A 144,179-nucleotide genomic window follows, 5' to 3' on the forward strand; every position below is an offset into this window, starting at 1 on the left:
GCATTCACTCCTGAGCCCTTCTTCTTTATCCTTGTGAGTTCCAAGAGCAGAGGAAAGAGCTGTACTTCACAGAGAGCTATTTTATGAGAGTCTCCAGCACCCACAGTTAGACCCAATGGCAGCAGATTTTCAGAGAATTAGCTCAGGTGTTTTGGAGCTGAACCCTTTCTAGATATTGAAACTCCACAGATTTATTCCCTAAAGTTGGTTCTTAAGAACCATACCTCAACCTCCAAAGCGCAAAAATGTCTCTTTTGTTCAAGGATTTAACTGCTGCTTAGATTCATTAGCAAAGGTAATTTTGGCCTAATTAGTCTTCTAATTTCTATGTTATCCCTTGTATGAATATGCCCTCAGAAATTAGTAAAATGACTTATAATATATGCTAATCACCATAATCTGATTTGTCTTTAATTATACATGTAATGGGGAAACTAATTGGAAGATAAAGGGTATTTGGAAGGGCCAAAACATGTAAATCAGGAAGAGAATATAATACTATCATTAAGCAACAAAAAAAAAAAGGTTTTGAGTTTGTGGAAGATTATTTGTTTCCTACAGAAGAAATATCAGATTGCTTAGCTTCTTTTAGAGCTCCTTATTGGAGTAAAAATTGATTCATAAATCTAACAGCAACTGAGGTTTTGGCCTTACAAAATCTGCCTGGCCTCAAATGGACCACCTAATACAAGGACAAAATAATGGGAAATTTATATGCAGAATAGAAGGCAAAGTAGAAATAAGCTTACCATTTATATTAGTGGTTTCTGAATGAAATTTTCATAGTTCGAGAATTTCCTGCTTGTAGAAAATATCACTGAAGTTTCCTCTGTGTTTAAAAACCAGATTGAGCTGGTGGGTCTTTTATCAACTTTGCAGTGTATTTTTCTCTCTTTCCATGGATTTAATGGACAATAACAGCAAAAACAGCAATTTCCTGGGCATTTATTATTTCTGTTCCTGAAAAGTACCTTTGGTATGAGGTACTGTCAAATTCTGTCCATGCTTTAAATGTTGCAGTGTAATGTGACTTTACAAAGCACAGCAAAAGAAAGGGAGAAAAGAAATTATAGCTGTTATATAAAGTTATCAGAAGGATGTAATTTAAAAATATCTTGCTACACAAAAGGACATAAATGAGCAAAAATGAAGATACTACAGCTATCTATTGTGGAGGGATAAAATGTAAGAAAATAAAGATAGTGCAGGAGGTGGTCTCGCACCTGAGGAGATGCAGCTGTACTAATCACCAAAGATTAGGAACAGGCCTGCCCTTAATAGGCCATAGCTGTGTCCAATAGGGAGACGAGTGCTACAAAAGGGTTGGAGTTGGTTGGTTGTGCTGTGAAGATGGTGGAGTCTGTCTTGTGAGGAGCTGCTCATGAGAAATCACTGAGAAGGTATGGAGCTTGTACAATAAGAGGATGACTATCTATGTCCTTTCCTTTTGAAAGGCTAAGCATTTTGTCACCTTAGTGCTTTCTGACAATAGGAGAATTGAGGTGCAGATTTGTAATTTGTCTTGATGAAAACCAGCTTTTTTGTTTAATAGTGGGTGTTATTGTAGTGTATTGTTTGTCTGTTTTTTCCCTGTTGTTAGACTGAAGTTGATAAATTGCATTTTGACTATTCCAGTTCAACAAATATGTCAGTAGCCATTGTTTTTTGTAGCAGAACCTACTCAGAGGCTGAGATGTGAATGGGGGCAGCTGATGCACGTGCTTTGACCCTCTTAGCCCTTTACCAGGGCTTGTCTCACAGACCTACCTGTGCATCTTTACTTTGTGCCTGCCCCAGAATTGCAGCTATAATGGATTTTCTTTTCAAAAAGACCAGCAGCAAACATTTGCAATGGTTTTCAAGCCTTCAATCCTTGTCTTTGCTGATCCCATGGGTAAGATACACACCTTTGATCAAGTATGTGTAAAGCATCCACACCAGATTTTCCGGTATTTTAGGAAGCCTGAGTTATCATTTGATTGAATGTTCAAGTGCAGCTAAATCCAGCACATCCTTTTGGGCAAAAGCTTCCAGAAACCTGAGAGATGCCCTGGCTCTTCAGCTCTATCCCACAAACCAGCTTCTGTAATTTAATGCAGGGGAAAATTGCTCTCCCCAGGAAAAACCTAATCTCCTCTCTTGGTACAGCTTGCTGCTCTACCTGGTCACGTTCTTATCCACAAAAAAATTAGACCAAGGTGTCCCAGCAAAGTGTCAGTGCTTTGCTGTGGTAAAGCCATTTTCTTTCATACAAAAACTCTTGAGGAGGCTTCATTAAATGACAAGCTGCATGTTATTTTTCAGGAAAAAAATACATCAGCATCTACAATTTTCCTACATTTTAAATCAAAGTACAATTAAATTGTAAGAGACTTGTACAGAATTTCTCTTTAGGACCTTCAGACCAACAAATAGTCAAAAAGAGTGGTGGCCACACCAAAGTCATGAGTTGGAGCAGGACACAGACAATAAACCTTACCTACATGCTTAGCAAATACAATGTATCATACAAAGAATCTCATCTGCACTGACCCTTATTATTTAAACACAAAACTATAATAGCTGGTGGTTTTATTTTGAAATTAAAGGTCTTGTGCTAGAGGTCTTTCTAGATCTTTAGAGCCAGTTTTGTTTCTTTCTGTGGCTTTATATCAGCAAAGAATTTGAACTAATGACTATGGTGCATATCTCCCAGTTCAGGCAATATCAAGACCTCTCCTAATTTAGGCAACTTAAAAATATCAACAACTGTATTTTTTAATGACTTGTGCATCCAACCTTTGAGCCACTAGCAGCTGGGATCACATCACAGCTAGACTTGTCGGCTAATCTTCTTAAGAGAACTAACCACACAGCAGGATGTGCCTTAAAGCTTGTTTTTAATTTTTTAATAAGCTTTATTAAATAGGGAATTGGGGATTCAGAACACGTTCATACATTTTTTACTTCCTCTATCAATAGGACAAAACCAGGCCAGCTACACAGAAGAAATAAAACATGAGTCAGTTGAAATATTAATTTAAATAATATTCTGCACAGACCTAGATCTTTCATGATGACAAAATAGTCAAATGTTCTATTTGTCTGAGAACTTGCAATATTTGCTGAATAATTTGAACAATTAACTTTCCCATGAGGTATTACAAATTGTTTCAACCATCCACTGGTCTCTTTGGCTGGTAACTTAAGCCTTCTGGTATTGAGTACTGCTATTGGAAGTTTAAATGGCAACAAATCTAAGCAGACCCAACCTGCACCTTGTATAATGTTCACAACAACAAAACAACATCACTAGAGGTGGGAAGCCTTCAGCACAGCCTCACAAATAGCTGGCAATTTTCTGAATATTTACAACCATCAAACAATATCAGCAGCAGCAGCCAAGCACAAAGAGGTTTGGGGTTTTTCTTAATAAGCACATCCCATTATTTAGCATGCCCTGGCACATGTTTCACACAGTGCCTGCCACCAGCCATCCCCGTGGGGTTCACTGTGCCATCAAATGCCAACATTGCTTGTGACATTGTTCCTTTCAAGGAAATACTGACTGCACCTTTATGTGGGAAGAGGTCTGTGCAGATGCCATCTCTCTACAAATGAAGCTGCAGGCTAGAAGGTAACTTTGAGTCTTTTAAAAGAAAGATAATCACCATCCCCATGGGCTTCATTTGACCTTCATCAAGTGTTTTTCCATGGGTGTAAAACTGAGCAAGACCAAATGTGGCCACACACCATAAATTATGAAAGCATGCCCAGAAAAGATACAGTGCAGAGGAGAACGATATGAACAAATCTGGATGACATTTAACATAGAAGTTAATAGCCATATTGTTCTTGGGTTTTACTGAAAATTACCAGGCAGCCTCTGGAAAATATGCGCTGTTGGGAATCTGTTCAGAGTTTTTATCAAAGCTTCTTTGCAATTAGTGGCAAATTATTGTTCATTCCTCTGGAATTCCTTGGAAAAAGATCACCCTGAATTCAGCCTTTTACTTTTCATAGCTTTGCAATCTGCAGCTCTATAGGAAACGTGTTTTCATAATGGATGTAATAGCAACTATTTGTGCAGCAAGCAGCAGTGATAAAGTGTTAGTGCAATTCAATAGCATTTCACTGTCAAGGGACGTGCCAACCTTAGTCTTTGCAGCTCCCAGTGAGGGAAGGTGTGATCAGGTTATCTCAGTAACCACAGTGACAGCAGTGGCTAATCCCTCCATCGCAAGGCTGGGGGGTCACGGCAGTTCACTCTGGTGTCACGGAGGTAGGCGCAGCTGGATTTAGGTGCTGTTCAAATATGCTGCTCTTTTCTTAGTCAAGTACTTTACAGCCCTGTGAGTTAATAATTAACATTTCTGGCCAGAATGAAGGAACATATATGAGAGTTTCTTGCCTAAAGCTGGGGCACTGGAGCTGATCCTGTCGCCCATTTAGGAAGCCCATTGTCCTTGTGCTCCCAGTGCTTGCAAAGGTTCCACTGCTAACCTGACAGCTTCTGGGCTGCTTCTCCACCACCTCAGAAAGGGGAAATATTTCACTCTCTAAGTCCAATTTGTCCCACATGGTTACCCTAAGTTCTGTGTGGGTCTGATGCAGCCTGGCCAAGCTACAGAGGGGGAAGGTCCTTGCTGGAGATGTGGCACAGCCCAGCTGCAGCTCTGCTCAACCTTTACTCCTTTCTTCCCACCACCGTTGCTACCCAGGGTAGCAGGCAAAGGGGTGGAGGAAGGAAAGCAGAGATACCTGGCCAACCTTTTTCCCTAAGGGAAAGTTTTTATCCCTGTGTCATATCCATGGGTTGTGCCACTCTATTCTTTCTAAGGGGACTCTGCAAAGTCACTTCAGTGCAAGAGAAAATTGGAATTATATATTCCTCCATTGAGGAGCTGCACAAAATCTTGAGGTAGAAACATCTACCTCATCTACAAGCATGGCAGTGATGGGCCACAAGGGTACACTAATAGAAAAATAGATTATTATTAGCTACACCACTGAGAAAAAACTGGTATTAAAAGTACTATAAATAGCTAGGGTTTTTTCTTTTTTTTTCAAAGACATGAGGTATGAGGCAAAGAAAATTAACCATAAGGGAAATAGTTGGAGTGGTGTCATGACTTTCATGGTTATTCCTAGCAGCATAATTGCCAACAGCATGAACAATGGGAGAGCATTGTTAATTTAAACTGCAAAATATTTTCCAGCAATTTATGTGGCAAAAAAAAGCAGCCAGAGTGAAGGCATGCAAAGATTTTAAAGGCAAAGATGCAACTAACAGCTCTGCTAGAAACATACTGTTTCTTTTTTTCAAATAACAAAAAATGTTACTAATTTGATTAATTAGGAACCTTCAGAAATAAAAAATGCAGCGTGAAAATCTTGATTAGCAATCATTGCTACCCAAAGTTAATGACTGCTAATGATTAATTAACAATTGCTCAAATGAGTTCCTGCAGCAGTTGGATAAAATTATATAGGAAATTACTGTGCCATGGTACACTAGACAAATGATTCCCCTAGTGTGTGTTTATAGAAGTAAATTGCACAAAGCAAGCAGCAGAACAATTATCAAAACTAATCAGTCCTGGAACGTAGGATGTTGTTTATCTTTTATCTGGGGCTATGAAACAGTCAGATAATAACCATGAAAACCGTATCACCTGTGGCAAGGCTTAGCATCTGGTGATGGATGCTCACCCAGAGCGCCAGCATTACAACAACAAATGCATTTCATGCCCCCTTGTAACCTTCTAGTTCTGAAGGAAAGTAAAAAAATTTGTGGAGACCGTTTTCTTCAAGAATCAGGGTTGGGAATTGCAAAGATGTCTCTCTCTTTAAGGGCTTTATCCAGCAGAGAAATGCAGTCAGGCAACTTTATATACAGCTATGTGACCATTGGTTTCAAGGAACACTACAGTTCTATTTGCACTCGTCTCACTGCAGGATCAGTTCTTGGTCACTGACTTTACTGAGCTGTGCTTGCAATGAAGTGAGGTGGAAAGTGCTTTGTATTACACTGAAAAGAAGAGGAGGAAGGAGTAAAGAAGAAAAATAATGAAATCATCAGAAAATTATTTGAGGCACTAAAAAACCATTGGTAAGCTAATGAAAAGGAGAGACAAACCTACAAAATGTGTCACATGGTTGTATTTTATTTAACAAGAGAAATTATTTTTAAGTGAATGGGTGATTCACACGGAAAAATATGTCCTAAGTATTCATCATCTGTGGGAGAGTACTGTTACAACATGCATAATGCGGTTTCAGAGAGAACAGTTTGGCTTTGTAATAAAGATGTGGGTTTCAGTGGTAAGAAATGTCTGTTACTTTAAAAACCTGTCAAAGTTCCAGAAATTAAACTTTTGCTAATGGAAAAATGTACCGGAATGATTCCCAAGCTGTTATTACAACTTAGTCTTGTCATGCAGAGAAATCTGCAGTTAGTTATCCATGCTACTGGATCATTAGATAGTCCCCTTGAAAGATACAGTCCCATCCATTTTATAACATTATAGCAATACAGCTATGGTTAATCATCTTCCCTTTCACAATACAGGAGAGTCGTAACACTGCAGTGAGGAAAAACCTCCACATCCTAAAACTTTCATTGCTCCTTCTGGGCTATTAACTCCCTACCTACATCTGCTGTCATACTTAATTCTCCTTACTTCCTGCATTCATTTGTTCAGCATGGAAATCTACTGGCAAATAAGCTTCTGAGTCAGTTTTCCTAAAGCAGAAGATTGTTTCATGGATGCAAAGGGAGGCCCAGGTTCATTGCCTCATCCAAAACCAGTTCTGTCAATGATAGCCTTTGATGGGACCCCTTGGACCAGTGTTTATTCACCACAGGGTGTTTGTACGCAGCACATGGGGAATATATGTGTGGTCCTGGGCACAAATCAAATTATTCATGTGGTGCAACCCCCAGTGCCTTCAGCTGAGGTGATTAATGCTGAAATGGGTACTAGAACCACAAGTAGGATGCAGCTTCTGCACATCTCAGAACAGAATCCAGGTGAGTACTGAATTGGAAATAAATGTATGAATCATTTTTTAATAGCCCTTTCTGAGGGGAAAAAACCTATAAAAGCATGACATTTATCACTTTGATTCCTCATTCATTCAAAACAGTGCGAATTGAGTGATTTTCTGTAGCAGAAATACATGTACTGCTTGTACAGCATAACCTGGGCCAATCTGAATTTTCTTTCCTAACTATACTACTATCTGGAAACAGATAACTTCTGGATTTTCCAATTAAACCCTGTTACAAAGTCTTAGAGAAATTGATGCATATGTTTGAAACAAATAGGTGAGCTGGGAAAAGGAAAAAGAAGGAATCTGTTACTGCAAAACAGCCAATACCACCACCAATACCATGCATTTCAGGCTGCCAGAGCACAGGACAGGAACAAATAACTTGTTTAATTCATTAAGAAAAAAAGCAGAGATGAAGCATTACTTCTGCTCTTTGATCCTATCTTCCAGAACAGTGTAAATATCCCCAAAATTTTTTTGTCCTTGAAGTGCATTTCCTTTGATGGTATCGCCTTTCCAGAGTGTTTGTAAGTCCTTCTTTTCTGTTTGCAGGTTTTTAATGTTGATCAATTTTGGCAAGCTTTGGTCCATGTCCCTCCACTTGATGGCATGCCGTGCCTTTTGATGGCTTTCACTTTGGTGAAGGTTTTTTCTTTTTTTTTCCTCTTTTTTTTTTTTAAGTATCCATGCCACGTCCCTGATATCTTCCCCTCCAAGTTGTGTCTTCCTCCTTGATTTTTTCCCCTGCTTTTCCAAAACTTGTGAAGTTATTTTGGGCATGTTTTGGTCCTTTGCAATGAACCTCATTTCCTGCCAGACCATTTGCTTGTAGTCACTAAATTTCCCAAATTTCTTTTTTTTCCTAGAATTGCATTTGCTTTGATGGTATCTACTTTGCAAAGTGTTTGTAAGTCCTTCTTTTCTGTTTGCAGGATTTTAATGGGGATCAATTTTGGCAAGCTTTGGTCCATGTCCCTCCACTTGATGGCATGCCCTGCCTTTTGATGGCTTTCACTTTGGTGAAGGTTTTTTCTTTTTTTTCCCTTTTTTTTTAAGTATCCATGCCATGTCCCTCATATCTTCCCCTCCAAGTTGTGTCTTCCTCCTTGATTTTTCCCCCTGCTTTTGCAACACCTGTGAAGTTAGTTTTGGCCTCTTTTGGTCCTTTGCACTGCTCCTCATTTCCTCCCAGACCATTTTCTTCTAGTCACTGAATCTCCAGATTTTCTGGGTTTTTTTTTATTTTTTTCTCAATTGCATTTCATTTGATCATATCTCCTTTCCAGAGGGTTTGTAAGCCTTTCTTTTCTGTTTCACAAGATCCCATTTCCCTTCCGGAAAGGAAATGAAATTTCCTTTCCGGAAGGGAAACAAAATCTTGCGATTTCAATGGGGAACAATTTTGGCAAGCTTTGGTCCATGTCCCTGCACTTGATGACATGCAATGCCTTTTGATGGTATTCACTTTGGTGAAGATTTTTTTTCTTTTTTTTTTTAAGTACCCATGCCATGTTCCTGATATCTTCCCCTCCAAGTTGTGTCTTCCTCCTTGACTTTTTCCCCTGCTTTTGCAACAGCTCTGAGGTTACTTTTGGCATGGTTTGGTCCTTTGCACTGCATCTCATTTCCTCCTTTCCCACTTTTGGCTGGGGTAGAGCTAATTTTCTTCACAGTGTTTTGGATTTGTGCTGAACACAGGGTTGGTACTACATTTTTATTATTGCTGGGCAGGGCTTACACCGAGCCAAGGCCTTTGCTGCTTTTCATGCTGCCACACTGCTGAGGGAGCTGGGGGTGCCTGGGCAGCTGGGAGGAGACACAGCCAGAACACGTCACCCAAACTGACCAAAGGGGCATTCCAGAGCATCTGACATCATGCAAGGTGTATCAAGTGGGGGAAATAAGGAGGAAGGGGGTGATGTGTGGAGTGACGGTGTTTGTCATCCCAGGTCCTGATGGGGCTCTCCTGGAGATGGCTGAACACCTGCCTGCCCATGGGAAGCGATGAGTTCATTCCTGGTTGTGCTTTGCTTGTGTGCACAGCTCCTGCTTTCCCTATTCAAGTGTCTTTATCTCAACCCATGGGTTTTCTGGCTTTTACCCTTCCAGTTCTCCCCCTGATCCCACTGGTGTGGGAATGAGTGAGCAGCTGTGTGGGTTTGGCTCCTGGCTGGGGTAACTGTGATTAAAGTGTCCCTATACCTCTCTTCTCATCAAAAAAATCTAATGTTTCATTTCTTCACATGAGATGTGATGCCAAGAATTCTTCAAGTAGGAGAATGCATCCACTGCCAGGTACTGTAGGATGGTGGCTATATTTCTTCAACATTACTTTCCTGTTAAAAGTTATTAGGAATGCACAGTTGAAATTTTGCATTACTTTTGACCCAGGCTGTAGCTTTGTTCAATAAACATCACTGACCACACCATAAAATATCTATCTAGCCAAAAAGCTAACCCCTTAAATGTGTATTTTTAGTAAGTAATAGTCAGGAAAAAAAATTATGAAACTGAAAACTCCAGAAGCCATACTAAAGGAGAAAAATGAACCTTTTAGTAATGTTTGTATTAGTGACTTGTATCAATGATCCTGATGCAAGCTTGAAGTAAAATCTCAGTGGCCAATTCTAATGCATGCTGCAGAGAATTTGGAAAGATCAATATTTTGACATTTTTGTTAAATGTTTCTTTTGGCTAAACTCAAATTAAGACCCAAATCCTATGCATTACAAAATGTTCCCATACCCTATGGGGTTCTTCCATTTGCCCCTGCTCCCAGTAATTCAAAGCCCCCCTTTATGGCAGATGTTTGGGCAGCTCTACTTAAAATAAAAGAAGCATGGGTTCCAGTTTCCTCTTGGGTATCCTTCTATGCCTGGGGAAATTCAAGTCAGGTAGAAAACTTTTCTTCTGCTGACAGGAGAAATCCCAGTTCCACAAAACAAAGCTGCACGTAAGTCCCCAAACATGGGACAGCTGCACCAGATCTGGCAAGTAACCAGAATGCACAAACTGAGCTCTGTCTCCAATGATGAAGTTCAAGGAAATGGCCTTAATTGGTCCCTTTGAAAGTGCCAAAGAATTGAGCAGATCTGATGAGCCAACGCTGACCATGGAAACAAGCCACTGCAGCCACTCAGCCAAAAACAAGTAAAGCGATGAGTTAGCCAAAACACTGAATCGAAAAGCAGCTGAATCTTCCTGTACCCACAATGCTCTTCTGTTTAAAAATCCATTCTAGCTATAAACCAAGAGACCTGCCTTCCTGTCAAACCCCTCACCCCCCTTTTTGCCCTTTAAATTGTTGTTTAAATCATATTCTTTACTTGTAGTTTTACAGCTCCCTCCCTCGCTGTAAGACATCAGATACTGATGCTCTCTCTTACTCTGTATATACCTCACCTCATACAGACAAACCATCTGATGTTAACAGCCTGTTGGAGCAAATAGCAGCATGAGGACTTCAGGGTGTGGCCAGCAACACCACACTGGTACCTCTCTAGCCCTCATCAATGCTGCTCACCAGCCTGCCCTCCATCAGCTGAGTGCTGCTGTCTTTGGGTGGCTTCCCTTCTTTGCATCCAGCAGTGCCTGTCCTGTCACTTCACATGAACTACAAACAAACCAAAGGGCATCCCTGAGATTTCAAAGCCTTGATTCCAGCATCAGGGGATTATATACAAGAATGGTGGGGCATGTCCTTCCTCTCAGGCCCCCCAAAAGGTGGTGGTAGAGCCAGAAGCCCAGGTCTCAGTAAAACAGGGATGTTGGGGTACTACATACACCTGTGACACAGAACTGTCCACATCAGCTTCTTCAGCTGTGTTTCAGAACATCCAGATGCCTAAGCCTCAAGTAACCACTAAATGACTACAAAGTACAGCCTGCATTTTAAGCAATACTGCAACTTGACGTTTAGCCATCTAAATTGTACAGACTGAGCACATGTTGGATAAAAATTAACCAAGTGTTGAAATTTTCATCCCTCTAAAAATCATTTCAACTTTTATTATCAGAGCACCTGCAGCACACGGCATCAGTGACACCCACCTGCTGCTTTCATGAGGGCTGGAGTGAGAGCCACAGGCTGCTGGAGTGACATTTCCAAGAAAATGCTGTCAAATAAATATTTCCAATATCAGGTCTCTGCATTCAGGCTCTTCAAACACATGCTAATGCAAGCCAGAGTTGTACCCAGCAAGGCTCCCTTGGTACTTGAGGTAAACTTTTGGGTTTACATTCGCTGAATTGAGCCTTTTGCAGCCTAAGTTGGAGCTCATGATGAATGAGGAGCCGTCTCCTGGAAAACTGGATTCCTGGAGATATTTTCCTTGATTGGCATTTTAATATGTGCCTTGAGAAAATATGGAAGTACTTCAGTTCAAAGGATGAGGAGTGAAAGATATTTTATGAGCCTCAAATGAAAAAATGTTTCAAGTCTACCACCTCTGTTGAACTCTCTAGAAAACATGCCATGGCAGGAGAGTACAGAAAGAGCACGGTGCCATTTCTGTGCTATATATCCAAAGGGGTGCTCATGTCTTGACTCAGAATCAAAGCCTGAAACCCTCACTCAGCTCCAAGACCTAGGCCATAGCATGGCAATACCAGCCCCCACCGACTACAATGCCTGAGCAGGGACATGAAATCAGGTCCTGTGGGTCACAGCTCTGCTCTGCAAAGCAACTACAGGGAGCCTACTAAAGATTCATTCAAGCTGATGGGGACTTAAGTATGTCCTTAAGGGGGCATTTTAGCAGGGAGCATACTTACTGACCAAACAAAAGGCATTGTTGGCAACTTCTGCAATAAAGATAGCATAAATACAGAGCCCGAATCTAGAAAATTGCTCTGGATTGTAAATCAGTGGAGTCCACCGACCTCCTGAGCTTCACAAAAGTCTGTCTTAATTGTGTAACACGGTGAAAGCCTCAGCTAGGATCAAGCCCCCAGAGCTGGGAGCAGTGCAGATGCTCAGACACTTGTGGATGCTCTTACAGGACGCAGTCCCTGAGTGATGCACTAAAGCAGGCCTTGGCATGAGGAAGAGCGGGGTGGATAAGCCTTTATTCCAACAGCATGGACCCCTTCTGGACCCACAAGTGACATTCCACTCCCACAGGTCAGCTTGGAGCCCGGCAAGGGGACAGCTGGCATTCCTTCTGCCTGGAAAGGGACCTAAGTTCAGGTTTCCCATTCCCTTGTTAACTGCTCTAATTGCAAGGTTGTCACACACAGGAGCACCACAAGCTGCCTTCAGGGAAGCTGGCAATGGTATTTCTGCAAGAACAATCCTGCCTGTGTACTAAGCACAGCAATGGCTGCGGGGCAGGGACATTTTGCTTGGGATCCCAGCTGGTCTCTGGCATCCTCCACACCCCAAGGCAACATCTGAGCCAGGGCTGGGGCAGCTCTGGGTTTCTGTAAACATGCAGGTCGAGCCATCTTAAAATCAGGAACTGAGGAAGTTTTGCCATCAAGTAAAAATCCCCACACTTTAGCTGCCCACGTCCTCTACCAGATTTGACTCCAAGTTGTACACAATGAGGTAACAGTTTTAAGTGGAAAAAAATATGATTCAGCTTCTCCAGGTACTATTGTATAGTATGAAAATCATATCTGACATCTAGTGAATGTCAGCAACAGTGACAGCTGCTGGTTTTAGACAAATGCTGGAGTGCTGACACTGCAATGTTCAAGCACAGTATTGTACATTATCTGCTCGTGTCCCCCCCCCCACCCACCTGAAATTGAGCCTTCTGGGAAGACATCCAAGAAAGGAGAACACCTAATACTCAGGCCTCTTGTCTCCTTTGACAAAACTCCATAGACCGGAGTAGATTTAAGAGGAACAGAAAACCTTAGCAAAACAAAGAAAACCATTTTTAAGAGCTGCACTGAGTGCCAGGAGGCTAAACAAAGACTTTATCTACTCCCAAAATAACAAATTGGTCTAGTGCCATGAGTAGTCTAGCAGTTCTAGAAAGCACATTACTTAATGCCAACAATAACAGACACCTTCGGTCAAATATGACCCCTTTAGAGAAATTTACCATATATGACTAATTCAGACAGCCAGTAGTAAATCAAAAGTCTGTTCCTCATCTATACATGAAATTATTTATAGCACAGTGAAATTCTAACATTAGAGTATATTGCATGATATATTCATATATTAGTGGTATGTTGCACAATAATTTTATTTAATATACATTTATTTTTTCCAACATTTCTTCCCTGAAGTACAGTTGAACTATGGAAAAAAGACTCTAACTATAAAATACTATATAAATTCAACTGCAAACTTCCTATTAAGACAAACTAAAATAGCACTGAAACTTCACATAAGTTATTTGAAAAGGTCAGGGCAATAGATGCGAGATGATATAAACCATGTTGTCCTCCCAGTCCATTGTATATAGATGTGCACATGAGTCTGTGCATGTGTGTGCATTCCATACCAACTTGAGGGCTGCTCTAAGGCAAGGAGGAGTAAAATAGGTCAGATTAAGGCTTTGGAGTGAAGGTGGCAAAAAAGACTGCCAGGCATAGGGGAAAATAAAGGATTAAGCAACATGTTATGTCCTGCATTTTCCATACAGTGAGAACAGGAGAAGCAAAATGGCAATGCAAGCAAAATGAGAATCAGGAAACGCTTGCATAAGTTAGTGAACAGCCCCTAGAAACTACTTCCATACACATTACTAAGGTAATCAGCATAGAAAACACAAGGATTACATTCACACAGATTTGAATATTTTATGGAGTTACAGTAGCTAAATAAACAACTCCGAGAATCACCAGCTTTCCTCATTTAAGAAGGACTTTGTCTTGTTGTACAAGTCCAAAGCAACAAGAGCAGTGTCCTGATGGCAGGCAAGCTGTCAATGGTCCCCACTGGCAGGACCAGGCAATCCATGGTTTCCTCATTTATACAAACTCATTTCAAACAAGGCCCCAGTGATGTGCTGACCCCCACAAACATCCACAGGCAAGTGCGAGGTCTCCATCCTCAACAGTAAAAGCCTCACTGAGCAGGCACAGGCTTGAGCACATACAATCAGATGTACAATGAACAAAACATGGGCAAACAGGCCAAAAAATGTCTGGCTGAGTGCCATGCCAGCTGGGCTGTGAAACAGTGGGCTGGAAGCAAGGAAACAAACTGATAGAAATCTCCAATACCTCCAAGCCTCCAAGGTGTCCTGGTGTTCTGCAGTAAATCTGCATGATCAAAAAGTGATTTAGTATCTAACCAGTTTGCCTGCCATGTCTCCAAACAAGAGCTGTACTCCTGAAGCACACTAACTCCTAGGGAACATTTTCCTGAAATAGCAAACTGGTAAGAGCAAGCCAGGTGGGCTGAGAGAGGAGGCAACATGGACATGAGGGGGCTTCTGCTGTGTGCCCTAAATTTGGGAAGCCCTCTGCTCAAGCAAAACAGCTGATGGAAACTACCAGCATTGATTACCCCAAATTATCAGTGAGAGTCTCATGAAATTGTTGAATGCTCATCTCTCAGCTGATTTCCATACTGGTTTTGCCACCAGACTCCAGATTCACCACAGGCAATGGAATTGCCTCATTTCCTTCTCTTAAGACCATCGAAAGTATCACCAAATAGTAATAATTCTGCTAACCTACAAAGCAGTTCTATTTTACCTTACATCTTCTGCAAAAATAAAAATCCTCTTCTGTTTGGCATAAAATGGCTGTTTTTTAGGAGAGCTAATTACTTTTGATTTCTGTTAACCCTCTTGCTGGGAACATAATGCCTAATTGAAAACAGTATCTGGTTGCCTGACAACAATTACATGTAAATAAATCAAAACAAATTTTAGCTGCGAATTTCAGGCCCACGTAATTACACTTAGAACATTAAAATCCAGGTTTGGAAGAATGCATACAATGCCAAGGGGCCTTTACACACCAAATTCACACAAATCATCATGGGCTGGAAACGAAAGTCTTTCATTTCTTTTGTAAAGCAAACACAACGGTTTGGTTTTGGATTGAAAAATTCATAAGCTTTTAATGCTGCAATACCTGCCGAAATTGTTCAGTGTTAGTTGCACTTTTGCTCCACTGCTGTTTCTGCAGGGTTTGGCCTGAGTTGTGCTGAGGATTTGCTGTTGGACAAAGAGAGTTTGTGGCTCACTGCAGAAACAAGACTGAGACCACGTCTGGAGGAGGAGAGACAGCCAGCAGGCTGCTTGCTCAATGACCAGAGCCATAAGACTATTGCCTAACATTAAATCTTCAGACTAGACTGTTGACCTTTAATCAGTGACCTTTAATTACAGTTGCAACCAGCTGTGAGAGGGATATGGCTCTCTAAACCTTACTGCCCCTGCTCAGTTATCACAGTTAGCTGCTATCCTCACTCAACAGGGGTAAGATGTCAAGGAAAAGGAGCGAAAAACCACCCAAAACTTACTGAAATCCTTGGGCTTTTTTTAGCTGCCATGGTGGGGGAACAGTGGGGAGGGCTGGAACTAGACAAACTTTTAAGTTCCTTTCCATTCCAAACCTATCCAATCCAAACCATTCTATGATTAGTAGGTTCTTGATTTGCCCTCAGCCTTGGCTAGACAAGGGGATCACCTCGTCTTAGGAGGGTTTTGCAGCCCAGCAACAGCCAGCAGCCAGAGCTGCTCTAGCATGACCTACACCAGCCCCTGGGAGAGAGAAATGCCAAAAACTTTTTGCTGTTCCTCCCACTCTGAACCATGTCACTGAGGCTGTTATGTGCACACAAAGCATAGTATTAAACTGCAGGGTACAGCATGTAACTTACGGGTTTTCAATTGAGAGCAGAAATGTTTGGGTGATTTACATTGGACTGGTGGGTGTGTACTTGTGCTGAGCATATGATAGAGAATAAATAATAATGTGTATAGCCTAGGATCAAAAAACTACAGGCATCTGTATCATAGAATCATAGATTAGTTTCAGTTGGAATGGACCTTTAAAGGCCATCTAGTCCAACACCCCCTGCAATGAGTAGTGACATCTTTTACAAGACCAGGTTGCTCAAAAAAAGCCCCAGCCAGCATAACCTTGAACACTTCCAGGAACAGGGCATCCACAACTTCTCTTGCAAGCTGTTGCAGTGCCTCACCAGCCTCACAGTAAAGAATCTCTTCCTAATACCTAAACTAAACCTACCCTCTTTCAGTTTGAAGCCATTCCCCTTGCCCTGTCACTATGTGCTCTTGTAAAAAGTCCCTCTCCAGCTTTCTTGTCAGCCCCCTTTAGGCACTGGAAAGTGCTGTAAGGTGCCCCTGGGGTCTTCTCTAGGCTGAACAGCCACAACTCTCTCAGCCTGCCTTCATACAAGAGGTGTTCCAGACCCCTGGTCATTGTTCTGGCTTTCTCTGGACCCATTCCAACAGGTCCACATCTGTATCCAGATAGATAGACAGATAAGGCTATATACATTTCTGACTTAAAATCCAGTCTCTGATGAAATATGCAAATTATTTTCAGTTAAGAGAACAGGCCTTTCAGTAGTAGGAAAAGATCACCCTTAAATCCTTAAATTCCAATTAATGTGTTGTTTATTAAGTTTTTGTTTATCTAGACTGCTGCAGGAAAAAAATCTTAGGACAAAAAAATAAAATTAAAGATAAATCTCACTGCACAAGCAGTAACATAACTTGCAAGGAATACAGAAAATACACATATTCCTGCATCTCATAACCAGTTTGGGGTTAATCAACTTCTGCATTTTAAAGTATTTTTTAACCTATTACTAAAACCTCTCTCATGCTGATGACTGTCTCCCTAGGTCAGTCTCTACTCTCAAACAGCATTAAATGCTGGTTCTTTGTCCTCTTCCAGAATGTTTCCCACTAGGATCTTGCATATTATCTTCCTACTTATCTCTGTTCCAGTTTCCCTCAGTACCACTCATCTTGTTTCTCCTATTTATGAATTTACCCTGTTTACTCTCTTTGCTCCCTATGCTCACTCCGAGCTTGACACTTTCTCCTCTGCCTGCCAGTGTCCCCACTTATGCCTACAAAACAACCTCCAGAACATTAATTTTTTTAAAACCTTTTTAAATCCTTGCCCTTTAGATAATGAATCTCAACCACTTCCCCTTCAATCTCTATTAGTACATCTCCTCTTGGGGTTGGGTTAAGTAGGCTGTCTTCCCAACATCCCTACAAACTCTTTTATGATATAATATGTCTTTTAATTTAGTGTATGGAAGAACATAGACTTAAGGAAGACCAGAAATTACTCTGTGGTAGATAATGGCAATTCCCTTATTTTTAAAGTTTGTGCAGATAGCTATCTCATCTGTGCTAGAAAAGAAAACTGTGGCCTAACATCTAGGAAGATAAACTGACTTCAAACACAAAGCAGAATCAATAAGAAACACAACAGCCTCATTTCATTCCCTTGCCTAATGAAGTGTAAAAAACAAACTGACAGCACAACAAAGAGAAAAGAATAATTGATTTCAAAATGTATTCCAAAGGTGGCATTTGTAATCCAATTAAGGAAAATATTGGACATTGTTCGGGCTTTTTCCTGACCATGGAATTTCACTGTTGTTGATGCTGGTTCTTCTTTCCAAGTGATAAAATTTCAATAGGAATCCTTTCAGCTCTTTCATTGCTCTTTCATTGCTTTTTTATGCCCACATTTCTCAGCAAAAGAGATCTGTACTTTACAGGCACTGGTCTACCATAGCAGGAGGGTGTGTGGCTGTCACAGACCACACATTACATGACAGTGGTTGTCATAATTTGAACACAGCATTAACAATAATGACTGAGCGGAGCACTGAAAGCTGACCATCGGCGCCGAGCAGACGAGGTTCTGACACCCCCAGCCTCCGAGAGCTTCTGTGTTTGTGCCAAGAAAACAGGGATCACTGCCAAGACTGCGTGATGTGCAAGAGCTGGCCAAAGTGCTCTTCCCAAGCACAGTTGTTTTCACTCGCTGTGTGTGGAAGGGGTCGTAAATTGCTCTCCCAAGAAACCACAGAGAAGCAGAGTGCCTCGCAGTGATTTGTTCCTGACGATGCAGCATTGCCACTAGGTGGGATTTTTGCATGGCTGGTTTTAGCTGGGGATTGTTGAGCACCCTGATTCATGCTGTGGCCAATAAGAGGGGTAAATAACGGGCAGGAATGGGAGTAGGAATGAGCTCTGGGGTCAGTGGACATGGGGAGTTCCAGTGTCAGTGCTGGGTGATGGATATATCTGCTGGTGGGGGACAGCAGCATCCCAAATGAGCAGTTTCTGCTGGGCAGCTCGCATCAAGTGCTCGCTGTGCACCTCAATGGCTTTTAGGTTAATACAATCACAAACACATCTCCAAGCACTTAGCCCTGACATCCTCTCCCTGCTGAAACCCTTACATACAATCACCATTTCCATGGTGCTACTATTACCTGTTTTCACTGGTTCAAATATTATTTAGTGATAGAGGTAATTAAAATACTCCAGCCAGTGATGACAACTAAATTAATTAATAATCAGATTAGCTGATTGATTGAACTGTCAAAGTATTCCTTCCTCCTCAGATGGCACTGAAGTGAGTGGTTCAGCTCCAAAGTGCAGCACAGCCAACAACATGACACTGTTGTGTCATGCAGTCACAATAATTTGGAGGGAGGGGGTGTCTTTCCATTCCAAGAAGTTTTCCATCTTCCTTGATGGCTACACAGCTGCTGCCATGGGTCTTGCACACCAGGGATATGTCAGAGTCAGAAATGTGTCCATCAAGAGCTTAATGGGAGCTCGCTTTCATGGCAGGGTCTAATGCAGCCTCACCTTTAGCTGGTACCCACTGGAGAAAGTCATCACACCAGTGCAGCACTGCTGCTGGTTCACCACAGAGGCTCAGACTGACAGCTGCTAGGCACAGGAGCTGTGCAGGTTGGGAATAGCTCTCAGGCACAGGTCTCCCTTGGCAAGCTGTCTGCAGCCAGAATACCCTTGCTTTTTTAGACAGAGCCTGCTTCAGGTGCTTAGTTTTCAGGCAAAGGGATTGGGGGGGGGGGGCTGTATCTTATGGCTGGCTCTTGGTGCTGCTGCCACACCCAGTCTTAGAAGCACCACTAAGGTGGGGAGCAGTGCCACTGAGGCACTCTTAGAGTCCTACTCCCTTTCAGTGGCTGTTAATGAAGCACAATCATATTTAGGGGGAGTCCTGTCTTTCTCCCCCAGGAGGTTCAATGTGAGACAAGGTTTACCTACCCTTTACTTTTCTACTGCTGGAGAAAAACAGGCTTCACAGCATGCTCATACACTTCCAAATGACACGTGCTTGTCACTGGCATTACAGTCAGTAAAAAGGAGCCTGATGCTCGTGTTTTGTTCAGATTAGAACATCCCCATCAAGCCCCTCTGCAAAGAGTCAGAGCAATTAAAGTACTCCTGGCTGCAAGGAGACATGCTAGAAACTACCAGCCCCAGCACATTCAATAGCTTGTTCTCCTGCAAGAGGATAGCTTTTCTGCCAAATTTTTCCCTTCCTTTCTCTACATCTGATGTTCCTAGCCTGGGAAAGGTAAAGCATCATTGCATCTTAGTGTGTTGTGCTGCCAGGGGCAGGGACAGCTTTTGTAGCAATGGTTTGCAGCAAGCATCAGCACGTTGCTGGGTTTACTGCTGACCACCTCCTAGCTGTTTCTGTGGAGAATGAAATGCTTTTCCTTTGATGTAAGGACACTGGAAACTTCATGTAATGGCAACACAATGCAAGCTGGAAACTGTCCACCCTCTTCTTTCTCACAATGCTTAGCAGGGCTCTGGCACAAGACTGCCAGAGGCTCTGAGGAAGGCTGCTCACAGGTGATGAAACTCCCTGCCATAACAGGCCTTTGAGCTTCCTCCTCCTATCAGGACAAGAAGCTGCATGCAGAGGTGCTGGTATGGTGCAGAAGGGTTTAGAGTCCTAAGAGTTACTGGGAAAAGGGACAATGCGGGGGGAAAAAAGATCATATGGGCTCTTTTTCTGAACCCAACCAGAGCTTTTTGACATTATGTATTTGGAGAAACTGCTATCTGCTATCCAGGTAACTCCCTCAGCAGCCTGATGGAGCTGGGAAGCTTTCTGAAAACAGCAGAGTCAGAGAGTTTCACCTGGCTATCCTCTCTTTTCTTTATATCTAATATTAAATACACTTCCCTGCCCTCCTCAAAATCAGTAACAGTATTATTGGAACAAGCTGTGTGAGTCCTCAAATTCTGTCCTCTGCTAATGATATCCTGTCAGTCAGCAACAGAATTTGTACATGGTTGAGATTACTGAAGCTCTTACCTGCAGGTTTTCCCATAGCACAACACAAGGGATAATCCAGCCTTGTGAGCCTACAGTGAAAAAAAATTGAGTTTTATTAAAGAAATCAATACTTTCAGCCTAGATTATGCCTCCTGCCAGGGAGGTGACATCATTACTAGTCCAGGTATTCATATTCTGCTGAGCTGGCATCTAAAATAGAGCTCATGTTTCCCCAGACTTTTCAGAAACCTCTGTTCAAACCCTTAGAACTTCAATATAGTAACTTTGATGTTTTACTGGGTTTTTACAGTGCTGGGATCTGATAATTTCATCACTAGCAGCCTACACTGTGCTTTACCTCACTAAATGTATTTAGGATTAGATGCAAATCATGTGTTTCATTTAGATAAGTCTCACATCAGGCTGAAGTGTTGCATGCAAGACCCTCAGAATGAATGATTCATCTCCCTGGGGGACCAGGAACACGCTGGGTCCCAAAAACTTCACTGAACTGGAGAGGAATCTGAGAGCCTCTGAGTCAAACCCCACTGCTCAGTCTCCTTAAAATCCCACCAGCACTCACTTGCAACAGTGGGCAGCTCTGAAACTGCCTCCATTTCTACCTGGAACCTCTAAAGCAAAGTAAAATAAAAACATAACCAATAATAAAGAAATCAATAACCTTAGAAAGCACGGTCTTCTCATACTGAGAATGTTTTCCATATCTGTATGTTGGACTTGAAGAGACAATTAAAAACCAAAAATCACAGCTCTGGTAAACACTAGAATCACTTATTGTATTTTCATAAATTTGTGCAAACTTCACAAATCTATCATTATTATATTTATAGTAGAATATGTATAACACTGCTGAGATGCATGGATGCTTAGACAAGGAAGTTAGCTAAACACATAGTTCCTTCTGTGATAGGACAAATCTGGGTAATGCTGGGCACAAATTAATTTTTCACTTGCTGATATTGCACTTGAAAATCCCTTTTACTAGGAGCAAGTTTGGGGGATGGCCAGTGAGAAATTAACCAAGGTACCATGGGAAGCACTGCTCAGTGTCTGACCTCCCAGGCTGGTAAACAATAAACTCTATGCTAGCTTCAAAACAGCTTTCCTAATGGGCAAAATAGCTAAAATCAGGCTCTTACAAGAATACACTTAAGATTTTCAGTCACTAATAACAGTATTTGGATAAAACTAGTTCTGACAAAAAAACAGTGTCAGAATATGAATATACCCCCTACAAAGTAAAATCTAGACTAACAAGAATAAACTTTCAGAAAATGATAGCAAAGGTTACCAGCAGAGCAGATTGATTCCGCCATAAGCAGCCGTGGGGCCATGCTTACCAGATCAAACGAGGATAAGATAATCCCAGGTGAGTGGAAGGTACTTAGCAGATGCAAAAGCCCTGAGTACACTGATGTGTGCCAAGTCTTTTGAGAAGTAACTAGGTCAAACAAGCTGATGATTTACTCAGCTTTTCAAAACATGTAAAACAGCCCTCACATAAAATTATGGCATGGCTAAAACCTTGAGAAATTTGTTCTGAGGTGACAGACATGCTTCAGGTGAATTTTACATGCGAAAGGGTGTTGTCATCTTATTGTGAAAGTCCCATACCTTCTTGGTGATTTGTAATGGGCAGCTCCTCACAGCACTGACTCCTTCTTCACAGCACAACCAACAAACTCCAGCTCTCTCCTCACCCAGGTAGCCCACTCCTTTGTAGCACTCTTCTTCTTATTGGACACAGCTGTGGCCTCTTAAATTCAGGCCTATTCCTAATCTTTGCTGATTAGTACAGCTGGAACTCCTCAGGTGTGAGATTACCTTCTGCACTTCTGTATTCTCTTACATTCTATCTCTCCATAAAGGGAGAACTGGTTTTGTGTGGAGCCTGTGGGCTTTCCCATGGCTAAGAAAGAAGAAGAAGAGAGAGGAAACACACAGAACCAATTCCCCCAGGCCCCTGAGCTGCTGAATCGGCAGGGGAAAGGAACAGGAGCTCTTAACACACTTGAACACTGCTTTTCAGAAATAAACTGCCCTAATTATAATCTGCTGAGCTCAAAATGGCAAAAGCCAGACAAAAAGCTGGCAGACTGCGGGAGCCAGGCTGCCTACAGGGGCCTGCCACAGTGGTGGAAATTTCTCCCCAAGTCAGTGAGTAGAGGCATCACCTGAAATTTTGGGTGAGTCAGAAAGAGTAGCTTACAGCAGGTGTTAGTTAGGCAGGAACACAGGGAAGGCTAGAATCGGGTCAGGAGGATGCTGAGGGAGGTGGAGGGGGCAGTGGGGCTGCTTGGGCAATGGCAGGCATGTTCAGGATGACAGGTTGAAGGAGTGCAGGACAGCAAGGAGGAATGCAGCAGGGCTGGATCCAGGCTTTATCTTAAATAAATTCTGAACTATGCTCTCAGGAAAGAAACAGAGAAAAAGAGACCTGCAGAGGAGATAGAATAAGTATGCTCATAAATAAAATAACTATGTATTTATAGATAACAAATATACCTATGCATACATATACCTATGCATACTATTTATAAAAACAGTCCATATCAATGAAAATTAAGTACGTGGTAACATTTTTCATTCTGTCATTTGTTTTTCTTCATTCCAAGGTATTATTCCCAAGTGTTGCAGTAATGTATCCTTAATATTGTTCCTATAGTAATGGACTTACTTGATATGTCTGACCCTCATGGTTACTCTGTTTCTGACAAACTGACTAAATACTAAACATGAGAAAATGAAATACTGGCTGCCAGACTATCTTCTAGCTCACTCAGCAGTGCCTCACCACTGAAAAGTGTTTTATTTCATACCAGCATGGCCCCTTAGTCACAGTGAGAATTTCCTTTCTTTGAGTATGGTCAGACCTTGCTGGGTCTGCAAAGCTTCTCTCTCCCCATTGGGATCTCTGCTGTTTATTTTTTATAGTCTGTAGGAAATGTTATCAAAAGACAAAATCTATTAGCTCTGGAGGCTACCCAAGGAGACATGGTAAATAACTTAGCATCATCACACGCAGTTCCAGCAGGGCTGGGAGCAGGACAAGTTGGACAAGAGAGCACAGGCATTTCTTGCAGCAAATGGAGTCAGCCTGCTCTGACTCACAGCCTCTCATTGACTCTGAGAGATCCTCTCCCTTCATGCAACCTCCAAGTCAAGAAACAACAGTTGCTAACACTTCTGCTTCTCCTAGTGCTCGCTTCCCTCAAAGCCTAGCATAAAGTTTTTGCTATGATGCTTGAGGTCAGACTCTCGGTCTTGCCCACAATGAACACCAACTTGTTCCACAGGAACAGATACTGGCTTTGCTTACGGAGCAGGACTCCAAGATGCACATAAATCATGTACAGTCTGGTCACTCAAGATTCTTTACAAATAAAAAAAACAAAATTAAAAACCAGAAAGCAAAAAGTCTCAGCAAGTTGCAGCTGCCAGCACGCAGGCTGCAGTACACGGAAAGAACATTTTAAGGGAAGGGAAGAGGTACCCTTGTCATTCTCTGACCTGATGTAGAGGTCATATTCAGTCACCTCACAGTACAGGCAGTTTGGGCCCAGGTGGCATGTCACCCAGTGTCTGTGCCAGCAGCTCCGCGGGATCTCTTTCATCCCAGCCAGCCCACAGCCCACCTCACTGCACAGCGCTTGTGCAGGAGGGCTCCTGGGGGCTGCCTCCACCAAGCTCGCTGGGCTTCATTCCTGGGGCTCCATCTCTGGTGTGTGTGTGAAAAGGTCGCTCCCGTGCTGCCTGGCATTCCTGTAGGCAACGAGTAAGTGACTTGGTATTGGGTTAATAACGAGCAGGGGATAAGCCCACATCTCCCGCTAGGCACAGGGAGCCCCGCGTATAATCCTGAAACCGACAGAGCCAGTGTGCAACAGCCCTGGGAAACTGGGACGCTTACAAAAAGCAGCTGAAGCCTCGGGCAGTTTTCTCCCGCATGCTGTAGACAGCCCTAATTGCCGGCCTTTTGTGAACGTATTAAGGCCCCTCCTAATCAGTCCCCACTGGAGCAGTGGTTCAGCGGGAGCTGCGGTGCCGAGTCCCCGAGGCTCCCACGAGCCGGGCACGGGCTCCTGCCTGCGCCCGCTTTCCCAGAGGCTTGGGAAACCTCTTTCCTGACCCCTGCATCCTTTCCGTGTGCTCTGGGGAAACACGGTCACGGAGCCGGCAAGTACGCCAAGCAAAATCCTAAAGCTGGGTAAAACCACAAGCTGGGGTGCTGCGGTCCGAGGCTGCAGCTGGGCCATCTCCTGCGGCCCCGGCAGGGCCGAGCCCCGCGTCCCGAGCCCCGGCCGGCCCAGCGCGGGCAGCGGGGCCCGGCCCCTCCTGGCTCCGCCCCGGCTCTTTAAGGCGCCGCGGGGCCGCGCCGGGCCGAGACGCGCCCAGCCGAGCCGAGGTGAGTGCCGGTGCAGGGGGGCCGGAGCGGACCCGACCCGACCCCGGGCAGGGCTCGGGGCTGGCGAGCGGCACAAGGCGAGCCGGGGCCGGGAAGCCGGCGGGGGCGATGCTCACCCGCTCCGCTGCTCTAATGATGGAGCTGCCACGCACCGGGCTTCCCCGACGGGCCGCCGACAAAGCCGTCTAGGAAAACCGGATAGCCTGGAATTCTTGTGTGTCTGTCTTGCGGCTGGCTTAGGTCTCTTGAATCTGAGCTGCTGTTAGCAAACGGATCGGAAGGGACTTGGCAGCTGCTGGGGCTTGTCCCGTGGATGCGTGCTGGGTAGGAGCAGCTGCCGTCAAGCCGCAGCAGACAGCCAGAATTATTGGTGTTGGCAGTGAGATCACCTGGATGTTTAATTGCTGCTTTTGAGCTCCCCAGAGGCCTGCAGGAACTAGCCGGAGAGTCCCGAGGGAGCAGGGCAGGCTTGAGGCGGGGCTGGCGGTCTGAGCCTGCTCCCCGCGGCGCTCGGGAAAGAGCCCTGGGCAGCAGCAGGCTCCGGGCACAGCTGTGAGGAGCGGGCCGGGGGCCGGTGCGCCGTGCCGGGGCAGGGCCGTGAGGAGCGGTGCGCCGTGCCGGGGCAGGGCCGTGAGGAGCGGTGCGATGTGCCGGGGCAGGGCCGTGAGGAGCGGTGCGATGTGCCGAGGGAGCAGGGCCGTGAGGAGCGGTGCGATGTCCTGGGACACGGCCGTGAGGAGCGGTGCGCCGTGCCGGGGCAGGGCCGTGAGGAGCGGTGCGATGTGCCGGGGCAGGGCCGTGAGGAGCGGTGCGCCGTGCCGGGGCAGGGCCGTGAGGAGCGGTGCGATGTGCCGGGGCAGGGCAGTGAGGAGCGGTGCGATGTGCCGGGGCAGGGCCGTGAGGAGCGGTGCGATGTCCTGGGACACGGCCGTGAGGAGCGGTGCGATGTCCCGGGGCAGGGCCGTGAGGAGCGGTGCGATGTCCCGGGGCAGGGCCGTGAGGAGCGGTGCGATGTCCCGGGGCAGGGCCGTGAGGAGCGGTGCGATGTCCCGGGGCAGGGCCGTGAGGAGCGGTGCGATGTCCCGGGGCAGGGCCGTGAGGAGCGGTGCGATGTCCCGGGGCAGGGCCGTGAGGAGCGGTGCGATGTCCCGGGGCAGGGCCGTGAGGAGCGGTGCGATGTCCCGGGGCAGGGCCGTGAGGAGCGGTGCGATGTGCCGGGGCAGGGCCGTGAGGAGCGGTGCGATGTGCCGGGACACGGCTGTGAGGAGCGGTGCGATGTGCCGGGACACGGCTGTGAGGAGCGGTGCGATGTCCCGGGGCAGGGCCGTGAGGAGCGGTGCGATGTCCCGGGCACGGCTGCTGCAGGGCACCAGCCCTCGCCCCTGAGGCGCCTCCTGAGCACCGCTGCCAGGAGGGAGCTCCTGCTATTGAGTAACTGAGGAAATATTGCCGTTCTTCCCACGCAAGAGTCATAGGAACATCATGGGGAGGATAAATGGAAATACTTTCCCTGGAAGAGAATACGGTTACCTTGACCTACCGACTTCAATTCCTTTTTATTTTTCATTTAATGAATTCCCAAAGCCCTTATCAGAAGTTTTGAGTTAGCTAATGGTTGTCGAGTCGTCTAGTGTTCTGTCTCTCCCGGGGAAGAAAGGGTGGAGCTGCACCCTGTCTTGCCCAACATTTCATGTGAAATCTGGGGCAAAGCTGGGGAAACCTGATTCAGGTTCTCAGCTGTAGTGCGCATGAAAATGAAATTATTGTTTGCTAACAAAACGATTAAGATAAAGTAGGCTTATGAAAATGCACAATAGAACATGAGCATGGAGGTGATGAGAGGAAAAGACACAAGTAGTTCTTGTACCAAATACCATTTACATTTTGGAAAGCAAACAGAGTGGAAAGGAATCTTTTCTCCTTTTCTTTTTTACTCCCCCCCCATCCATGCATTCCTTTTCCAGAGTGTTGTGTAGTCTATATTCTCTTTAGCTAAGGACGCTCTTTGCTCTGATTGATGTCAGCTGCTGTGCGGTAGCACAGCCAAGCACTTGGATAAAAGAAATGGAATCTTGATTTTTAGACTGTACTGTTGTGCCAAGAATGACAAAAGCAAAGTGGGAAATGTCATAAAACTAATTTTATGAGCTAGGTCAGGGTATTAGTGCTAAACCATGGAGCAGTAATGATGCTAATCCCATGGAAGTATTAAACAAAGGGCTTTCTCAGTAATTGGTGTCAGTGTGCAAATGGCGTTGCTCAGCCACTCCGAGCAAGTTTACTAAGCTGTTGCTTAGGAATGTACCGAAGGTGCCCCAATTTAGTTTAATAAACTAATCTTATTTTCCCACATGCCATGAATGGCTGTCTGCCTGTCTTGGCCAAAGTCTTGTAGCAGCTACCTGGCAGCATGTCTTACTTGGGAACCACACGTCCTACCTTGCACTGCTGAACTGCTGCTCATGCTGCTGGGGTGGGAGGCTTGTTTCACCAGGCAAGATGGGTCACATAACTCGGGTTTAGCCAAAACTGCTGCTCTCAGTTGTGATTTGGGAGTCTGCTCTACCTTGCCTGGGGTACGAGGCAGCTCGCTCTGCACTGAGGCCTGTCCCATACTTTGGGAGAAAAAACCCTTAGAGAAAAGAGCTCTTCAAGCAAAGTGCTCCTCTCTGGCTCCTGGGTGGCACTTCTAGTTCCTCTCTGTTGACAAGGGAGGCAACTGGAGATTGGTAGTCCTCTGCTTCTGGCTCAGAGGGATGAGCGCAGAGTTAACTGAAGGCAGCAGGCTCTGGGCTTTGTGTGGGGATGATGTTGTGCGTATCTTCTCCTTGTCAGGCCTAGGAGAGCTTCTCAGGGCAACTGAGGGAGAGTTTTGCAGAGAAAAGTCAGAAGGTCCCAAGAAATTCCTTCCCAGCCTCCCTCCCTGATAGCTGACCTGTGCTGCTGTGGGAACTCTGCAGGGAGGGAATGCTCTTGCCGGTGGGGGAGGGTGGCAGGAGGTGCCTTTGGGCTTCCAGTGGGTAAACCATGGTCCTCCTCCAAAAGCCCCGTGTGAAATGAGGATCAGTAAGGGGCACTGGGGTGATGAGTGCTGAGCAGCTCTGCTGGGTTAAGCTCATGGAGGCAGTAGCCCTGTCTGGCTGTTGTTGGCCTCTGTGCTGGTGGGAGGTGGTGGTGCTGAGCTGAGCCTTCAGCAAACACAGCTGTGTTAGCTCACAATAGTGGCAGTGGCGGCGGGAGGAAAGCCCCAGAGATCTCAAAGGTGATGGGCAGGGATCTGCTTTGGAGCTTTAACCCCAGATAATGAATGGGAAGAGCTGGGGGGAACTGCTGATGGTGGTGCCAGAGAGTGCAGGGGAGTTCGTGAGGGAGCAGATCAGCTTGAGATGGGACAGCTACTGCTTCTGGCTTAATGTAAGAGACTGTTCCCAAGGCTACAGGCTGACACAGTGGGTGAGATGCCTGTCCCCAGAGTTTTCTGAGTGTCCATTGCAAGTAATGCATGAGAGGGGGTTTCACTTCCTTTTAAATCAGCTGTGGCTACTTGAGCAGTTGGGTTTGGTTGCTATACTGGCCTGGTAAAGGTGCAGTTCATGTAACGGGTGGAGTCCCTGGAAAATAATCCCCCTTAAACTTCTTTGAAGTGCAGGTGTGATCTCAAAGGAGTTCAGAAGGTTCCTACAACCCTAATAAGTGGTTTTCCGGTGAAGTGAACTTTGGCTTGTTCCACATCCCAAATGACAGGCCCTACAGTAAAACAAAATGCCATTGTTGGCACAACTGGTTTGCTTCTATCAGACAAGAGGCCCAGCATTAATGAAGCATAGAAACTGAAATTATATCCATCTGGGGGGGCATTGGTTCCAGGTACAGTAAAGCTCTTTTGCATGAAACTGTAATTTGTGCATATCCAATTTATGTAACTTTCAAAATCCCCAGGCAGGGACAGAGGACATGGCTCATGAAGACTGTGTCTCTGTTTTTCTTGCTGTTCAGCAGCAGTGGTCTCTGTTCCCCTTGCCAGTTCGTCTGCTTTTACAAATAGCCGTAGAGAGCCTGCCTAAGCCTTTAAGTCTGGTCTGGCATCTGAAGAGCTGGGAAATTGAACTGGTCCCAAAATCTTCTCACACAGTGGAGGGTCATGTTTTTAAACAGTTGATGAAATTACAGAGTTGTGCTCTGATGCCACCCAAACTTCACAGATCTGGTTTAAAGGAGCATGTAAGCCCAGCTGTCCTGGGGCCAGGGTGATGGAGGACACTGCATTTAACAATGTCTCTTAATTGTTAATGTGCATTTAAGAATCCCCTTCTTCCCTCCTGACTGGCTGGGCACACAGAACCACCATGCCGAACTGGGGAGGTGGCAACAAATGTGGAGCCTGTGGCCGCACCGTCTACCATGCTGAGGAGGTGCAGTGCGACGGGAGGAGCTTCCACCGCTGCTGCTTCCTCTGCAGTAAGTATTCTCCTCTAAAATCTCTCCTGCCGTAGCTGGGGGTCAGAGCAGCAAGGGGCTGGTCCACAGGAGGTGTCCTGACACTGGGAATGGCAGTGGCCAGAGGTGACTGTCCATCATGATTCCTGCTTCCCCACGTGCTTCCTGGGCTTGGCAGTCCTGAGGGGAGAGCTCACCTCCTAGAGAGGTTTTGTCATGTTTCTGAGCAAAGCACATCCATTTGCACTCTTGCAGCCTTTTCCTCAGGAGTCTAAGGGATCCTGAGGCTGGAAACCTGGCTTAAGCGTTGCTCATGCAGAGGAGGAAGGCCAGTGGCAGAGCCTTGTTTGCGCTGATCTGAGCTCAGCTGGGCTTCTCCCCGTGGTCCTGGGGCTGGCAGAGGCTGAAGGAACAGTTATCGAACTGCTGCCCTGGAGTCCTGTGCAGAGCAGGACAGCAGTGCGCACAAGCAAAGCCGAGTTGTTGATCCTTTAGCACAGCCAAAAGCCTAAACTTTCTTGGCACAGAGGCCTGTGGTTTATTTCAGATGAAAGGAGTCCAAAGCATTATTTTCCAGTCCAACCAACAAGCCCAGTGAGGCATTGAAAATCGCTTTCTGTGCTGAAAATACCTCTGCTTAGATGAGGGGAACAAAGGGTCTCTGTGAATTGGAGGCTCCTACTTTGTGAGCAGACAGCCTCTCTGTCTGAATCAGAGAATTTTACCTTATTGCAAACATGAGGTACTGCTTTTCCCCACTTGTTGGTGATTAATACATATGGGCAGAGCTAGGGTTTAGCCTTCTTATATTGGCTGCAGTTACCCTGGGCCTCTCAAACAAGTTTGCTGTTAAGTCTGCTGCCTAACCTTGGTGTGCTGTGCTGGCGTTGAGAGCCTCGGCACACCTACACTCCTTTCCTTGAGCTCTACAGTGGTCTCAAAAAACAAAGATTAGATGCCTTGGCTGCCTCATTTTCAGCCTTTTATGGGAGTTACTATTAAAAGAAACCTGGAACTTGCAGTCAAACAATGGCTCTAGTGTGTCTGAATACATGGTTTTCCTTAGTGCATACTTCTGTTGGGGTTAAAGTCCATAGGCTTAACAAACTTGCATTAATTGATTTACTTATTGGATATTAGTGTCTTATAAAAAGAACCTTGGAGCTAATGATTGCCATAAGCAAAAGTCACCCAGTGTTTTGCAGACATTAAAATCTTTAAACAAAAAATTCATTGAGAGTGTTTCTGTTTTTCTTCTCCCCCAAATTCTTTTTCATGGGCATAATGCTGTTGCAGATGGAAAGGGCACGGCAGTTGGCATACAAAAGGAGGTTTAGGAAGGAAATAGTTCTCCCTTCTACTGTAACCTTGAGGAGAGGGCATGCATTGTGCTGGAGGACAATGTAGGAATGCCAGAAAAGCACAGCCCCTCCGGTGTCAGCTGTGAACCAGCCCCAGCTCTGCCCTGAAGCAGTATTGGGGGGGTGAGGGAGCTGGGAAACCTTGAAGATTCGGGTTTTTTCCCAGCCCCACCCTGGCCAAAAGGGCAGGGCAGGGGCTCTTCTGTACTGATAGGCTTTGGCTTCATGCTGTATGGCATCTGTCAAGGGAAACTGCTGATTGCCCTCTCTGGGTTTCTGAGCAGCCCCGTTCATCAAACCACGGCAAGTTTCCAGGCTTTAAATATCACGGTCATGAAGAGGTGGGAGGGAATAGAGCCCTTTATGGGGCTAAGCATAATTCACAAATTCAAACAGCAACTTGCTCCCTCTAATCTCTGGTGGTCCCACTGCCTAATGGGAAGAATTTTGGACAGGGAAAACCATAATATCACTTCTCACTTGATTTTTGGCTTACCATGTGTGCTGATAGAAATAGTCCCTTAAGGCAGTTTAATTTTATTTTTTTTTTTACCTCCAGTGGTCTGCCGGAAAAACTTGGACAGCACAACTGTAGCAATTCATGATGCTGAAGTTTACTGCAAATCTTGCTATGGGAAAAAGTATGGCCCAAAAGGTTATGGATATGGCCAAGGGGCAGGCACGCTGAACATGGACAGGGGAGAGAGACTAGGCATCAAGCCTGAGAGGTGAGTGAACTGAGTTGGGGGTGCATGGCCCTTGTCCTTCAGTACTATTTTCAGAGGAGTCTTTCAGGCTGGATTTTGTTTATGTTCATGTTGGGAATAGAATTGCTGCAAAATACCCCAGTCTAGCTGAATGCAGGGCATTGAACCTGCATTGCATGAAGCTCCCACTGGTGACTGTGTGAGTCAGAACAGTAGAAGCAGGGTTAGTGCAAGCAAGAACACACTCATTTTATGAATGAGCCATAGGGGATTGGATTATGGAGCTGCTGATGGCATTGCATGAGCTTGCAGAGGTGAATGTGGGTCTCACATTGCTCTACCGTTCAACAGATTTTTGCAGGAATGGATTTGGACAACTGAGAACCTGGGGCTACAAGCAGAATGAATTTCTAACTGGCAAATGAAGAACCATTTGTGCCTAATTATAGCCAAAACCAGAAGTCACATTAAATAGTAAACATTCCTAATCTGATTAAGTTCTTGCTGTAAAGCAGAGCATTAGGAATGCCAGAAAAGCACAGCTTTTCTGTGGAAAGAAGCTGAGGTATGTCTCACAACGTGCTTCATGCAAGTTCCCAAATGATTGCTTAACGTTTATATGATGTATGCTCTGCAGCCAGGTTCAGTGATCCATTCAGGTTCCTGATTATAATCAGTGGACAGGAACTTAACAGAATTATTTGTAGCTTACTGTCTGAAAAATCCATGTTCTGATGGAATTCAGTTCTAGTTAAGTGAAAAAAGGAAGGCTCTCAAGAAATTAGCCTTTACAGTACTTTCTTTTTATCCTTTAAAGCAAGGCCTTTCTCTTCTTGTTGTTGTGGCTTTGGTTTTTTCCCTACCAAGTGTAATTGGATAGCCTTTCTGGTAGCTTACTTCTCCAGTTTTGCAGCAGTCCTGTATTCTGTACTATGTGCTGGGTGCTGGTCTGTTCATGTTGCTAAGCAGAGCAAGAGATCATTTTAGTAAGAGTAGAGAAAACAAATGTCCTGTTTCTTTCAGCACGCCTTCTCCTCACCGGCCCACCACAAATCCAAACCCGTCCAAGTTCGCTCAGAAGTTTGGAGGGACAGAGAAATGCTCGAGGTGTGGTGATTCTGTTTATGCAGCAGAGAAAGTAATAGGAGCTGGAAAGGTAAGGAACTGCATGTGCCGTTTTGTACCTGCTATGTGGACTTTAAATTGGGTAAGGTGTGTTATGTCAGTCCCAGCAGGGAACCAACTGCAGGGCAGTTACCTTAAAACTGCATTTCTTTGCACTGGAAATAATCAAATCAATCAACTTAATTGAAAAAAAACCCACTTGAAATGCAGGGTGATGAGTGATCGCCTTAGATTTCAGAGGTGAAGATTTAATATTGTCTCGTGCTAGAGACCTGAAGAAAACGACAGAAGCCCCTCACCCAGAAGAGGAAACAATCTTTAGGTGTGCAGCTTGTGAGGGAGGCCGAATGTTTTATCTAAAGAATGTTTCATCTGAAGGGGGATAGCCTCTGAAAATACCATGTTAAACTGCATGTCAGTCTGCCAGGTGTCTGAGTTACTTGCTATGGAGAGCCAAGGTTGCTCTGAATTGATCACAGCAAGCCCAAACCTTTCAGAATGCTGCTCTAAGCAGGATGCTGGGTGGAATCTGGGGCTTTGTGCTGCTCACAGAAATGCAGATGCTCTTGTCTGCTACTGGTGCACTTCAGCTGCTTTTCATTGCAGCAGTCTCTAATCAGTAGTGATGCAGATATCTCCAGTTAATGTGTTTTTTTACCAACTTGGGCATCCTGTGTATTAATACTATCATCTTTATTTTTTCTCTAGCCATGGCACAAGAACTGCTTCCGATGTGCCAAGTGTGGAAAAAGCCTAGAATCTACAACCCTAACTGAAAAAGAGGGAGAAATCTATTGTAAAGGTGAGAAAAGAAGCAAAGAGCATTTGTTTATGGTTCAAGATGCCTTACAAGGACAAACGGTCAATGTCTTGCTGATATAAGAAACTTTCAGGCTTACGTTCACATGGAAGTGCTCTGTAGGTCACAGGAATAGAGTAAAAAATGAAATGGATATTACTGAAGCTGCTGATGTAAGTGACATCTGCATCAAGTAAAACATCACATACTGAGAAATGCAGCAGGAGCCTTGCCCTGTGCCTGATCAGAGTAAGGAAACAAGCCAGCAAGCATTGTGTTCTGCCTTCTTGAGTGGTTGTGGATATAAACTCGATCCACACAGTGGTTTGATGACAACAAATGACTTAACAGATACCTAGCCACAGACTGGACCTGTGAGTTGCTCTCACAGAGTGGGCTGGGAGCTACACAGATGGAACAGTCCTGGCTACTGAGTTCAGTCCTGTTAGTTATGCAGCTTAACAAAATGTTTCTAAGTGCTGCTTCCCAGGGGTATATTCTAGTGACTAAGGAGAAGCCACTGAGAGGCTTAGCCCAGACAGTGCTGTTCTTAATTAATGTGCTGGAAGACTCAGCTACTGTGTGTTCATCTTTCTCACAGGTTGTTATGCCAAGAACTTTGGCCCCAAGGGATTTGGGTATGGCCAGGGAGCAGGTGCCCTTGTTCATGCCCAGTGAGGGAGCTAAAAACGCCTTCCACGCTCTGCTGAGATCCTGCCAGAAGGAGCAAGAGTTTTCCAAATGTTACTAACTACTGTGAAACAGATACTAGTTACTGTAGTGTACCTTCAGCCAATGATTTTAAAAACAAACACACACACTGCTTTTTTTCTTGCCTTGTGTATCACACTGTAACACTTTTAATAATGAGTATCAATTCAATAAAGCTTTGCTTGTTGATATACCCTAAATCTAAGTGTTGCCTACTTTGTCAGCAATAAAAGTGATGAGGGGAGTGTTGCTGGGTACTTCAGGGGTGGAAGAATGATGCTTTTTTGATGCACAGCTCTGCTGACACCTGGACCTACACAGTCATGGCCTTCAGAGCTGAATAACTCTCCTCCAGGATCACACCATAATATATGTGTGTGCAAGGCAAAGAGCTGCTTGCTGCACAAAAGTAGTAAATCTTAATCTACTGCTCTCTAGGGTGACACAGCTCTGAAAGTGATAGATAAGGGGTACCTGTGTGCCCAAATGGCTGCCTGTCCCTGGCACAGAGTCTCTAGTAAATGAAAACCAAACCGTAATATTCTGGGGGGCTGAGTGTGCTTTGGTACTGAGGTATGTTATGCACAGAACTTACTGTGCAGGAATACTCCACCAAGACAGCTGCAGATTAAGCAGTTAGGTAAAGATAGGAAAAGAACTTTGAAACTCTTGTCTAGTTTGAGAAACAAGCTGATACTTTTTTGGGATATAAGAACCCTTCACAACACTGAATTTATGGAAACACATATAACTGGGACTGCTGCAACGAAACATTAAGTGAGTGTGTCAGCATGGTCTAAAGCAGTTTCAAGCAACATCTATGACCGTGGTCTGAGGCAGTGAAGCAGTTCAAGCCAAAAGCCTAATTAGAAAAACATGTACTACTCAAAATAATACACAAAGAGTATTTTGTACAGGTTATAAAGGAACCATGTGGATAGGAGGAAAAACAAGCCAGCTCAGTGACCCAATAACTTGTCCAGTTCACAGAGCAGGAAAGATTAGAGCTGAAAAAGACAACAGTAATTCTGAAGCAGCACATTTCAGGTAGGAGTGAGACAGTAAACAACAGCACAGCCTAGCAAACCAAGGAAAAACTCTCAATCATACTCATACCATGGGCATTGCCTTCATAGCAAGGAAGTCTGATTTTACTAAAAGGCAGCTAATGGGAGGTGCAAGGCACTGAACTCTAGTAGAAGCATAATGAGGGTGCAGAGGGCTGGCTTCTTTCCAAAAAAACCCAAACCCAGGAACCAGCTTTGAAATCATCAGGACTCCCAAGCACAGCAATTCCTCTGGTGGAGAACTGCAAATCTTGGATGGAGATCTTCAGCACAGGTTGAAAGTCTTCCCTGGTCTTTTCCTGACAAGCCAAAGGGTGGTCAGCCCAGACACAGCCTCACCAGGAACACTGCCTGGGGAAGGGGTGAACACCACCACCAATTCTCAACGCCAATAGCAAAACAAGACTCAGCAGAAAACACTTTTTTCTTCCCTTTAGATGTGCTCCTAAGTCCTAGCCTTACACTTTAATACACGCTGCTGGTTATAAATACCCTGATTAGATTTGAACTTGGATTGTTACCTTGTTTCTGCTCAAACTCTAACCTTTAGCGTGGATCAGAATAGCCAAGGTAGTCTGTGTCCTGCAAGTGCCACTCAGAAGCACACACCTTGGTGACACATCCTAGCCCTATGTAGATGCCTGGCTGACCCTTAGAACACCTCAAATGACATTATTATAATGTCATATATGTAAGGACATTAGGCCACATGAAACATTCCCTAAACGGAGCTCTCCCTTAAGAAAGCATGCTTGCCAGCATGCTTCACTCAAAACATAGGAATATTTAATTTAGTGAATGCTAACTTTAATTGGTAGTGCAAAGGTGTAATTTACCACAGTGTAGTAACTCATAGGATTTCACATCTGTACAGATTTGGGTGCATGCCATCTGTAAGACACCTGTACATTTTTCCAGAAAGGCTTCTGAAACTGGACACAAACTACACTGTATGAAATCACACCCCAAGTCAATACAAACACTGCATCTAAGAGTCAATATTTATTTGATTAATAACTTACAAAATTTAACAGATTTAATTTATGTAAGGAGAGCTAGTTTATTAAACATTTTACAGATTTTTTTTTGTTCACAATGTAATACACATCAAGATCTTGACAGTATTAAAATAATACTTGGCACAGTTATAAATAATATACAAAAAAATCCACAGCTTAAAATGTAGTGATGCTGTTTTACACATTAATTGAAAAAAAATCTGGTGGACATCAAAGAATACAAAAACCTGCAAAGAAACAGCACATGTTTAGGGCCAAGACAAAATTCCTATTTATTCTACCTATGTCAGATTAAGTTGGTCTGATCTGCTGTTGGTCTAAATCAGCTTAAGTTTCAGAAGCAATGCAGTTTTGGTTCAACAAGTGAATTTTAAGTTTGATAACTTGACAGAAAAAATGCTGCATAGTTGGCTCCCCCCTGCTTGCTTTACGATTTCACATCAACAATTCAGTGTTACTCAAGACAAGTTACATTTTGCACTGGAAACTTCATACATCTCAAATATCCATATATGCCCGTTAATTTTCACAACTACCTACTATCGCTCAGATTCTGCAGGTCTCAACCAATCTGTCACCAGAGAGCTACTGGCATGGAAATAGTGCAGAACTTCCTACGTGCTACCAAGGATCACCTCTTCTTTTGCAAACATTTTTGACATGGAGTGCATGATACAATTCATGGCATTTAATGCTACTGGGCAAATGTGACCAAAACTTCATCATGCACTGAACTGGGTGATATTTTAAAAAGTGTATTGAAGCTCCTCAAGTCAAGCAACCCCCAACTAAAATGTGAAAAAGAAATGAACAAATATGCAGAACATCATTGGTGATTAAAACAAACCATAGTGTAAAACTTTCAGGCTTTTTTCTGATTAGAAAAAAAATATTAATAACTGAAGTCAATCGTTTTCACAGAAATAGAGCATGTTTTTGTTAGGATTACAAATTTTGTCTGACAACAGTAGCCAAAGCTTCTTCACCCCTATACCCAGACCTCTCCTGTTAAAAGTGTCCCAGACAACATTGATTTTTCCAGTATTTAACATTCAAGGACTCCGATGCTGCACTTCTGTAAATCCTGATATCTGGTACTTGCAAACTAAGTGTGTGTCTTGAGATCAATGAACAACTACAGAAAAAATGTTTACTTGCAAATACTGAACATCAACTATTTACAGTTTCACTGCTCCTCCTACTAAGGCAAGGGCCGGGAATACCACTAGATTGCTTTATTATCTGTAATCTGCGTATTACAGAAAACGCTAATTTTGCCAAGCATCAAACATGCAGTGAATTTGCAGGGCATAATGCCTATTAACAGCAATATTTAACATCACTAAAAGCTCATTAGATATCTTCCTATACTTTTTTGGTTGAATAAAATGAAAATGAGCAGCTTTAAATACACTAAACACACACTCACAGAGAGAAAACTATTTGATAAATTATTTATATACAGATACACATTCTTTACACTGGTCTCAGACATCTGCTTTCAGGACCCTCCCCAAACTCCCCTCACAGGTTCCTTGAACCACTGGGTTGCTACAGCACTTAGAAGAGAACTAAACTGATTCTCAGTCTCTCTGTAAACAATAGTTAAGGAAGCAGTGAACAATTCACTATGAGTATATGAAAACACCATAACAAAAATCAGTGCATCACATTCAGGAAAAGCCCCTTTGGAATGCAATCTCAGATCATTCCTTACCTTCCAAACACATCTGTAGCATGAGAACTTAAAAACAGAAATTAAGGGTGATTTCCACGTGCCAACGCACCATCTTCCTCAGAACACTGCTCTGCATTTTCTGCGCGCACGTGCCATTATGGGGATTCTTAATTTTTTGTTTTTGTTAAAGTTTGGGTTCCATTATTTCACATCCAAATGAAATAAGCATTTCAGGCAACTTTGGGTTCTTCTTCTCCAATTGCATTCAATTTTAAACTATCTTGTCTTTTAATAACTGAGACTTTTGCTTTTACATCTGTGGTATCCCCCATGTAATTTCTCTTCCAATGTGTCTCCAAATACACTACACTGTACTGTATGAGGACCAAACCTACTACTAAAACATTGCTAGTTTGTAAGTTGCTTATACAATTACTTCAAAGATAATTATTTTTTCCCCACTTTTTTCCCTGAACATTATATACTGTAAACTAATTTTACAGGTGTATCATGCATTTAGGCAGGGCTTTAACTTTGACAGAAAAGCTTTCCTTATTGGCGCAGCTGTTTATTTCAGACTACATTATTTCAGAACAGGGTTGTTACAAGTATTTAGTTGTACCACTAACTGGTGGCAAAAACAATCACCAAAAAACGTGGGCAACATATTTTTACTCAACATTACCTGACGCGCCCTACTGCTATAACTTAACATGTTACAGGGGATCCCCACCACAGAATGTTTATAACAGTACTGAAAAGCACATTTTTCAATGTACATCTTACTACAGAAAATCTGTATTAATAAAATCACATTACAGGAACTACAACATAGCGATCAGTGAACTCTGTATCATGAAATTTAGTTTTATATTCTAGATTCTTGTTTCAGTGGAATAATTGATATTGGGATACAAATTTTTCTGCTCAGCACAATATAACTACTTATGTCAATACTTCAATAATCTCATGCTCCATTGTGAAAGACATTAAATAAAAAACCTGATAACAAATACTGTGAATATGTTGTCATGAATAATTCTCATGTTAAGAACTGTTAAAATCCCTTTTTGATCTTCCTCCTCTTCCTTATCAGGTTTGGCAGTTTATTCTGTCCATTTTTACTTTTGTTAATAAAATTCTGATGAAGAGAAGGTACCTTTATGATTCATCATCAGCCCTACACATAGCATGCTACTCTTCAAGGGATGCGGAGTCGAGAGAGAGAGAGAGGGAAAATTTTCCAGGCACCACTCAGGATGATATGCTCACAGGATGAAGGTGGTGCTACACTAGCTGGTAGCCTGATCCTGAAGTTTGGTCATATTCTATTGTATACTGCCTTGTCCAGTCCACAATAACAGGCCGAAAAAGACCACAGCATCTGAATTCAAAGAAGTCTATAATGTTCCTTATACATCCATGGCTAAAAACAAAAGAAAAACACACATTAACAAGCAATATCATAGCTCATCTTACAAAGTACACAATCTTTTGCCTACCTACAAATTTGATTCTCCACCCTTAAAGTTTCTAATTTTAGAAAACGAGCTCTGTTCAGAATTTTTCTCATATTTGATAAGCAAGTTGATGAGTAAGTTCTGAAATAAGAAGTGGTCACCAGACTGGTAAATGTTTGATCCTTGGGCATAATCAAGACACCAACTTTCTTCCACTATCTACCAAAACATGTTTTTAGCAGTCCATCACCATGTAGCACAACCTGGTAGTTCAGATCCTGTTTTAAGAGGACAGTTGCATTGTACAGATGGATGCAAGACAAAATGGCATGAAATGAATGTCTTCCTAGAATAATTTCCATATTTATTGGTATCTGTTTCTGCATACATACTGGTTCACCAGCTGCAGGTCTAGAATCAACCAGGTCCCTTGACAACACAAAATTAAGAAAACATGATCTGAATTAAATGAACTATTCAAGCACTTTCTGTGGCTGAATCAATTAACTGTCAAATATTTAAGAAAGCTACATAAAAACTCCCAACATGCTGGGGATTTTTAAATTAATTAGACATGGGCTGAATAGATCACAGTTTTCTGGAAGAGAAGCTCATGTAATGATATATGAGAGAGCAGGTCTAAGCGAAAAGGAGATGAAACTATTTGATGTCAATGCTTCATGTGACAGGTGATGCCAAGTCAGTTATTTCAGACATCTGGTGTTATTTTCAGGTGTAATTTTTATAACAGCAGCTATTTCAGTTAAAATGGTTTGTGAATGTGACAGCAATCAAACCAGCACTTTTTTCTTATCCTGGGCACCATCCTGTGTTTTCCAGGCAAATTATTTGGTTTTGTTACAACTCTAATCTGTAGGAACACTGCAACTACAAGAGATGCTTGTCTGCTTCTCACAAGTTTTCTATGAAGAGATATTAAAAAAAGACCACACAAATTCCTAGCACAGAAATCCATCTGCTACAGATCAGAATCACAGAATGGGCAGGTTGCATGGGACCACAGTGGGTCCTTGGCTCAACCAGGGTCATCCTAGAGCTCATTGTACAGGATTGTGTGAATCCATGCTGACTGCTCCTGATCACAATTCCTATCTCCTTTACCCTCTGTGGCACCAGAAAGAGCAGCAGCTCCCACAGGAGGCACAGCATGTGCAGCAGGATGAGATGTGCTTTTTTCTTTTTCCAGCTCCTTTCGTAACATGCTCTCAACCCACCAATATACCAGCTTCATGCCTTTATTTAGGTCCTGCTTTGGCTCCACAAGCTGCTCCATGACACTGTATTCCATCTCAGTGCTATTTCATCCCCAAGCTCCCATCTTTTATTTTGCACCCTCATCACTACAGTAACCAGAATCCTAACCTACTCTTTAACATACTGATGCCCAAAAACTGTATGCATCAGCTTGCTCTCACCCATGCAACACCCACTTCAGTTCCTGGGACATCCTGCTCCCTCCCCACAAACAGCTTTGGCCATGCTCTTCCTGATGAATAGGAAGAAAGTGAAGTCTCTTTTCTCACAGTAGAGAGAAAGGGGAGCTACTGCACACAGCAACTTCACCAGCACAGTAAGTATTACTCAGGAGAAAGTGCCCAGTGTGGAAATGAATGTCCAGGTCAACATAGACATGATGCAGTAAGCAACTACCTCTGGTTTGAGCATCTGCTTTATAAAGATGATACTTATTTCCCCATCAACTCTACAGTGAAATACAACCACTGCTGGAAAGCATTCTTTTCTGTGTTTGTCCACCCTACACTACAAAACATTAATCACTTCCTTTAACTGGACAGAATGTGTAACTGAAAATAGCTGACAGGATTCAGCACTTCAAGTAGAGAAAATAGTCTGGAAGTGTTTAGGTGTGTTCTGCTTCAACAAGCAATGTGATTCAAATGTATGCAAGGCTACACAAATAAGAAAACTGTATATGCTTCAAAACTTACTTGAATGGGCTTTCAATAGATGTGGTTGTAACTTTAAAGTGCTTATATCTTCTTGCATTCATCCTTTCATTTGTTGTGATACCCAAGCAAGATATCTTAAGACAGGAAGAATAAGTATTTTAGCTCACATAAAAACATGCAACCAAGTACTGCACAAGACAGACTGAAAAAAGACCAAATTTAAATTCATTTTTAAACAAACGAGTTTTTGACTGGGGAAATTATCAGGAGCAAACATAAACCATAAGACTTTGAAATTGATATATGTTGTAAGTGACAAATATTGTAAAAATGAAGGACAAAATTTAAACTTCCTGTAAGTTTTATCTAAGCTTTAGAGGATAATCTTTCCAGAAGATTTCCTGGAAATAGAAATAAAGTCTCATGGTTCATTAATGACAAGTCATACTTCAAGGCTTTCAGTATGACTTTTCTTTCCATAGAAAGGATTAAAAAAAACCAAATACTTGGGTTTGGTCAGACTAGAGTATAATAATATGGCCTCAACTCACACTGAAGCAGTGTAAGAAATTATTGGATCCTCTTTCATGTTACCACTCCCTTTCTGTTAATAACATACAGCATTATTATAAATTTGCCCCATGGCCCTTATCCTCTATTAGTCTTTGTTGCCTTTTTCTGGTCTGTTTTACCTTTTTGTCATTCTGAGAATGAAAGCAGGAGGTAGGTATTTTAACCTCTTGCATAAAAAAAAAAAAAAAGGCCATGTGAATTAGAGCAAAATGATGCCTAATACTGAGAGACAGCAGATGCTTGCCTCCTCCAGCAAGGCTGAGAGATAAAACACTTGGTCTAGCACAATGAACATGAAAATTTAAATGACAGAACTATTTGATATTCTTATGTCACTCCCAAGACATGGCATTATGAGTGAAGTGCCCTTCCATACCTGGTACATCTGACACATGAGTAACACAGCCACCCACATGAAGTGAAACACACTGTTTAGAAACATCCAAAACATCCACGGAGAACAGGTAGCGATCTGTGTAACGTAGGTCCAAAATCCATCCTTTGTGTAACTTGTCTCACAGTGGAAACCCCAGTCTAGAGGGAAAAAAAAGTCAAAAAATATACGAAGATTTAAGGTATGTTTGTTTTACAGCAACATATAATGCCCACATTAGAATGTGTTAAATTAAATAAGAAAATGACAAGTGCCAGAATTCTGAGCTTTACTTGCTCTCTCTTCCTTTCCCAGCTCCTTGAATACATGACACATACTTGTCTGTGATGAAAAAAAAAAAGATCTAGAACAAGAAAAACATTTTCTAAATTAAAATACCCAATATAATAAAATATTAATGTGCAGTTCAATTCCAGGATAAAAATACCCAAAACCCTGATAAGGCAAAGACCTATAAAAATCCATATGAGGAGATAAAGTATTTAGAAGCAATATTTAGAAGCAAATTTAAAAAAAGCCAAAAATCACATTTACTCACAAGAGATACATCCATAGATCATCCAGCAGATCATAAAAAGCAGGAAGAACAGGTATCCCATAAAATAACGATGGTTCCCTGCTCCTAAAGTTGCACAACAGGGACCAAATTACTACACTTTCAGCAGCAGAAAGACAACATAACACCAGAAAGTTTAGTGGCTTGCTTAGAAGTACTGCTTATTATTGTATATAGAAACATTATGCTACAATATTAAGCCCCTATAACTTCAAGACAGTGAAATTAGCTGGTTTACTTATGATTTTTCTTTTATTTCTCAGACAACACAGCAACTTTTCTTTAATTTTCTGTCATGTTACAACTGCAATTCAGTAATTAATTTGTAACCTCTTTCATGAACGAATAAAATTATTGATAGAGCAAAAGTTGGTGACAGCTGTTGCAGAGCCCTTAACAGCCAGGAATTGAAAATTGATAAGCATTTTTTAAAAGCCACTGAAAAATCATCAAACTATGGAGTTCACTTTTTTAAAAGTAACAGAAATATGAACAAATATACAACCTTCCTTGATAATAAATTAACTCACATCTTATGTTTGGATGCCTGATGAAGCTAGCTAAAAATAAAATATCTGGTAAAACTTGTAAAACAAATACGTGTAACTGAACAAACAAGGCCTAAGAACCTAGCTGTAACAATGAATGGGATAAAAACAACTCTGCTTTTGACAGAATTCTAATGCAAGAAAACTCAGTTACTAAAAGACTGATCTATTTTTAACAGTAGTAGAGCTAAAAATATGCCTCTTATGAGAGTACATCATAATTCTGAAGTACTCAGGCTTCCTTCTGTTGGTAAAATATGTCCAGTGTTGCAACCTTCCAACAGCTCCAGGCTGTAAACTAAACCCACAGAGATAATGGGCTACAAAAGCTTTGGCTGTCATCATTTACCAGCACAGCATTTACTTCTTTATTATGTCAAATGTTTTCCCTCCTAAAACAAGAGCATCCTCTGGAGGCAGAAAATAATCAAGTGCTTTTAGCAAGTGAGCTGAAAGACTGTATAAATAAGAGATGAGGAAAAACATACATATAACACAAGCTAGACTAAACATAAGACACTTCCTTGAAAATCAAACAAGTTCCTGAAAACACGAAATTATGTTGTAATATTGCCTTCAATCACCTAAGGGCATATGAGAAAGTGGTGGGAACGTCCCTAAGGTATCATTTTCATTTGCATTCTAAATTTTAGAACTGTTAAGTTTCATAAAAGACATTCTGTAAAGAGCACAGAAGTTAAACAGTGGCCCAGAAGCCCATCTGAGAAACATCTGATGGGATGCTTCTTTCAGCAACATCTTTAGTGATACTAAACAAAATTCTGCCTAACAGGAAATCCATATGTGTGAGGAAAAAAACATGTAGCATTTAAAACTATAAATGAAATAGTACAATCTTGATCACAGTTTAAAAAGAAAAAAAATGTGAAAAAATAAACTGGAGAAACTGTATTTTGAGTAAGATTAGGCAAAACACAGTACTGTGCTCTACAGCTGCCTCCTGGACTGGCAGGAATAGAGTCACCCTCTGCAGTTAAAATAAAATTTTAAAAACTGTAGAAAAACATAATGCTATTTTGATACTCCATTTAGAATATAAGTATCATCACTTCCAGAGATTTGCTTGCTGTATTTTAACTAAAATTTTGAGGAAAACAATTTGCCCTAGTTCCTTTATTTTTCAAATAGTCTCCACTTTTTGTCAACCTCTTAAAAATGGTAAAAATATTCTAGGTCTCTTTATGTGCCAAGTTTTATCCCCAAAGGATTTATTTTAAAGTGTCTGTAAACACTCTTACAAGATTTCTCAGTCCTATCTTTAGCAACATTCTTATCCTTTTAACACATTCCACACACATCCAAATTCCACCTTTCCAGAAAGGCATGATTCATGTTTCCCTTTTTGGCAAACATACCACAAATGCTGTTTTAAGAATGGATGCTGTTTTGCAATCCCATGCTTAGAGTGACCACGCACCAATCTGAGGCAGAGAAGCCATATAAGGTTGTTCAGACCACCACTCCCTCCAGGTCACTCCAGCTCCCATACTGTGATTTCTAATGCTTTTTCCCAGCATACTTTCAAGGGCCCTAAGTTTACTTTTACCTCCAGTTACCCCACTCTGTACACCACCACTAAAAGACAGATTCTACTTTTCCATCATCGCTGTGACTTAAAAACCATTTCCTCCACCTACCCTGATCCCATCACTCATACACTCTCAATAGACACAAACTAAGGGCTTTCCTCCCCCATTTGTTTTTTGTTTTTTTTCTAGTTACAGATTAAACTACTGGATCTTTCTGTCCCATTGACACATACTCCAAAGTACTCTTGTAGAACTTGAGCCCATGCTCCCCTGCCTGTCTGAATTAAAAATTTCTTAGTTTCTCATTTTAAAACATCTAAAATATAAACCAAAAATACCTCAGAAACATCTTTAGGAAACATAAAACAGAAGGGGGTGATATAAGTTGATTTCAATGAGACTTTACAGATGTTCTAATACAATTTAAATGCCAGGATTTTACTCTTGATTTTCAGACCAAACTACTCTGATTATTCATTATTATATCTATTTGAAAGGACTACAATGAAGCTTTTATGAAACTGTCAACTATCAGTGAACCCAGGTCTTAACTCCTCCCCAAGATTAAAGTTACCTCTGCTTGTGTCCTAAAAAATTAAACACGTGAAGCAAGCTGCACTCATTTCCTAGCTGAGAGGTCTTCAGTGCTCCCTGCATAATAATGGTTTTCAAATAAGTTTCTCAAAAAATATGACTAGAAATAGCAGCATTTAGAGACTTTATTTCTGTTCTATATCCATTCATTTCATAATCACTTGGGAGAACAAAAGACAACCTGGATGGTCAAAAAGAGGAGAATACCTCAACAGGAAGTCGTTCTGGATCTAACTTGTATAATCACACCAATCTTAAATACGCATATTCTACCAATAAGCTACTGAATATTGGTCAAAATGAAAAATTTCATCTTATGTAATGGATAATAATCAGTTGTGGAATTGGGACATACGTTTTCAGCAGTAAAGCTTTGAATCTTTTCATTACTAAACTTCATGTCAATTAAAATACATATGTAGCAAACTGAATTAGACACGGAATAATTTTGAGGACGGGGTATATAATAGACAACACAAATGAGAATAATGCAGAGAATCACACGTAGAAAAGGAATTAAGCTCAATATTGAAAAGCTTTTCTTAAAAGCCAAGTCACTTCCACTGTGAAATGAGAACAGGCAAGACCTTGCAGAGCATTTTAGCAAATTCCTCACCTACGCAGTTCCCCACCCACGGGCAGTGGTGATCAAACTTCGCTATACATCGATTGCAAACACCGCAGTGTTTGGACCTCACTGGCTTCCGTATCTGCAATGGATAACAAACATTTGTTTAGAAAAGCAAGTTACCCTGATGTATTTTAAATAGGAGAAACCACAAACCCTCAATTTAAACGTAAATTGATTGTGCTATTGTTAATTCCTCAGAGAACTTCAAACTTGAAGCTAATTCTAAAGGCAATCCTAGCTATTTAGCTTAATCTACACGCTTTTTAACACAAACATCCTGAAAACTGCACTGAAATTATTTTCACTTTTTTTTCTTATACGAAGAACTGTTTTCCTCATACAAAGTTCTTTTATCATCTCCAGCTACTGAGCTTTGTATAGCAACCAGCTTCATTTCAGCTTTTAACAATGAAAATAAAGAATGAACTTGAGTTCCATGATTGTGTATCATTCATAACCAAGCTCTAACATAAACTTTTCAGGTTATTTTCTAAAGACAGAAATATGACTCAACAAGTAGAACTTGATGGAACTTAAAATGCTAAATTACTCCCAAATTTTTTTCTTGAAAGGTTATGTTTTGAAAGAAGTGGTCTGAAATATATATGTATATACACACACATCATTTTTAAGGTGCCACATCTGTATATAATTTTCCAGCTTCAAGTTTGGAGATACAAACAGCAGTCATGTTCCACATACATCAGAGCTTCGCAGTGCTAACACTGATATGCGTGAGCATTTTGTATTTGCTAGTTAACTTCCAAAGAAAAAGCACGTTATATTTGCTTTACAAAAATTAAGATTTCTTTCCCCTACTCCTGACTATTGCCAGATAGGGAAACACACTTGATTTTTGAAAAAAATGTTTTACTAAAAGCACAACATAACTTTACTGCAAGTTATAGAGGTAAGTGGAATGTCACATGGGATTTTTATAACTTGCTAGGTGTATAACCAACCAACCTGGTAGATATACTGGATACTTGAATTTTGACACTGGCAAGTTATTTCCAAAGAGATAATCTTTTTCCTCTCACTGCTGTATTTTTTTTGTGCACATATTATGTATTGAAAACACTGCTTAGATTAAAGAGTACATATAAATTCTCCCTTTGAAACTGCAATAAGGTCAAATATGTGTTCATTACAGGAACACTAATTTTGGTTTATCATTAAAGAAAAAAAAAAAACAGAGAAATTGATCAAAAAATATACTACCAAGCAGGTACTGCAGAATATACTGAGGTCCAGACTTCCTGTCTCTGCAAGTTCTACTATTGTCTGCAGGAAAAATAAAATTAGAATTTAGCATATAAACAAATGGTGACAAGCATTTTCAGACCTGTGGTGTGAACCATTTATTTCAGGTACTTTCTACACAAAGGAGCAAATTCATTTCAGATCAAACTGATTTTGAATCTACTTTATTAAACCAATATGCATATTTACTTCTAAATTAATTCTAGTTTATACTTATTCCTAGTCACCTACTGTGATTTCAGTGCTGCTGGTGTGACTTTTGATACCCTGGACAATTTCATTATGAGTCCCTCTGACTTCAGTGGGAGTATAACACTACACTACAGACTAACAAAAGGATGTAAAAACAAATGTGCATGGTCTCATGCACATTCAACCCAAAACTGGATTTTTTTTTGAGTATTTGCTTGTCCACAAGCAAAATCCCAAACCTGAGGAGAACAGAACTGAACAAGAGCAGATGAAGAGCTTTTAAATACAAGTCTTGTGCAGACCCAGGATCACTTCAGTCAGATCCACATCATTGTGCTTTGTTAACCTTTGTGTACCTTCTATGCTTTTGAACTATAGGAATATCTTATTTATTCCTCCACTTGCTTTAAGAGTGATTTGGTTATTTTGTAACACAGAATGAAGGACATGACATATTAAAACAACAAACATCTGAAATTGTTGCTTACTACACATTTCTAAACATAATTAACATGTTCATCTGAAATGAAGTTTCTTACTTAGTTATTTCAAAGCTAAAGGCTAACTCAGCATTAAATACTTGAAGACAAATTATGAAAATGTTATGAAGTGCTACACTGCATGAAGGTAACACACATGTCCTACAGTGGTTCATACCCCTGGTAACAGAACATTTTACCATGTGGTTAGCTGCAATGTAAGAAATCCAAAACATTCACAGCCATATGCATCTGCCTCAAGAAGTTACATTTTGCAATTCCTATCCAGTTCAATGAGGCTTTTGGAACCACACTCGCCTACTTAATCAAGTAGATTAAATAAACTGGATATTTGTGCAATTTGCTGAATCCAATCCAAAGTGTCATAGTTGACTACTCTACTTAATCTAGTCCAGTTAAAGGAGTAGAATTGAGTTGGGAATTTACTTAAGCAACTGGCAATAACAGAAACAGAATTTTCAGAGTAAATCCAAATCTGCATTTTGACTAAGAACTCAGCTATAGCCTATTGCAGAACACAAAAATTATTTCATTGACACCATCCTTTTAATGGCTATTATATTTTCATTCCTACATAAGAACATAACTCCAAGTGGTCTGATTTTGATTCACACAGGTCTTTTCACAAATAACCATGAAGCAGAAGCTCAAAGTTCATTTTAGGTGGAATGTTGGCTTCTAGGAAACTTAAACAAAACAAAACAGTTTTGCTGCTTGTATAAATTTGGCATATTCAATGCCCATTTTGGCTGCTGAGAACAATGTACTTAATTTAAAATAACAATATGAGATGCTAATAATGATACAATGTCTTAGATATCATTAGATCACCCATGTTTTCTCTGACATTTATGCAAAAAAAAAAGCCCACCCCAAACTGCCTGGGGTTATGGCTGTTGTAGCTTCAAAATGTTTGTCAGTCTAATACTTTTAGATACAAAGGTAAAGAAAATTAGAGGTACTTACAAGTCTGGAAAGTTTTCATAAAATTAACTAACACTTTTCCCATAATGGGCTATTTTTTTCAGTACAGCAAAAGTCTGAAACTTCACATTTCCTTTTTCACTTAACTGCTTTTCAAACTTTTAATATTGAAAATTCAAGTTACAATTTTATTTTGCTACTCAAAATGACTAATATGCAATCTTGCACCAGTTAAGTCTTGAAATGCATTCCACATGTTAAAAAATAAATCTGGAAGACTTTTCAACATTTTAAATTTTTTTTATACAACTTACTGAATGTACTGACTAGTAAACTAAATACTCTGATCAGCTGGTGGAAGGCTGTTGAAGAACAAGTTCGTATCTCTTGGCTTTACCTTTTTCTTTTGTTCTTCCGTGGCTTTGATGATTCCCGGATCAGATTTCCAGGATTTTCCAAAATTGTAGAAAAGTGCAACACTATTAGCAAGGAACGGAAGATGTATAAAGAAAAAATTGAGATGTGTTTACAGTCAAGGAATCTCAAGTGTAAAACTGAACTTCCTCTTCAACATTCTCACTGATAATTCTGAAACAAAATTTAACTAAATTAAATTTTACTAATGCCCTTGAGTCACTGTCTTCAAAATTAACAAAATTCAGCACTGCTGTAAGAACTAGCTTGGTACTTCGCATTTGCCATTGCTCGACCTTCAAAACTTACTTTTCAGAATGGTCTGTTCCATAAGGTATTTCTAAAGCATTTATCATTCTAAAGGATGAATAACAATAGTTCAGTTTTTGTAACTGTTTTGCCTTTTAATTAAATTAAATCCCATGAAATTTATCTTGTCAATAACTATTTCCTGTTTTCAGAATAAACATTTTGGAGCTCTATTTATAAAACAGACATTCGACTGCCTATGTCTTCACTGGCTTGACATTCCTATGATATCACAGGACAGCCTGTTTCTGGCCATAGAAGGAATTTTGCTGCAATGGCCACTGTTGCACAGCAATCATGTCCCAATACAACTTATCTCCAAGAAAGGTAGTGTCTGAAACCTGGTCCTGTAATAAGGCAATACACATATTTTGCATCACTGAAAGTTATTTTTAACCTCCTAATATGTCTAATACTTTAAAAACCACAGGATTTATTATTCTCTAGAAATGTTTATAAAACCAGTTACCATAAAGACAGAAAATAGCCATTTGTTTTAAAATACATTTCCTGCATTCAATGTCTTGTCATGTAACATGCTAGTCGTACAGCACTTGACATTTCTTCAGAGAATGAAAACATTTTTAGCAGTGATGTTGAAAAACCAAATACTTCAGATGTTTCTCTTCCACAAAAGGAAAATTATTTATTTTCATAAACCTACAAAAGACCTGACAAAACTGAATGAAGACACCTGCTGTCACTGCCACTTACAACTGCCAGAAGATGCCCTACTTGACAAATCTGTGGTGGCAGAAGCCTCTACAGCATTATCCAGTATCCAAAAGGACACCTAGTACTCAGGCAGAAAACACTACACACCCAAATTACACTGTATTTTGAGGAACTTAGATACATTCAGATCTAAACAGCTTGCAATGCAAAAGAACCCAGAAATGCAAACAAATACAAGTAGGCCTCTTTTTGACTTCTGTAATGCTAAGGAAGTCTCATTGTTCATGTGAAATGTATCACAAATAATTTTTGTCTTCCTCCGGTTGGGGCAAGGAATTGGCTGTGAATTTCTAATAAAAAAAATTGGCAAGATAAATTAAAATTTTAATAAAGTATCTTATATAGTAGAATGTTAGTATCAGCTTACTAAAGGCAATTAATCTTTCCAGTAACAAGATGTTTCCTGCAAGTTTATAATGGGGGAAAAAACATCAGCTATACTATAACCTAAACATTCACAGTTCTATTTTATACATTAGAGATTAAAAGCTCTGACGTCAAAATTTACACAATCCAACTTCCTATTTTTTTCTAAAGCTACCTGCTGCCAAGAATAAGCTGGTGCAACTGAACTGCTTAGCTAGAGAGAGGTTACATTTTTTTAGAATACTAAAATAATTGGTGGGTTTTTTATAACAGTGAAAACTGATTTTCCATTAAATGTACCTTAATCAGACAACCATTACAAACAATGAAGGTACAACTGCAACCAATTTCATGACCCATTTCTAAATACCATACGTCATGTCTAGACTTTTAAAGAAGATGTGAGAAAAGACTAAGAGGGTTTTTATAATGATTTGCAATTGTTTTTCTGCTAACTTAAATTTGGATAACCTGTAACAAAGCAGCAGAGTCCATTGTCTCAATGGACTTCTCCCCCATTTTACTCCCTCAAATACATAAGAGACACTCCGCAGAACCTGTTTTCCCTGTCTTTTTATCAGGTGGTGTCAGATGAGAGCAATGCTGACAATGCAAATTGTGGCAGATAAGAGATTTCTCTGCTGCAGCTGGGAAACTACATGAGAATTTGTAAGTTTTCTCCAGGGTGTTTCCAGCATGTGATGTAGGTAAACAACTTCAGGTGTTGGATTCATCTCACCCACTTTAAATCACTCACTATGCCTTCACAGACATCAGGAAGGAAAAAAGCCATGTCCCATCTATTTTCAGTATTAAGATATTTAAATTATATAAGAGAAGCAGAGCCTTACAAGTGGCTATTTTTTCCCACTGGCTATGAAGAGTGTTTACACTTCACTACAGATGCCCACACTAGAGGTATCTAAAATCATACCGAACTTCCTTCTGAAGTCTACTTTGAAAGAGATCTTAGCAACTTGCATCATAGACATCTCTCAAAACTCTTCACATGTAAGAAATTCTTGTAGGTTTGCAATAGCTTCAGAGTAGAGTAGGGAATTGGTTCTCTAGGGAGTGTCTCGTTTCGTGTTAACATCCTCATTTATAGCTACACAAGGAAAAGGTACATTACTATATTATTAAAGGCTACAAAATGCATAATATACCAGGCATTCACAACTCCTGCCTTACCACCAATTTGCTCCTCTTTTATGCAGTTTCCCCAGTTTTCATTGAGAGACAAAGCAGAAACACCCACAAAACACTTCCTACTTTTAGTCCTGATCAATATTCTTTAATTATTAGAACAAGTACAAGATGCTGAAAATCATTACAGGAATTGGAATGAAAAGGATCATCTCATTAAAAAGAAAATTAAAACCAAACAAGCACCACACAACCCCTAAGTCAGGTAAACATGGGATAAGTTAATTTTTCATTGTGAACTGTAGTCTATTTAAAAGGCCCCAAATATATGCAGCTTCCTGCTATCAGGTATCATACAAGTCTGAGATCAAGCCAAAATGCACATTATAGACCCAGATATGCCCTTTCACTAACCAAAAATCCTCTTCTCCTGCACAGAAAAATCTGCAGCCAGTGTAAGGTGTCAGAGATCAAATATATGCTAATAAACCTGCCAATTCACAGAATCACAGCATCACAGAATGGAAGAGACCACAGTGGGTCATCTGGTCCAACCTTCCTGCTCAAGCAAGGTCACACCAGAGCACACAGCACAGGATTGTGTCCAGACTGTTCTGGAATACTGAGGAGAGACTCCAGAACCTCTCTGGGCAATCTGTTCCAGTGCATGCTCACCTTCATGGTAAAGAGGCTCCTTTTCATATTCAGGTGGAACTTCCTGTGCATCAATTTCTGCCCATTGCCTCTTGTCCTACTGCTTAGCACAATTAGGAAGAGCCTGGAAACATCCTCTGACACTCTCTCTTTAGATTCTTATAGACATTGATGACTAATGTCTCTCAGACATCTCTTTTTAGTCTCAACAGGCCCAACTCCCTCAGCCTTTCCTTACAAGAAAGGTGCTTCAAATCCCCAATTCATAACAGCTGTACATCTGGATGTAAGAGTCCAGGCAGGTAACAGCAGCTAGCTACATGAGAAGCCTCATTTCACTAGACATTTATTAGACAAAATCAGTTTGTAATTAATTGAAGCTCTGCAAAAGCCCTCTATCTCCATTTCTATCTGACATAAAAGAATCCCTTAGCTTACAAATTATTTCAGTTAGCCTATCTCCTCCACACTGGATTTTTTTTAAAACTTTTTTCTTTAACTTTAGAAAAAGTATTTAGACATGGGAACAGAAGCTCTGGACAGCTGGGCCCAGAGTTTGGATTTTTTGGGTCTTTGGTTCCTGTAGAAAAACAGCTGCTGACTTCTTTTTTTCTGCATGAAGACTTTTTGCTCTTTTCCTGAAACTAATTTCGGTAATAATTTTTTTTTAACTGCTTAACTGTACCAATTATCTTGTTACAGTTTTTTAAATCCTATACAATTGTATCAGCTTTGTGAAAGAATGAAAATCACAATGAATTCTCTTACACCCAGTTTTAAAATAATCACTAATTGAAAATGTGTGCAATGTTTGTTTCCTTTAACCTAGACCCCAGCAACTGGTGAAGTATATTTGAAATAAGATAATCAATACAGTATTAGTCAATGATAAATTATTTTAAAAAACACAAATTGCCCTATATAATCCCAAAATCTCAGCATTGCAGAAAGGCTGTGACAGCCATAAAAGCTTGCATACTCCCATTTCCACCAAATACAAACAGAAGAGAAAAAGTACTGTGAATAGTTTGGGTTACAGTAAACTCTGACATTTTAGAAAAACAGAGCACTGTAAGAACCTTTTGACATAACGAGCAGTATTTGTTCAGCTGCAACTGGGAAGACTGCATGAACAACTGAGGTATAATCTTGGCAGGACATTTACAGGACACAAGAGAATGTTATACCTATAAATACTAATGAAAAAGAAAAAAATGTGAAATTCTAGTCTCACGTTATTAAAAGTGTAATTTTCAATAAGTTTTTTTCTTTTACAGATAAAACTAAATTAAAACATAGTGACTTAGTGTGTAGGATTTTTGAGGGCATTTTTGCTCCTACTCTGCAAACACTAGAAAACTAGAATACACTAATGGGGCAAGACATAAGTATCCTTTGTTACAAGCAAAATATAGTTACAAGGATGCAGCAAAACAGTGGCAGGGAGGCATAGGACCATAAACTCATAGACAGACTCAAAAATACACAGATCATATTCCTCGTTCCCTGCAAGAATAGGATTTCTACTTTATCAAATACACCAGACTCAGAAGCTGCTAAGAAAAATCCAATAAAATTGAAACATTTACAAAACGCTCAGTACATTTTCAGTACTGTTTTTTTGAAAGACACATGATTAAACCTTGGAATTTAGAGATCTATTTTTCATGTGACCACACTGAAATTCAAGAAAATGCACTGCAAATCCTTGGTTTTATTTTTCTTTATGACACATTGCATCACCTGACCTTTTCTGTCCTATTAGGATTAAACACACAGGAGTTGATGATCTTTAAATACTTAAATATTAAAGTTGCACTTGCAGCAATTAAGATCTTTATGTTATTTATAATGTAAAGTTCCAGTAAGGCAAGTCCTGACAGTTGTTTAAGGTTATAAATTCTCTTCCTCAAGCAAAAGACAGTCAGAATTTGTGAAAACTACTAGGACAGGTTTTATCACTTGAACAGACAAAGTGTAAAGTAGTACTCTAGTCTGCTGTAAGCAATCATATAAAGCTGTAAAAATACAGGAATTCTTTATCCAACCACAATGCTATGCCTCCTGTTATAAAAATAGAGGAGGCATGCAATTTCTTTTTTGCAATAAAGCTACAGGGCTACTTTCCAGAAGAAGAATGAATTTGGAATCTTATTACAAAGACTTCCGATTAAAAATCACCAATTAAAGGAAGATGGCCTCAAGCACTTGGTCTCTAAAACTGCTTGTCAGAGAATTGTGTCAGCTCTAATGAAAGTAATTAGTAACTGAAGGTCTTAGACCATAACTTCTCTATACTGTTGCAAAGGTTCTGAGACACCAGCTTGGGACAGAAGTAGGACAGTATTTTATAGACATTCTGAAGTCAGGTTTTATTAGGGTAATTGCCTATAGCTCTAGTGAACAATTAAGATTATTCTATGCCAAAAAAAATATGACAAACTTCAAGCTATTTAATCAGAATGAATTACAGAAATAAAAATCTAAGCAAGTTAATAGATATATGAATGAAATATGAGCTTCAGGATAAAAATCCCACAATTACAACTTTAAGAACTATATTAAACATCAAATCTCTACTTTGTTTTCTTGGGTACTGAAATTACAGAACCCAAGAAAGTTGTTTAAAAGTTTGAATCTATTTCCTTGCCATGGAAAACTAACATTCCCCACTGAACTCTGACTCAATTTCTACCTCCATGAGTAAGGGAAATTCATATCTAGACAGACAATCAAAACACAAAAATACGGCGATATGCTGAATCTCTATAATCTAGTATTGTTAATACACATATTTTCAAAATAACTATAAATATAGTTATCAAATGCATCTAAAGTTTGCACAAAATGGAATTTCCAAAATGTTTAGGAAGCTGTAACTGTGAAACCAATTCCACTACAATTGATACAGACCATGAACCAGCCTACTGTTTTCAGAAGAGTGTCTAAAAAATGCAGTCAATTACATTGTTTCCCCTCACAGCCAGAGAATATTTTACAAAGTTGCTAACATTTCCTCCACATAGGAAGTTGGTAAAGGAAATTCTGCCGAGTACTGTCATTAAGTTTTGAGAAAAATCAAAAGCACAGCAATAGCATGCACATTTTTAAAGCAATAAAATAATTAACATTAATATAGAAAGCAATGTTTAGTGATTCCCTTTTTAAAACTATTATTAGTTTACTTAGTGTTATATATAGGATATAGCTATGTAATTCCTCATACTATGAACATGAAAAAAATACTACTATACACAAAAAAGGATATCATTCCAAAACCAGAAGAACCACGTCACATACATCCAGAATTTTGTTGCCAAATATATTCCAAGAGGCAGTGCACTGTGCATGGAGTGATCAAAGAATGACCTGTAATGTAGGAACAATGTCACACGGTAAGTTTTGATTCATAAAACATAAATCCTGAACTACCGCTTCAGGGAAACACTTCCTATTAAAATATGTATTATATGGGATTTTGCAAAATATGCCATACATACATTTTCCTCACTTTTCTGTTCAAAGTTCACGAGAAATTCCTTTTTTCAACCTGCCAAGACAGGCAGAATGAGTAAATACTGATGCTAAAACTACACTGTGCAAGCAGTCAGGAACCTGTGAGATTCTTAGCAACACTGACAGTGTTGCAAACTGCATTAAGTTTTGAGATTCCAGTGTAAAGACATTTTGAAAACCCATACAACGAAAACTGCACATTAAAATTATGTCCTTAAGAAAACAAAGCTTTAGAGACTTCGGTGTTATCAGCCTATATACTTGAAATATTTCAGATAATTCAATATTTTGCTTCTGCTACAGTTGCCAATATAAAGTTGAAAAAAAATCCAGACTAATTAATTTCCCATATATCACTATATTTGCCAAGTTCTAAGATAAAATGCTGCTACATTAATTAAAAAAAAATTAAGCCATCAGAATGATTTTCACTTTCTCGCAATTTTGCATTTTAAAGACTCTTCTGAATAAAGTTGCATACAGTGAGACAAACTAGGTGAATAACTAGGCTACTCCATATTCAAGAAGAAATTGCTACAAAACCTATGGAAAACAACACTCTAAACAACTAACCTCCCTGAAATAAAATTTCTGCATCATCTGACTAAACATCCTGATATTGATCCATTTTGCTTTTTGTGCTGGTGATTCCCTCAGGGCTGCCACAGACAAATGTGTGCAGGGAGTAGTTTCCATTTCACTTCTTTACTCCCTTACAGTAACTCTCTTCTCTAATGGAAGTTCCCTAGGTCTTTGGAGAAAACCCTGTAAAGAACATGAGCTCATTCGATGAATAAGTGAATATACATTTGGACGCACAGTAGTTACTCTGCACTAATCTTTCTTTCAGTGACTTCTGGGCATTTTTGTGTGTGTGAAAGTAGGGAGGAAAATACAGCTAAGCAGATTACCTAAAATTCTACAGGGAAAGAAAACACTATTACAATAACAGCACAAGTTTAATTTAAACCTGGGCTTTGTGTAAAACATTTTAAAAATTATTTATACTAAATATTAAGCAACAGATAAGAGAAAATAAAAATGTTAATCTTGAATTCATGTCAGTTAGGCCAAAAATATAAAACTTGACAAAACACAGATCTTGAGAGATTGGAAGAAATCTTGCCGTCCTTTCTGTAGGAGGCACAGCTGAGAATTTGACAAATGAGAAATATATTTTTCTGTGAGAGGAGGCCAGCAAATTGCAAAGCCTCAGAGGTGACAAAAAGACCAAACAGATCATCTCCAAGATCCTGCAAATGCTGGATAACCTTCCACTTCCCTCCCAGTCTACTAAGTTCACTAAAATCTTCTGAACTTGGTTTAAGGAGCAGATATATTTTCCTCTTCATACAGAAAGAAAAGAGAAGTAAATAAACATGATATCCAACCCCAGAAAAGCAGAAAGCTCCTAAGCATGGGGATACAACAAGTACTCCTATCTTGGCAGCACATGATAATGAAAAGCAAAGGAGAGTTGAGGTAGTCTACAGCTCTTGAAAATCCACTGGAGTATGACTACACATATATGTGTATATGTGTGTGTGTGTATTTGTAGATACATTTACAGACATTTGAAATAATCATAAATACAACTAAAAGTATTTATGATCAGGTAACAAGATGTACAAAAAACACTATTAGAAAGCAGCCTTTTTCTTTTGTCACTTATTTCCACAACAACAAAAGCTTCAAAATCTGATTCTAACTTAATTTCTAGCTATAAATATCTTTAGATGCTCTTGTGCATTTAAATTATTGAGAGAAAACAGTTTTAATAGTACACTTGCACATTGTCTTGATTACTCGATAGTAACTTTTCCATTGCTTGCTTTCTGCAACATTCATGCTGATAACTCTTTGTAGACAGATATTCAGCACCCTCCTCTGGATAATGACCGAATTTCAGTTCTGCTGTTAGCTTCTGTTAGCTCAGCAGTATTCACCCAAGATAATTCCAGCTTTCACAAGACAATAGAGCATTACAGGAGCTATAGTTGCACAAGATTTTTGCAGAAATAAAGACCAATTCCAACAAATAGAAATTTAAGGTTATCTATCCAATAAAGATGCCAGCAAAATACTTCTTACATGCACACTAAACAGACAGTGTCCCAGTAAAACACTTACTTTGAAAGAAACTGTACCATAGCCCAAACGCCACCATACATCAGCCCTTTAATGAGCCAAGAATCAATGTCTAGGTCTGCTATAAACCCAACCAGCCAAATAACTAGGAAAGGAGTTCCCAGCATCACCTTCTGACGGAATTCCTATATAGAAACAAACACCAGTAAGTAACTCTGTTTTCAGGAACAGATTGTATAATAAAAACAGTCATAAAAAAATTTTCAATAAAATTCAGGGGGATAAATCTTCACATAAATTTTTCTCATTTCTTGTCTTTACACACCTCCAATGAATTTGCAAGGAAAATAAACCTTCCTAAAATTATATAATCCAAATCAATAACTTTGTTTCAGAACTATCTTCTAGAGACTTTGCTGCTAATCCAGAACCAAGACAACACTAGCTCTTTTTAACAAATCCATAAGTGTATGAACTACCACACAGCATATGACAATGTCAGTAAATTTTTATTACTCGTGTAACTGCAGTTTTTAAGCCATACAGAAGCATCTATTAATAGACAGGACCTTTTTTGTCTTACACTGCGTGGATACAACTCCTGATGAGAGCACTGAACTCTTTCCAAATAACTAAAGTACAGTGACAATGAAATGTACAAACCACTTCAGGCCAATAATCACAGCATTGTTACAGTACCACAGGGTTGAAGCCCAGACTGTAGCAGTACTTTGAGCATCTTGATGCAATGTATCTTTATTTTAAAAAAATTAAATCAGTGGTAGCAACACTTAATATCCAGCACAACATTCTGCCTGAGTGTCGATGGATACTAAGAAGAAAACATTACCTCTTTTTAGATTATCAAACAATATGTAGGAAGACAGTTCTTCATGCTAGAGCAGTATGTTAACCCTTACACCCTCATTTATGGCCTCTTCCTATCTGCAGTATTAAACAATGCTCTGGGAAGCAAAAGGCCTCCACATTAGAGAGTCATGTATTACATTATATTGCTAAGACTGACTGCTTCTTTCATTCAACACAATAACAATAAACAATACATAACTAGAGAGGAGATCAGAGTTCAGGATACCCAAAATGCTTCTTTCCTCAGCTACCTGAGAGTCAGTTTTGGAACGTCTTGGCTAACCCAAACAATACATGACCACACAATACTTTCCTAACACTTTCTTTTAGCTAGCACAAAAACTAAAAGTAAGTGTATAGAAGCTAAGGATTTTATTTCCTCCTGCCCTAAATAAAGCACTTTTTTTCCCTTTTGCAATCACTTTAGTCATAATAAGAAGACATTCCTTAAAGCTGAAATGTGGGGAAACCACAGTCCTGAACTTCTTTTAAACAAACACACAGGTCCCCAAACCAAGAGCAGCCATAAGATTGATTTACACAAGTGTTATGCTACTACTTACCTTATCTGCTTTTAGTTTTCTCAGAAAGGATGGACTATCATACCCCTTTGCCTGCCTTGCTTCTTGTAGATGATTGATCATCCAAACGTTCTTCCTTTGTTTTGCAAGATCAAGTGGTGATTCTCCCTATCAAAAGTAAAAATGTGCAAAACATCCAATTTAAAATAAAATGCATTTGGAGCACTGAAACAGAAGACTGGCTGTTAAAACTAACACATTTTAAAGCAGTTTAGCTACATTCTGGCATACTTCTTGCTCTGCAGCTTACTTGACACCAAACATCAGTCATTCCTTTTGGTTTTTCACTCTCATAATTATACAAGTGTGCACAAGTAACATACTAAATGCATGATTCTGACGAGATGTATGTCCTGACAGTAATAATTGTTGCCTTTAGCAGAGAACAAATCTGTGTTCCACTATTCTACACACAGTCTACTAGTCTGTAAAGGAAGGACTGTGCTTCCCCCTCAGCTATTGACAGGCAGCAGAAATCAAGCAAAGAATAAGAACTTGTGACCCACTGGATCATGGAAACTCTCCCAAGTCTAAAGCCTGACTTCTTCGTTAATTCTCTGCCTTTTGGCAGACTGAAGTTACTAGTATTATGGAATGCTTCTAGGATTTTTTTTTTCACCAGCCTAATGTTCTTAAAATTCATTTCAGTTACGGAAGTCCTAGGAAGAAAACATGAAAGAATAAACTGAGTGCTCATGTCCAACTTATTTCAAAATTCTAAGCTTTTACTCTGAGCTTGTGTTTCATGTATTTTGGGTGCTAAGCCAGCAATGGCTCATGTTTTTATTTCTGTAATTTCAGAAAGGACTAACAGATGAAGCAAAAGAGAAATACAGAGTGAAAGATACAGGGACCAAAGGTGCCTACTAAACTGATTTGATTTGATTGTTTTTAAACACTTAGGAAGAGAGATAAATGAAAAAGTTATTGACTTGGTCTAAAATTATAGAGGAGGCAAGAGACAACCAATTGCAGGTACCTCCAGCTTCAGTTTTGCATTTGACTCTTCCTCTCTTCTACTGGAGTTAACTCCCCTCCTAAACAAATCATTCATGGAGGCTTGAAAAATGGCTGAATCCTCCATCGCTCGGCCCCCTCCTAAAAAAAAAGTGAGACAGGTACTAGAAACTGAAACTACCCAGAAAGGGCAATAATTACTATAGACAGAAGTGATTTCAAAGATTAAAAACTGCAGTTAGCTACCTATGTCCCACAGAATGACAACGGGAACTGAGTGCTTAACTGTCATCTCTGCCTTTCAAATCTTGCTCCAAATCTTTAGGAGAGTAAATAGCATAGAATATAAATTATGAGGTGAAGCTTTTTGCTACTTAACAGGATCTTTCACACCTTCTGTGTGAGAAGTTTAACTAGAAAAATCAGTTAAAAAAGAATAACCTTCTGACTTGGCTTCAAAGTTATTTAGACAGATGTTTAAAAATACAGATTAAATTAATTCCATTCTCAACAGAAATGCCTGAAATCAAACTATTGGTGCCTGTTTTAACACAGGTTTAATAGCACCTTGAATTGCTAATATCTAGGAAACTCCAGAGATGCTGTTGTTTTAGTATCACCTTATATATCCAGACTGTAAAGATTACCTGTGGACAAGCAATTCCCTCTGGGAGTTGATCTCCCAAGTAAATCCTGAAGTTGTCTTGGGGTCCAGCTGAGCATCCCTTCCACTAGAGGGCCATGAGACACCTAGGAACTGCCTAGATAAAAAAATTGAGGGAGCTTTAAAGAAGTCTTTGACTATGCCTCTCATCATCTGGCCATTTTAATATTCTCCTTGTCTTTACAGGAGTAGTAGATGTCTGACTTCCTTAAAAATTTAAAAAAAAATGTATTGGGGAACTTAATCTAATAACATACTTAAAATTGTCAGCAAGCAATAAGGCTTCAGTAATACATATTTAAAGTATTTAGATAGAAAATATAATCTGAAGAGTCATTACAACAGGGAACTGTACATGCAGACTTCCATGGACAAGCCTAAGATACACTGCATAATCAAGAAACTACATTTGAAGTTCAATAAATGATTCACTTACAGATTAAAAAAAAAGAAAATCTTTCTTAGACCATAAGAGCTCTTTTGGGTCTCTATATCTCTCTACTAAAAAAAGGAGTTTCTGCTTGTACTTAAATAAAATTTACAACTTTTCCCCAAGTTCCCAGTGATACCCTGGCTCCCTGGGAAATCCTATTCTCGTCTACCCGAACTGTCTACTGGTCTGGCAAGAAAATTTCCTTAAGAAAAATATCAACCAAACAAAAAATCCACTCTACTTTGATTCCTGAAATACAGCTTCCAACTCTAACATTAATCTAGTTCTCAAAAACAAAAGAAGTGTCTCACTACCAAATGGAAAATATTAATTTCTTGTACAGCATAATAAAAAGAGAGTAAATAACAAAACAGGACTAACTCACTACTTGTATCAAGCTTTGCTCTAGGACAGGAGTGCTGTTGTTCAAATACTTCACAAACTGTCATGCAAAGCAAAGAACACCTTGCTGAGATGACTGGTCCCAATTTGTTCCAAGCCTAGGCAGCCAGCAGCACGTGCCTTTCTAACACAGACTGACTAGAGCTGATAACAATAAAGTCAAAGCTCACATCTCATATTTCAGTCATGTCATCATTTGAAGAAGATGAACAGCTTTCAGCCAATGCATTTCTGTAATATCAGCTGTCTTACCACCGTTCCTGGTCAATTCCATGGGCTAGCTGAGAAAAGGAATTCACTAAATAGTGCTGCAGGAATCTGGAACTGACTGCATCAGAAAGAAGCCTTTCACAATTCCTTTTATTTCTGAGGAAGCATGAGCCAAACACTTAATTAGTTTTTGGCTCAAAGAAAACTTTTGCTGAACAGTCAAAGGAGGGGCACCAAACTGAGTTTCTATTGGTCTTTAAGAATCAACCAAATGGTTACATTTCCTGTGTACTTACTACCACCTAAATCAGCATCCATTATAAAGTCACTGGGTGGATGGCAAAACTGCCATTGCTCAAATGATTTTGATCCTCTGAAGATCCTAAAAACCTGAGAAGGCATGCAAGAAACCTAGATTTCACTGCAGTAGATAGGCAGTGGTCAGTGAAACCAGACACATATCTTCTGGCATGACTGGAAAGGTATCATGATCCAGCAGGTTCAAAAACCTATTTTTCTACTGACTGCTGCTGTCTGTCAATAAAGAAGGCAAGACCATGAACTACTTCAGGCTAGCATATACTTTTTCATATAGCCAAACACAGAAATTTTTGTTACAGATTTCATAAGAGTCCAGAAATGTAGGTACAGTGACAACTTTAGAACTCTTGTCACAGTAATCAGTCTGCCAAGACAAGTAAGGTATGACATACTGATTTTTTTCCCGACAAAAATATCTTAATTTTTTACCATAGGTGGCATAGGAAAAAAGCTTTTCAACACAAGAAGTGAGACTAGAATCATAACTCCCTCACACAACTGCACACAACTGACCTTACAGACCAGGAATAATTAAAGTAACTTCACCTCAATCCATGCAAGAGGCTAAATGATTTGTTTTAAACATATATATAGGTGATTACTTGTAATGAGTTTTCATTCATGATTATGAACATTTCTGATACTCTGAAGTGGATGTAGTACCTAAAAAGCTGCCAGCAAAATTTGGCTGCTCCCTTAGAAAGACTATTCCATGCTCTCCAAGATAATTGATGTGTACTTTTTTTTTAATATATATTTCTATCACTTGTGGCCAAGCAAAACAGGCCCCAGCAATCTTAATCAGTAGGAAATGTGGTGAAAGAACAAGTAAATTAAATTAAGTTACAGCTGTGTTTTCAAGCATAACCACTCTGCCTGTAACACTCTATTTAAGTGGAAAATACAAATATTTGAAGAGAAACTAAGTAGAGAATTCTTTTTCTAAAAGTGATTTCTTCTCTGACACCACAGATGAAACAGCTTGGGTAGCAAAATGCATCTAATTTGATATACAGAGTATCTGGAAGTAATGGACATTCCAAATCCCAAATTCCAAAGGCACACCTTCCAAAGCTGGAGAAGCTCCAAGTCTGTGGCAGAAATTCTAAGAGCTGTTTTGCTGGTCTAACATATGCTGAAGATGGGCTCTGCTAGTACAGAATCTAGATCCATAGCTAAGAAATTCTGGTAATCAGGCAAGCTAAGTTCACATGCATAAAAAGAGCCCATTTGCTTATTTGACTCTTACTGGCATTTTCAGGCCTCCCATTTGCTTACTGGCACTGGGAGACAGACTAGAGCATTTGTCAGCTCCCTGGACAGGACTGAGATGTCTCACATCTCACTCCAACAGTCACCCTAGAATTTCACTAGAAGATATTTGGTTAGGTTTCCAATTTTGCATCCAAATACACCAGTCTTCACACATACAGTCTGATTGCACACCCCATTCCCCTATATTTAAACATAATCATTGTTAAATAATTTCCTTGAGCATCTTTTATGGTGCAAATCTAGTGGTTATGCATCACTCTTAGGAAAAAAATTGCCAAATGACAAATTAGTGTCATTGCTTTTGCTCCATCTTCATGATCCCACTATACCCACAATAATCCCAACAATTCCAACAATACCCACCTATTCTTGAGATTTATCATAGTCTCTGTTATTTCTGCCTCAAACCACTTACAATTAAACCAGACCAAATGTTTACCTTAATATTTTGAGCATCAACATTAGCTCCAGCTTCTAACAGAAGACTAATGACTGTAGTATTTCCTGCTAGCACAGCCCAGTGCAATGCTGTGTTTTTGTGGTACTTGTCTCCCAGATTAACTGACACGTTAAATGTAAGTAGTAATCGTGTTGGATCCACACTAGAAAAGAAAATTCTTGTTAGAACTACAGATGAACTCAAATACATCACAACTTATTGTTGATGCATTCAATATCTATGAAGATCATTAATCAGGTACACTATAATAGCAAAGTGACATTTTTTGCTGCCAATTATGAATGACTCAAAATCTCTTCCCACCAAAACCAACCGCTATTCTGTTGACTTTAAAGGATCTCCCTAAGACAGCTCATTTTGGGATATCAAGAAACATTTGTTCTACAACTCTAGTTTTGTGTTTATCAGAATCTAACACTACTAACAGATTTGTAAAAATATGCACATGATTATATACTTAAACAATGAAAGTTCAAAACATGTTATGTTTCCACTTCACAATCCAGAAGATGAAACTAAAATAGGATGTGAATGCTGGCAATAGCAAGTATTGCTAAGAGCTAGTTTGTGCTCCTCCCAACAATAGATAGAGATAGGCCCTTCAAACAGGAATCTAATTCAAACATTTGTTCTTTGGAGAAGTGTTATTTTTTATCCATTTTTTCCAGTCATCACCACAGGAAGGATTAGTGAGCACCTCTTCATAGTACCCTCTCTCCTGAAAAAGTCATTGTACTGGGTTTGGCTAAAATCAAGGTAATCTTCTCCACAGTAGCTCCTACTGTGCAGTGTTTTGGATTTGTGACCAAAGCAGTATTGGTGACACAGGGATGTTTTAGCTATTGCTGAGCAGTGCTTACACAGGGTCAAGGCCTTTGCAGTTCCTCATGCTGCCCTACCAGTGAGCAGGCTGGGGGTGCACAAATGTTGGATGAGGACACAGCAGGGACAACTGACCAGAGATATCCAGTATTGCATGGCAGTGTGCTCAGCAATAAAAGCTGGGGAAGAGAAGTAGGAAGCAGAAGACATTTCAGAGTTACAGCATCTGCCTTGCCAAGTAACTGTTACAGGTGAAGAGCCCTGGTGACCTGGAAATGGCTGAACTTCTGCCTACTGAAGGGAAGTAACAAATGAATTCCTTATTTTGCTTTATCTATTGAACCGTCTTTATTGCAACACATGAATTTTCTCATTTTTACCCTCCTGATTCTCCTTCTCATCCCACTTGGCAGGAGTAAAGAACTGTCTGTGTGGGGCTGAGCTACCAAGTGGGATGAATTCACAATAACCATAAATGAAGAAAGATAAAATGGCAACTGTGGAAAGAAAAGAAAAAAAACTTCCAAAAAACTCCCTAAACCAGTCACTACTATATGCCACTTGATTAACTCTAAGATAAAGTCAAAACTGCATGTATTACCTATGTGTTCTGTAAGCTGCCCACATTAAAGGTGTCATTCCATTTTGATCCATCATATCTACATCCTAAAAAAAGAAAAGAAAAAAAAAGTTGGTGAGGTAAGTAAGCATACTTAAGATCCAGCAGATGCAATGTTTTCAATGAGAAGCAGTGTTCTAAGACTAATCATCTGAATTGGAAGAAAAACTGGCAAGCTTTTAGCAGTCAAACAGTATTTAAAAAATGAAAACAAACATTGATGCCACCATTGCCAAAAAATAACTGTTCCAATCTATTTTGGAAACTATGAAACAGTCATACTGTGTAAGATCAGTAATTTCTAATGTACTATTAATTTTCAATATTAAAGATATATACAGGTGGTGTATTATTGCATTAAAAAGCAGAAAAAAAAATTAAAATAATGCACCAATATTTGAAAAGATACTTGATAAATTACTATAAATACCAATGTATGAATTCTACATCCTACTAAATGCTAGTTGCACCTATTTTTCCACTTGCAAAGCAATTTCCCTTAGTTCACTGAGTTCCAATAGTATTTATGTATCTGGATATCCAATTAATGAATGCCAGAGAATTTTAAGATTAAACAGCCCTTAATAAAAACAACCTCCTCAAAAATAAAACTGATCTATAATCTCTTTCCCCTCCTGCCTAGAGAAATTGGTAATTCCTAAATATTTCGAGGCAGATTAGACTCTCAAGCACATTTGGGCAGATTTCACAGACCAGCACTAACAAAATCACTGCAAGTTAAGGTAATGCAGGACATGAAGACTTTTCCTTAGAGGCAACAGAGCTATGACAACATTTCCTATACCACTTTTCTCAGTTCTTACTAGGAAAAATAGATTGGAAAGCATTTCAATGAAGTCTTCTGCTAGAGAAATTTCTGACAAAAACCCAGAAAGTGACTGATATTGCTTTCTGTCACCCCCAGAACCTCCTTTGCTCCAGAGTCTACAAAATGCCCAGCATCCTGGTATCCCTACTCACACTGCTGCTAGCCTGAGCCAGGCAGCTATTTTCCAGAAAATCCAACTTAGCGCCTCCAAATAATTGCTTTTAAAACACCTCCAGCCTGCAGATTACTTTGTATTTCAGAGTTTTTACTCTGTTGCTTAGTTTAAAAAAAAAAGGTTATTTAAAAAACACAGTTGATGGAGGAGAAGAAGAACAGTTACTTGATTTACTTGCTCGTACTGTTTGTTCAGAGGAGTTACACGGTTTGAGATCAGGATCCAACTCTGTTTGCCACAGTACTTCTATAGGTTAGATCCTTTTGAGCCTACCAGGACTATGCAACTGCTGGCATTGCCATTAACCCCCTGTGGTTGAAATCATGAAGGAAGTTAGAAACACAGCCCAATCTCAAGTTCATTCATCCTTGAGAAGCGCAACTGATTCACAGCTCACACTGTGTGAACAACATACTTGGAGGATTGTACAAATTACTGCAACAGGAACAAGCACTCCTTCATCTTCAGATTTCGTATAGAAAAGCACCTCTTTGTGACAGTAGGAATGTGTTTAGATGTAAGTAGAACAATTCCTTCAATGATTCCACCTGACAAATCCAAACTATACTTTGCACACTAGATGACAGTCAGCTAAAAGAAAAAACCCAAACCCATCAGCTCCAGAGCATTCCCTACATGTAAGTTACCTAGGCAGGCTACAGCTACTACTCATATTAAGCTACCACGTTGGCTGAAGCAGATCCCTGTTCAAAGGAACTTTAACGAGAGGCAAAGCAGCTAAGATTCATTTGCACACTGCTGTACAGATGTAACAAAGATGATGTAGCTGAGGATAGCAGACATGTGCTCCAACAAACCTCTCATCAAAAATTCCTTGTTATTTCTCCAGATCACTACTATAAGCACAGATTGAGTGAAGCTCTGCTCCTGCTTTTTGACAAGGAGAGGGCTGAGGCAAAAAATTAAATCTTCAGCAGCTGGTTCATATTAAGAGACTGTTCTTCCATTCTGTGGTGTCCAACAGGCACTTTAACATTACTTTCTTGTTTAACTCTCAGTGACAGATCAGGGCTCATGGAGGGGTGTGCCTGTGCTGTTAGGACATGGTGCAAGCACTGCAAGAACCAAAGATTCAAACAATAACTGATGCAATGATCAAAAGTTGCATATACTGCTGCCCTTTGCACGTGGGTCAAGTGTGAATTCTGTGGACCACAACAAGCAAAATTTCCTCATGTTTCTAAAGTACAACAACTCTGGTTCTGAAGGAAAAAAAACTTTTTACATGCAAAGATAACCAGACTTAATCCTAGGACATAATACAACATTGCACAAAAAGCTTTTAGTGAGGCAGAAATACTGGGGAGAAAGAGCTTTCTACATGAAAAGGAGTTGCAGCAACTCTTCTGCTACTTAATACTACTTTCTGAAAGCAAGACTTGACAAGGAAGAATTCTGAAGAGATCAGAGCAGCATTAGGCTTACCAGGAGATTTAACAAGCAATGGTCAAACCAGTATTGTAATAAAATATGCACAGAAAGCATCAAGAGATCCCACTTAGAATTACTTTAAATCACATGGAAAGGAACCAGGAGTCTGATCCTCTTTAGAACCATTACTGCTTATTTCACAAAACACAGACCTTCATAGAAAAGACCCATCACATCCTTGCTCAGAATCCTATTGTCCATAAGGAAAAGATCTCTTTCACATGAACTGTTGCCCAGGGAAAGGAAAAAAGGCTTTAAAAGCATATAGTAAAGAAGATTTATCAGTAAGGCTGATGTAAGTCTGAAAATACTTCTTAATTTAGAAAAGATGTGCTAGTTGCGGACTAGAAGCAGAGATTTTGTAAGATTCCCATTAAAGCAGAGATTTTGTAAGAGTCCCATAGAACAGAGCACAGACCAACAAAGAAGACAACACACAGAACTAAACATACTCCATTCCTTCAAACAAAAGCTCTGTTCTGAATACCCTAGTCCATCAAACACAGTCAGGCATGAATCATAAGGAAGAACACAACTGGGCTTATAATTCTCTAAGTAATGTGCTCTGAGTTGGTCTAGGAAATAAAATACTTGGTTCAGTGTCTTAATGCTGGCCTGAGCTTGGTGGAGAGAAGGAGCCTCAGTGGCAACTGAGGTGACAATGCTTAGGAGCACTGCTCATGGACCACAGCACCAAAGTAACCACAGCTGCTGGCACCACACTGGCATCTCTCAACCTAGATGCCACCCACTTCTAAGCCACAGCTGAGGAGACCCTCCATAGCTTGAGACGTTATTAACATACAAAACTGTAACTCTGAAAATAAAAAATGTACTTGATGAGTAAGTGCTAGTTAAACTATGAAAGTGATAGTTGAACTATGAGTATGAAATAGTTAAACTGTGATTTTAGAAGTAGAATATTTTTTACATAATTTTACCCTACAAGCAACCTTACAGTCACTCATGATCTGTGATTAAGTTACCTCACACATGCACAGGATGAGAACACATTATTTTATCATTCATATACCACATCTGTATCCTAACTTATTCCAGGTCAATGTTTGTGTATGTAAGCTCCTGATATGCCTCTAAGCACAAGATCAAGCAGTCAAATTGTACACTGCACATTATTAAGTGCCTTCAAGCGCTTTTTCAGTTTTTCTTTCTCACATTTTTTTAAATAAAGGTCTTACCTAAACTTGAACTGTGCTACAGATTCTGTTACTTGATTTCTCATTATATTTATATCATGTACCTGTACCAGGCTTGATTTTGACCCAGGCAACCTAGTGACACAAACAACATGTTCAAATTCTGATACAGCCAGGTATCAGTCTTTCACAATTCAGTAAGAGGCATGACTAAAGAAAAAGCAACATCTATCAGCCACTGCTGCCTCTTGGCTGAGTAGTACTTGCTGGCATGAAAATGGGTTCACTTCCAATCAAAGCCAGAGTGCATCTGACCAAGAGTTCTTCCCCTTCACTCAAGCCTCAGATTGCAAATTTTACCATTGGCTGCTACAGCCTAGAAGAAAGTGAAACAGCAACACTGAAGTTGGGTTCCAGATCTGTCTCAAAAATTGACAAAGTAGCAATTAGGAACAATTCCTCAATCCACCTGTCAGTCCTCTATTCCATTATGAAAGTTGGCTTTTCTTGACCACATTCATCCACAAAGGCATGAGGATCTGAACTAACACAGCACAACAGCCTACACTGACCCTCATTTTGACATTTATTTAGCTGTCATTTGCTACACAGCTGCAAGAATTAGGTTCAGAACAAGGGCTAGCCGCCTACTCTTTGGATATAAGGGAACCTGGTCTCTGTAAAGACAAAAGGAAAATAAGTAGCAGTATATAGGGTAAGCCCACAAAACCAAAAGCAGTTCAAGTTTCCAAATCTGAATCTCAGCACCACCAGGAAGGCAGGGAAAGAAATAAAGAGAAAAAATTAATGACCTCAGTACTAATTGAAGGAAAATTTAAAAATAGAATCATGTATCTCCCATGGCTTCTAGATAAACTAAAGGTTCTGTAGTTGTGTAATGTAGCTAGAGAACAATCACTTTAGGGATTGTTATTATAATGCTATTTATATTACTAGATTTTAAACATACAAATCAATACATAATTTTTCAAGTGGAACTTTTTGAAGCACTGTGAAAAATTACTGTTAAAATTAATTTAAATTTACATCATGGAAAGAATACCAAAATCATACTTGAAAATATTTGAGAGATTTAATAAAAATCATTGTTTTAAAAACTATTTATAAGAAGAGCTATTTTCAAACGAACAGTTTTAAATTTTAAGGCACTTTTTGTGTCTTTATGTATGTACTCATGTAAAGACATACAGCTTCTTTTCAACTGAAGCATTTTATGTTCAAATAAACAGGACAAATCTGTATACAAACATAAAGACAAACACAGGGAGACTTCATAACCACAGTAGAATACTTTAAAGGCTATTAGTGCTTTATTAATGCTATGCTCTTAACAAATTCACACCTGTTTAATACCAGCAAGATTTTTCTAGTAACATAAAACCTACATGCAATTATACATAATTTGAGAAGAAATTACAAAACTTGCTCCTCTAAAAACACCCTCCTCTCCAATAATTATTTCTTACAAAACAGCAGTTATACATAATAGGATCAGACTCTTCTTTTGCCTAGCTTACTCTTTATCATACACTAAGTACTGTTTTACCAAACAGATACAAACTGAATACTGCCTGGAGCAGTAGCTTGGGGTTTTTCACATGTACAGGTGTAAGCAATTTTCTGCAGCAAATCCAGTATTTGTTTTACACAGACCAAACTCACTGATTTCATATTCTACATGACTCACTGGATCATATCTCACTTGGTATTTGAAAGAATAAGCAGAATAGAGAAGTGTGAACAGCATTAGTAGGACTGTCATACAAGAGGAGGGCTTTGACTTTCCTATATGGTTTACACAGTAAATCAAATCTGTGCTTCAGGCACATGCCTATGGGTGAGTAAATCTACAAATTACAGTGCAGGGTGCATAGCAAAAACACAATCAAGATTTTGAGCAGACAGAATGACAGATGAGACATAACAGGAACAGTAATGAGTACACATTATATACACACTTTACAGATCTAGCAGTAATATAAGGGGCTAGCAAGAAGGTTTGGGGTTGTTTCATTCTCGTTGAAGAATTCTACAACACTTGCTACCATTGCCATAGCTAAATTTAAAGATTAAATTAATTAGAAATAAAGAATGAGAATTTCCATACACTATATTAGGCAGGTGTGAATCAAAGCCAAAGTACTCAGATGACTTGCAGGAAATTAGTTAATAGGTGGCACATCAACACTGTAGTCTACAAAAAAGGACATGGAATTATTCTTATATTTATTCAGGCAAGTATTTTGCATCTCCTTAATGACAGGTATAAGTTTAAACTGTGTTCCTACTCTAAAATTTGTAGAATCTATTTAAATATGGTATTACTTAAAATTTACCTGTCCCTTTGCTATCAGGTAAGCAACAATCGAAGTATGTCCAAACTGGGCAGCCAAATGAATACAGCTACATCCTTCTCCATCGATTAGCGACGGATCTGCCCCATATTTCATCAGCTGTACAACCATGGATAAGTGACCCTGTCTAAATGTAACAAAACACAAAAAACAAACAACTGAATAACTATATGCAGGAAAACTATTAAAATTTGAATAATGAAAAACAACAAGTATGTTTAGCAGTTAATTACACTATCAGAATTCCCACACTTTAACTCACACTTTAAAAACAGCAACTGCCATGATCTGATTCTCCAAGTGAGTAAGCACACTCATTCATATGACAAATTCTATGCATATAGTGCACTCATCACATGCCATTTGCTTAACTGTACTGCACAGCAAAAAAAGACAGTCAACCAAAAAATCAAGTTATGATTGAGAAATGTAATCTACTATGGCTTGTTACAAACCACATATGAAACCTGCTATTTTAAGAGATGTCAAACTGGCTAGATACTCTCCCTTTTTGTGGGGATTAAAAACTGTAGTAAAACAAAAGTAGGGGGAAAAAGGAAAACTGAAGGTTTACATTTCCTCCACACTATCTTAAAAGCTTATGCATCTTTTTAGCTTAATGAGCATAGGCATATCCTTCTTTTAGACACAGTGCCTAAGTGTCAGTACACCATTTCTGACATGAGCAAAAGACCTTTTCAGTTTTGAAGAAGCCACTTCAGACAATGCTTCACAGAACTCATTAGAGGTATGAATGAACACCAGGAAATTTAGTCAAGATTTTGTGCTACTAACACAGAATCACAGACTGTGTTCTGTAACAAAAAGAAATATAGGAGCTAAAATCTTTAATAGAGGCTAACAAGCAAGTCCTCACACCTTTAGTAAACGGATTATTTTGATACATTAAATCTTCTAAAAGCTAATTTTCCAAGTCTCCTTTTGCCATCTACAGTTTAAAATATTAATATGGACACTGTTTCTTTCCCACCTATTTCTAGGTGGTTGTCTAAAGGAGCAGGTAATGCCTGAAGGCTGGCTTTCATTTTTCCAGCCATTTATCATGACTATCTTCTACTATACATAAGAACTCTGATTTTAAGTACATCTTTTTAAAAATCCACATATGCAATAGAACATTTCAAGGACAATGTCACACCAAACCATCCTACAACCCATCTGCAAAAGTGCCACTGAATTTCAGATGACTTGACAAAAATAAGATCTCAGAAGTAAGTTGCCTATACTTCACTTGTTTTCCTACTGTAGCAATCATCTTCCTCTATATCAGAAAAAAAATATGCTGAAAGCACTTTAAATTCAAACATATCACATTCACAGTGAGCTCAGTTATCAAAGACTGAATTAATTGTAGTAAAAAGTATTTCCATAAAACACAACAGTTTCACAAAACCATCAGTACTCCATGTTAAGCAAAAAAAGAGAGAAGAAAATTTCAGAAGATTTTTTCATACCTTGTTGCCCAGTGAAGTGGGGTAGAATTTAAATCTCCTCCAAGCTGATCAACAATAGCACCTTTTGATATATAGTACCTGGAATAGCAGAAATAGTAAACATTACTGATTGTTTTGGTTAAATTGAAAGTACACAGGTGAGCATGTCTGATGTTGGGCAAAATAGGCAGCTCGAGATCAGAGGACCAGAGCCTTTTCTTGCCTTCATATAACCTTCCTTTTTAGATGTCATGCATATACTTTCAATTTTCTTGCATTTCTGACATGGGTTGGGAAATTAGAGATGCCTCCTACAGTGTTTTAAACATTATGCTATTTCCTAATTTTATTCTAAGGTAAAACAGAACAATTGCTATATACAACGTACAGTATGTACAGTAGTACAAACTGTGCTACCAGAGAAGTATTTCATAAGCTATTCTTAAATATTATGGGGCTGTTACATTAAATAGAATTCTGAATTACTGGTAAAAGTTTACAGTGCTAGAAGACTATATTTTTTAGAGAATTTTGGCTAAATAGTTAAATTATATGCTGTTAGACTTGCAGCTTATATCATCACTAGAATAACCCCGCTGTGTGGGATCTCAGCACATCGTTCCCGATGTCCAGAGATGCCAGGAGAACCCTTGGGGGTCTCGAAAATCCTGGAATGTTGCCAGGAGTGTTTGGTGGCTTGATTTTGATCCATCCACAGAAGTAACAAGAGTTTGAGGACAAGAGAATCACTTTAGAGTGAAGGGTGTAAAAGGGACACATTTAGAGGGTGAAATATAGACTTTAAGGTTTTTGGTACAGGGGGGTTATGGAGACAAGATGGAGGGATCAGGGCGTGTCTCGTCCTTCTTCTTTCTTCTTCTTGTCCTCCATCTCCTGTGGTGATGTTGGCACTTGGGGATTGGTTTATGGTAAAGGTGCACTTGCTAACATGGGTGAAAAGCATTGGAAAATAAAGGTAAATATTAAGTACGTAGATATTAGTATAAAAGGACATGACCGCCCCGTGGGTGGTCAGAGAGTGCCTGTGACTGCTTGCAGATCAGACCTCTGTTGGGCAGACAGAAAATTTTGTAGATAAGAAATAATAAACAATCTGAAGACCGAAAAGCTGAAGAGTCCAGACTCGTCCTTTGAAACGCGTGCCACCCAAGAACCACTCTACCCGTGTCGGGGCAGAGACAGACAGCCGAACCCGACACCGCTGAAGTCATAGATCCCAGAGAATACACTTAAGTTACACATTTAGTGAAGGACTGAGATTTTTACATACTTTTCAATTATTATAATCAAAGGACAAAAATCATCTGAGTATTTAAAAAGTATTTCTAAATGATGGGATAGACATTATTTTCCCCTCAAAAACATTTATAAAAAGATGATCTATCTGTAAGAACAAAAGAAGTTACCTATTTTTAACTGCAACAATTCATATTCACAGTCATTTGTAATATTTCTGTGAACTGCTGTCATTGCTGTTTTATCTGGAACACTAAACTAGCAACATTACTTTTCCTTTGTAGAAGGAAATGCATGCTTTATAAAGCAATTACTGTTTCCAAATCCAGGCCTTCCCAGAAGTCTTCCAGTTTTTCATTCATCACTGTCTAACCTTTGTCTATACCTAGCTATAGATTTGTGTTTGCACATTTCCAGTGCATGTGCCTACAGACTTTTCACTTTGAAAATACCTGTCAGGTATATATGAACACTGCTCTCCCACCCACACGAGCTGTCCTTCAAATCCTCAGCATTGAATTTCTGCCATCTCAAACTCTGCTAAGTGTTTCAAGACATGGCAAGAAGAAGGGCAACAAAGAGAAAATCTTGAAAAACATTAGTCTTAAGTAACTACCTTCATTTTCTAGAGTGCTTATTGATTCAGAGAATGAAATTTCAAAAACAGCCCTTTTAGGAACCTTTAGGAACAGCAACTGAAAAATGCACATCAGACTGAACACATCTAAAGTTTTTATACAGTTGCTTTAGAGTCATCAGACACAATTAAGTACTTCAATAGATTTGCCGAAGTAAAATAAAAACATTGTGAAAGACAAGATCTGCTCTGATTGCTGGAGGACAGTCCACTCCACTGGTCTCCAACACTAAAAGAACAAAACTTTGACATCTTTCTGCAGAAGTTTTTTTTATTTCTCCATGAGAAAAACCAGAGATTTTGTGAAAGTCTTTGTCCCACCTAGGTGAAAACACAAAGCACGTTATAAGGTAAAGAAACAAAGAAATTTTGTTACAGTGAAGTATCAGCTACTAACTGAAGAGCTATTTATTCCCCCTTGGGAAGGAGCTCCAAAGGAAATCTTGTCTAGATAAAAAGACGGCACAGAGAAATTCACAGTCAAAGCTTGGATTGGATTCATCTCTCTGATGTGACAGCCACTCATGGGGAGGTGAACACTAAACAGATTGTCTTCATTCAAACACTGAGCCTTGCAGAAGTGCAGAATACGTTCAGGTTCTACTGACAGCAGAACTGCTTACTGGTTAGTAGGTTTTATTTAGAAGGAAGAACTTGCAGTTTGACAACTGGGAAAAGACAAGGCGACAATCTCCTGCCAGATGGTGCATTGAAATAACATTTTATGTTTCTTTAAGGGTGTTTTGAGACTCGGTTGAAATTTATCACTGCATTTCGGTTTCAGTATACAAAAATGGTAAGATTTTTCTGCAAAACCAGACTGAGAACTTAGTCTATTTGTCTAAGCAGATCTTGCAGAAGGAAATTTGTGCTAGGTGAGAAGGTCTCTGAAGAAAGAAAGAACAGGGCAATCCCACTCTCAGTGAGTCATCTAAGCTTCCAATAGAAGATGCCAGGCATGCAGTTCTATTTAAGCAAACTACTTACACTCAAAGCAAGCAGATCTCATAAGAGGTCGCCTTAAGAAGAAAATACTTCCACTGATCTCCACATTAGGATCACTAAGTCTTTGGCAGGCATTTGAAAACTACCTCAGCATTGCACTGAGGAATCAAAGTGCATGCAGTCACTGTTATTAGAAGGAAAAGTAGAAAAGAAATCCTTGTCTGGAGAAAGTTCCCCAGGGGATGGGGAACTACGTAGGAAGTAAGTAACTGTAGAGACATAATGCCATTTTTTTGCATTTTTACAAAGCTGAATTGAAGAGATATCAATAGATCAGTGTAATTATGAAAACAGAATGGTGTTCTAGACACTCATCCCTGATTCTACAGAAATAGGAAAAAGTTCTGTAGTTTTTCTTATCAATGAGTTTCACTGTTATGTACACTGAATCTCAAGTCTCAAAATAGATGGGATGAAGAAATACTAAAAATAAGAGAAGTCTAATTCCAAGCCTGCACTCCTGACAGACAAGCTGCTAGGGTACTTCACTGGAAAGAACTTACATAGTCAACACTCACTAAACAAGACACTGAGATCTAGTATCACAAGAGTAAACAACTTTATCTCTGCAGTACCAAGCTTAATAGCCAACATATTTAATGAAATTATCCACTGCACATAATGGGGAAATTGCGAACACTTGGGGAAAGATGTGATAGGCTTGAACAAATAGAAAAACCACTAAATAGTTTAATTCTGAGGAAATAAAATAAACTAGTGCCTTGCAAAAAGAGAATGGAAGAGCATAAAATAAGGCAAGTGATACAAAAAAAATTAAATCAAGATCCTCTAAAGACAGAGGAATCTGAACTGCAAGAACTGCATCAAGAGAAGGGAATTTTAGATACAGTTAGACACACCAGTAGTTACATGCACGCTAGTAAACAGTGGGAAGAAAATGCAATGCTGTATGTCACAGTGGTAGAGATGCATTAATGGACAAGACCTTTGACATACTGTCAAGGAAAAAAGGACGTATTAAACACATTAAATTTAAAGACATTCAAATCAACATTTTTAAGGACATAATTAATTTTAAACTTAAAGTCTAATACATACTTCACCAGATCTATTCTGTTGTTGATTGCTGCCCAGTGGAGAAGCGTTACGTTTTCTTTGTCTGGCTGTCGAACATCATAACCAGCTTCCACCAACTCTCTGCATCGTTCATAAATTCCATACCTTGAAAATAAAATAAGATTTGTCAAAATGCTTACCTTAGATTGAAATGCATTCAGCAAACACCATACTTTCGGTCACAATACAAAATCCTCAACAGAAGAGAAATGAAGAAGAAACTTTACTTTCTTTTTCTAAATGATTACAAATACCTTGCAACAAGAAGCTTCCAATGGCAAAAACAACTTTAATCAAATCAAGGTATTACACAAAACTTTTGTCTACAGAAAACTGTACTGCAGAGCAAGGCAAAATATCTACTAGTAGTATACTAAATTTAAGTAACTGTTCACTTTCCAGGGACTCCACTACATTTGCTTCTCCCACTTCGGTTCTCCTTCCTTTCCAGCTCTTGAAGAGCAAATGAAACTTAGTTAGCTGATTTGACAGTATCTTCCTAAAATTCAGAAGATAAGATCATCAAGACAATTACAAACACAAGCAGCTCAAGTTCTCCTCATTCTTCTTCTCAAAACAACAAATACCCATCTTTCTGATACAAGTTAGTATAATTTTCTTTTTAGGGCACTTTGAAATTCTGTACATTAATGCGAAATTTATTCTTCTATTGAAGAAAATAAATATTCTAAATAGAACAGAATATTTATTTATATTTATAGAATAAGTATTCTATAAATAAATAGAATACATCACATTAAATGTGATGTACTGCTTTCTGAAAAAAAATCTGCACATATCTGAAATTTGAAACAAATCAGGAAGCATAAACATCACTTAAGCATTCAATGGAGGAGTAACTCCAACATTAAATAATTTTTGCCTTGATGTATACACTCTTTTACCACCTATTTTCAGGGTCAAAAATGTAATGCAGAAAAGTAAGTAAAGATTACATTTCAAAAATCTGTACATCCCATAGGGATTGCTCAAGTCTCAATGAGGAGAATGTGGGAATATCTTGAAATCAAGGTCAAGGTCTTGTGATATCTAACTTCTGCTAAAACAGAATTTTAACAGCCTCTCAAAGTTGGGACTTAAGTTTCTCATATGTTGCTTCTATGTTCTACTTTCTGCAGAACAAACAGCCTTAGAAAAGGCTCCTCTGTTCCACTTGATCAGCTTGCATAACTGATGCAGAGACCCTCCTAGGGTAGTTACCATTCTTACTTTTTCTTTCATGTATTTGAATGTAACCTCAATCTGGACGGTACTCCCATAACGAATGATCAAATGACTCATGCCAACAAAACTCAGGAAAGCTTTCTAAGCCTATCACAGATTTCAAGCTGAGAAATTAGTTGGACACTATTAAAAAAGTACTAGACATAACAGCCAACTAAGATTGTGTTGTTTTCAATTTCTTAGGAAGCCTGCATGAGAAACTATGAAAAATGTTGGAAATTGTTGTCATACTTACTATCTTTTCAAACATTACAAGAGATCAGCACAAAGACTACTGCATGCAGTATATACCAACTGACAACATGCTGATAAAATGTGGTCCTCCAGACTAAGTAAAAAAGCAGCAGCCATCAACAATTTTAACAAGAAAGCTTTTTTCATTAATGCACTGAGGCAGGTGGAAAGAAGACGTTTGGGTTACGATGACTTAAAAATATGCAACCAGCTAGACAAGATACACATACTCAGACAAACATAACTGCTAGGAAAATGGTAAGGTTCTAAGTCAATCCAGCCTTGAAGCACACCATCTACCAAATCCTAGTTTAGATCAGTAGCGTGGCCTAATGAGTGCCTGTAACACATGCATACCATTCCTGACTTCTCATGTCAGCTGGAAGGGCCACTGAAATAGGTTAGGACTAAAAAAGGCAGGTCAGGCTAGAACAAGGAGTCAAGAGAAAAGAGAAGAGATGGGGGAAAGAAGGACTTCCAAAACCAGACAAAATTCTGATCTTCCCACAGTACAGTATCACGCTGCCATATAACAGTGAAGGCAGCCTGGAAAGTGATTCATACAGAATGGCAATGCAACCATTTGTTGACAAGCAGTTCTACTCCAGTCAGCTTTTATGACACTCTTTCCTGCTGGAATGCCTGCTGCCTTTGCTTAAACTACAAATTGAAACCATTATGTAAGAAATAATTCACGTAAGCCCTGCTATCAGTTTTAACAGTCACCAGCTTAAAAAAATGTATTGTCTAAGGCTGAGTTTAGCTGACTCTCATCCTGCTTAAATAAGCAGTACAAAACAACAAGCAGGAATTTTTTAAATAAAATATTCTAAGTTATTGGAAAGATACAAAGAACACAAAGATACAATAACTTAAACTTCCTATAAAATGCAAGAGGCAATCACATAAAGCTTTCATGCAAATGGATTAGGATTTTCCCTACATGTACTTGTTTTGAGTGGGATTAAGTTACTCTTCTTCAGAGTGGTTCGTACTGTGCTGTGTTTTGGATTTGTGAGCAAAACAGTGTTGATTGACACACCAACATTTAAGCTATTGTGAGCAGTGCTTAGACAGGGTCAAGGCCTTTGCTGTTCCTCATGCTGCCCCACCGGTGAGCAGGCTAGGGGGGCACAAGAAGTTGGATGTGGACACGGCAGGGACAGCTAATGCCAATTGACCAAAGAGATAGCCAATACTGCATGGCAGTGTGCTCAGCAATAAAAGCTGAGGGACACAGGAGGGACATCTGGAGTGAAGGTGCTCACCCACCAAAGTAACCATTACATGGGTATGGCTGAAGACTCACCTGCCCATGGGAAGCAGCAAATTAATTCCTTTTTTTGCTTTGCTTGTGTGTGCAGCTTTTACTTTATGTATTAAACATTGTTTGCCTTTACCCTTTTGGCCAATTTCTCCATCCCAGCAGAGGCAAGCAAGAAAGCAGCTGAGCAGGGCTCAGCTGCACAGCAGCTAAACTACTACATCACTATTGGCCAGCTATGGCAACTGCACATATGCTTTAAGATGAGTGTCCTATCAAGTTGACTACACAACACAACATGAACCTCCTTGAAAGTAATCTTTGACTGCTACCCAAGTTTTTGTTAGGCCATATTGTCAAGATAGGAAAAACCAAGAAGCCCCCTGACAGTCTTAGGGGAAGGGGGAAGAAGGGTAATTATTCTTTGGCAGTTTTTGTGGGAAGGAGGTTGGAGGGGTTATTTGTCAGGTTATTTAATTAAAAGCAAAACTCCAGTCTTACAGAAAATGTGATGCTACTTTCTGAAGGACTTGGCTTAAGATGTATGAAAACCAAGGAAAGCAGTCACAAGTGACCCTGCAGCCTGTAGATGCAGAATGCTGTTGCCAGTTGCCATAGAATGCTCCAATTATGTTACACTGATGTTTACAAGTACCTCCTTCTAGAATTCACCCATACACTGTGATGAGGCCCAGGGCAAAGACTGCTGACATGGCCTCAGATACAAGAAGGAATAGTAGGAATGGATTCACTCTTTTGGCGTTAGCATCATAGACTTCCCATTCCTCCCACTAGAAGGCAATCTACAAGTCACAGTGCGTGGTACTACTTCACCACAAAACAGAACATGAAATTCTGCAATATACCACAACAGCCTTTACAGGAAAATAAAGCTCTTTCCAAAAGGGACACTGAGAATGAAGCATACAGAAATCTTTTAATTTAAGTCACCTCAGTTTGTCTGTTTCTAGCAATTTACATTTAGTATCTTGAACACAATCATAACTGTTTAGTAAAGATGCAGCACACAAGGTATAATTTTTGACTCTTCAATTTATTGTCAGAAGAGGAGTTAAGGATCTTGACAGACAAAATCTGCCTGGAAAAAACGTTAGGAATTTACATCCATTTGCTCCTCTTCCTGGAAACAGCAGGCTCTCTACAATTAAATAAAACACTGAATCTGCTGCAGTTATAGTTTCTCCATATCCGTCCCAGAAGTGCAGCATTCTTCTCTCACATACAACCTACAGTCTTGTTCCATCAATTTGCTGCAGCTGACTTCACCTTGCCTTCTCCAAAGGTTCATGATGCACTGTTAGGTTAGAAAATGACAATGTCACCTATTTCAGACACTCAGTATAATCACACTTGCAATGCTGTTATAAAGGGCTCTATGCCCTTCAAGGGTAATGGAGAGTAAGATTGAAATCCTCACAGGAGACCGATACATTAATCCAACAAATATTCAGCATCTGAGTGAATCCTAGAGAGTGATGCTGTAAACATCAATACGGAGCATATTAAAGCATATTATTGAGTTTGGCTTGTTCTGAAAGAAACGGGATTAGTCCAGGACAAAAATACCATTGTGCAAGCTCCTTTTGCTACCACAGTCTCTAAGCCGTTTCAGTAACTAACCTGTAACATTTTATTTGTCATCTCAGGTTAAAGATATTCTGACCTTAATACCTAGAAAAACAGTACCCTACTGCCTTTTGCATTTTAAATATGTAATCCATTTTCTATTCTTTTGTCTACAAATACACAGACTCTTGGAAATAGACACTGCCAGCTTTGCAGCACAATTAACATTAGATCTGGCCACAATAATAGCAAGGAATCTCTCTACAGTGAGCACATCACCATGCCAACAAAGAGCAGGTAAACCAGGAGCTCACTCCCTCATCTTGCTATCATTGTAACTCAAATCAAAGCTGTTTGAAGTGGAAAGGCAATTAACAGAAACACGATCTTTTTTCCTCTTTGGAAATCTCCTTCCCATGAATAATGGTGGTAGATACTTAAAAAGCCTTTAACACATTCTCAAGGTTTTTGTGTTAACAGTAAAACAGTTTTGTTTTCAACAGAAAAGGTTTAATTCAAGAGCTACTTAATAGACCATTAACAGTAATGTTGAAAGACAAAAGAAATTCAGCTCTTAAATACTGTTCCAAAGCCCTAAATTGTCTAGACAGTTGTGGCCATATTACTAATGTGGTTTAAAAAGTCCCACCCTTCCACATGAAAGTCAGGTACATTTCACTTTCAGCAATATAATCAACCTCATGGGCACAAATAACCAGGAATAATGAATGTGTACCTGTGTCACAGTCTGTCCACTCTCTCCTATGACTAGCTGAAAAGAGCCAGGAGTAACTGTTCCTTTGGCCAATCCTTACCAATTTTAATTATTCTATATCTACCTTTTTCTAAATCAGTTGCCCTATGACTGCTGAGAAATAGTCATGAAAAAAGCATGTATCTGACAATTTTTTTCCTTGGCAAGATTCAACATAATTTATATTTTATGCTGCACTATTTCAGAATGCACACAATTTCATTTTGAATGATCTCATTGAATAAAACTTAACAGAAAAGTTCATCTTGAGATAATGAAATTATAATACTTGAGCACAAGGAATCAATCTTCCAGATGTCACAAAAGCACTTATTAATACCATTAATGTTTAATACCCATGTTCATAATGATCATTTAACTTACTTTCAACAAAACTGGAATTGGATCAAGCTCGCTACAAGCCCAAGGTGTCTATTCACTCTCAAGAGAACATAGAACACAATGCGAGGATTAATGTCTCAGATTTTGTTCTCCTGTGACAGCCCATCACATGCTTCTCTACATGAGAACTTTAGCTACTTCTCAGTTTCTCAGCTTAAAAGATTTAAAACAAAACAAAGGCAGCAACTTCATCAAGTTAACACAAGATGCTCCCCAAGACATCATGTTAAAAAGTTATGACTGCTGCCTTGGATGACAGATGGCTACTGCTGCTAGACCATAGAAATAAATGTACCCAACATATCACCGTTAAATTTCACTTTTAAAACACTTGTGACAGTTTTGGGTTTTGGTTTTTTTAAAAAATGATTCCATTCTCTCCCTGGAGCTCCAGTGAGAACTCTGAATATAACAGTGGAACAAAACCAAAGGCAAACATGGATGATTTTTTTACTATTCCTCTGAAAACAGTTTTTCAAGTACAGATGAGTGGCCTGCTTCTGCTTTCAGAAACACAGTGGAGACTTTCTGTGAACTAAACAATTTTGCTGTAACCAAATATAAGATGACAAAAAGTTACACACACATTCTAACATCTGCAAGATGAAGGGCCTAGACAGTACAACTTTTAAAGCTATCTAGATGCTCTTGGATCGTTTAAAAAGTCAGTGAAAAGTATTCTTTGTATGAATAGGTACTAAAACCAAACACTACAATTTTTACTCCAGCAAAAGTTTCTGCAAAATAAAAACCAGAGACTGACTATTTTTGATACATAATATGCCTAGGGCCCCAGGTCTTTGTGAGAACTTATGAGGAGCATAATGGATAAAAAAATACAAATACCAATAAACTCTTTTCAATGAGCCTAACCACTGTTTTCTATATGAAATCGTAATGTGATTATAAGAAGTTATTATATTTGTAGCTCGTACTGTATGAGCATGTTAATTTGTGTCCAATCTATAGATTAAGATGATAAAGCACTGGAACAGTTCAGTGAGATGTGAAGCAACATACTTATGGAATAATGTGAGGAGTTTGCAAGCTCTTGTTTTTCCTTGCTGAGAAACAAAACTGAGCACAGTATTTCACTAACATTGTTTTATTTCTGTGTAATCTAGTGTCAATAAAAACATGTCGAAATAGAATTCTAAACTCAAACAGCATATATGAAATACAGATGAGTTTTTAATGTTTTTGTCCCATTTTTCTCACCATCATCTTTAAGATTTAAGGAACAATGCTCTCAATTTTCATGTATGTTGGAACAATAACATAACTAATTTTTTTTTTTTCCAGGAGAAACTGGGACTTGGGGAAAAAACCAATCCAAACCAAGAGACTGAAAATAATTCTTATTATATTATGCTACATCTTGCTTGAACTTACTGACCTGCTTGGGGGAAGACTTCTAGGAGGCTGATGAGTGGCCCCTTTTAAAAAAAATGTTGTGGCATCTTTCTTACATTAGCACTGAACTAAAAAGTATGGAAAAATCAGCAGATACTTTAATCTCAGTGAATAATAATAACTGAGGACACAGGATAGACAATAAGATCACCTTTTTCTACATGGATGTGATAGGTTATGCTTCTATAAATGCAAATAGCTACATCATTTTAGGAGGAAAAGTGTATCTTTTCAAGAACACTGAATTAATATAGCAGCAGCATTATTTATTTTATTCTAAGTCTTATGATATTTGGTGGGTTTATTTTCTACCTGACATTTCAGAGCAATTTCCCTTTATGACAGACTCTTTTATAATATAGCCCTCAAAACCTAGTAAATGCTCAAATAAAGGTGTGCCTGAGAGGACACAGCCTCAAGCTGCACCAGGGGAAGTTTAGGCTACATATTGGAAAACAATTATTCACAGAAAGAGTGAAGAACCACCACAGGGAGGTGGTTGAGTCACCTGGAAGTGTTTAAAAAACACTTGATGAAGCACTCAGTGCCATGGTTTAGCTGATAAGGTAAATGTTGGGTCACGGGTTGGACTTGATGATTTCAAAGGTCTTTTCCAACCTGGTTTATTCTGTGATTCTGTGAATTCTCCTTCTAGCCAGGGAAGTGCTGCCTGGATATCACAACTTGATCATGTTGACAGTCCCCCTTCCCTACAATAATAACCATTAGGGCTACAATATGAAACTGCAGTCCTTGTGGTGAGAGGTCAACTCAGAGCTGTTGATCCCTGTATGAGGAGAGCAGAAAAGAAGTGTAACAACTCAGCTGAAAGCACAGATCAGCCTGAATCTGAGGGTTAAGAAGGACAAAGATATTTTAGGTTTTCAAACATGCAATGAGCAGACAAGAATAGAAGTAGGTAACTTGTGAAACCACTTCTGCTCTCAAACACACTTTCATACTTCTCTAAGAAGCAGCTAGTTTGATATTGTGCCAATACTTTAATTTCTAAAAATACCCTAACGTGAGTATTATAGGTTTCAGTCCTACTATTAAGTATTTAGAGCAACAATAGCAGAGTCAGACATCTGTTTCAGGAAGCTAAACTCCTTACAGGTCAAAACAAAAAGTGAAGGAAAGTACATACTTGCTATGCCTAAACTGGGCCTGTGTCACATGCAGAGCTGCAAAGCTGCTTTCAGTTCAGACAGGGTTTTTTTAAGAAAAAAAATGCAAGAAAATCTTCTTTTAAGAAGAAAAAAGGCAAATAGCTCTGCAAGATACATAATGGTTTAAGCATTCAAATTAAAAATACAATAATAAAAATCTTACAGAACTATCTCAGCTCATTAAAGAAAAGTGATGGTGGTGATGGTTTCTGAATGGCAAAAAGGAGCAAACTAAAAATATTGTAACAACTTTCTTGTCTTGTAAATTAGTGTCTGCTAAAGGATTGTAGAACAAACAAATTTGTATAATACATCTGCATAAAGAGAGCAATTAAATCTGCACTCAGTTTACTCCTACAGTCCTCCTTCAGTATTAAACTCAGTTTCATAGTAGGACTGAGACTGCAGAATCAGAGATAATGGAAGTTAGAGACACATTCTTTCTAACCCATAAATCGATCAAACCCTTATGTTTACATATAAATGTTGTCTACTTAATTATTACCTATGGAAAATAAACATCAGTACCATTCTCTCTTCCAACAATCTGTCCAGCAACCACCTATATTTACAACTTACCACAATTCCTCCCATATTTTTTATACAATGATCCCAAATCTATCATAACAGCAATTTTGTAGAGCTTACTTCTGAAATCTTCCACTACTGGATTTAAAAATACAGTTTGAAAAAAGTTTATCTTCTACTTTACACAAATAAAACAACCTGTTTTACTGTTTTTAACTGATACCAACAAAGACAAATCTAACATTCAAAAACAAACTTACTGTGTGGCTTTGACAATGTCCCAAGTGCTGTAATCATCAATGTGGCTTTTCCGTCCAAGAGATTCACTGTATCCATGGTTGTAATGGCTTTGAGGTTTTATTTCCTAAAAAAAGACAAATTTGCTTTTAGAACACCCAAATCAGCAAGTTTCGGAGAAAAAAGAAAAATTATGAGCAAAACTAAAACCAGTACATTCAATGTATTACAAAGCCACCTATTACAAACAATTCAATGTATTACAAAGCCACCTAAATATAAGAGTGGTACATTTCTACATTTTGGAAAGCAGGCCACCATATCCCCCAGTATACTTCTCAAACACTTTACAGAAAATAAACTCGCAATCACAGGGTTCTGCCAAATCCTACACTTTTTTCCTACTTGTATTTTTACAGAAGGCAAACAAAAACTGTGACCAAATTTCTTTAGGTAGTTTTTGGGTTGGGTTTTTATTTTTCGGTTTACTTTGCTTTTATAAAGGCAACATAACATAGGTAGAAAAGCTATTTGCCATAAATTGATGAAGTCTTACACTGTTACTACAAATAAATGTTGCACTTCAAACAGCAGAGGTTATCTGTGGATGTTTAAGCTGTGGGTCTTGAATGTAAATGGCATGACCATGATGTGTTCTTCAGCAGATACACCTTTCTGACTTAATTCTGTTGATGAAGGGCAACACTTCCAGGCTCAGTGCTTCCTTTAGGTGGAATCTATATTCAAACACTACTGATATATCACTAGGACAGAAACACATGGTTTTTCTTTAGACACGTGAAAGCTCAGCAAGCTGAAATTGAACAATTAATTTTATATATCTTCTGGACAATTTTGTATGTGTTGCAGATGCTATAGCAAATCACCTCTGTGCATCAGCCATGCTAATAAAAAAAGCATGAAAACTGCAACACAGGTGAAAAAACAAAAAAAAAAAGAAGCAAGTCCTCTACAAGTTCTAAAAATGCATTTCAGCTGATTTCATTAAAATATATTGTTTACTTTCAGTTTTCCCCAACATATACTTCCAGTAGAAGAATTTTTATCATTCATCTATATCTGAGAAAACTTTTAAACACCTTATGAAAGGTGTTTAATTAAAACAGTTCCAACTTCCACTTAGTCACTGAAATGAGCAATCAACTTGTTCATTATTATACTATACAGATTTAAAATGTTTTTTAAAAAATAAAGACAATAGAGTCAAGACAATGATTATGTAGTGCATCTAACCTTAACAAGGATTCATAGTCATGAATCTCCACTACTACCTCTCCCTAAAGATGCATGTTGCCCTGTTAACTCAACTGACTAAGAGATGTCTTACAGTGAGGGAGAGTTCCAATTGCCAGTAGGAACAGGCCTTCCTATTTCTCGTATTCTCTCAGCTGGGCAGTAATTTCTGCAAAAGGAGATGTTGGGCACAATGAGAAACAACTTCATACTGTGCCCAGTTGTGGCTAGTGAACCAAAGTGCTTTCTTGCTTCCTGGGGCATTACCCAGCTCTCCTTTGAATGGATGGGATTTTAAGTAAACTGCCCTCTAACCCACAGATATTACTCATCTTGGCTGCTATTTTAAAATATCTATTTCTACTCTAAAATTATTACATACATTATTCTTTTAATGAGGCTAGAAAAAAATTAAGTCTGAAACCCACATTTTAATTATTTCTAGATTTCAATATGCTGAAGTACCACTTAGGCAGAAGTCTAAAAACTTTGGATATCAGTTATAACTTCAGAGTAAACTATCAAGAAATTAGTCTAGTTGCAAATATGAAAACTCTCAATATTTATGTAAAAACTGAGTCACTTCAGTTGAGCATGTTTGTATTCATTACATACACTATGCCTATTCCAGACAGAAGGAAAACAAATCCAAGTAAGAATTTCTAATGTATTGAGTATATTTTGTTGCCTTAATATAGTAATTTATAGTTAGAAAAATTATGAATATTTATACACTAAAAAAATCTTTCAAGAATTTGAAGCATTTAGAACTTTAAAACCAGAGCACAGTTAACACTGATGACTAGTGCAGTAAGTCTTCATTTTTAAAATAAGACTTATTCTTAGATATGACTTTTCTTCAAAAAACCAAATTTTTCCATTTCACACAGTACCTAAGTGATCAGCAGATTATATCTTTTTGTTTGACCACAATATTATTCTGCAGCATTTAATTTTTCTTTCCTAGTGTGAAAAATTACCTAGATGAACCAAATAAGCATTGCCAGCTCAGCAGGAAGGTTGCTTTGTTGCCATCTCTACAGGAGAGACAACCTAAAAATGTAACAGGGCATCTGCTGTCATCCAAATCTTACGTTGCAACCAATCCTCTTACAATTCAGAAACATAGCTTTGCTTTGTATCTGAAAAAGGCAACAGCTTAACCAAACCTTTTTTTTCCCCAGCTACTAGATAAACCAGAGATAAGATAATTCATGGAGAGAGCTGAGTTCATATCTTACATTTAGGAATAGTTAAAACAATTCCTTAATCCCCAAAGTTTTATGAACATCACTTCCTCCAAAATCATACCTTGGAGTTTTCTATATTACAGCATAAACTGTGGGGAAAAGGATCATTTTAGAGAAGAATATGCAAACACTGACCACTTTGGAAGTAAATCTTTAACAGTAAATTACAGCAAAGCACATAAAATCTGAACACTCAGCCAATATAGTCAATTCTCTGCAGCCTGGACACAGATTCCCAATCTTAGACTTGAAATTTATTACTCATTATTATCTATGCAACTTGACAGTTGCATGCTGGCTCACAGTAGCATGCTGGCTACTTCAAGTGCCATTCTGGGGGGTTAACTCTTACCTGGATTATGAGTGCCTAGTTGATGACTGTAACCTGCACAGTAACCTCTGGGTTCCTGAGTCAAAAAACTATCAGGAATCAGAAGAAAAGAAAACCTGGATTTTATGAATTACAGTAATCCTTGATTCACCTGGTGATGGGTCATTTGGACCAAGGCAATGCAAATAATGCTGTAACACACTATGCTGGGCTGACAAGGCAAAAATGAAGGAAGCAAGGTAGCAGCTAGGAACTGAAAACAATTGTTTGAGGGCTCTGAAATTTCTGTGCAGTGCTAGGACACCAGAATATAAATGCAGAAAAGCAGATTTTCCTAATTATTCTAGAAAGAAAGTTTTAGAAAGAAATAACTAAAGACTAAGAGAATGCAACATAGGCTTACGCCACTAACTGGGCAAGTTACCAAAAATAGGAAAACAACTGACAGCCTGAAGTAGGAGACCTTTAGAAGACCTGCAGTGAGTGAATGCAAACCAGCTATCTGCTCAAGGGGCCACATTCCCCATTTCACAACGTTTAGCACAGCAATTTAAAAGACTGCCATTCAAAAAACCTGACATATTAAACATAATCTCTTTTCATATGCATTGCTACCACAAACAATGTTTTCAGCAGACACTGCCATAACACAGCCAGGCACCTCTCTAACTGGATGGCAGGCTGCCTGAACAAAGCTCCCTGTGCCCAGGCATCACACAGCCTGCTCAGCCCCAGCAGGACCAGCTGCAGTGGTGCTACACTGGGGGGAGTTTGCCCAGCGTGCATTTTGCATCAGCAGCTGAACTAGAAAGAAATCACACCTAAGACATTACACAGTATCTCTTTTCAGAGTTAACAAATAATAATAACACAAAAATAGAGATTGCTTCCTCCAACTTGCTGGACAGAAGAGAGCGCTCAACTTTTAAATTCTACCATGATCTAGATTGCCTGCCTCCCACTTAGAGGAACAGAAATAAGCATAGAAAACTGAAAAGTTATGAGTGTAGACTTGTAAGTTCCCACTTAAAAGAATGAATCTCCCCTAAATTCATACACCCTCACACAAATTTTAGGAATACACTTTAAATTCTTGAAACTACTAAGACTATTTTAAACATATGATATGACAGATTGATAATAAAGTAGCAACATAACATTTTGAGCCTAGAGTATAAACTGCATTCACAAATGGCTTCAACAACATTTCCTAAGTGTTAAAATATTTTCCCTTTTTTGATGAAAATATTTATTCCAGGGAAATTTAATTTTTCAATGATGATCCACTGTTAAAAAAACCTCAAGAGCCAGTTGAAAGACAGAAAGCTAATTGAAAGCCAAGTGCACTTGTCTTTTGCTATTTTGATCTTTTGTGACAATGGTTCTTCCCCAGCTGAGTCATGAAAACCTGTAAGAAGGTAGTAGAGCAGAGACCTGATGTCAATGATTTAAAATAGGCAAATTGCAAACACTAGATTTCTGGTTGTTCCATTCTGTTTCAAGGAGCCATTTTCAAGCAGGACTCAGTCAAAATTGTTACCTTTGCTAAAAGAGAAAGGTCATTCCTCTGCCCACTCTTTGCTCTTGGTTCCATGCTCCTGCTGCCTAACTCAAGCCAACTTTGGTACTTGGAGCTGTGGTCACACCACGCCCACTCCTCTCATGACAGGGAAGGGGCAGGAACACGAAACAGAAAAAAACCTCAACCTTTTAGTAGGACAGAGAGCTGAATCTGTCCTGTGAAAACACAGAGCCACTGACAGAGGGAAAGCAAGCCAACAGAAGGCAGCATGAATACTTCTGCACCTGCTAATTGTTAATTTGACTAAGTAATCATGGACAACTTACTTCAGTTTTTAAATAACCAAAAAAGTTGGGCTGACAGGTTGAAAAAATTATTCTGCTTAGAAATTGCTAGAGTTGTCTGGTGTGGAAGGTTGCAAGAAAGACAAATTTCACTCATCTGCAAGAATGATATTTGGTTCTTCCATTCCTACCAAGGATCATTTCTAGATGAGCTTCCCACATCAGTGACTATCCTTTGACAAGGCCCTAATCACTCATGTGCATCTGTGACAATTTTGTCATTATTCATTAGTCACAAAATGTGCAGACTGCTTGCACAGATGCACAAGTAACACAATGTAAAAAAAAAAACCTCAAAAGAGAATAATGCTTTAAAAACAACGACAAAAAAAGACATAATTTGGTAAAAAAAGAAACAACAGAAAAAAAGAAAACCTCCTCTAGAAAACAGGACCAGTAAGATGGGGAAAGAGAAGATAATGCAAAATATGAAATATAACTCCAAAGGCAAAAGTATGAAGCACAAGGGAGAGGAGGGGGGAAAGTGTTTATTCTCGGAAGCTCTGCTAATTTCAGCATTCCTAATCAGTCCTCCTCCTAACCAAATTCATAAGTAAAGTTACACTAATTTCCCCTCAATATTCAAAGTTCTTAATAGTTTCCAATAAAAAAAGCCTAAATGAAACAAGCTTAAGAAGGATTTTGAGAGTAGTATTTACAAAAAAAAAAAAAAAAAGAAGTTATGCATGAAAGAATAAGATGACCAAGGCTGAATTATTCTGAGATAGCAATTTCATAATTCACAATTATACATAGCAGGCGGATATGAATAGGTCAATATGCCTGCTTGGACATAAGGAAGGGAGGAAAGAACTGCTGCTTACAGCTGCCACACATGGCTCTGGGAGCACTAACAGATGGCTAGCACTGCTTTTCCTTTAACGTTATGCAATGTTGCTGCAAGGAACAGATACCATGATCAAAATCAGACACTCAAATTCTGAATGGGGACCAAGATCATTGAGACTAAAAGAGAAAATACTAACAGGTTTCAAAATATTAACTTAGAAATAGAAGTATTACCTTCCATAAAATATTGCATACTATTGCATCTGTTTCTTAATAGAAACAAAATAAATTTCTTCTTTAATTGATGACTACACTATTTTCATATCTGGCTGTAGTCAGAGAATCATAATCAAATTGGAAGTGACTGCAAGTGTTTCAGGGAAGCTAAATAATAACCCTGATGTATGTGTGTTACATTTAGCAGGGACTACTGGAGGTTAGTACCTTCCCCCATATCTGTGTGTTCAATTTCCCTGTACTTCATTTACTACAGTCTAGTGGTTTATAGTTTTCTCTCCCAGTTTTCCTCCTGCTTTTAAAAAGGTGCAAGAATCTATACAGACAAATTTATATCTAGTTATTTGCATATTATAAACACCCACATTTATTTATATACACAAAGACTAGTCACTCATGAACTAACATTAATAGAAAAATGCTCCCAAAATAAACAAGCAAATTGATCAAACACAAATAACAAAAAAGAGACACTGATGGTATTTTAGTATTTGTAATGAAAGATCCTTTTCTAAAGATCCTCTTCCTTCCCCACCCCTTTAGCTAACTCTGCAACTCACGAAGTTCCAGAAACAGAGGCTAAAATTTGTTAGAAATAAGAAATCACAAGGAACCACAACCACGGGCTGAAGAAGAGCAGCTTTTTCTTCTCTCAAAACCAGTTTCTCCCAACGTTTACTGCTGCAACAGTTCATCTAACTGTTGACTGTCATCCAGTGAGAACAGTCTGATCCTTCTCGTATTCACACAACACCTAGCTCAGAAAGTTAAGATTTCTCTAGGGCTATGTTGGTTCATAACTTTGAGGAACGAGAATGTTCAGCAGCTATGAGCTGTTAGATTGTCTGGACCAGGATGATTCATACACACCTTCAGTTTAGCTAATCCGTGCTAGAAAATTTCCACCTAAACCAGACTACTTTCTCCATGGGAAAAAAAATGCCATACACTTGTTTTATTAACGGATCAAATTACGCATTTTAAAAAATAGTTCAGTGTTTGGCTTGCAAATATATACCATCAGACTTGCCTTACTTGGATCCTTAACCATTAACATTAGGATTCTCCCTGCCCCTATTAGAGCACTGAATTACACAAAATGAGTATGACATGATAAAATAACCTTCCATTCAATGGTATTTCTGTTACTTTTTTCCATTACTGTGTACATTTTACTGCATTTTGTGAAGTCTGTTAGCTTACTTCCTATAATTTTGGTCTAATTGCACAGTTTCTTGACTAAAAGAAAAGATGCATTTATGAAAATCTCTAGAGAAGCTAATTATAGAATATATAAACAATGTTAATAAATCTTTGCCTAATACTCAATCTTTTTTTTAATCAATATACAGTTTAAGAAGACAATGTTTCTTTAAAAAGTGGGAGAAATTGATTGAGAAAAGCCTCACCTCAAACACCATAAAGCAGTCCTTTTGCTGCTACAGATTTCCACCCACATGCAAGTCAGGCATCACACAGAGACCATAATCCTGCATACTCTCCAACACAGATCTAATTTTTTACATAACGAGTTAGAGATGCTCAACTAGAGCCCTTAATCCAACCACTCTATGCAGAGGTCAGAGCTCATGTGATTTAAAGCACAGCTATAATGATAAGTTTTGTTTCTTCAAACCAAGCACCCATAACCAGTCAACTGTTTTCTAATATTTTCCTTGAAGATGCTCCTAAATTGAACAGTGTTATACTTTAGGAAGCCATAGCTTCACAAGTAAGCTTTTCAAGAGGCTTTGTATTTGCACACAAAGCAAGCACTATTTAAAAGAGTTACATTTATCAGCATTTGTAATGGTTAAAGAGCTTAAAAACTTAAAATGCTATGGTGTAAAGCTCACTATAAAGTTTTTGTTTAGTCAGCAACTTACATTAACATGTACATTTATCTTTTTGGCTTTCTTTTCAAGGAGTGAGGCATTATGTTCTTAGCCAAAAATCTCAGGACTTTGGCAAAAATGAAACTATGCTTTTTCCAAGTGATTTACACAGGTCTAGGTCTCACAGAAGCTTACAGAGCCATTGACCTAAACAAAAAAATCTCCGAAAGACCAAGCTTTAAGAGTCAGTCATGAAATTAGTGTAAAACCATTTACATATTTCACTCTTTTAAAGTGCTAAACTTCAAAAATGCACCCAAGATGTGTCTAGCCCAACACTGATACTCAGTTACTTGGAGAAAAAAGTCCTCCTTTTCAAATTCACAGAAAAGGATATTCTTAAAAGTCTTTTTCAAAGGTAAATGCTTTTTCCCATCAAGAATTAGATCACCAGCAAGTGCACACAACAGAATTAGCACTCAGCCTAGCTACAGATGCCCTTTTCTCCGTGGCAGATACAGAGAAAAAAGTTAGTACAAGTTGTGCTCAACCCTTACAAAAAATTTCAATTCACCATTCCCATCTCAACTTTCTAGCAGTCCATGGAACCTCTCATCTACAGCCAGTGGAGCAAACTCCTATTCCCACTTATAATAAATAGAGGCTGGTTAACCCACCACAACTAGGAACTGCATGAAAGGTGTTTCAAGTCATGCTAACAGACAATCTTCTGCAGCAAATGAGACAGCTCAGTGAATCCATGGTCTAACACTGCAGAGGGGTCCTGTTCTCTCCAACTCCTCACTTTCCAAACCAGGACTGACAGCTCACCATCTACCTTTTGTCAGTGCTTTAGTGCACTTGACCCTTCCATGAGTAGGCTTAGTGAACTGGCAGAAAGTTATTCACAGCAGTTTTTTTATGGATGCATTTTCCACTGATTTACTTCTCTGAACTGACTCATCCTGGGACCAGAGAAGCATCACTGGCGTATGAGTGCACCTGGAAGCACCTGAATCACAAACAGCTTAAGCCAAGCTAAAAGTAATCTGCAATCAGGCAGGTGATCACACTCCTGGTCCTGGCTGCACCTTCTCCACTTCCTCTTACCCATTCTCACAACAGCACAGCAAAGGTGTCAGACCAGGCCACAGACCCACCAAGCAAGTGCCACCCCAAGTCACCTACTGGCCACACAATTGCAAGAGCTCACCCCAAGAAGGGGGAGGAGCTGTGTCAGTGCTCCACCATGGCTTGAGACCAGCTTCAACTCAATCATAAAAATCACATCCTTCAGAGCCAGCAATGCAAGTGTTCTCAGAGTATGCTCTGATGTCCTCCCTCCTTCTTGAGTCATCTTCTCCTGATCTTGAGCAGCTTTCCAAGCTCTGACCATGGCATTCCCACTACCCTCCACTTTTGGAACCTCCTCCCTCATAGAGAGAATCAAGGAAACACTTCTACATACCTCAAGGCATCCTGCAAGTGTAGGAAGAAATTACTAGATCTCCAAATTGCACAATTGTAGTCTAATGATACACTACATACTGGATGTGACAGGCCCAAAGCTTCAATTCAGCCAGACTCCCTCTGACTTCACAAAAAGCTTTCTACTTTGCTTCACAGTCTCATTTGTAATATACCCCAGTGTTTATCTCAACTACAAGGATACCACAAAAGTCAAATCTTTATCTCATACTGTCTTTGAAAAGCCACAGAGGACAGTGTGCATGCTGAAATATCACTTACTGAGGCTGCTCCTACCTAAACATGTCAGTACCAATGGCAACATTGTTCAGTTTTCAAGCAAACAGCAAACAAACATTTTCCTCCTTAATTCTGTAAATTTTCTTCCACATTCATAAAGTCTTATTACTTCCCTAAGCAAACAGGCAAACACAGTGAAACAAGCACTGTTGAAAGACTAATCTTCTGTGAAATCTGAGAGAAATAAGGCCTGTGCTTAATGAGTAAAAGCAAACTGAATCAACACAAATTTGGATCAAACCAGACATTTCTCTCTTATGCAGTAAGAGGGCCTGTCTCAAACCAAATTTTTAACTTTAAAATCAATTACTGCCCAAATCAGAAGATACACAGAACAAAAATTTTAAACGGTTGAAAACTAGTTTAAGTGTTTTACCCAATGCTCAAGAAGCCACAATTTTACCATTGAGAAAAAGACGAGAGTGGTGAAAAACTGCACTATTTAAAAAGGCCACTGTAACAAAACAACTGCAAAAAAATCTTGTAAGAATTGTAAGTGAAGCATTGGCAATGATGATGACAAATTAGAAAAATATGAAAAAACAAAATGCTAGCAAAAGGATACAATACCTCCCTATCCCTAGAAGGGCAAGCACCCTTGCAATAAAAGAAATTAACAAAAGTTGCCAAGATTACAAAGTAAGAATAATAGAACTGCCAATAAAAACACAAACCCACAAAATTTGAAAATGTTTGGTAAGTGCAGAAGAAAAAGAAAATTTAAATTGCCCCAATAAAATGCTTTCTATAGAACAGTAACTATTAAACTTCTGTAAATTTCAGATTGTTTGGGTCAACCATATAGTCCAAAAGATGTGAATATTGCTACTCATTATGCCAGAAGAAACTCCTGCAGTCTGGATACAAAATGACATGGGTTATAAACAGCTACCATTTTAAGTTATTGCTGCCTTTTCTAGGTTTTGATATAAAACTGACAAAAGGGCAAATACTAATATAGCAGACTACAAAGACTAGTACCATGGCTTCACAGGAAACTAAACTTGTCACTTGATTTTGATAAATTAGTAGCAATGGTTAATGTCCAAAATGTTTGGGTTAGTAGTGTCTGATATTTTGATTAAGAAATTAGAATACAATGAAAGTTAATGTGGTCTATCTTGCATGTATAAAAGCTACAGGTGAGCAAGCTTTATTCTTATGATTTGCTTTGTGACCATTATACCTACTCTCCTTGTTAAGGAATATGCTCCAAAAAAACCTCATTCTGGTTATTTCAGTAGCTCCAATTTTTGAACCCCCAGAGAAGTGTCCATGTGAAAATACTAAGCATCCTTCAGAGGCTGTACCTTGACCCACCCTATTTCATCACTGCAACCCAGAAGTAAACAACTTAGTTAGAGATAATTCTTACTGGGAGGGGAGAGTGGGGAGTGTGTGGAGAGAGAAAAGGGGGAACAAGTAATACTCTTTCTGATACAACTTAGGGAATGTTGGGACAGGACAAAATTAGGGTTTTTTAAATATCAACAAAAACCAAGTCCTATCTAAAATAAGGACCTATCCTAGAAACTACCTCAAAGGGTTGGTCATTATCTGAGTACAAGTTTCCAGTGTGACACAGTTCCCAACAAGACCAGTGCAAATATATCTGTGGGGAATGATGAGCAGGAATCACAGGATGGCCTTGGTTGGAAGGAACCTTGAAGCCCATCGAGCTCAACCCCTCTGCCATGAGCAAAGACACCTGCCACAAGAGCTCAGACCCCTTCCAGCCTAGCCTTGAAAACTTCCAGGGATGGGTCATCCAGAGGGTGTTTGCTGTCAGAGCCAGAACAGTGCACTGCTTCCAAGTTCCTGCAACAGCCACTGCACTGACAGCAAAGCCATCAAAACACTGAAAGAACAAATGAACACGAGAGACTCAAAGGGTCAGGAGGACTGCAGACCATAACAGTAGTGTAGGGATCTGATAATCATCAGCATATTAAATAGATACAGACAGACCTATATTTGGATAGGTATCTTGCAAGATGTAATGAACAGAAATAAATTAAATTCAGGCTAGAAACATGTTTAAGTCTTAAACAGACTAATTAAATTTGAGGGCAACTTTCCCATTTATGCAATATGACCTATTAACATAGGATTTTATTTTATTTTTTACTTTATAATTAGCACTCTGGCAATAAAAAGAATTATTTAAAAAACCTTCAGCCTGTGATATAAGGTTGGATTAGATCTGCAGTCCTCTCCATACTCAGCCTCTGGAGCTACCCAAGATACACCAAGCAAGACTAAACCTTCAGTATGAAGCATGCTAATTTGTCTGAGACTTCACAGATCTGCTGTCCTTTCTAAGCAGTATAGTAAGTGATACCTGATCTTTAAATGAGCTCACAAATGCAAGACTAGTCTCTGGAGTGATCCTGACTAAACAACACAGTAGGTTCTGGATCTGTACGGGACAATTAAGAACAATCTGCACTCCAGGACAACCCCAACAATATCTACAGAACTCCACAGAGAATAGAGCTGGATGGTAAAGTCAGGTCTTTCACTGAAATTTTGAACAGAAAAAAATAGAGCAAAACTTACAATAGGTTTACTTGCTTTCTTCAAATCACCAAGAAGGAATATAAGTATATATGCTTCTAACTTCCTTGGTAGTTACAAACTGAACCACAAGGAGAGAAACAAAAATAAGAATGATGGCTTCCATCTGGAAAAATTCCTGTCAAACAGAGGCTATAACTGTTAAAATTGCTTTTCAACTTTGCAGGAAGATTGTTCTTGGACAAGATTTTTTTTAATGCCAAGAGGAATCTGTAATAAACAATAACTTCCATCTTTCTCAAATATATCCACCACCACCTGATAGCGGTAAATACACTACACTGACGTAGCAAACCAGATCTTCTTCCCAGTAATAGCTCTTACCATTTAGGAAGAGAGGCAGCTCTCAACAGCTGCAATATCTTTGGCAGTTAGGGCCATACTAGACACGTATCTAAAATATTTTTCAAATACAAAGGAGCATTACAAGCAAAGTCCATTTTCTAAGATTCTTCTCCCTCCCACCCCTTGAATTTCAGAATAAAACATCCAAACCTATCATCACCTACCACAGAAGAGTTAGGAATTCACTCTTCTTTAGAAGATCCAAGGAATTTAAAGTTAGGTCTGTTGGCCTATAAAAATAATTAAATCTGAGGACAACAAACATGATCAGCATGGACAATATTCCCATAGCAGGGCTACACTGTATAAAAGGAAGCAGAGCTTGCTATTCTGTCGCCAGAAACCTAAACACTGGGAGAAGGAAACAAACCAGCAGGGAGGGAGTCCTTAGCCCAGTGTTAGCCTGCCATGGCAGGGTGCTCTGCATCCCTTCTAATGGAGCTACCATATCACACTGCAGGTCATCTGAGACCTACACCCATGGGGCTCCCTTTGGTCGACCATGCACTTCCCAGTCCTGCTGAGAATTCCTAAGAATTCATGTATATGAATCAGAGTCACTCCAACACAGTCTACACTCATCTACATTCATATATTTGCCACACCACTCAGTTATCCATTTGTGGAATTAAAAAACTTAGATCTGGTCTATAGAAAGATCCCTGAACTCCAGCTGAAAGCATCAACAGCTGGATAATCCACTACTGCCCTCCTTCCTTCACTACAATGATTACTCACCCTCCACGTTTACCACTTGTGCTTTTCAATTTGACCCCATTCAACTTCACTTTCCAGTCACTGGATCTTGTTAAGCATAAACTGAATAAAACACTGGATTTCAGTAAGAAAATATTCACAAAGGGGAAAAAAAGATACCACTCACTTTTTCAGATAATGTGAACAGGACTTTTGCAGGCCTTTTACCTCTGTAAGGCATTATTAAAATAATTTTGAATTCTTTCCCATACTCTTCACTATTTAATATTTTTTAAAGACAAAACTTCATCATTAGCATTGCCACATGTTCAGCCAAAAATCATCTCCTTGTTCTTATACATTTTTAAACAAAGCATTATACTGAGAACTTCTGCTGAACTGCTTGTTCATATTTGTATCCTATCAGTCAATAACTTCTGGGATACAATCCCATGCATATGCTTCTTACCTTCAGTGCACTACTTTGAATATAGCTGCTCTAAGGTGTGCCTTGCTAATATTTTAGCATAATTTCACATGAATTCTAGATGGTTTTCTACAGTTCCATCCTCCCTGCTTCGCACCCATCCATCTTGTTTGTCTGCAAAATTTATTATTGACAATTTTGATATTGCATCCAAATCATTAAAGAAAAAAATCTGAGTCTAGCAGACTAACTCCTTCAAGACTTTTAGGAACAATGAAATTCAGGAATAATCCTAACAGCTATTACCAAGATGGATCAGTTAGCCAACAGTTCTCCAAGCATTTATCACATATTATAAGATCCTCCTACAAGTACCACATTTGCAATCAATATTATTTGTTGTACTTCACCACTAAAATTATCTTCAGAAGTTTTGTTGTCCCACCGGCAATCTTACAGCTAGAAAGATGGGATCTACCCTGTCACACTAAACTGAACTTGTAATAAAGCAGAATAAATATCATTAGAAAGAAGAGTCTATTACTTAGGTTCAGCTTGCATTCATGAGGGAGGCAGCGAGAGGCCCAAGCACTCAGCACGGTACCACACAAACCCCCTCAAAAGCACTCCCGCCATAAATTTACTAAAGCATTCACATTTCCATTCATTTCTACCTCTTCTTACCAAAATTACCGAATCGCTTTAAACTGAGTCTTTCACAAACAAATAAATAAACAAACAGATCTCCCAGCATGACAGTATTTAAGTAATTTTCACTATTCCTTCAAAGCTCTTTCCTACAACACTAATATTGTATTCATAGTATTTCATGGCAAAATTCAAAGCCTTAGAGCCCAGATAAAAACAAACTCATCCCTTCAAAAAAAAACCAACAAACAAACAAAAAACCTGCAAAAACTTCAAACAATTTGAAAGTAATCCAAATTAGTCAATACAAAAAGACTGTAAGAAGCAAAAGCCTCATTAAAAAAGGCATACAAAAATACCTGGATACCAAAAAAAACAACAGCATGAAGCAAAAAAAAAAAAAAAGGTTAAGATTTTGACAGTCCTATAAAAAGCGTCGGTTTTAAATGTACACAAATGTTGAAACTGATTATATGCTCTAACGTCATTACTTACATAAGGACATGGTGCTATTTTCTTAAAAAGTGGAAATCACCATGTATTAGGGCCCCTGACCTTCAGAAACGACTGAACACAGATGCAGTGCATTGTTCAGTGGGCAGGTCTGTGCCAGTACAGCTCCGCTATGGCACACAATCCGTAAGTTTTTAAAAGAGCATCTCTGGAGGCTCTTTTAACAGCCAGACACTGATGTGTCAGCACCAACATGAAAAACATCCTTCTCTTTTAAAGTTTATCTGTACAAAGACTTTAGGGAATAAAGAAACACTCACTGAAATCCATATAGACACTATCTTGTGAGTAAGATCTAGTCAAAAACTCAGCATTTCTGGAAATATCGAATAAAACTCCCTCCAAACTAGTGAGGTTGATTGCATATTAAAAGATTCCAGTTTATATTACAGCACACAATATATATTAACTTCCGTTCCCATCTTTTGGGCAGACATTCAACTTTATGCATCAAAGGAACAGTATAAAATTCTACCAGATGAACTAGCTAGACTACAAATTTAAATTGAGATATTTTCGTTTGCTATACAGTAAGTACTCCAAGTTAACAAACACTAGTCTTCAATCTTTATAACACAATGAATTTCTGACAAGCTGTAAACGCTTTTTATTCCACTTTCCAATCTTAGATTGCCTATTTAAAGTTTCCACAAGTTAAGAACACTTCCTTTCAAAGAACATCAATATCCTGCAGTCTGGATCAGTACTGAAAAGTTGTGTCACTTCTGAAAATCATCAGACATCACTACCGAGGGTACTGCATTTAATCTGACTCCAGTTAGGCTGCAAAAACGTGTAGCAACAGTCTACACACATCCCTTAAAATAAATCCCCAAAAAACAAACAAACAAACCAAAACCACAAAAAAAACCCCAACCAACAACAAAAAACTCGAGACATTCACTTGGGGTTTATTGATAGCTAATTACCTTTCAGAACAGACTGGTCTATTCGAAAGTCATGAGCATAGTTTAGAGAGGTAGAGCAGGTAAGGTACCATGTACAGAGGCCTATACAGCCTCTTCAGTCATCAAATAAACTAACAGTCTTTTAAGATACTGTTTAAGGAAAAGCTACCATCTGTTTGGCAAAAACTGGAGCCTGACATATGCACTTATCTGTTCTGTAGGCTGAAAAATCAATTCTTACAGTCCTTAACGTATCAGGTGACAAGTCCAAATGTAAAAGCTTTTCTAAACTATTTAAAATACCTTTCAAAACAATCATGCTAGTCCTCAAGAATACACACATGCTGCTGACAAAGGTGGGCGGCACAAAAGAAGGATAAAAGAAAACGGCATAAAACGACCTCTACATGTTACCTGTAAACATTCCTCCCACCGTCAACACTGGAAAAAACCAGACCGCTTGCTCTCTAGATAAGCCCACGCCACACAGGGAGCGCTGGGCTGGATGGGGCCAGCCCCGACCTGCGGGTGAGCTGCAGACCAGTGCCATCAAACCCAAGGGAAACGCTAATTCCTGCGAGCCGCTTTCCCCCGGGCAGCCGGGCCGGGGCGGGCTCCGAGCGCTGCCGATCGGGCCGGTGCGGCGGCACCACCCGGGGCGCCTCTGCCCCCGCCGCTGCTTCCCCCCGGCTCGGGGGCGGCCGGGACTGCCGGCGAGGGCCGGCGGCGGACCTTGCACCGCTCCCCGCCATCCGCACCCGCCTCCCGGCCCGGCCCGGCCCGGCCCGGTCCTGCCCACCCAGGCCCGCCACCGCCGCCGCCGCGCACACCCAGGCCGGCGGCGGGGGGCGGCGGCGCCGCACCTCCTGCCCTCCGTGCACCCCGCCCGCCCGCCGAGCCCCGCTCCCCCCCGCCCCACGGCGGGACGCCGCCCCGGCCGCGGCCCGAGCCCCGCTCCCGCGCCCCGCTCCGTGCGGGCGGGCCGCTCGCACCTCCGGGTGCAGGATGGGGACGCAGCCCGCCTCCTTCTCGTACTCCTCCAGCGGCGCCGCCATCTTCCTGCCAGCCCCGCGCCCGCTGCATGCCGGGTAGTGCGCGTGCCCGCCGCGCCCCCGCGCGCCGCCGCTTCCTCTGGCGGCCCGGGCGGGAGGGACGGAGCGGTGTGAGGCGGCCTGAGGGTGCGGGTTAGCTACGGGTGTACACACACATACACACACAGATATACATATATCTGCGTCGTGTGTGGTGTACATATACCTACACACAGTGTGTGTTGTGTATGGTGTATATATATACACACATACACAGCGTGCATCGTGTGTGGTGTACATATACATACACACAGTGTGTGTTGCGTCGTGTGTGGTGTACATATATACACACAGAGTGTGTCGTGTATGGTGTACATATACACACAGCGTGTGTCATGCGTGGTGTACAAATATACACACACATTGTGTGTCGTGTATGATGTACATATACACACACACACACAGCGTGTGTCATGTGTGGTGTACATATACACACACACACAGCATGTGTCGTGTATGGTGTACATATATACACACACAGCGTGTGTCATGTGTGGTGTACATGTACACACACACACAGCGTGTGTCATGTGTGGTGTACATATATACACACAGAGTGTGTCGTGTATGGTGTACATATACACACAGCGTGTGTCATGCGTGGTGTACAAATATACACACACATTGTGTGTCGTGTATGATGTACATATACACACACACACACACAGCGTGTGTCGTGTGTGGTGTACGTATACACACACACACAGCGTGTTGTGTATGGTGTACATATATACACACACACACAGCGTGTGTTGTGTGTGGTGTACATGTACACACACACACAGCGTGTGTCATGTACCTGGGTGTGTGGGTGTGTGTGTGTGCACCCTCCTGTGTCTGCGGAGACACCGGTCCCAGTTCTCCTGGAATGGATACTCAGTATAGCACAGGTTTACAGAGATAGCCCTAATAAGGAGTGGGGTTCATTACAACTTGGAATGTGAGCCAAAAGAGAGCCCTTCACCTTCTGCCTTTAATGGAGATTTGGTTCCATACTAAGCAGTGCTTGTCCATTTCTCGTTGGGGGTTACCTTCATGCCTGCTGGAGTAGCAAAGAGAGCATGGGAAGAAAGCAAGAAGGTTTTAATTAGGTTTTTGCTCCCAGCTGCAGGAATGTTTGAACCCTCCCCCCAGCAGGACTCCCTGAGGAAGCAATTCCTTGCAACCATTTGTGCCCTACTGGGCCTGTGGTTCCTCACATCCCGACCAGATGGCTGCAGATTTGGGGACAAGTGACAAAATAACTCTGTTTATCTGGTCATTTCTACTCTCACAGGCTGAATAATGTGCATACAGCCAAGATCAGGAATCCTAAACCGCTTTATTTCTTTTTTTAAAAAGTAAATTACATTTTAATCAAAAATGGTTTTGCAATTACAGAACGTTATTGCTGATTTGACTACTGCTCTATATTGCTATATCTATGGTGCTCTCATTTGCCTTTGTGAGAAAGGGACCTTTGGATAATACATTTTGTTGTATCACAATACATTAAGCTCATAAGCCTAAAACCCTACAATGATATTCTCTTCATTACTCTTTCCTATCTCATGCAAAATGTAACAGAGAAGCACTAATAAAATCTGACTGCAGCATTATTAAAATGTTAAACCATAGATGTCTTCTTTTTAATGTATTTGAAATCAAAATTGTGAAGAAGAATGACATAAGATTTAGAAAGCGAGGGTGTGAAACAGGTCTCAAAGCACATCTTTGAAACCATAGGGGCTGAAGTGCTAAAAGAGCAGAACAAGACACTGAGTATACAGGAGAGGATCTTTTTTAACTGTCTATATTATTAAATGTACTAGGGCTTAGATATAATTTGCAATTTGATTTGCATGAGGAAGAGGGTTTTCAACCCCCTACAACCTCCAGAAATAGAAATCCTATTAATCATGACAGTTCATCACTCCTTTTTATAATAAAAGCAAGGGTGATAAAATAACTAAAAATCTTTATAGTATTTTTACTATTCAGATTATTTTTCCTTAGAACACTGAAGAAGTTATGCTTTGTCCCATAGCTCTGAACTGGATTGTAAACAAATACTCTGACATCTGTCAGATTTATAGCCTGTTCTTCACAGATCTATACATTTGCAAACCAATTCTGTTACCAGATATTTCTGTACAGAGAATTTTTGCTGTTTGAACTGGGGCCTGATCTGCAAGTATAGTTCATGTGCAGCCTATTATATCTTTCTTCAGAACAAGTGTCCCTTTTACTACCAAGTAACAGCAGAACTAGAATATGGGATTGTGCTACTGTGCCTCTGCATTGGAGCTCCTCGTTCAAAAGCTAGCAGTGCTTCAGAAGTTTAAAAAGTTTTCCACACTTCAAGCATTCCCTGTCCTTTCCTAATCTACATACAATCTAACATAATTACATGGAAATGTGATTCTTCATTATTTGGCATTGTCATTAGAGAGAGGTTATGGTCTGTGCAGAGGAAGCAAATGGCAGACACAAACCCAACAATCTGCTACAGTAACAAAGTTTGCTCCTATTTCCCACGAATCTAAAAGACTGTAAGGTTAGATGTTTTTCTGGACTCTGCCAAAAAAATTACTATCTGACCTTAAGCAAGTATTTCACTTCTCTATAATTTACTATGCTCACTTGTAAATCAAAAACTCTGTCATCTCATTCAGGGGGGTACTCTGGGAATTTATTACTGTTGCAGAGCAGTTTTATCTCTCTGATTAAAGATGCCTTGTAAATGCCAGGAATTGTTGTCCTGATCAATGGCAGGAAATGCTCTTCCGTGTGATTGCATTGAATGCTCCATAGGCTGATGTGTGAAGTGCTCTCCCTATTGACCCAAGAGGTTTTATCCAGCTCTACTTAACTAGGCATGCAGTAGGGACAAGTCTGTAATATTTGTTAAACACCACACACACTAGAAAATTATTTTAGGTCATATTCTCACAAAAGGAAAACAGTTCACCAGTACCACATTCACACAGATTTTCTTGCCTTTGTTTTCCTTTATGTTAATCACTGTGAAAAGGGGCATAAGGTCTGGAGACCTTTTAATTTTCAGGTAAGCCAAACAACAGCCAAACTGGGAAGTAAATAGCACAAAGTCTTATGAGTCTCTATTCTGTGACATGAATTTTATCTTCTTTAACAAGTTATTAGGAAGAAAACCCTTTGGCAGAGACAAAACATATTTATGGAATACACATCTGTACACATGATTCAGTGCTAGGCATGACTGCAGCTTTTTTAGCATCTGTATTCTACTAGACTGTGAAATGTGACAGTGAAATAAAAGACTTTTAACACACATTTCTTAGTAGTAGCTTTGTATTATGCCATCAACACTTAAAACAACTAAAAGTTTGTGTAAACAATGTTTAACTTTGCAAGGAAATATTGCAATTAAAGCTAAATGTTTATTCTCATGGCAGGTCAAAACTTAAAGTAAAAATGTTGGAATGTCTTAGTACAAAAATAGGTACCAAGTCAAAAGTACCTTACCTAACCCTACAAAAATGTGTATCTTTAAAACAGTTGTGCATGTCCTTCACTTTTCATACATAGTTTTGATTAATCCCATTTTAATTAATAAATCATCAGATGGATTTGCCACTGTACTGAGGTGCCTCTGAAAATTTCTCTTGCATAATTGTCACTTGCATAGTGACCCAAAAAACTAACTTCACTATCAAGGGCTAAAATATCTGGAGAAGCCATGTCATGGTCCTGTTCTCTGAGTATATTTGCAGAGGGGCTATGAGTAATTATCTTTATTATTCTCTATCTATGCTTCATTTTCTTATCCCATTACTGTTTGAGCCTTGTGCTTTATGTATTGGAAATGACACCCACCTATCTAAATGTGTGTACCAAAATGAATATATAAAACGTGTCATTCTGCATGGGTTTATCCAAGTCTATGATTTCTCTCTGCATTCACTCCTACATGGAGAACATCCACTTCTCACAGTTTGGACCAGTTTGGGTGACTGAAAGCCTGTGAGTTTGCATGACAGCTCCACAGAATTTGTCTTTAAAAATAAAATCCGGCTGCAAATGCTCTCAAAGCAAGTGCATTAAGAGAATATTAAATATGCATGATTGAAAACAGAAATCAGACAGTGAAATTCTTCAATACAGTGCCTCTTATAGCTGCAGGCACTGCTTCTGTTACAGTATCTCAGGGCTCTGACAGCTGTGTGGATATGAATGAAACCTGTGTGACTGGTCCCAACTGGCTGCCCTGCCCTCTTGAGAAGGGTTGTGGTATTTTTGGGGTCACCCGTGGCAGGAAGGAAAGATGAATCTGACTCCATGTTCTTAGAAGGCTAATTTATTATTTTATGATATTATATTATATTAAAGAATGCTATACTAAATCTATACTAAAGAATAGAGAAAGGATACTTACAGAAGGCATAACAAGATACTGATTAAAAACTTGTGACTGACTCCTCCGAGTCCAACACAGCCTGACCGTGATTGGTCATTAAGTAAAAACGATTCACATGTTTGATAAACAATTCTCCAACCCCATTCCAAAGCAGCAAAACACAGGAGAAGCAATCAGATAATTATTGTTTTCATTTTTTCTCTGAGGCTTCTCAGTTTCCCAGGAGAAGAAATCCTGCAAAGGAATTTTTCCAGAAAATATGACAGGGACAGGGGTGACTGTCCTGGAAGGCAGATCCATCAGATCTCACTGCAGGTCCAATCCTGAACCACTGCAGGCTTCAGCCCTCTCTTCTAGGGTAATGTGAGATTTCAGCATCCTGGGCAGAAAGCCATGGCAGTTCAGGAGAGGACTCATGAGGGGATCAAGTGTCCTTACTCATCGGTGGCAGCATCTGTCAGCCGGGATGGCTGGGGACAGCAGCCATGTGGCCATGTAATGTGCTGCCACATGTCAGCCAGTGCTGCTGTACAAGGCAGCAGTGGGGGATGTGATTTCCCTCACTACCTGTGATTTCCCTCACTGCCGAGCATGGTCAGGTTCTCTGCACAGCCAGTGCAGAGGATCAGTCACAGTGGCTGCATTGGGCAGTTTGTTCCCAAGCATCACCAAAGAGAGCCTGGCAATGCTCTTACACCAGTTTATATCAGTGTGTTTCTGAATGCCAGTGGTGGTCATCTTGATTTACATTGTTGTGAAGAGAAGAAAGTCAGATGCTGTGTTTATACTATTCTTTACTGTTTGCCAAATAGCACTGTACATCATGACAGGCAGTTTTAGATACCATGAAGCAATCCTCCTGAAACAGGGCTAAAAATGTTGGAAAAATTTCACCTGAACGATCATCCAATGTCTGGGTCCTCTCTGTAGCCTGTAGCATACACAGCATGGACAGGGGTCCTAAAAGGGAAAATCACCTTCTCTACTCCTCCTGAGTGTTTCTGTTGGGGGCAAGCTTCTTTTGATGGTATAAGAAACCATAACATTGTCTATTGGTCTGTAAATGATAGGGCTTTTACAGAACAGGATGACTCTGCCTAAGGAAGTCTTCTCTTTTGCTACATAGCCTCTTGCTCCCTTGGAAACAGTCCAGGAGGTTGCTAGTCTTAAAAAAGGCCTAGTGGCAATGTTTGATATAAAACATCAGAAAAATAATATATTTGTACTATTTCTCCTTCACTTTCTTTAAGAAAACAAACTTTCCATTTGACTACTGGAAATGCCCTTCCAGTGGTGAAATTGCCACCCATTTCATCTAAAGGGAGCCTTTTCTGCATGTAGTTTCCTACTGTATAATTGGACCCAAATCCCTGTTTTAAATTATATTCAGGGAGATTTCCCCATAGAGTTATTGAAATATAATGCTGATGGCATAAGCACATAGAGAAAACAGGGACAATCTGCAAGATGCTAGACATATATTAAAAAAAAACCCCTGAATAAACTGTATTTGTTGAATCCTAAATGTCTAAATTAATCTTGTGCTTTCAAAACAGTAAGCACATCAGTCTGTGAATCCAGTATCTCTTTCTGGAGAGATTCTTTCTGTCACTTTCTGTTGCTTTCAAGTAAGTTTTTTGTAGAATCATTACTTAGTATTTGAACACAGAGGGTAAGCACTAAACGTAAGTTGCTGCTAACCATAGCACCCTTGCTCTCCATTTTTGGTGGTATAAAATTGTATATTTCTTTTCTGCCAAAATAATCTTATTAGCATGAAATATATATAGCCCTTGAGTGACATAAAGCAATCATATTATTTCCCTAGGTGATTATCTTTGCTGATGCAATTCCACTGCTGACAAATTCTGCATTGATTTAAAAGTGCAGAAAATGAGTGGAGTTATCTAACTTGACTTTTTATTCTCACTTTTTTCCCTTTAAGATGATGTGCTTCTATTTCCCACTCACTGTGTTTTAAATATCTGATCTTGATACCATATCATACTCATGGATGACTTTGCTGCTCTCTTTTATGTCAAAGGACCATCTCTCCTTTCTTTGTTCATTACAGTCAAAGTGGCTATTACTTTGTGTTCTCATTACTTAGACTAGGTAGATCTAATAGGTGCACTAAAATAATTTTTCATTTACCTGAGTCTGTTAGTCTCCTGTGAGTTTCCCCCTAGAGCTTGTTCTTGGCACATTCAGTAACATGCCACACGTACCAGTTTGTTCTGCTGACATATCTGCCTGTGCTCATTTTTTGGGGAAACCCAGGACTACTGTGATGCAGCTGACGCTGAATTATGCTCCATATTTGTAAAGGAAAATGGACAGACTTAAACTGAAGACTGGACTACACTTTCCAAACTTTTTTCCTTTTCTATTTTCATTTTCATTATCCTTTGTCCTCTCTCAGACCTCTCTTTATATCTTTTGTGTTGGGCTGATTATTCTAGCTGCCTTTGGAGAAGGTGCAGAATATATCCAAAGAATGAATTTTTGAAACACAGGCAGTTGCTGAGGCAGAAACTCAGTGCCAAAATGAAAACCAGTGACAAAGCAATAAAATAAAATTAAGAGTAATTCCACTACTTTAAAAAGATACTATTGAGAATGAAGCCATAAATATTCAGCAATGGTTTTATGGAAGTACTGCATCCTCAGGAATTTAGGTTGAAGTGGGCTGAATGATAAGAGAAAAATAACGTTTAAGAGTTTCATTTACAATCTTTGGTTGAAAGCCAATAAATGAATTATTTTTGGTACTTTATATCAAATGAAGCAAATATTTTCCCTGCTCATATATAAAGCAAGCTCTGAGGAACATGGTCAACTAACACCCTTCCCTTTTAAAAATGAGAATTTTCTAGCTGAATTAAAATAATTTTTAGTAAGCAAGGTGATTTCCAAACATAAATTAATAAGACACTTCTATAAATAGCATGGTCCTAGAATATTACTGTTTTACAATCCTCTTGAGGAATTGTTGTCATCATGGTCATGGCAGTGAATGTGTAGAGCCCATTGTCAAGGGAGGTGTATTGCCAGGGATGGACCTGCTCATTCATGGGGCATGAAAGGTACTTTGCCTTCATGTAAGAGGAGAAAAAAAGAATAGTTCTGGAAAACAATATAAAAGAGGGAAACTTTATCAAAAGTAGTGAAAAATAAAATGAAATATTAAATCCAGAAAGTTTCTGATAATAGAGAAGAGCTAGAGATGAGAAGTGCTCAGTTGGAAGAGACCTACAATAATCATCTAGTCCAACTGCCTGATTACCTCAGGGGTGGCTATTTGCTTTTCATGGGAGATGTTTAAATTCTCTGTGGTTGGTTTTGTTTTGAAGTTGTTTCTTTTTTTTGTAGAGAACAATTAATTTGCTTATTGATGTCCTTAAAGCATGCCATGCAGGTATTTTAGATTTATTATATAATTGGAATTAAGGACAGACAAAATAAGCCAACAGCACTTATGAAAAACTTCCAAAATTGTGATGGAAAATGTTGCATGAACTACCATCTTATTTAGGTTTTTGTTGAATTTAAGGTAAACTAATAACAGTTGCACAGAGGCAAGTACTCTAAGCATAGGGGCCAATATAAATTTGACTCTGTTTTAATGGAAAAGAGTGGTAACAGTTTTCTGCCCTTGACTAAGCAAGGATACATAGCAGCAACCTCTTCCACTGACTCATTGATACAGTGGGGGAAAATTCTTTCATTAGATTCATATAAGGACTGCCAGAATATTGAAGGTATGACCAAATGAAGAAATAATCCCCACAACCAGTCATTAAAATAATAAAGTAAGTAAAGTACATCAAACATTCATAAGGTTTGGATGCATATGGCTAATCTGAAATGCAAACTCAAACATGCCTAGTACTCAATACACCATGTTAAACATCATGCTGTGTGATTATAAAAAAACAAGCCTAGAGTTCAGAAAGTTGTATGTGTAGATGGTATGCTTGGGAATCATAAAAGACATCAAAACATAAAGGAGGTATAATCAAATCTTGAAGGTGTGGGGAATGAACCAGTGTCACTGTTTTTGGAATGAATGCAGGCGAACTGAGCTGTCACATTAAAGCTGACAGCCGTGCTACGCAGCTCTAATCTGCTGTGCAAAGATCTGGGTTAGGAGAGGATGGAAATCTACAGATGCACGATTCCAAGTCTGCCTTTCTGAGCTTGCAGATCAGAGTAAAAAACCATGCCTGATCAGAAACATCAAAAACCATGGGCAATGTAGATAATTCCAGAAAGAGGCAGATAATTTAACCCTCTTTCACGATTCTTCACTAGAAAAAAGTCTCTAGATGCCAAGACATTTTCAATGCAATGACTGTATCATCTCCCTTGAGATGCTGAGGTAACACAGTCAAAATAGCACAATGATTCTTGCAGCTTGATGAGACAGACTTCCCTTGAATTGCTGCAAAGTTTAAGACTATCATCCCCTGTTCTTGAGAGAATCATCACTTAAGAGGTTTCCCAGCACTCTAAATGCACATCTTGATGGTAATGGGAAGTGGCAACACTTCTGAACTTGCAGGACCTTGGTCATCTTGGGTTTCATTTACTGCTGGTGCTTTTAGTGGTCCTTAAAAAAAAAAAAGAAAAAAAAAAAGAAAAGAAAAAAGGCTCACTCATGCTTTAATACAGTGGAAGTAAAAGGTTTGGCACACAGAATGGTATTTAATAGATGAGTATATATCTGGGCTTTAAAACTGCTACAAATGGTCATATATTGTAGCAAAAGAAGTAAGGAGTTTATTATACTAAAGCATGCTGCTGCTAATTTATAAGCTCTTGCTCTTAGGTTTCAGCAGTTGCTAGAAGCACATAAATGTTTCTGTCATGTCTTGGAAACAAATAACAAAACATGTCCATAGGGAAAGTTACACCATAAAACTGAATTTTAATAGAGCAGGAGGGGGCTGACAACAAAAATAATTTCATCTGCAAAGTTGCAGGTCAGCGTGTTGCAGCTGAGAATACTCTGGCAGTTGTGTAGATGTGAGCTCCCCTGGGTAACACAAACCCAGTCCCTGCCTGTCTCACAGGGAGAAGGGTTAATTCTGTGAAGGTGAAATGACATGTAATACAGACCTAGGAGCCATATGCTTTGTTTCTTATGAATATCTTCATTTTGCTTGATAGCCCATCTCTGGCATTCCCATTTTTAACTTAGTAATTTCTCCCAGTGTCACGTCTTACAGCTTCAAGCAAAGGAGCAGAGCTGCTGCTGCCTGGGTACCCACTGGGCTGGTAGAGGGACAGCAGGGGGGCACCAGCATCAGTCACTGCCTGGGCATGGGGACAGGATGGACAGAGTTGTAGGAAGCTGCAGGCTCGTGCTGCTGTGGCATCTCTGGAGCAGGGGCTGATGGCCCTGGGGGGCTGACATGGGGTGGGCAGTGTGGGGGAGCCCCAGGAGTGTGGGCAGGGACAGTCAGGGCTGGTGGTACCATTAGGGTCCTCATGTACTGAGTAGATCTATAAAATCCTCTCTTCTGACTCCATTTTCCCTTACAATTGTATGGCAAATATTTTCCTACCATTTCTGCCCAAGGTAGTGTACAGAAGCAGATAAGAACATAAAAATACACAATCTAAACCTGCGCTTTCTGCAGACAATTGTCCATCATCACAAGGTTGGTTCTGCCACTCGCAGAATATTAAAATCAAATACAGAGGCTCAAACCCAGCTAAACTGTCTGAAAACCTCTCTGTGTATTACTGTGTCAAGGAGGGACAGGCAGAGCTCTGCTGGATGGAGCAGGACACAGGGAGCCCTGGCATGGGCTCGCCTGAGCTGGAGCATCCCCCTGCTGCAGCATGGAGCCCTGTGCTGATGGAGCAGCACAAGGAGTAACATAGCAGCACTTCTGCAGATGCCAGCTGGGTAACACCCTGAGGCTCCCAGCTCCAGAATTAGCAGAGCCAGCTCATGTGAACCCAGCTCAGGGTCGGGATCATGCAGAGCCAGCTGTGCAAGTGGCCAAAGATGCATATCAGAACCAAGTCCCAAACATTTTTACATTAGTTTTACAAGACAGAGACAACAAATCAAAAGAGATCTTCAATTCAAAGGAGAAAATGAAGAGACTTCAGACACTGTAATGCAGTCACCCCACAGAAGCACAACTCATGGCAAGCTAAGTTGTCTAAGGCACTGTGCTGTTAGGCTGGAAAGTCAGCCAGCCCTCATAGTTTGCCCTTCACAAATGTTCAGTTCATATCCTAAGACATGGATAGATTCAAATAGAAGGCAGATTGGAAATGCAAAACATACCAAAAGGAGCCACATGTAACTGTATTATTCTTTTAAAGAAGCAATACAGGAAGACCCACAACATTGGGGTTGTGGTCATTCTAAACCTAAAAGCTATATCTTGTCAGGCTTGAGCACTTCAAATCTATGGTTATGAGCTCCTTTCTTACCAAGACATGAGTTTTCCTACACATAGGCTGCTGCCAGAATGGGGAGGGAAGCAGTAGGCAACCTTTGCAAGAAATTGGGTGGGAAAAACCCAAGAGTGAATTTGAAACACTAAATATTTTAATATTAACCATGAGTATTTATCTTCTTCTCAAATGTGCTGCTTGGCAAGAATGAAGCATCTCAGGGTTTTACTGGTGAGATAGGTTGTTAGTGAGGGACCTGGTCCAACTTCTCTCAGGCGCCCAAAGCAGATAAAAGCCAGTTTCTATGGTGGTGAGAGAGACCCTAAATCCTGCCTGTGAAAGCTATAACACTGTTCATACATCAGCCTACCAGGCACTTTGTTAGGATGGGACAATTTGTGAGTGACGCCCAACTACAGAGGCTACTGCCCTTGGCACTCCACTGGAGAGTGATATAATTTTACCCTATCACTCCTCTGAGTGATATTTTTGAAAATTGCTTTGGTTCCAAAGTAATATAGGTGTTTCTGAAGATAATATATTTATGCAAAAGGATGATGGCTTAAATCTGTGAATTTGTTTTGTAGTGGTATTTAAAGTGCTTGTCAAATGCATGGCAAAGAAGGTGTTCAGAATGAAGGAAGAATAAATAAAAAACTTGGCAGCAGTAGCCTCAAATTGTGAGACTTTTGCAGACATAAACCTTATATTTTTTTTCAGCAAAATCAGTAAAATCATTGTAGTGGTTGGCCTTTTAGTGAAAAATCAAATGCTACACTCTTACTTGCTTCCCTAAGGATGCACTGGAATTATGTTAAGAAAGTCTACTTTGATTGTCTTGCTGTTTCATTTCTCAAAGTGTTGTTGACTTCTGGTTCCCCATCTTCTGCTTTGATCCTAAAGAATGTCAGCAGTCTGTAGTCTTGGCAACTTCATAGCAGCCAGCTGGTAGGAAATCTCCCAAACACTGATACTGAGAAGTCTAGCCTGATTCCTTCACATGCTGTCTTTTCAATTCATTAAGAGATATATTCATTAAAATATCTATTTGGAAGTGCCCATATATGAATGAAACAGGTTATGTGCAATACTTCTGAGAAGTCTTATTTATCTATGACATTGCTACTGTGATGGCTAGAGGAGAGACAATGGAGGTTTAGACTTAATATTAATTAGAAAGCTGATTAATGAATTTGGCACCCTTAGCTGAAAGACAGGAATATATTTCTGTGTAGTTTTGCTGTGGAAAGTGCAAGCACAACAGACATCTGAAATATCATGTTCTGGGGACAGCATTAACATGCTTTTTCAGTGGCGATTTTTGTGGAGTTAAGACTACCTATGATGGGTGAAGTTTTCCAGGATATGAAGAGGATGAAGTAAAAGGCATGGGCAGAATGAACAGCAAAAATATGAAAGTTTGCAAAATTATCTGCCATCCTGTAGCCTGTTATTCTGCAGTAAAGAGGCTGGCTAAGAGAGGAGCCTGGCCTCTCTGATGCATTATGACAGAGGAAAAAAGAGATATGTGTTCTGTTTCTCTGCCATGAATCAACAAGTAAGAGGTCAGCAGGACCATGAAATGAATTTTTATGAGAATGTTGGACATCAAAAATTGCTCACTCTCTCTTGCCTGAATTATTACTCCAGCTCTTCTTTCTGTATTTATGCTTTTGACTTCTAGTGGGAACAATTAAGAAGAAACAATGAGCCTCTGCTGTCCTGACATAAAATGTGCAATAATATCTAGCTTCTGGAAGAAAAGCTTATAATCCATCAGGGAGAAAATACATCCCCCTGATAATTGTTTGGCAATGGCAGGGCACTGAGGACCCTCTGAGGATATGAGGCATGAGATTATAGATCTAATAAAAATGTCTGTAAAATAGAGAGTAATTGAGATGTTTTAGGATACATTCAGCAACTATGAACGGACATCATAGGACAAAAAGCTATCAGTCTGCTTGAAATAACAGAATCAGCAGCCTTGCAGGGTTTCCTTCAAGGACAATAGCTTGGGTTTGGAGTTTTTTTTCTGTACTATACCTTGGAGGAGTTTTCAGTTTTTAAAAGCACAATAGTGCCAGAGCAGGTTCTGTCAAACATGAATAATTGAATTTGAACAGAAATGCAGAGACTCAAAACACAACTGAAGACTTTGGAAAAAAACGCAGAAAATGTACAGGCTAGGTTTGCTGCTCCTGGTATCACATCACTAAACTTGCCCAACCTCCACTGAGAGCACTGAAGTTCTGCTGGTGCAAAATTTCAGCAGATAGCTCTGAATCAGGCCCAGTATGCAGGGGTCTCCTCTTAAGTGAAAGGATTAGTGGGTATCTTTGCAAACACTGGTAGACAATATGATAACATTAATATAACTTGAATTACTTAAGACTCCCATTAATCAATGCTCTGAGATCAGCATCTGCTCTTCCCTTTTGCTCCAGTGACAAGTGCCACTCTGTGACTGTGCTTATTGCATTAGGCCCTAATGAACCTCAATGCTTTCTCCAAGGGCACAGTGCAGATTACTGGAGCCTAATGGCATCCTAAATTCTTTGTTCCTTAAAGAGCTCACCTGTGTGGGCCTGCCCTCTGCCAGTAGCCTTGCCTTAACCTGGCAGCAATCTCAATAAATAGGTGGAGAAATAAAAAGAGGAACAGACAAGGTGGAAATTAAGGAGAGGGGGGCACATGAGAAACCAGGAAAAGACCCTTGAATAGAAAGGAAATTATATGAGTCTGTAAAGCTTTGGAGGAAATAGAGAGAATTGCAGACAAATCATTACAACAGGCAGCAAATGGTAGAGAAAGAAGGATACTAAAGAGGAAAAGAAGGGTGGCTAGGGAAAGAATAGGGGACTTCTCACTCATATTCTCTTGAAACAAAGTTTTCCTTTTTGTGTAGTGTTTGTTAATCAGAAAGGCACTGCTTTGTAATTTTTCACTTATACTAAATCTTCTGCTACAGAATGTATACAGCCTGCAGGCTGGAGCAACGGAACAAGGCCATGGGGTCTCATGCATCTGAAGTGCAATATTAGCCATAATTTTTTCTTTCTCTGTGATTAAGCAGTGTTTGATTTTTAGCTTAGCTGACTTCGAAATGTCAAGAGTAACATCAAAGCTTTTGCCTGTTTCTAGTGTCTCAAATCCCAAGAACTCAAAAATGGAAAAGAATATACTTTCTTCCCCAGGACTTTGCAGATAAAGGATATTTCCAAAAACAAGGCATGCAGAATTGGAAAATCAGGCAACAGAACGTCCTTTTTAACCAAGCAGCTGCTGTTATAACTGAAGACTGTATTCATGGTGTGCCATTGCCTCAGAAGTGCATGTTTAAGAGCAGCTTTACACTCCACATGTACCCCCTTGAAAAGAAAGCCCCATGCAGACAATTCCTTAGACATATGTATACCTAAGTCTGCATTTCTTACTGTCCCACACTCTAGGAACAAAACATACTTATTTAAAGATCAATTTACCCCTGCTGGGTAGTCCTTATTTCACCAGGGCTGGATGATATCTGGTAAGTGGTTCAAGACACTTGAGATGCAGAAAACATCCTGTTGTGTCCAGAAAAAGGTCTGTGTGTTTGCCTGTTTTGAAAATTCATTGACTATTGATGTCTCAGGATATCTTAAGGAGCAAAAATCAATGCAGTATGCCACTAGAAGGCTAATCATCCAGTCCAGCCTTCCAAAGAGGTATAGCAGTTTGTTTTCTAGGCTCAGTGGTTCATGAGAGTTTGAAGATAAAAATCACATTACTTTCACTAACATCCTCTCTGCTTGCATTGATTCATTAGTTCTGACCCAATTTAAGTGGCTGCTGCCTCCAAGTGATTTATGTTTGAAACAATGCCATGTTTCATCTGAAAACATATAGTCACAACTTCCAAACTATATGAAGCATTCACCTCCAACTCCAGCACTTTGTGGAAATATTGGCTCCAAAGCTAATTCAGGAATTTAAAGATATGGGTGAAAATTGTTACAATAGTACCATTTCCAAGGTCGCTATTATTAACCATATTCAATTATTTCAGAATGGTAGGTAGGTAGCCTTCTAACCAGACAAGAGCAGCATATATGTAAAGAAGAGAGAATTGAAGAGCAGCAGATAAATAGGAAAATTAAACAGAAAGGGGGACACAATATCTGTGAGCAAGCTGTGGGTGAGGCAGCAGGTGGGACTGGGAAAGAGCGTCTGCATCAGTGAGTTGAACTCCCTGCAATCACACTGTCATGGCATCAACATTAGGATCAGACAGATCCTCAGTCTGATCTAAACCTCACCTAAACCTCATACCACGAAGAAACCTCTGACACCATGCAAGACCAGTAGTGCAAAAGGCAAAAAGCCTCAAAAAACTACACCATGACATCACTTTGAAGAGAACAGAAGAAAGGCACAGCACTGCCATTAGTGAAACATCCCTGGAGAATTTCTAGCAGATGGACCCAGCACTATGCCCTATAGGAAACAAAAAGCTGCTGAGGCTCTGCCAATCGGCTGAGCTGCTGAGGCTCTGCCATATTTTTATGAAGGAAAAATATAACCCTCAAATAAACACCAAAACAGACAATTAGTTTGGCCCTGGGAATGTGAGCAAGATATTGCAGCCAGCAGCCTGAGAGATTTGTCAGACTGTGGTCCTGACCTAGCTCTTGTGGCCAATCCTACTACGTGTCAAAGAAAGTGGATCACAGACCTTTCTCTGTGCCAATACCTGGTGGCAGCATAGCCAAATATCCCCTACAACAGAGGATATCAGGAATAAGAAGCTCAAATTTAGTGGCATGTATGAGATAGCACTTTCCCTCATTTGTCCTCTGCTTACCTGCTCAAGGTCACACCTGAGAGTTGCTTCTCCCAGAAGCCTACCAAGTGACGGGGAGATTTGTGCATCAGCCCCAAAAACCTGACTCAGTCACACAATGAATGCAGTGACTACCGTGCTGTCCCTACACCTGATCCAGCCCAGAAGGAGCTTACTCTCTTCTCTGCAGATCCTCCACTGTGAGGCCTACAATGTGCAAAACTGAAATAATAAACTTAATCTCTGTGTTCACTTTCACTTTTATACCCGGACAGTTGAGGACTCATAGGCATCCAAGCAGCCCTTCCTCACAGTCTGAAGACAATCCATCTCAAAGGCTTCTCTCTTCTCCAACTGGCAATATCCCTCCTCCAACTCCAGTCAAATTCTAGCCAGATAACATTCAAAAGTAGCAAAAAGGGCCAGAGTCCCTTTCCATTTCCCTAAATTTGAAAATATGAAAGTTTAAGACTCAAACACTCCAGCCCAGTCTAGGCTATCTTCTACTTCTCTAACTGGTGGTGTTCAAACAGGCCAAGAGAGATGAGGTCATTGGTCATAATTATAGATAAAGAGAAATAAGATCAGTGCACAAACAATCATTTTCCAACTGCACATGCAGTGAAATGCCAGTCTTCTTCAACAGAGCCAATATTTTCACTTGAAAGGAGTAGCTCAAGCAAGTCTATCTTAGAATTAATTTGCAGACAGAACCAAAGTTGAAGTATTACTCAAGTAACTGAACCACAGGAAAGGATAATGCTGTAGAAGAGGGTGGTTTAATTATAAGGACTCCAGACATTTATATTTTATCTCAAAAATATCAGCAATGTAAAGATACAATATAATTTAATTTTGTTTGTTCAGTTCTGAAAAATTTCACCATCCTATCTCCAACTAACTTGCTTGTCATTAAATAAATGTACCTGGTCTCATTAGATTGTTTATTTTTTTACCAAATTCACCAAGTAAATTTATTGAGTAGTGTTAGTGTAGCCATAGGGGCGTCAGTACCATGTTATCCTGTTGGGGAGCAGCATAGCCAGCAGGAACTTTGTACCATTTGCAAGTCTAATACATCCCATAGCCCCAGTTGGAGGTAGCCCAGTTCCATCAGTTCTGGGTTTCAAAGAGACGTGTGTGTTTGGTTTGGGGAAGGGAGAGAAAGGGGCAATCAATCTTGGATGGACAAAAAGAGCTGATGCCACACTTCCTCAGGGACTTTTGTGACTGACTCTCCTCAGACAATGACTTGTACTCAGTAGGACCACAGAAAGGAATTTACATTAAAAAGTCTGCTAGATATACTGCCTTGTCACTGAATGGAGATGAGAATACATCTCATCTAAGCAATGAATCTTAGCAATACAACAAGAAAATAGGATTGAATAAGAAAGGAGTAAGTTGTAGACTGAGAGTGAAACTTTCCATCCTAATACACTCTGGAGAACTCGAATAAGTGCTTTCTAATTAGCTTGCATTTCACTTGACATATTTATGGCTGTCGTGGCACAAGCAGACCAATATACAGGGCTTTTTATTAAAGGGTCTCCAGAGAAAAGCATCCAAACCTGCCAGCAACCATGTTTCAAAGGTTTAACCTCTCTAATCTTTATGGTTCAGTTAAAGTTCTTCCTTCACACGTGCCAAATATATCATTCTGCCAAGTGAACTGTAAGATTAACTAAGGCACTTATCATCTCTATTTAACATGCAATTGCATTCCTTATTTGTGGTAAAATTGATAGGATTTGCTCATAAAATTTGCCCAATTATACAAAGACATGGTAACAGAAATGCTAAACCTGACTATTGATTTACAGAAAGCAGATGTAGCAAGCACTGTTCATGACCAGAAGATCACTATACACTGAGGCATGAGTGATCCACACAGCATCTAACCTGAGCAGGTGTGCCTTGCTACAGCTTGGTTTTCTGACCTGTTCTGTGCTGCACAGGTCCCTTTGCTGCAGGGTAAACCTGGGTGCTTGCTGGTAATGGAGGAGCCTGCAAGCACCTTGGTACCAGCAATTACACCACTTGCGTGTCCTCACCTTTGTCTGAAACTGCAGCAACAATTTCTTCTGGAAACATCCTTTCTACCTGACAGCACACTCAATGAATACAGTTCTGCTTTAAGAAAATCCTGAAAGAGCAGGAATTAACAAAATATTAAAGGTGGTGTAAACTTCTACACAGATGGGATCTGGAGGCCTGTCTGACTCTGCGCAGCACAGCATCGGCAGCATCTGGAAAGACATAAGATTATCTGTGCTACCTCTCTTTCTCTATAGCACTGATGCTAATAAATAGCAGTGCTTGTCAGAATCTGAATGCCTTTCTTACTGGGATTTTAAAAATCTAGCACCTCCTGCTGCAAAGCAGCAGCTAATAAAGCAGTGTCCAAGTGCTCTTCTTTATCTACAGGACTGGTGTCATCGCTCTCATAATTTTTCTGTAATTAACAAGATGCTTAATTAGACTGGAAAAGCTGTATCTTGCTTGAATTTCTTTTTCTTCATGAACTGGGAGAACCATCCAGTTTGATTTTCATGCTCCTAATTTTGGTGGCTTTTATTTGCCCAGTACAGGTTGTTGAGACTTCCTAACAAGATTTCTCTTTTTTTCCCCTTTTCTTAAGGTTTAGTGTAACTTGATTCTAGCAAAGAATTTTCAGGTCATCAACCTACATGTCACAACCTCCTGGCCACTCAGCCCAGCATTTTCCTGACAGACCCTTGCCTAATCATCCATGTTCATCTTGGTTGCTCAAAAACCTTTTTAGCAATGATTAGCTACTAAGCAAATGAGTCAGCTGCATGTTTTACCCTCAGAGTGAACATTTTTTAGCCTATTTCCTTTCCTATTCTTCACTGAACTGGGATACAGTGATGTTGAGATGTTTGTGTCTAGCGCTAATTAACAAGTACCACCCGTCAGAGCTGCTAAATATAATATTGGCTTTAGCCTACAGAGGGATTCAGTGATTTTGTTTCATGTAGGTGCTGTGCCTTCCTTCAAGATTGTTCCTTCATTTTCCCCTTTGGAAGAGCATCATCTTTTTGATCACTTGCTTTCAGCCAGAGATTCCCTAAGGGAATCCCTCAGCTATTTCCTCAGATGTGTCCCTTGTGTGTATAAAGCACAATGGAGCATGATGTAGCAGTGCTGACTTGGAATGGGCTGAACAGAGCTCAGCTCCCTTCCTGAAGGTGCTCACTCACTTGGCTCTGCTGAGAAACAGCAAACATTCAATCCCAGGCAAAAAGCAAGGGATGCCACTTGCTTTTTCCAACACCTAAAGCATGCATTGTGTATTTTTTTTCCCTAGAACTCATGCCCTTTTTTTGCTTGTACATCCATTTTGAGCAACTGTGTAAGAAAACATGCTTTGAGTATTGTCATAATGCTAACTATTCTGAAACCTGTTCATATATATATTGGACACCTCTTTCTCCAAACTGAAATCCTACTTTTTTCTTGATGTGTGTGGTGTGTTTTTTTCTCTCTCTCTTCATGGACTGTCAACATTAAATCTTACCCAAAGTGGAATATGCCCTTCTTCTTTTGCATGTGTCACAATGAGTATCCTGAGGTATCTGACAAGGAAATTAGGAAAGTTCATTAACTTTGCTTCCACTGCTTATGTTCAAGCAAAGGTGGAATGAAAATATACAAAGTATAAGGGTAGTGGTTTGACCTGGCTGAAAGGACTGGTATCCATCAAAGCCACTCTGTCACTCCTCTCCTCAGTTGCACAGGGGAGAGAAAATATGAGAAGATGCTCATGAGTTGAGATAAGGATGGCAAGAGATCACTTACTGATTACAAGGAAAACATACTCCATTTAGGAATATTAGCTGAATTTATTACCCATCAGAATCAGAGTAAGATAATGAGAAGTAAAATAAATCTTAAAAACAACTTTTCTCCACCTGTCGCTCCTTTCTGGGCTGAGTTTCATTCCTGATTCTCTACCTCCTCCTGCTCAGTGGTGCAAGGACACAGAAATGGAGGTTACAGTCAGTTCATCACATGTTGTTTCTGCCACTGCTTCCTCCTCCGGGAAAGGAGTCCTTCTCCAGCTCCAGAATCCTCAACAAGCTTCTCCAACATGAGTCCTTCCCACAGGCTACAGTTCATTAGTTGATCCAGCATGGCCCCTTTTCATGGTGCAGTCCTTCAGGAACAGACTACTCTGGTGTGGGTCTCCCACAGGGTCACAGGTCCTTCCAGCAAACCTGCTCCAGTGTGGGCTCCTCTTCCTCTGACTCTGCTCCTGCCAGGAGCCTGTTCCAGCACGGGTTTCCCAGAGGGTCACAACGTTCTCTTGGGCATCCACCTGCCCCAGTGTGGGTCTCCTCCATGGGCTGCAAGTGGGTCTCTGCTTCCTCATGAAGCCCCATCAGCTGCAGAAGGACAGCCTGACTCCACCACAGGCTGCAGGGAAACCCAAGCTCTGGTGCTTGGAACACCTCCTCCCTCTTCTTCCTCACTGACATTGGTATCTGCAGAGACTTCTTCCCACAGTCTCGCTCCTTTCTTCTCTGGTTGTGTTTACTTCTGTGCAATAACTTTTCTTTACTTCTTAAATGCGTTATCACAGAGGCATCACTTCCACCACTGCTTGGTTTGGCCACGGACAGCAGTGGGTCCATCTTGGAGCCAGCTGGCATTGGCTCTGTTGGATATGGGGAAGCTTCTGGCACCTTCTTTCTGATGTCACCCCTGTAGCTCCTCAGGTCACAGTGTGGCCTGAGGGGACGGGGATGTAACTAAAATCAGTTTCTCTGAGCCTCTGCACTCCCTTGCTACCAGAGCACTTGCCATGCAAATGCAATGCAATAACCAAACAAAACACACACAAATAAAAAATCAAAAGGTAACTTTGTTCAGTGGTGACTCAATAAAAAAGAAATTATAGTAGATGTATGATACCTAGATAAGATAAAAAATAATCCTTAGGCTGTGGAAGAAAATCAATTGAGTATGCTCAGAATCCATATGTAATTCATTTTTGTAATGCATTATTTGTACAGGGTAAATATTTTTTGCTTAAACAAGAAGTTTCAGCCTTTCATTGCAAGAATTGAGCAAAACCCAAATTGCTTATTGACAAGCACTAACTATGTGCAAACAAGAGATGAAAGATTTTTAGCTTGTCATTCATAATATATCCTGAAAACGTATAAATGAATCATTCTCAAGTAAGCCCTATGCTGACTAAAGCAAAAAGGAGAATCTAGCCCCAATTTTCATAAAATAATTTTTAAGAGGTGCCTAGAACTTTTATCTTTTGCAGTGGTTTAGTGTTTAATACTGGTACAGGAGGTCTCAGAGATTAAGGGTTGCTTCCTTGCAACAAGGAATAATTGGGGACACATGAATATTAACTTTTTTAGGAGGGGGAAAGGAAGAGAAATGGATTTCAGGAAAGATCATCCGTTTTGCAAATTGAAACAAGGATTGAAAAATTTTAATAAACTTAGGATCTTGGTAGCTAAAATTAAACATGTTGGTATACAGTTTGGGAAATAACCTAGCAACTGAGGTTAAAACCCATTAATAGTTCTGGAAAAATTTGATGGGTAAAACTGACATGAGACACAAAAGCAGAGAGAGAAGTTGTGTGAGCACAGGGCAGCTGCAGGGTCCAGCTGCAGGTGGTGACATCTCCATATGTGAGGGAGGTGCTGGCTGAGGGGATTATGCTGCTGCTGCCATCCTTTGGCTGCCCAACATGACCAAGGAAATGCAGTGCTCTTTGTATTGATGAGTTTGCACCATTATAGACCATGAAACTGAATGCAATAGCCTTTCCTGGCAAAAAATCAGGCTACAGCTATCAAATGCCCCCTGGGTTGATACAGAAGGGCCTCTAGTAATAGCTTGACCAAGTAGTTTACTTTATTTCTTCCTTAAAGTATAGAACAAAGGGATTTGGTCATGCTGTTGCATGTATAAGTCTGGGTGATTGTGTATATACATGCACACTTACATACACAGACTTCTCTATGTTTTGATAATGCTTTTACCAAGGATGAACCAGAAACATGTGAGTGCATTAAAGATAGCATCTTAATAAATTCTAGCCTTCCAGTCCTCCACTTTGCTGATTATGGTCTTTTAAATTGCACATTTGAGGTGAATTGCCTTAAAAGTACTGGAGTTTGGAGAAAAAAGTTGGGGGGGGAGGAAAAAAACAAAAGAATGATGTTCCATTAAAGCTGTTATCTCAAGTCTTGGAATTTTATTTTTTTTGTAAAATGCTTCCTTATAACTCAGAAGCAATTTTCTACCCAGGTTACAGTAATTATGTTGATTGTCATTAACCATGCAATACAGAATTGTGTTTATTATGAAGTGCAATCCTGTAAATAACACAGGCATAGCTCATGAATACTGTACACTTAATTGGGATCTTGGCTTGAAATATCCCCAGATGACAGTGAAAGATAGATGACATTATCCTAGATGTAACCCCACTGAAGTGATACACCATAAATATCTTACTCTTTCATGCATTTAAGGGAGTTGGAAATAGAATCCTGAAAATGATCTAAACAATATGCAAGTCTTTCATGCTTTTGAACCCTGTGTCATTGATTCTCATAATGGCCTTGGGCTCCAAATAACTTTCACTGTATGCACTAAAACATTTCCAGCCTGAGTGCTGTTATTAAAATGCCAAGAATTTCTTAAAGAAACTCATTTGCTATTTTCCTTACTATGTTATATAGCTTAGTACATAAACACTTACATGCCCTGGTAAAGGAGAAAATTGGAAAAGCTAGCACATCCTGCAGCACAGAGTTGAAATTAAACAATATATATGGATAGTGTGCCTCAGAGACCTCTATTATCTCCTCAGTGGGGTCAAACAAGTACGGACGCTGTTGAGAGTTACAGTAACAAGAAACCAAATGTATTTCCAACAAGTAAGGCAATAAAAACATCTTTTATTAGTTATCTACAAATAATGTAAATTCCTATATATGACCCAGTAGAGAGGGATTTTCTGCCAAGATCATAGAGTCATGGAATTATTCAAGCTAGAAGGGCCCTCTGGAGGTCACCTTGTCCATTTTCCTGCTCAAAGAAGGCACGGTTAGAACAGATAGTTCAGAATCCCATCAGGAGTTAGTTAAACATCTCCAAGGAAGGAGAGTCTTTAATCTCTGAGGATCCCTTTTCCAGTGCCTGACCACCTTGACCCCCAGCCTCAAAATCAAGCTTTTCAAAGCCTTGAGTGACCATGGCCTTTCTGTGTTACAGTGATGGTTTGAAAGTCATTTTACACACAGTGGTCTCTACAAAACCAGGGAAGTCTCCAGGGATGCAGTGGGTGGAGGTGGCATGATCCTGTATCCCCTGTCTCAGCAGTGCTCCAATGCTGCTGCAGCACTTTGAGGCTCCAGGAAACTGCTATGGTTTAGGTTAATGAGAGACTGCTCCTGGGGAAGGGCAGAACCACCATTGTCTACGCATTGATTGTTTTTGCTAACAAAAGTCAGAATAAAAAAATGAGGCCAGATATTTGTAGTGGAGATTTTAAAAAAGAAAACTCCACTTTGCAACCTTCTTTATAGCGTAAAAAAATACCTGTCTAAGTTTTGGAACTAGCTTAATATTTACATTTATGCAGTGCCTTAATGCCAAAATACAAACATAGGGTTTATAAATACAATATGTAAAATAGAGATATCTAATTATGTTGAATATTTATATGGTACTTCTCATTCTCCAGATTTTCACTTTTGCCTTCATACATATAAACAAGTAAAACTTTAATAAAATGAACCAAAGTCCTAACCAATTGCTTCTTCTAAGGATGTGAGCTCATGGGCACTCATTTCCTTGTGGGCATCATGAAAATCTCAATAGTTATCATAGCCCTCTCTCTTCTGGTATACATTTCGCTAGAAACATGCAGACACTGATCATGCAAGGACTGAGGGCCTTGGAAGGGCTTCAACAGACTTAACTCCCTTGTGCCTACACAAACCTGTTGACTCAAAAAGTGCTTTTCACCAGCTGATAATAGCCAATCTTCGTATGGCTTCACATAGCCCCCTTTTTCCTCTTGGGCCTGGGTGCTGACAAGAAAGCTCACTGATTCTGAAGAATAACTCAGCACCTAGCACAAGGATTTGAACATGGATCTCTCTCCTGGTTACTCCTGAGGCTGAATGATGTAGCATTCCAGTCCCAAACCCTCTTCTTCACAAGAGAACCTGCTGTACAAGTTGCAATACTGAGAGAAAGGAGTGTTACCTTCTGCATTGGAAGGTGCCATCTCCTGGTGACCACCTGCCAGGTATATGCAGGACTTCCTACCTCATCTGCAAATCTCTATTTCATCTCTTCACAGACAAAAAAACCCAAACCAAACCAAAACCCCAAAAACCAAAAAACTAAACCAAAAAGAAAAAAAACCAAACCAACCTGAAACTGGAGAAGCTACAACAACCACAGAATAAGGTCATTTCACTGAAATCCACCCTGGCAGAAACCTCTCCTGAGAGACCTTCTCAGACTCTCCTTGCTTCCACGCTTGGCTTCAGGCAGACCCCTCTCCACTGTGTATGCCACACAGTCGCTTCTCTGCCCAGGTGGCTTTTATCCTGGGGTGTCCCACTGCAGCTGCTCCCTTTGATACCTTCCTTTCCTGCTGCTGGAAGCTCCTGGGGCCCAAGTAGGGAGCAGGTTACGCAAGCTTCCACTTAGAAGCACAATGGGATGTTTTCACCCCACTGTTCCTGCAGGATAATGTTCCTCCCTTATCATCTGCTTTTTGGCACAAGTGAACATCTGGTCCTCTTCTGTACAGAACAATTTCCTGAAAATTAGAGCAACTTCTCTTGCATTGATCTAGTGGCCAAAGGGGACAGCTAAAATGTGACATGGCAACATCTCCTGGTGAAAAGAAGTGCCTACAGGCATTAAATTTAAAGCTGAATTTTAGTTGACTGAGTTATCAGATTGTGTTTAACAGCAACAGCGATGCTTGTGGTAGACAGGAGGATTTGGAGCAGATACTGTTGGAGCAGAACAATTTGCATGTGTGAATGAATACAAAGTCTAAATTCAGTTATTCATCAATTAAAAGAGTGGATCAAGACTAAAAGCCATTACTATTGGGACCACTGTCTCCCTGGCTGTCTTTGGAAATGTTCCAGCAAGAGGCTGGATTCACTCCATGCAGTATGTCTTCTCTGCTATGTTAGCCACCCAATATTTCATAAATGACTTTTCCTTCTCCAGTCTCTTTCTCTTTCATGGAATCATTGAATAGTTTGGGTTGGGAGGACCTTTAAAGGTCATCTAGTCAAAGCTCCCTGCAATGAGCAGGAACAGCTTCAACTAGATCAGGCCACTGATATTTGGTAAATATAAATTAAATACCTCCACTCTTACTTATATTTATCACAGCTTTGCTGCTCTATAAAGAGGAGGTCACCATGAGGTTCTCAAATACAACAGTCTGGCATTTTGTTGAAGATTATTATAGTTATTTCTGTGACCTGTTCTCTGGGGGACTTCTGTGGTGCCAAGAAGGTCCTTGTCCTATGTCAAATGTTCTACTTGTAGCCCACCCCATATGCATCACAAACAGAACTAAACCCATCCACTCATTAAGATCTAACCAATAACTGAATATTTAGTAGCACCAAGTTCAATCTGCCTAAGTAGTATTTTGTACCTTTCCAGAAATATAAGGTAAAATTGAGACCTTCAGAAAATCAGGAAATCAAGAAGGAAACGTGAAGCCCTACATTTAATAACTCATCCAGACACCTCTTTCGTAGGTGGAACATAAAAGGAACAGATGGAACACTAGAAAAATACAGAGGCCTCAGTTCTTGTTTTAGTTATATCAATAAATTATAATAGCTTCCTTCAAACAGCACAATGTTGTCATAAAACTGGTATCATATTGGTTGATTTGACAAAAATCATTAATTCCAAGTAAACCATCAATGGAAACATTTTTGTATTAGCTGGGTAAATACTAGTAAGGTTTGCTCTCAGCTGACCACAAACTTGATTTTGCCTCTTGAATTACAAATTTGCCCAGTTAAGCCCCAGCTTGTAATGACCAGCAAACTGGCTATGAAGCATCCTTCCCTCCAAGCCATAGGCTGCCATAGGAGATCCTGCCAAGCTCACATTATCTCCCTGTGTAATTACAGCTTTTTAGTTCAGTGGGGTGTGATTAGCTCAAGCTGTAACTCATTAAGTGCACTATAATTACAGTGCACTCAGCTTCACAGTTGGTTCTGACCTAGAAAGGGTGTGTTCCTGGGGTTATTTTAACAATCTGTTGGCAGTGCTCATAGGCACTACCAAGCCTCGCAAGGAAAACATCTGAAATTCGACAGGCACTTGACAGTCTCGTTAATGGCTGCCAGTGTTAAACATGTCTGGATGTTTCTGAGCTTTCTGCATGTTGGTCTCATTCATGTATCTTCACCTAACATATCAAGATTAGCTCTTCTTTTAGCAACAGATGCCCAGTGGGAAAAAAAAGGTTTGTTTATTAATGATGAGATTGTTAATTTCTGAATAGAGTAATCAAGAATATAAATAGTGCTGGAGTTGTAGAAGGCAGTAAAAATTACAACCTGTGTGCAGGAGAAATCTCATTTTATGATGAGATTGCACTATATTTTAGTGCAATTAGGGCAACAGATGCTTAATGCCTGGTCTGAAAAAAAATGCAGTTTCCAAAAAAATATTTTATGACAATTTACCATTATAGATATGTATAAAAGAACAATATTATAGCCATCTTCAAAAGATTGTCCCCCATTTTTAAAATCTATTTTTAACATTTTGTTTGAATTAGTGTTACTAGGTACCATTGTATCAATTTAACCACACCCATGAAGAAAAGCTGCCAATTCATTTCCATTATGGTGGTGGCTTGGTGATACAAAACCTTACCTGCCAGTCACATCAAATATTGTCTGTTTTTCTGTGTTAAAAAGAGTCTTCCTGAAAATCTCTCTTCTCTCTCTCTTTCAACAGGTGTTGCTTTCTCCAGTTTTTTCTGGATATATGAATGCTGATAAACTGTTTCTGCAAGACCAGAATTGCTTTTCACCTATTAAGAAGCAAGAATTGATCACATGAACTATAAAGACAAAATTAAATTGGGCTTTTCTTTGACCAGTAGGGAAGGAGGATTTTCCATTCAAAAAAGGTGTGAAGGATAGGCCAATGTTTTTAAATCACACAAAATTAAGGACAATGGCCTGCAATATTGTGACGGTTTTGTATGACCTTCTCTTGGGATTTTATACCTTCAGGTGGCAGAAAGGGATGCCGAAAAGCAGCACTGGTGTAAGCGTGACTGAGAATAGCCTGCAGCATAATAGATAGACTACACTATTGTTGCAGAAAACAAACTTTTCAGCTTTGATTCTATGAAAAATAGCCTTGCTCTGCAGGAAATTCTGTTCCCATCGGGGAAGCATAGTGGAAGAGTTCAGAAAAGTGGCTGCCAAAGATGCAACAGGTGGATTTTTCTCAACAGCGCGTTAACTTCACTCTTTTCTGTGCAAGACTGAGCTCTCTGAATCACTCTGAAGTTCCACTGTCACTCATCTCTCACTGTTCTGCTCTTTTAACCCAAAGGCCTGCAAGGCACCCCCAGCCAAACATGAAGAAACATCCCTCCCCTCTGAATGAAGAAGTGTCCCAGCAGATCAGCAGAGCACTGCTTGGGGCAGCCCATGTCTGTGTGAGCAATGGATCACAAAGCCAAGGCACTGTGCTTTCTTACACAGAGAAATTGAAAGAAAACCATCAGGCAGACCTGCTGAGGGAATCTGAAAGAGATGAAACCCAAGGACCTTCAAGAACAGCTTTTCTTTAGGCTCTGCATGCAAGTGCATGTTGTATGGCCTCCATGGCTAAACGATGCTGGCTAAAGGCAAGGGGAAGATCATGTCATCCTCCTAAAGTGGCATTATTACAGATGGCCACTGTGGGAAAGGGATTCATTTACCATCCCTCATCAACACAGGGACTGCTCTTTACACATCACAAGGCTTTTCTTATATGTCCCAAAGGGCTGTGTAATTCTAACAAAAGCTTCTGCTGCTCTAGCCCAGGATAGCTGGGATTTGGAGAGGTTGTCCCAAGGTCTCATCTGGTTAAATGTGCATTTTATTAAAAGCCCAAGTCTGCTACTGTTTGCCATGCTGAGACATGTTGTGGGCAGTCAGGGCAAGGTCTTGTGTCCTAAAAACTTAGGCAATGGAAATCTTATAGGTTGACAGAATTGATCCAAAGTAAAAATAGATTAGGCCTTTCTTTTTGTCCTCTCTTCGTTTTTTCCCTGTCACTTTTCTAAGACATTATTTCAGAAATTCAGTTTCTAACTGGTTATAAAAGTAGTTACTTCTTCATGAAATATTGCCCAGCTGATTTTATTACTAGAGGTCCTGCTAAAATAAATAAATGATTGTGCAGAAAAGGAGTGTTTCCTTCTAAGCAGAGGGTAGAACATATATCATGAGCTAGTTAATAAAATAACAATGTGCACTAATACAGATGGATTCACCAATCAGGTGGTATTTCAATTATTTTATTAAAAATCAATCTTATGTATTAGAGTTCCATAGATGTACTCTTCAAAGCAAACTTATTTAAATATGAGGTTTATCTCTGTACAGGTGGGTGCACTGAAGTCAGCAGAAATTCTGCAAGAGTGAAATCAGCTTCTCAAATGTTTAGGACATGCCTAATGAAACGGTTTCTGCAATTCAGTAGCTGGAGCAGCAGAGGAGGATGTATGCAGTTTGATTCAAGTCTCACTCTTGGTGCTCCCACACAGAGTCATCAAGGTTGGAGAATACCTTTAATACCATCAAGTCCAACCATCCACCCAGCACTGCCACTGTAACCACTGAATCACATCACCCAGTACCAGATCAAGGTGCCTCTAAAACACCTGCAGGGATCGTGACTCCAGCACCTCCCTGGGTAACCAGTCCAATGCCTGACCACCCTAACAGCAAAAATCTTTTTCTGTTATCTATCATGGTACTGACAGAAGTTAAGGAAAAAGAAAAGATAATACAGTCTGCCTGTTAAAGCTGGGACAGCATACAGCAAAGAAGATTTCCAAGACAGGAAACCACAGAGCAAGAGGCAACATGAACCTGTAGCCCAGTGAAAAGATAGCTTTATTTGATTTGCCTTTCTCTCCTCACTAAGCCATGTGCAAACTCTTCCTTGCCCCAAAAATATCAAATTTCCCTCTCTGCTGTGCCCCTCTAAAAGGCAAAATGGGGAGGGAGGGCACCCAAAAGTCAGACTAGGTGCCTAAGAGAAAAAGGGAGTTCATCCTGGCATTAGGAGAGAGCTGAATTTGGGATCATCCCCTGCAGTATGCTTTCTTCATGGCTGTGTTTCCCTCACCCATCTTATCAGCAGACAGGCTTGTTTCCATCCCATTTCTGACTCACCACACAGAGAGAAGTTGTTGCTAACTTCCATGTACGGATTTTAGGATCTGGCTCCAGCACTGAAGTTTTGTGCATCCAAATCAGTAAGAAGTAGCACATCAAAGAGGACATACTGTTTAGTACTGGGGTATCAGGGGCCATTTTCATGCCCTTTGGTCATCTGCAAAAAGTAACACTGCATCAGGGTCCTCTTAAAGTACAGCAACCAGTGACAGCCACTCTTGCCTGCCTGAGAGCACAGAGTCATCTCAGGCCTTCCTGGTCTGTTCTATTTCCCCCACATTTCTTCTCCTTTATGTGAATATATCCATATTGCACTTATAAGGGAGGGAATGGCTTAGCACATCTGCTCTCATGCTTCTTCCTTTTTCTTTGTCTCTTCTGAAATACAATCCAGCTCCTTACCCTGCTTGAACTGACTGGAATAATGAGGAGTGTTATTCAGCATCTTGGCTGTTCTCTGCCTTATGTTTCACTTCATAATGAGTGGAAAGGGTCAAATTACTAGTGAAAATTCACTCCAGTAGCTGGTCTAACTATCCATACTTTCAGCCAGTGCTACTTTACTCGGACCAATTACATTATTCTAATTTGCTTTTCCTTGCCAGTGTCAATGTCTCAGTGCCTGACAGCTTCTCACAGTTTCCACTAATACATCCCTATGCAACAGCTCTGACCCAAAGGTACCCTCCCCTTCAGGAGAATTCAAATGTCTTCATTACATTACTGGAATCATTCTCTGTCTTCCTTCACTGTGAAATGTAGTCAGCCTCTTTCCTCTTTCATCACACAGAGGAGAGAGTGTGCCCAAGGGAAACACTTGGTCTGCTTTGGGAAGTGCAGCTTCCTATGGCACACTGCAGACACACGTTTGCTGGCTGCAGGGTGCAAAAAATTAACTCAGAAGTACAATGAGAGCATTGGAGGTGATAATTCCTCCCACCCTCCATCCCCCAGTTGAGAATCACAAATGTAAGGCAAAGAAAATAACAAAAAGTACAGGTCCTTCTGTTAGACTACAGTTTGAAGTGTCTTCTAATTTGGCCTTTGCTCTCTAAATCCTTGGTCTGTCTGGAAACAAAAAAAAAAAATCATAAAGAGTTAAAAGTTACCAAGAGAGACTCATTTGTAGGTCATAATTAATTTTTTCATTGATTTTCTGTACTTACATTACACTTTCTTGTGCATGTCAGTTTTACTTGTGTCTCTGTAAGTGGAAATGTGCATACACTGCTCCTTATCTCTGCCAGGAGGGTAGCAGCTACCCATCAGTGTCACATTAGGCTATTGGTCTGGTTATTTCCCACCCAAACTTGTGCCCTGTGGAGATATCCTTTTGAAAGATGTAGCCTTTCTTTACTGACAATTTCTTGCAGACAATTGCTAGTTTAGAAATAATTGTTCTTTTCAGGGATGCATGCCTCTTACTTACTTTTCTAAGGTATTACCTTTTTGGTACTCCTTGGAAACCTATAGAGATTCATCAGGAAATTTGCATAAGCAGATTTGAAAAGAGACCAAGGGGACCTTTAGAGAGCAGTATAAGGACATCATTCATCATTCAGTGGATTATGTTGAATTAAACTGGTTTCTGTGGTGTTAGGTTCATGGTAGATGGCATAATTGATGCAAGACATTTAGTGCCAAGTGGAAATACACAGTCATAATAAAAACCAAATGAATAAGCACTTTTTAAAACAAAAACAAAAACAACTAAAAAGAAAAGCATTTTCACATAGTTCTCCAATCTGAAATGAGATTTTCATTACAGAGTGATGGCCTAGACAGGGATGACTAGTGTTATTAAACACATCCAGCTTCCTTTACTTGAGTAATTTGGTATTGGTTTCCAGTCAAGGAGAAAATATTAGTAGAAGAGGATGCTGCAAAAGCATAACCTGGATATGTAATTTTTTTAAGTCTAGAAAGGTCATTCAGGGATCTGCTGAGAACACTACATTGCTCTTTATTGAACTGGATAATACACACAAATTCTAGTTCCATCTGTACCAGACATCCAGAGATTAATATAGGATTGCAATATAATATTTGTCATTGTAAAGCCTTTCCTTCAAAGATGAAAGTGCTTCAGAGTCATTGGTGAATGAGACCATACAGTACTCCTCTGAATCAAGCTTTGCAAAGATGAAACACAGCAGCAGCAGTGAAAAGGACTCACAGAGTTTCTGCTTGCTTTGAGAGGTGTGGTGGGGCTGTGTGTTCATTTGTGGTTTCTTACAGAGGCTTTTATCAACAGCAAGAGAAACATAATGGCTGCAGAAGGAGGTGCTGTACACAACAGGACTGGGAAACCTCACTTTCTTAAGGAGAGCTCTGTCCATTCCTGTTTTTATCAATCCCAGGCAATGCTCTCCTTAACTCCTGAAGGGGTATGTGTGACCAAAGAGTTGGGCCTGGCACAAGGAACAAAGTCTCATTCCTGATGTCCATAAGCAGAGAAGAAAAATAATCCTACACAGAAGTTAACCACATAAACTGTTTTTTTGGCAAGTCAGTAGCAAAACTAAAAACAGAATCTCATTTTTCCTCCACTTTTCTTCTACATAGGCACAGTTAATGTACATGTTTACTACAAAGGAAATATACATTAGAGAATGCCAAGGCTTTCTTCAGTACTGCTCTGTCTCTGGTGGAGTCAATGGATGGTCAGCAGGGATGAAATTTCTCTTGATCTAATTCACAGTGCAAGACGGTGTCTAATTAGACAGCTATTTGCTAAGGAGTCAATTTTCACTTTTCTTTTTGTTCTTCTTCTTTTATTCTCCTCTTCCATTTCTGCAGTTAATCCTGTTCAGTCTTTCTGCAGGAGCTCTACAGAGGAAAATAATGAAGTTACCAGTAGGCTGTTAATTAAACTTCCTCCCTTTTTTAATTGTGTTAGGAACACTCAGAAGTGAAGGTAGAATTTTTATGATTTTGTTGATGACCAAACATTACCAGTTCCTCTAAATTGTCAACAGTATAAAACAAATCACAGGCATAACAGTGCTGCAACAATTAGTGTAGGAAGCTGGAGTGCAAACTCTTCTAGAAAGAGCAGTTAAATCAGCTATGTATGTGGTCAAGTCCTGCAGATGTGCAGGAAGTTGCTGTTTCTGGTTTTAAAGCTGTTCTGTAAAACTTCACAACAGCTCTTGTCATCTTTATTTTGTTTATCCACCATAAAATATGATGGATAAATTTTAAATTACTTTCCTTTTCTGTTCCCTCTGCCCCCTCAGTATCCAAATGTTTCAAGCAATATTCTGCAGGTCTATTTTATTGCTACTGCATCTGCTCTCTCTTGTCTCCTGTACTTCCTTATTTCCATTACTTGTTAAATATTGTGAATCTCATTTCCATCTTATTTAGAAATAGATTGTTGGTCTTTCATGCTTTCACAATGTGGTTTCTTTTGCTTGCGAGAAACTAATTTTTCTTATATCCCAGACTCCTTTTCAAAGTACATGAAACAGTCAAATCCCTTATCCAGTTTTATACAAGTTCTAGCATTTGTCCTCTTCCAACATCTCCATTTTTCTTTCTAGGCACCTTGCCCCTTTTCACCACTCTGCTCCAACTCCCCATCACTTCCTGCTGAACTCCATTTCTTGTCCTGTTGCTGCCAGGATTGATGCTGTAGAAGGAGACCTGAAAATCCCAAATAGGCCAGCTCTTTGCTCTCAGCTGTTTTATCAAGGACCACAAAGTCTTCATCAGCCAGAAGCAGCATCTACAAGGCTCTCCCTATCCATTAATCTATCTTTTTCTTCCTATCATTAGGCTTACTCAGCCTCTGACTTGCTCATAAAGAATCTTTCTACTTCAGAGATATGGTTCCTGATGCCATGACAACATTTCAACGCAATCATGTAATATCCCGATTCCTGCAGTCATTTACAGATAAAAGTAGCATTAGGAAATAACTGTTTGGCTGTTTATTGATGCACCATAGTACCTAGGGAAAAATAAGAATGAGTACCCCAATACTGCTTTCTGTGGATCACCAGTAATTTCTCTATGAAGCATGGATATGTGAACACAGCTGTGGCAGGGAGGCTGGTGTGAGAGGATGTATGGAGACATTCTCCAGTCTTCCTCCCATGTGGCTGATATAGAACTTACAAGGTGAAGCACCAAGGAAAGGAGAGCCTATATGGAAACCATGAACTACCAAAGTGCATGCACAGAAAGATTAATAAATTCTAGGACTCTGCCCCAGGCCTGAGGTAAAATCACTAAATCAATAGATATTATTCCTATTTTTGCATATTATTCCCAAGTCACTCCCTCTACTACCTCTGAGAGCTTCTTCCTATCTCCAGTATTATCCCATCCCCCAAAGCACGAGAAACTATCTGCCTCTGCTCTCCATTCCCTCTGCACCATGCAGAGAGGTCAGCTGTGCTTGTGGCTTTAGATCTGAGCAACTGAGGGGAAAACTGGCCATCTTGCAGGTAGTTATGCCCAGAGGACACAGCAAATCTGCCTTCCTCCTTCTCCTTATTCCCAGGTCTCAGGGCAGTAAATTGCTTTAGATTTGCTGCCTCAGCTGGTCTGACCAGCAAGTACAGCAAAATGGAATCAAGGCTCTGCCCTCTGCCTGGCTACCCATGGTGAGGGGAATCATGAACAGCTCTGAGCATTCAGGTGTCAGGTAGCACTCTTAAGGTTGTAGGTGAACTTCTCAGATCCCAGGACAAGTACATGGCTTTGGCCAGTCTAATTCTGAGTCTAACCCTAATCTGCAGGGCTCTGAAGCTGTTAATTCCTGATGCTTGCCTGCCAGCTCCCAGCAGCACCAGCACACAACAGAAGGCTCCAAATGTTGATCTCACTGTCAAGTGAGAGCAGCAAAATCTTCTGGGGAATGTTAGTACTGCTGATAGGTGGGAAGGCAACAGATGGAAAATAGGTTTAAAAGCTCTGGGGACATCCATGATGCTCCAGGGACTGCAGATGGCTGGGAATGAATATAGTAAAAGCTGCAGCAAAATTATTCAGGGTCTCTTACTGTCCTAGAGCTGAAGGAGTGATTTGGGCACATTGTAAACAATGCCTGTGACAGATGGTTGAATATCTATCTATTCAGAACTTGCTAATAGAAGTATTATGGCAAACCTTGAATTCTCCTAATCCACATTCTAAACCTACACAAAAGGTACACAGTAAGGTTAACTCAAAAGCCAAACAGCATAAATAAAACCTACACATCTGGAGACATGAATTAGTATTTCCTTACTCTTATTTAATGTGGCTCATTAGAAGAACAAGAAATATATGACAGCTGATTTTAAAGTGACATTCTGTCTGCTCCACTGACCTTGATTTTGAATAGAATGTATGAATTAATACAGAGCTACACTGCATTCAGTCCTCTCCTTCTACCTTCTCTAAGAGAGGGGGAAAGTTCTTGAACCCTCATCTATTTAAAATTCTGCTTGTATTAAGAGAGCACAGGCAGAATTAACTTTCATTGTAGGGTTTCACAACTGGGCAACAGTCTTAGGAAGACAGAAGCTGGTAGCAGCTTCTGTCAATCCTAATAGATTGACTTGAAGAATAAGGCATCAGATGAGAAATAGGCCAGAACTGGACTCTGAAAAAATTATTTGACCATCTATTTCTGAAGCTGAAAAAGATTCTAATTATTTATCAAAAAAAAGTCAAGCAACACAATAAAGAACAATTTTGGCACAAGCTGAATGAGTACCTCATAACTGGTTGCTGTTCCCAGTGGAAGTAAACTCTTCCTGCTTTGGCCATTAAAAGACATTTCTAAGCCCTCAAGCAACAATTTCAACAACAAAACAAGAATGAATTGTTATCATTAAAAAAACATAAAATGCAGTGTTTGCTAGAATGAGATCTCATGAGCTATTTCAAAGTTTAGCTAAAAGGATGTACTTAGATCAAGAGTTCATGCTTACAGTCCATCTTCCTAGTCATCATTCTAACTCTTCTCTATTGATCTGAGCACCAAATAAGGGCAAATGCTTCCAAAGAATGTAACATTATCTCCTGAGGGCATGGCACCAAATTTTCAAGTAGAAAGTTGTAAAACTCACTGATGAGTGACTGCCCAAAAGATGTATAGAGAATAAGGTGTTGATGCCTGCTGCCTTACCCAGCAGCTGCTTTACCACATCGTGGTGAATAAGGAATTAAAAAACATCTGTAACAAAATATTATTTTCTCACATTATTTAAACAATTTACTAGATTAAGTAGCATAGTGAAGCATCCTAGGAGTAGCTACATGATGCCATATCAAAGGTGTATCTAGCCCAGTATCCGACCTTCATCAGTGGTTTTTCATCAGAAAATAAATGTTGAGAGCTGTCACAAAAGCTGGAATATCCTTTTACTACCTTTCTACTCAGCGCATTTGCTTGTCTGAACTTCCTCAACTGCATGTCAAAGCTATGTGGAAAAGCTCTGTAGGCTTCCATATGTATTGTGGATAAGGTATGATAATTCAGCAATAGAGTTAATCTGAGCTACATGGACTATTGCTGGCTGTGCTGCCAGGTGACTTCCACATCTCTTCCATCAGAAGAGATTATTTACTTTGTTATCTATTGAACTCCTAACTCACCAGATTTTTCAGGGATCTGCAAGTCAAAAAAGGCTGGATGCTGCTTCTTGAGATCAGGTTTCAGGTGATTCAACTTGCTGTTGCCTGTTTGTAGCTGAGAAAATTCTGCCATCTGCTGGAGACAAGAAAATCCGCTCTGGGTCCTGCAGTTGTAACTACTCCTCTTCCTGCGTCTCACGTTCTCTTGCCTCTTTGTTGTTTCAGTACTTTTTTTAATTTTAAAGTTTAAGACCATTTAATTATCCTTTGAGCACAAAAATTTGTCTAAATCAATTGTGTGCTTGTTAACATTAAATGCGATATTAACACATGTTAATACCCTTGGCGTTAACTTTGTTTTTTACTTCCCACTTCTGTTTCACAGTGAGGCAAACATAGCCTAATGTCATTTGTACTAATTAGAAGCTGCATGCAGGGAAAAAAAGCTTATTTCAGCATAGTATATTACTTCTTGATGTATAAGGTGACTTGATCGAGTACATTTCTGAAAAGCAGTGTTTTCATGCTGACTGGAACAGAATTAACTCAATAGTAGCACTCCAATCCAGTACAGCTCCATACTTATCACTTTGCAATTTCCCACTAGCTTATTCCTAGGAAGCAAGACGAGCAATTCTACCTGTGCCTTTGTCTGGGAACAGAAATGGCTTTAGTCAGCTCTTCAATTCCTGGTGGCAGGTGAACTGAGCCACTTGAACAAAGCACTTGTCACAGCAGATGCTCTTCACTCTTTAAAGGCCATCTGAGACTGAAAACAAGGAGAAGCCTCTCAACTCCATAACCTGCTGAGAGGTTTGATACTATTTTTTCCCTAAAGTACACAATAAATGCAATGCTGATGCATGCAGTACCTGTCCCTTGGAGCAAAAGGAATGCAGTGCAGGACTAACATGGGCTGGCTGTGTTGAGGGACAAGATATCTCACCAAAAATCCATTTCACTGGATCCTCTTCACAGCCAGCCTTCTTCAACACCCCAAACCAGTACAGAACACGTTCCCATTACATATTTAAAGCATTGCAACAGTTTCTCTTTGTCCATCCTGCCAGCCTGGCATCTATTTCAACACAGTTCAAGTTATCTGAAGGATGAACAGATTGGGGTGACATTCCTGACTATGTGAGTGCACTCAACGGCAGACCCTGATTCAAGAAGACAGAAGGTTGGCATGTTTGCCATCCCTGCCACAAGGTGTTTGTGTCCTGTGTTAAACACAGGACACCAGCTCTTTAATGCAAGCACACAGACATGCCCTCAAGCTCAATCTTTTTCCTCTATTCTTCCTCAGTTTCACTATTTAAGCCACAAATGTATCTCCAATGTTAAACTCTTCCATAATTCTGCAAGTCATAGGTTTAAAAAATACTATTTTATTTTTTCTACCACGTGTAAAGCAATAAAACCAAAAGCAATGTGACTCCTATTTTGGACACAGTTATTCTGCTTTAGTCATCTGCAGTAACATAATTAAAAGAAGCAGAATGATTTATAGCCTAATATATAGCTGTCTGCATTATGAAACAGTAAAACAAAAATGAGCACATGAAAACCCAAGAAGGTAGCTGAACTATCTTTGAGCTCATATATTTCTCTCCTCAAGTACATAAATTAAAACAATAGGTTTCACTCTGCATTGTGTGCATCTTATACCTAGAATAATAAAACAGAATCATGTAAAAGGACATTTATCTAAAAATACAAAATAATTTCTTTGAAAAGGTGAAAATCCATCCAGCCCACTACTTGTACCTTCCTGAACAGCTGCAAAAAAACCAAAAAAAATCCAAAAAAAACCCCAAAAAACCCCCCAAAAAACCAAACCAAACCAAACAAAAAAAAAAACCAAACCAAAAAAAAAAAAAAACAACCAAAAACAAAGGAAAAAAAAGAAAGAAAAATATGTATTCTGCAGTGTATCCAAAGATGGAATAATCTAATTCTGGCAGATCATTGAGTTCTAGGGAATTTTCTGCAAAATGGAAGTCAAGCACGTGCTGGCAGGGAATGAGGGCTCTGGGAGACTTTATTACAAAGTTACAGCCTGGAGCAGTAGTTGCAAGATATGCCTCCACTGATTTCTATTCCGTGCACTTGCAGCAATCCAGCAGTTACATAAAACTTCTGCCTGACTAAAATGCATTGGGCATTAGGCAGAATATTTTCATTTTCATAAGATACTGCTGCAGATTAGAATTTCTTTTCATTGTACAACTAGGTGAGAATATAATGTTGGAGTCTCTTGATGCTTTACATTTCAAGTAGAATAGGTCCTTCTGATCAAAAGCCACATACAGAATTGAAAGAAAAAGCTATTAAAATAGCTTGCACCAAAATTAGTCCCTTGGTGTGCCTAAGGTATTCTAAACAACATAGTAGATTTTCTCAGAGAGTATCAGAAAGAAACATTGTGAATAATTTAAAATGCATATATGCAAGAGAATGCAGAAAATATGTAAAAAGAAAAACTGGAAGAAGCATAACAGCTAAATCTTATGACATTTAAGTGAGGACATGAGGACAGAAAATCCACACTAGAATCTTGCTTGCAGACACATCTGTATTACTCCAAGTAAATTATGACTTAAATTGGTTTATCTGATGTAACATCCCTATACAGACACCCACACAGATTTTATCAGCTATTTGTTTGGATCATCAACTTGATAAAAATCAACACAAAACAACTTAGGGCAATCTACATATTGACCTGCACTGGTATAATTAAGCAATTTCTAAAAATGTCATTGAATTCTGTATAAGAACAAGACTTGAAACATCTTACTGGGTAGTGCTCCAAACAGCAAAAATCTCTTTTGAGGAATTCGTTGCTAATGTTTCCATCATTCTGGAAACCAAGGCTACAGAAAAATGCATTCTGTCTCATAGGCCTGTGAGTGAAATGGCTAAGCACATCCTTGTTTTATAGCTCTTTGATCACTTTTACTCCTTAGACACCTACAAACCTCAACACTACTCAGGTTTATGTGTGCAGGGACATCCCCAAAAACTGGGTTTGGAAGAACACTAGTGTTTGAGAAATGCAGTCAGAGCCAGGCAGTGAGCAAGAGAAGAGTGCCTTTGCTGGCTTGTTTTGGACACATTTAAAATGCAGTCACACCCTCACTCTACAATTTCTTATCTGATTCAGGACTACTGCCTGAACACAGCCCACCTGCACTGTGGATAAGCAGTAAGTAGAAGGTACCTTCAGAGATCAAAACAGGGATGATTTTAAAGGTAACAGATGCTAGTAAAACATTCAGACACTGAAAATGTTCATTCCATTTCCAAATCATGTTAAGAAGGCCACCATCATGAAAAATGTGTAAATATTTTTAATTAGAAAAACCCCCTGCACCCACCAGTAGAAATGAGAATTCTAACCTGAGCCCTCCTTTACCAAATTAGCAGTTCAGAGTCCCTGTCTCCCACAGCCACTCAGTTTAGTCATGCTCCAGCTACAGATGCCTTCCTCTCACCTTCGAGTTCTTTTCCTCACAAACCCCAAGGGTTTTCTGTTCACCATATTTTTTTCCTATAGCCTTTTCTCTCTCAGACTGCATCCTCCCACACTGCTTGCCTTTCTGTAGCTGAGACAATTTTAAATACTCCCCTTATCTGGTGTCTTGCTCCCTCATTCACCTTCTCAAGTAAAAACTTCCTTGAACAAAACTCAACGTATAGCGCAACTGATCTGCTTTTAGTGTGATTTATTACAGACATGATTGTAGAAATCCAAGCCAAAGCCCAAAATACTTAACAAGCATTGTGAAAATAGCTTCCTATTACCAGCAACAGAGTAAGAAGCTGTGAATTCTTTTTTTCTGACTGTTTGTTATTTATAGTAAGCAGGCGAGCACAGGGGTTGACTGCAAGTGACTCCAGGCCAAAGAGAATGCTGGTGAGATTTGCCAGGATATGAACCTTTCATCACTCCCTCTCACTGCAAAACACAGAAAAATAGGGAATGAGGATTTCCTGCCTGATACCCCAGGCTTTTGAATAGCCTGTTCTCTACCTCAGTGAAAGTACAAAATGAAGCAGGTACTTCTCCCTGCAACAGTATGCTAGCAAAATGATGAGGCATTGTTCTTCCTGGGAGTTGAAAGTCTTTTTGGCAAACTCCTTGTTGTTTGAGATGAATTTCCCTGCCATTTCCTAATGAGTTAAAATGCTCAAGGCGCTGATAGCAATAGCAGGCAGATGGTGCTAGTGATTTATGCATTGAATGGGCACAGGGGATAAGTGAGAGTGCTCATAGGAGCCATCTGCAGCCTCATGCACTGATCCTGCAGTCCATTCCTTCCACTTGGCCTTGACACCAGCAAGAGGAGCCTGCAGTGCTCAGGAGGCTGGGAACTACAGTGGAGGTGAACTGAGATCAGCTGTAATGAAGATTTTGAGCTCCCTAGGAAGAGTAGTTTACCTCAGCCTTGCTGAAGCTCCAGCTGAAGGCACCCCAAGGCATCACTCACAGACATAACAGCTTTTTCAGGGTAAAGTTTTCCTCTGTTTGAGAAACAGCCATAAATCCTGGCATGCTTATTCTTTGGAACTTGGGTCAAATCCTTTGACTTTCTACTTCAATATTTCAATCTCTGAAAAAAAAGAGGCAACTTTCCTTAGCTCTTGGAGATATTGTGAAGAAATTTCTATATTACTATGTTGATATTAACCTGCAAATGCACTCTACAGTGAAATACAAAGCATATTGCTTCTGAAAGACCATCAGCTCATGTTTTGGGACATACAAATCACGTGTTTCAAAACTGTTCTTCCTATGCACGGTAGAGATGAGTCCAAATTGTAGTAATTCAGACAAAACTCACACTGTACAAAAACATTTTACTTAGTTGTTTAGACTTGGAGTTCAGGGTCAGGTCTATCTACTTAAGCAGACACTGACCATGAAGGAGGAATATCATGGCTTTCAGATAAGGGTAAAATCCTGGCCCCATGGAATTTAATCAGAAGCTTGACAGGGCTCCTAATTTAGCACTTCAGGATGGAAAGTCTGACAACATCTTTTTGTTATCCCTCAGTCCCTGGCTCTTGAATCTGGGTAGGCACTATCATGTTTGGGACCTAAAGCAGCAAGAGGACTACTGCAGTGTATCCCTACAGCTCTTGGAAACTACAGGCTGGAAAACACTGAAACAAACATGGAAATTTATCAGAAAGACCATTTGTCCCATGATTCAAACACAAAGGGAGGGCCCAGAGATAAAGCACATCTTCATTAATGCAGACAAATATTCTTGGCAAAGTCTGAGCAAGCTGGGACGATCCTGACATTGAGGAACAGAGAAAATACAAACACTGTGGCATTAAGGCATTGTGGCATTAAGATACCAACTTAGCAAGGGGAGAAAATACCCCACACCAAATCCTGAATAACACCTTAACAATATACTTTTGGGAAAAACATTTGTGAGACTGCCCTTCACCTAAAATACAAGAAATAGAAATATAGGAATAGAAGGAAAAAGCTTTGTGCCTCTGAGGCTTTAGATTAAGATTGCTTAAGAAGGCAAGGCATTTTCACAACCCATCACCATCCTCACAGGCTGGCATCACAACAAACGTTTGCAGCAGTACCTGATTTGCAGAGATAGAAAAAACCACGTATCTGAGAACTTTCTCTCTTTTTCAATAAAAAACTAAGACTTCTGGAGACAAAAATAACTTAGCTACCACTAGATTACATTATTGTTCACAAGTGTTTGCACTAGCAGGGATGGAGTACCTGGAAGTACTTTGCCTGTTTTTGGTTGTTACCACATGGGGCCCCATTGCAGATAGGTGTAGTAAGAGGCAGTCTCTCCCCATCACCAATAGACTGATGGCTGCTTTTAGTAGACACAAAAATAGTATCTGATGGAAGACAGGAGAGGGTATTTAGGGGCAAAAACATGCAATTGCACCTAGATTTGGTTTGGATTTAGTCAGTAGCATTTTAGAATTGTTCAGTTTAAAATTGTTTAAAAGCAACATTTTCTTTCTAGAATGTTTTGCATGTATATGAATAGTGTTACTAACAATTCTATGGCCTGCCTAGCCATTTTTGCAGTACCACAGAAAACCATGGATTTACCAGAAAGAAAAGATGTTTAAGACCTCTGTTACAGCTT

The 144,179-nt window shown here is 39.7% G+C and overlaps 2 protein-coding genes across 4 annotated transcripts; one reads left to right on the forward strand and one right to left on the reverse strand.

The window, feature by feature from the left end:
- The first annotated feature begins 24,672 nt into the window (after positions 1 to 24,672).
- CSRP2 (cysteine and glycine rich protein 2) lies at positions 24,673 to 34,046 on the forward strand. Of its 3 annotated transcripts, none has more exons than XM_066549954.1 (6): positions 24,673 to 24,706; positions 29,046 to 29,164; positions 31,064 to 31,232; positions 32,235 to 32,367; positions 33,045 to 33,138; positions 33,737 to 34,046. In XM_066549954.1, exons 2-6 carry the CDS (start codon positions 29,053 to 29,055, stop codon positions 33,811 to 33,813), a joined length of 585 nt encoding a protein of 194 aa, XP_066406051.1. In that variant the 5' UTR covers positions 24,673 to 24,706; positions 29,046 to 29,052; the 3' UTR covers positions 33,814 to 34,046. The 3 variants fall into 3 exon arrangements, with proteins under 3 accessions (XP_066406051.1, XP_066406049.1, XP_066406050.1); XM_066549952.1 differs by having other exon boundaries at positions 24,683 to 24,706; positions 29,009 to 29,164; XM_066549953.1 differs by lacking the exon at positions 24,673 to 24,706 and adding an exon at positions 28,204 to 28,573 and having other exon boundaries at positions 29,009 to 29,164.
- A 1,856-nt stretch (positions 34,047 to 35,902) lies between these two features.
- ZDHHC17 (zinc finger DHHC-type palmitoyltransferase 17) lies at positions 35,903 to 102,344 on the reverse strand. The gene is made up of 17 exons (XM_066549948.1): positions 102,255 to 102,344; positions 85,843 to 85,946; positions 76,969 to 77,091; positions 73,032 to 73,109; positions 71,539 to 71,683; positions 65,551 to 65,615; positions 64,107 to 64,269; positions 59,388 to 59,513; positions 57,997 to 58,139; positions 55,617 to 55,719; positions 49,124 to 49,246; positions 47,069 to 47,131; positions 45,833 to 45,926; positions 42,507 to 42,590; positions 41,951 to 42,108; positions 41,041 to 41,135; positions 35,903 to 39,036 (listed from the first exon to the last, which is right to left on the reverse strand). Exons 1-17 carry the CDS (start codon positions 102,315 to 102,317, stop codon positions 38,898 to 38,900), a joined length of 1,869 nt encoding a protein of 622 aa, XP_066406045.1. The 5' UTR covers positions 102,318 to 102,344; the 3' UTR covers positions 35,903 to 38,897.
- Between the last annotated feature and the right edge of the window lie 41,835 nt (positions 102,345 to 144,179).

This window comes from Molothrus aeneus, chromosome 5, assembly GCF_037042795.1.
Source record: "Molothrus aeneus isolate 106 chromosome 5, BPBGC_Maene_1.0, whole genome shotgun sequence".
NCBI lineage: Eukaryota > Metazoa > Chordata > Aves > Passeriformes > Icteridae > Molothrus > Molothrus aeneus.

What these genes read in the sequence shown, in the direction of transcription:
- CSRP2 (XM_066549954.1), top strand. Translation starts at nt 29,053, where the DNA reads ATGCCGAACTGGGGAGGTGGCAACAAATGTGGAGCCTGTGGCCGCACC. An exon ending in CTAGGCATCAAGCCTGAGAG is followed by an intron (nt 31,233 to 32,234) that starts GTGAGTGAACTG and finishes TGTTTCTTTCAG; the next exon opens with CACGCCTTCTCCTCACCGGC. An exon ending in AAGTAATAGGAGCTGGAAAG is followed by an intron (nt 32,368 to 33,044) that starts GTAAGGAACTGC and finishes TTTTTTCTCTAG; the next exon opens with CCATGGCACAAGAACTGCTT.
- ZDHHC17 (XM_066549948.1), bottom strand. Translation starts at nt 102,317, where the DNA reads ATGGCGGCGCCGCTGGAGGAGTACGAGAAGGAGGCGGGCTGCGTCCCC. An exon ending in AACAGAATAGATCTGGTGAA is followed by an intron (nt 73,110 to 76,968) that starts GTATGTATTAGA and finishes CTGCTATTCCAG; the next exon opens with GTACTATATATCAAAAGGTG. An exon ending in TCTATTGAAAGCCCATTCAA is followed by an intron (nt 39,037 to 41,040) that starts GTAAGTTTTGAA and finishes TTTTGTTTTTAG; the next exon opens with CCATGGATGTATAAGGAACA.